This window comes from Mixophyes fleayi, chromosome 3, assembly GCF_038048845.1.
Source record: "Mixophyes fleayi isolate aMixFle1 chromosome 3, aMixFle1.hap1, whole genome shotgun sequence".
NCBI lineage: Eukaryota > Metazoa > Chordata > Amphibia > Anura > Limnodynastidae > Mixophyes > Mixophyes fleayi.
The window spans coordinates 194,304,503-194,448,681 of record NC_134404.1 but is presented as its reverse complement, the minus strand read 5'-3'; the positions used below and the strand labels follow the sequence as shown (position 1 = coordinate 194,448,681).

The window sequence follows — 144,179 nt, the reverse complement described above, 5'->3', positions numbered from 1 at the left end:
TCATGATTCAATTCATGATTCATGATTCAATTCATGATTCAATTCATGATTTATTACTCAATTCATGATACATGATTCATGATTCATGATTCATTTCATGATTCATGATTCATGATTCAATTCATGATTCATGATTCATTTCATGATTCATTTCATGATTCATGATTCATGATTCAATTCATGATTCATGATTCATGATTCAATTCATGATTCAATTCATGATTAATGATTCATGATTCATGATTCATGATTCGATTCATGATTAATGATACATGATTCAATTCTTGATTCATTATTCATGATTCGCTTCATGATTCATGATTCGATTCATGATTCATGATTCGATTAATGATTCATGATTCATGATTCAATTCATGATTCATGATTCATGATTCGATTCATGATTCATGATTCATGATTCAATTCATGATTCATGATTTATATCATGATTTATGATTCAATTCATGATTCATTTAATGATTCATGATTCAATTCATGATTCAATTCATGATTCATTTCATGATTCATGATTCATGATTAAATTTAGGATTCATGATTCATGATTCGATTCATGATTCATGATTCATTTCATGCTTCATTTCATGATTCATGATTCATGATTTAATTCATAATTCATGATTTATGATTCGATTCATGATTCATGATTAATGATTCAATTCATGATTCATGATTTGATTCATTAGTCATGATTCATGATTCGATTCATGATTCATGATTCAATTCATAATTCATGATTCAATTCATGATTCATGATTCCTGTTTCAATTCATGATTTATGATTCAATTCATGATTCATGATTCATGATTAAATTCATGATTCATGATTCATGATTAAATTCATGATTCATGATTGAATTCATGATTGAATTCATGATTCATGATACAATTCATGATTCATGATTCAATTCATGATTCATGATTCAATTCATGATTCATTTCATGATTCAGGATGCAATTCTTGATTCATGATTCATGATTCGATTCATGATTCATGATTCGATTCATGATTCATGATTCGATTCATGATTCGATTCATGATTCATGATTTATTTCATGCTTCATTTCATGATTCATGATTTATTTTATGATTCAATTGATGATTTATTATTCAATTCATGATTCTTGATTCATTTCATGATTCATGATTCATGATTCAATTCATGATTCATTTCATGATTCTTGATTCATTTCATGATTCATTTCATGATTCATGATTCATGATTCAATTCATGATTCATTTCATGATTCATTTCATGATTCATGAATTATGATTCATGATTCATGATTCATGAATTATGATGCATGATTCATGATTCATGTTTCAATTTATGATTCATGATTTATAATTCATTTCATGATTCAAATCATGATTCATGTTTCATGATTCATGATTCGATTCATGATTCATGACTCAATTCATTATTCATGATTCGATTCATGATTCATGATTCAATTCATGATTCATGATTCATGATTCAATTCATGATTCATGATTCAATTCATGATTCAATTCATGATTTATTATTTAATTCATGATACATGATTCATTTCATGATTCATTTCATGATTCATGATTTATGATTCAATTCATGATTCATGATTCAATTCATGATTCATTTCATGATTCATGATTCATGATTCAATTCATGATTCATGATTCATGATTCAATTCATGATTCAATTCATGATTAATGATTCATGATTCATGATTCATGATTCGATTCATGATTAATGATTCATGATTCAATTCTTGATTCATTATTCATGATTCGCTTCATGATTCATGATTCGATTCATGATTCATGATTCATGATTCGATTAATGATTCATGATTCATGATTCAATTCATGATTCATGATTCATGATTCGATTCATGATTCATGATTCATGATTCAATTCATGATTCATGATTTATATCATGATTTATGATTCAATTCATGATTCATTTAATGATTAATGATTCATGATTCAATTCATGATTCATGATTCAATTCATGATTCATGATTAAATTCATGATTCATGATTCAATTCATGATTCATGATTAAATTCATGATTCATTTCATGATTCATGATTCATGATTCAGGATGCAATTCTTGATTCATGATTCATGATTCGATTCATGATTCATGATTCGATTCATGATTCGATTCATGATTCATGATTCGATTCATGATTCATGATTCATGATTCGATTAATGATTCATGATTCATGATTTAATTCATGATTCATGATTTATATCATGATTTATGATTCAATTCATGATTCATTTAATGATTAATGATTCATGATTCAATTCATGATTCAATTCATGATTCATTTCATGATTCATGATTAAATTTAGGATTCATGATTCATGATTCGATTCATGATTCATGATTCATGATTTATTTCATGCTTCATTTCATGATTCATGATTCATGATTTAAGTCATAATTCATGATTTATGATTCGATTCATGATTCATGATTAATGATTCAATTCATGATTCATGATTTGATTCATTAGTCATGATTCATGATTCGATTTATGATTCATGATTCAATTCATAATTCATGATTCAGTTCATGATTCAATTCATGATTCATGATTCATGATTCATGATTCGATTCATGATTAATGATTCATGATTCAAATCTTGATTCATGATTAATGATTCGATTCATGATTCATGATTAATGATTCGATTCATGATTCATGATTCAATTCATTATTCATGATTCGATTCATTATTCATGATTCGATTCATGATTCATGATTCATGATTCGATTCATGATTCATGATTCAATTCATGATTCAATTCATGATTTATTACTCAATTCATGATACATAATTCATTTCATGATTCATTTCATGATTCATGATTCATGATTCAATTCATAATTCATGATTCATTTCATGATTCATGATTCATGATTCAATTCATGATTCATGATTCAATTCATGATTCAATTCATGATTAATGATTCATGATTCATGATTAAATTTAGGATTCATGATTCATGATTCATGATTCATTTCATGCTTCATTTCATGATTCATGATTCATGATTTAATTCATAATTCATGATTTATGATTCGATTCATGATTCATGATTCATGATTAATGATTCAATTCATGATTCATGATTTGATTCATTAGTCATGATTCATGATTCGATTCATGATTCATGATTCAATTCATAATTCATGATTCAATTCATGATTCATGATTCCTGTTTCAATTCATGATTTATGATTCAATTCATGATTCATGATTCATGATTGAATTCATGATTCATGATTGAATTCATGATTCATGATTCAATTCATGATTCATGATTCAATTCATGATTCATGATTCAATTCATGATTCATGATTCGATTCATGATTCGATTCATGATTCATGATTCGATTCATGATTCATGATTCGATTCATGATTCATGATTCGATTAATGATTCATGATTCATGATTTAATTCATGATTCATGATTTATATCATGATTTATGATTCAATTCATGATTCATTTAATGATTAATGATTCATGATTCAATTCATGATTCAATTCATGATTTATTTCAAGATTCATGATTCATGATTAAATTTAGGATTCATGATTCATGATTCGATTCATGATTCATGATTCATGATTTATTTCATGCTTCATTTCATGATTCATTATTCATGATTTAATTCATAATTCATGATTTATGATTCGATTCATGATTCATGATTCATGATTAATGATTCAATTCATGATTCATGATTTGATTCATTAGTCATGATTCATGATTCGATTTATGATTCATGATTCAATTCATAATTCATGATTCAGTTCATGATTCAATTCATGATTCATGATTCATGATTCATGATTCGATTCATGATTAATGATTCATGATTCAAATCTTGATTCATGATTAATGATTCGATTCATGATTCATGATTCAATTCATTATTCATGATTCGATTCATGATTCATGATTCATGATTCAATTCACGATTCATGATTCATGATTCGATTCATGATTCATGATTCAATTCATGATTCAATTCATGATTTATTACTCAATTCATGATACATGATTCATTTCATGATTCATTTCATGATTCATGATTCATGATTCAATTCATAATTCATGATTCAATTCATGATTCATTTCATGATTCATGATTCATGATTCAATTCATGATTCATGATTCATGATTCAATTCATGATTCAATTCATGATTAATGATTCATGATTCATGATTAAATTTAGGATTCATGATTCATGATTCATGATTCATTTCATGCTTCATTTCATGATTCATGATTCATGATTTAATTCATAATTCATGATTTATGATTCGATTCATGATTCATGATTCATGATTAATGATTCAATTCATGATTCATGATTTGATTCATTAGTCATGATTCATGATTCGATTCATGATTCATGATTCAATTCATAATTCATGATTCAATTCATGATTCATGATTCCTGTTTCAATTCATGATTTATGATTCAATTCATGATTCATGATTCATGATTGAATTCATGATTCATGATTGAATTCATGATTCATGATTCAATTCATGATTCATGATTCAATTCATGATTCATGATTCAATTCATGATTCATGATTCAATTCATGATTCATGATTCAATTCATGATTCATTTCATGATTCATGATTCATGATTAAATTCATGATTAAATTCATGATTAAATTCATGATTCAATTCATGTTTCAGGATGCAATTCTTGATTCATGATTCATGATTCGATTCATGATTCATGATTCGATTCATGATTCGATTCATGATTCATGATTCGATTCATGATTCATGATTCATGATTCGATTAATGATTCATGATTCATGATTTAATTCATGATTCATGATTTATATCATGATTTATGATTCAATTCATGATTCATTTAATGATTAATGATTCATGATTCAATTCATGATTCAATTCATGATTCATTTCATGATTCATGATTCATGATTAAATTTAGGATTCATGATTCATGATTCGATTCATGATTCATGATTCATGATTTATTTCATGCTTCATTTCATGATTCATGATTCATGGTTTAATTCATAATTCATGATTTATGATTCGATTCATGATTCATGATTCATGATTCATGATTCAATTCATGATTCATGATTCATGATTCGATTCATGATTCATGATTCATGATTCAATTCATGATTCATGATTTATATCATGATTTATGATTCAATTCATGATTCATTTAATGATTAATGATTCATGATTCAATTCATGATTCAATTCATGATTCATTTCATGATTCATGATTCATGATTAAATTTAGGATTCATGATTCATGATTCGATTCATGATTCATGATTCATTTCATGCTTCATTTCATGATTCATGATTCATGATTTAATTCATAATTCATGATTTATGATTCGATTCATGATTCATGATTCATGATTAATGATTCAATTCATGATTCATGATTTGATTCATTAGTCATGATTCATGATTCATGATTCGATTCATGATTCATGATTCAATTCATAATTCATGATTCAATTTATGATTCATGATTCCTGTTTCAATTCATGATTTATGATTGAATTCATGATTCATGATTCATGATTGAATTCATGATTCATGATTAATGATTCAATTCATGATTCATGATTTGATTCATTAGTCATGATTCATGATTCATGATTCGATTCATGATTCATGATTCAATTCATAATTCATGATTCAATTCATGATTCATGATTTCTGTTTCAATTCATGATTTATGATTCATTTCATGATTCATGATTCATTATTAAATTCATGATTCAATTCATGATTCATGATTCAATTCATGATTCATGATTAAATTCATGATTCATTTCATGATTCATGATTCATGATTCATGATTAAATTCATGATTAAATTCATGATTCAATTCATGATTCAGGATGCAATTCTTGATTCATGATTCATGATTCGATTCATGATTCATGATTCGATTCATGATTCGATTCATGATTCATGATTCGATTCATGATTCATGATTCATGATTCGATTAATGATTCATGATTCATGATTTAATTCATGATTCATGATTTATATCATGATTTATGATTCAATTCATGATTCATTTAATGATTAATGATTCATGATTCAATTCATGATTCAATTCATGATTCATTTCATGATTCATGATTCATGATTTATATCATGATTTATGATTCAATTCATGATTCATTTAATGATTAATGATTAATGATTCAATTCATGATTCAATTCATGATTCATTTCATGATTCATGATTCATGATTAAATTTAGGATTCATGATTCATGATTCGATTCATGATTCATGATTCATGATTTATTTCATGCTTCATTTCATGATTCATGATTCATGATTTAATTCATAATTCATGATTAATGATTCAATTCATGATTCATGATTTGATTCATTAGTCATGATTCATGATTCGATTTATGATTCATGATTCAATTCATAATTCATGATTCAGTTCATGATTCAATTCATGATTCATGATTCATGATTCATGATTCAATTCATGAATAATGATTCATGACTCAAATCTTGATTCATGATTAATGATTCGATTCATGATTCATGATTCAATTCATTATTCATGATTCGATTCATGATTCATGATTCATGATTCAATTCACGATTCATGATTCATGATTCGATTCATGATTCATGATTCAATTCATGATTCAATTCATGATTTATTACTCAATTCATGATACATGATTCATTTCATGATTCATTTCATGATTCATGATTCATGATTCAATTCATAATTCATGATTCAATTCATGATTCATTTCATGATTCATGATTCATGATTCAATTCATGATTCATGATTCATGATTCAATTCATGATTCAATTCATGATTAATGATTCATGATTCATGATTAAATTTAGGATTCATGATTCATGATTCATTTCATGCTTCATTTCATGCTTCATTTCATGATTCATGATTCATGATTTAATTCATAATTCATGATTTATGATTCGATTCATGATTCATGATTCATGATTAATGATTCAATTCATGATTCATGATTTGATTCATTAGTCATGATTCATGATTCGATTCATGATTCATGATTCAATTCATAATTCATGATTCAATTCATGATTCATGATTCCTGTTTCAATTCATGATTTATGATTCAATTCATGATTCATGATTCATGATTGAATTCATGATTCATGATTCAATTCATGATTCATGATTCAATTCATGATTCATGATTCAATTCATGATTCATGATTCAATTCATGATTCATTTCATGATTCATGATTCATGATTAAATTCATGATTAAATTCATGATTCAATTCATGATTCAGGATGCAATTCTTGATTCATGATTCATGATTCGATTCATGATTCATGATTCGATTCATGATTCATGATTCGATTCATGATTCATGATTCGATTCATGATTCATGATTCGATTCATGATTCATGATTCGATACATGATTCATGATTTATTTCATGCTTCATTTCATGATTCATGATTTAATTCATGATTCAATTGATGATTTATTATTCAATTCATGATTCTTGATTCATTTCATGATTCATTTCATGATTCATGATTCATGATTCAATTCATGATTCATTTCATGATTCTTGATTCATTTCATGATTCATTTCATGATTCATGATTCATGATTCAATTCATGATTCAATTCATGATTTATTATTTAATTCATGATACATGATTCATTTCATGATTCATTTCATGATTCATGATTCATGATTCATGATTCAATTCATGATTTATTTCATGATTCATGATTCATGATTCAATTCATGATTCATGATTCAATTCATGACTCAATTCATGATTAATGATTCATGATTCATGATTCATGATTCGATTCATGATTAATGATTCATGATTCAATTCTTGATTCATTATTCATGATTCGCTTCATGATTCATGATTCGATTCATGATTCATGATTCATGATTCAATTCATGATTCATGATTTATATCATGATTTATGATTCAATTCATGATTCATTTAATGATTAATGATTCATGATTCAATTCATGATTCGATTCATGATTCATGATTCCTGTTTCAATTCATGATTTATGATTGAATTCATGATTCATGATTCATGATTGAATTCATGATTCATGATTAATGATTCAATTCATGATTCATGATTTGATTCATTAGTCATGATTCATGATTCGATTCATGATTCATGATTCAATTCATAATTCATGATTCAATTCATGATTCATGATTCCTGTTTCAATTCATGATTTATGATTCATTTCATGATTCATGATTCATTATTAAATTCATGATTAAATTCATGATTCAATTCATGATTCATGATTCAATTCATGATTCATGATTAAATTCATGATTCATGATTAAATTCATGATTAAATTCATGATTCAATTCATGATTCAGGATGCAATTCTTGATTCATGATTCATGATTCATTTCATGATTCATGAATTATGATGCATGATTCATGATTCATGTTTCAATTTATGAATCATGATTTATAATTCATTTCATGATTCAAATCATGATTCAATTCATGATTCATGATTCAATTCATGATTCAATTCATGATTTATTATTTAATTCATGATACATGATTCATTTCATGATTCATTTCATGATTCATGATTCATAATTCATGATTCAATTCATGATTTATTTCATGATTCATGATTCATAATTCAATTCATGATTCATGATTCAATTCATGACTCAATTCATGATTAATGATTCATGATTTATGATTCATGATTCGATTCATGATTAATGATTCATGATTCAATTCTTGATTCATTATTCATGATTCGCTTCATGATTCATGATTCAATTCATGATTCATGATTCATGATTCAATTCATGATTCATGATTTATATCATGATTTATGATTCAATTCATGATTCATTTAATGATTAATGATTCATGATTCAATTCATGATTCGATTCATGATTCATGATTCATGATTAATGATTCAATTCATGATTCATGATTTAATTCATAATTCATGATTTATGATTCGATTCATGATTCATGATTCAATTCATAATTCATGATTCAATTCATGATTCATGATTCCTGTTTCAATTCATGATTTATGATTCAATTCATGATTCATGATTCATGATTGAATTCATGATTCATGATTCAATTCATGATTCATGATTCAATTCATGATTCATGATTCAATTCATGATTCATTTCATGATTCATGATTCAATTCATGATTCATGATTCAATTCATGATTCATGATTCAATTCATGATTCATGATTCAATTCATGATTCATTTCATGATTCATGATTCATGATTAAATTCATGATTAAATTCATGATTCAATTCATGATTCAGGATGCAATTCTTGATTCATGATTCATGATTCGATTCATGATTCATGATTCGATTCATGATTCATGATTCGATTCATGATTCATGATTCATGATTCGATTCATGATTCATGATTCGATTCATGATTCATGATTCGATTCATGATTCATGATTCGATTCTTGATTCATGATTTATTTCATGCTTCATTTCATGATTCATGATTCATGATTAATAATTCAATTCATGATTCATGATTTGATTCATTAGTCATGATTCATGATTCATGATTCGATTCATGATTCATGATTCAATTCATAATTCATGATTCATGATTCCTGTTTCAATTCATGATTTATGATTGAATTCATGATTCATGATTCATGATTGAATTCATGATTCATGATTAATGATTCAATTCATGATTCATGATTTGATTCATTAGTCATGATTCATGATTCATGATTCGATTCATGATTCATGATTCAATTCATAATTTATGATTCAATTCATGATTCATGATTCCTGTTTCAATTCATGATTTATGATTCATTTCATGATTCATGATTCATTATTAAATTCATGATTAAATTCATGATTCAATTCATGATTCATGATTCAATTCATGATTCATGATTCAATTCATGATTCATGATTAAATTCATGATTCATTTCATGATTCATGATTTATGATTAAATTCATGATTAAATTCATGATTCAATTCATGATTCAGGATGCAATTCTTGATTCATGATTCATGATTCGATTCATGATTCATGATTCGATTCATGATTCGATTCATGATTCATGATTCGATTCATGATTCATGATTCGATTAATGATTCATGATTCATGATTTAATTCATGATTCATGATTTATATCATGATTTATGATTCAATTCATGATTCATTTAATGATTAATGATTCATGATTCAATTCATGATTCAATTCATGATTCATTTCATGATTCATGATTCATGATTAAATTTAGGATTCATGATTCATGATTTGATTCATGATTCATGATTTATGATTCAATTCATGATTCAAGATTTATGATTCAATTCATGATTCAATTCATGATTCAATTCATGATTCATGATTCATGATTTATGATTTAATTCTTGATTCATGATTCATGATTCGATTCATTATTCATGATTCAATTCATTATTCATGATTCGATTCATGATTCATGATTCAATTCATGATTCATGATTCATGATTCGAATCATGATTCATGATTCAATTCATGATTTATTATTCAATTCATGATTTATGATTCATTTCATGATTCATTTCATGGTTCATGATTCATGATTCAATTCATGATTCATGATTCATGATTCAATTCATGATTCAATTCATGATTCATGATTCATGATTCGATTCATGATTCAAGATTCAATTCATTATTCATTATTCGATTCATGATTCATGATTCAATTCATGATTCATGATTCAATTCATGATTCATGATTCATGATTTGATTCATTATTCATGATTCATGATTCAATTAATGATTCATGATTCAATTCATTATTCATTATTCGATTCATGATTCATGATTCAATTCATGATTCATGATTCAATTCATGATTCATGATTCATGATTTGATTCATTATTCATGATTCATGATTCAATTAATGATTCATGATTCATTTCATGATTTATGATTCAATTCATGATTCATTTCATGATTAATGATTCATGTTTCAATTCATGATTCAATTCATGATTCATTTCATGATTCATGATTCATGATTAAATTTAGGATTCAATTCATGATTCATGATTCAATTCATGATACATGATTCATGATTCATGATTCATGATTCGATTCATGATTCATAATTCATGATTCATGATTCGATTCATGATTAATGATTCATGATTCAATTCTTGATTCATGATTCATGATTCGATTCATGATTCATGATTCATTTCATGCTTTATTTCATGATTCATGATTCAATTCATTATTCATGAATCATGATTCAATTCATGATTCATGATTCATGATTTAATTCATAATTCATAATTCATGATTCAATTCATGATTCATGATTCCTGTTTCCATTCAGTATTTATGATTCAATTCATGATTCATGATTGAATTCATGATTCATGATTCAATTCATGATTCATTTCATGATTCATGATTCATGATTAAATTCATGATTAAATTCAGGATTCAGGATGCAATTCTTGATTCATGATTCGGTTCATGATTAATTATTCAATTCATGATTCATGATTCAATTCATGATTCATAATTCATGATTCGATTCATGATTCATGATTCATTTCATGCTTCATTTAATGATTCATTATTCAATTCATGATTCAATTGATGATTTATTATTCAATTCATGATTCTTGATTTATTTCATGATTCATGATTCATGATTTAATTCATGATTCATTTCATGATTCATTTCATGATTCATGATTCATGATTCAATTCATGATTCATGATTTATGATTCAATTCATGATTCAATTCATGATTTATGATTCATGATTCATGATTCGATTCATGATTCATGATTCAATTCTTGATTTATGATTCATGATTCGATTCATGATTCATGATTCAATTTATTATTCATGATTCAATTCATGATTCATGATTCATGATTCGATTCATGATTCATGATTCAATTCATGATTCAATTCATGATTCAATTCATGATTTATTATTCAATTCATGATTCATGATTCATTTCATGATTCATTTCATGATTCATTTCATGATTCATGATTCATGATTCAATTCATGATTCATGATTCATGTTTCAATTCTCGATTCAATTCATGATTTATGATTCATGTTTCGATTCATGATTCAATTCATTATTCATTATTCGATTCATGATTCATGATTCAATTCATGATTCATGATTCAATTCTTGATTTATTATTCAATTCATGATTCATGATTCAATTCATGATTCATGATTCAATTCATGATTTATTTCATGATTCATGATTCATGATTCAATTCATGATTCATGATTTATGATTCAATTCATGATTCAATTCATGATTTATGATTCATGATTCGATTCATGATTCATGATTCAATTCATGATTTATGATAAAATTCATGATTAATGATTCATGATTTGATTCATTATTCATGATTCATGATTGAATTTATGATTCATGATTCAATTCATGATTCATTTCATGATTCATGATTAAATTCATGATTAAATTCATGATTCAATTTATGATTCAGGATGCAATTCTTGATTCATGATTCGATTCATGATTCATGATTTGATTCATGATTCATGATTTATTATTCAATTCATGATTCTTGATTCATTTCATAATTCATTTCATGATTCATGATTCATGATTCAATTCATGATTCATTTCATGATTCATGATTCATGATTCGAATCATGATTCATGATTCGAATCATGATTCATGATTCAATTCATGATTTATTATTCAATTCATGATTTATGATTAATTTCATGATTCATTTCATGGTTCATGATTCATGATTCGATTCATGATTAAAGATTCAATTCATTATTCATTATTCGATTCATGATTTATGATTCAATTCATGATTCATGATTTATGATTCAATTCATGATTCAATTCATGATTCATGATTCATGATTTATGATTTAATTCTTGATTCATGATTCATGATTCGATTCATTATTCATGATTCAATTCATTATTCATGATTCGATTCATGATTCATGATTCAATTCATGATTTATTATTCAATTCATGATTTATGATTAATTTCATGATTCATTTCATGGTTCATGATTCATGATTCGATTCATGATTAAAGATTCAATTCATTATTCATTATTCGATTCATGATTCATGATTCAATTCATGATTCATGATTCAATTCATGATTCATGATTCATGATTTGATTCATTATTCATGATTCATGATTCAATTAATGATTCATGATTCATTTCATGATTTATGATTCAATTCATGATTCATTTCATGATTAATGATTCATGTTTCAATTCATGATTCAATTCATGATTCATTTCATGATTCATGATTCATGATTAAATTTAGGATTCAATTCATGATTCATGATTCAATTCATGATACATGATTCATGATTCATGATTCATGATTCGATTCATGATTCATAATTCATGATTCATGATTCAATTCATGATTCATGATTCATGATTCAATTCATGATTCAATTCATGATTCATGATTCATGATTCGATTCATGATTAATGATTCATGATTCAATTCTTGATTCATGATTCATGATTCGATTCATGATTCATGATTCAATTCATTATTCATTATTCGATTCATAATTCATGATTCCTGTTTCAATTCATGATTTATGATTCAATTCATGATTCATGATTCATGATTGAATTCATGATTCATGGTTCAATTTATGATTCATTTCATGATTCAGGATGCAATTCTTGATTCATGATTTATGATTCGATTGATGATTCATGATTCGATTTATGATTCATGATTCATGATTCGATTCATAATTCATGATTCATTTCATGCTTTATTTCATGATTCATGATTCAATTCATGATTCAATTCATGATTTATTATTCAATTCATGATTCATGATTCATTTCATGATTCATTTAATGATTTATGATTCATGATTCAATTCATGATTCATTTCATGATTCATTTCATGATTCATGATTCATGATTCAATTCATGATTCATGATTCATGATTCAATTCATGATTCAATTCATGATTCATGATTCATGATTCATGATTCGATTCATGATTAATGATTCATGATTCAATCCTTGATTCATGATTCGATTCATGATTCATGATTCAATTCATTATTCATTATTCGATTCATGATTCATGATTCAATTCATGATTCATGATTCATGATTCATGATTCGATTCATGATTAATGATTCATGATTCAATCCTTGATTCATGATTCGTGATTCGATTCATGATTCATGATTCGATTCATGATTCATGATTCATGATTCGATTCATGATTCATGATTCATTTCATGCTTCATTTCAAGATTCATGATTCATGATTCATTTCATGATTCATGATTCATGATTCAAATTATGATTCATTTCATGATTCATCATTCATGATTCAATTCATGATTCATTATTTATGATTCAATTCATGATTCAATTCATGATTCATGATTCATGATTCATGATTCGATTCATGATTCAATTCATTATTCATGATTCGATTCATGATTCATGATTCAATTCATGATTCATGATTCATGATTCGATTTATGATTCATGATTCAATTTATGATTCAATTCATGATTCATGATTCGATTTATGATTCAATCCATGATTCCATTCATGATTCCTTATTCATGATTCAATTCATGAATCATGATTCAATTCATGATTCATGATTCATGATTTAATTCATAATTCATAATTTATGATTTGATTCATGATTCATGATTCATGATTAATGATTCAATTCATGATTTGATTTATTAGTCATGATTCAATTCATGATTCATGATTCATGATTCGATTCATGATTCATGATTCATTTCATGCTTCATTTCATGATTCATGATTCATGATTCAATTCATTATTCATGATTCATGATTCAATTCATGAATCATGATTCAATTCATGATTCATGATTCATGATTTAATTCATAATTCATGATTTATGATTTGATTCATTAGTCATGATTCATGATTCATGATTCGATTCATGATTCATGATTCCTGATTCAATTCATGATTCTTTACATGATTCATGATTCATTTCATGATTCAATTCATGATTCATTTCATGATTCATGATTCAATTCATGATTCATGATTCATTTCATGATTCATGAGTCAATTCATGATTCATAATTGAATTCATGATTCATGATTCATTTCATGATTCATGATTCAATTCATGATTCAATTCATGATTCAATTCATGATTCAATTCATGTTTCATTTAATGATTCATGATTCAATTCATGATTAATGATTCAATTCATGATTCATTGCATAATTTATTTTATGATTCATGATTTAATTCATGATTCATGATTTTCATGATTTAATTCATGATTCATGATTCAATTTATGATTCATGATTCATTTCATTATTCATGATTAAATTCATGAATCATTTCATGATTCAATTCTTGATTCATTTCATGATTCATGATTCAATTCATGATTCATGATTCATTTCATGATTCATGAGTCAATTCATGATTCATAATTGAATTCAGGATTCATGATTCATTTCATGATTCATGATTCCTGATTCAATTTATGATTCATTACATGATTCATCATTCATGATACAATTCATGATTCATGATTCATTATTCAATTCATGATTCATGATTCATTTCATGATTCATGATTCAATTCATGATTCATTTCATGATTCATGATTCATGATTCAATTCATGTTTCATTTATTGATTCATAATTCCTGATTCAATTCATGATTTATTACATGATTCATCATTCATGATACAATTCATGATTCATGATTCATAATTCAATTCATGATTTATGATTCAATTCATGATTCATGATTCAAATCATGATTCATGATTCAATTCATGATTCAATTCATGACTAATGATTTAATTCATGATTCAATTCATGATTCATGATTCATGAGTTAATTCATGTTTCATGTTTCAATTCATGATTCATGATTCAATTCATGATTCATGATTAATGAGTCAATTCATGATTTATGTTTTAATTCATGATTCATGATTCATGATTCAATTCATGATTTATGATTTAATTCATGATTCATAGCTCATGATTCAATTCATGACTCATGGTTCAATTCAAGATTCATGATATAATTTATGATTTAAGATGCAATTCATGATTCATGATTCATTTCATGATTCGTGATTCAATTCATAATTCATTTCATGATTTATTATACATGATTCATGATTCGATTCATGATTCATGATTCGATTCATGATTCATGATTCAATATTCATGATTCAATTCATGATTCATGATTTTATTCATGATTCAATTCATGATTCATGATTCATGATTCAATTCATTAATCATGATTTGATTCATGATTCAATTCATGATTCGATTCATGATTCAATTCATGATTCATGATTCACTTCATGATTAATGATTCAATTCATGATTCAATTCATGATTCATGATTTGATTCATGATTCAATTCATGATTCATTTCATGATTTATGATTCGATTCATGATTCAATTCATGATTCATTTCATGATTTATGATTCATGATTCAATTCATGATTCATTTCATGATTCATGATTCAATTCATGATTCATGAATCAATTCATTTTTCATGATTCGATTAATGATTCAATTCATGATTCAATTCATGATTCATTTCATGATTCAAATCATGATTCATTTCATGATTCATGATGCAATTCATGATTCAATTCCTGATTCATGATTTAATTCATGATTCATGATTCAATTCCTGATTCATGATTCATTTCATGATTCAATTCATGATTCATGATTCAATTCATGATTCATGATTCAATTCCCGATTCATGATTCATTTCATGATTCAATTCATGATTCATGATTCAATTCATGATTCATGATTCATTTCATGATTCATGATTCAATTCATAATTCAATTCATGATTCATTTCATGATTCATGATTCAATTCATGATTCAATTCATGATTCATGATTCATGATTCAATTCATGATACATAATTCATGATTCAATTCATGATTCATGATTCATGATTCAATTCATGATTCATGATTCAATTCATGATTCAATTCATGATTCATTTCATGATTTATTTCATGATTCATGATTCAATTCATGATTCATGATTCAATTCATGATTCAATTCATGATTCATAATTCATTTCATGATTCATTATTCAATTTATGATTCATTTATGATTCATGATTCAATTCATGATTCATGATTCATTTCATGATTCATGATTCAATTCATGATTCATGATTCATGATTCAATTTATGACTCATGATTCAATTCATGATTCATGATTCATGATTCAATTCATGATTCATGATTCATGATTCAATTCATGATTCATTTCATGATTCATGATTCAATTCATGATTCAATTCATGATTCATGATTCAATTCATGATTCATGATTCAATTCATGACTCATGGTTGAATTCAAGATTCATGATTCAATTTATGATTCAAGATTCAATTCATGATTCATTTCATGATTCATTTCATGATTTATGATTCAATTCATGATTCATTTCATGATTCATGATTCATGATTCATGATTCAATTCATGATTCAATTCATCATTCAATTCATGATTCATGTTTCAATTCATGATTCATGTTTCAATTCATGATTCATTTCATGATTCATGATTCAATTCATGATTCATTTCATGATTCATGATTCAATTCATGATTCATGATTCATATCATGATTCATGAGTCAATTCATGATTCATGATTCAATTCATGATTCATTTCATGATTCAATTCATGATTAATGATTCATTTCATTATTCATGATTCAATTTATGACTCATGATTTAATTCATGATTCATGATTCCTGATTTAATTCATGATTCGTTACATGATTCATCATTCATGATACAATTCATGATTCATGATTCATTATTCATTTCATGATTCATGATTCAATTCATGATTCAATTCATGATTCATGATTCCTGATTTAATTCATGATTCGTTACATGATTCATCATTCATGATACAATTCATGATTCATGATTCATTATTCATTTCATGATTCATGATTCAATTCATGATTCAATTCATGTTTCATTTAATGATTAATGATTCAATTTATGATTCATGATTTAATTCATGATTCATGATTCAATTCCTGATTCATTTCATGATTCAATTCATGATTCATGATTCAATTCATGATTCAATTCATGATTCATGATTCAATTCCTGATTCGATTCATGATTCAATTCATGATTCATGATTCATGATTCATTTCATGATTCATGATTCAATTCATGATTCAATTCATGATTCATGATTCGATTCATTATTCAATTCATGATTCATTTCATGATTTATGATTCATGATTCAATTCATGATTCATTTCATGATTCATGATTCAATTCATGATTCATGAATCAATTCATTTTTCATGATTTGATTAATGATTCAATTCATGATTCAATTCATGATTCATTTCATGATTCAAATCATGATTCATTTCATGATTCATGATGCAATTCATGATTCAATTCCTGATTCATGATTTAATTCATGATTCAATTCCTGATTCATGATTCATTTCATGATTCAAATCATGATTCATTTCATGATTCATGATGCAATTCATGATTCAATTCCTGATTCATGATTTAATTCATAATTCAATTCATGATTCAATTCATGATTCATGATTCAATTCCCGATTCATGATTCATTTCATGATTCAATTCATGATTCATGATTCAATTCATGATTCATGATTCAATTCATGATTCATTTCATGATTCATGATTCAATTCATAATTCAATTCATGATTCATGATTCAATTCATGATTCATGATTCATTTCATGATTCATGATTCAATTCATAATTCAATTCATGATTCATTTCATGATTCATGATTCAATTCATGATTCAATTCATGATTCATGATTCATGATTCAATTCATGATTCATAATTCATGATTCAATTCATGATTCATGATTCATGATTCAATTCATGATTCATGATTCAATTCATGATTCAATTTATGATTCATTTCATGATTTATTTCATGATTCATGCTTCAATTCATGATTCATGATTCAATTCATGATTCAATTCATGATACATGATTCAATACATGATTCATGATTCAATTCATGATTCAATTCATGATTCATAATTCATTTCATGATTCATTATTCAATTTATGATTCATTTCATGATTCATGATTCAATTCATGACTCAATTCATGATTCATTTCATGATTCATGATTCAATTCATGATTCATGATTCATTTCATGATTCAATTCATGATTCATGATTCATTTCATGATTCATGATTCAATTTATGACTCATGATTCAATTCATGATTCATGATTCATGATTCAATTCATGATTCATTTCATGATTCATGATTCAATTCATGATTCATAATTTAATTCATGATTCATGATTCAATTCATGATTCATTTCATGATTCAATTTATGACTCATGATTCAATTCATGATTCATGATTCATTTCATGATTCATAATTCATGATTCAATTCATGACTCATGGTTCAACTCAAGATTCATGATTTAATTTATGATTCAAGATTCAATTCATGATTCATTTCATGATTCATTTCATGATTCAATTCATGATTCATTTAATGACTCATGATTCATGATTCATGATTCAATTCATGATTCATGATTCAATTTATAATTCATTGCATGATTCATGATTTAATTCATGATTCAATTCATCATTCAATTCATGATTCATGTTTCAATTCATGATTCATTTCATGATTCATGATTCAATTCATGATTCATTTCATGATTGATGATTCAATTCATGATTCGTTTCATGATTGATGATTCAATTCATGATTCATGATTCATATCATGATTCATGAGTCAATTCATGATTCATGATTCAATTCATGATTCATGATTAATTTCATGATTCATGATTCAATTCATGATTCATGATTCATTTCATTATTCATGATTCAATTTATGACTCATGATTTAATTCATGATTCATGATTCCTGATTCAATTCATGATTCATTACATGATTCATCATTCATGATACAATTCATGATTCATGATTCATTATTCATTTCATGATTCATGATTCAATTCATGATTCAATTCATGATTCATGATTCCTGATTTAATTCATGATTCGTTACATGATTCATCATTCATGATACAATTCATGATTCATGATTCATTTCATTATTCATGATTCAATTTATGACTCATGATTTAATTCATGATTCATGATTCCTGATTTAATTCATGATTCGTTACATGATTCATCATTCATGATACAATTCATGATTCATGATTCATTATTCATTTCATGATTCATGATTCAATTCATGATTCAATTCATGATTCATGATTCCTGATTTAATTCATGATTCGTTACATGATTCATCATTCATGATACAATTCATGATTCATGATTCATTATTCATTTCATGATTCATGATTCAATTCATGATTCAATTCATGTTTCATTTAATGATTAATGATTCAATTTATGATTCATGATTTAATTCATGATTCATGATTCAATTCCTGATTCATTTCATGATTCAATTCATGATTCATGATTCAATTCATGATTCAATTCATGATTCATGATTCAATTCCTGATTCGATTCATGATTCAATTCATGATTCATGATTCATGATTCATTTCATGATTCATGATTCAATTCATGATTCAATTCATGATTCATGATTCGATTCATTATTCAATTCATGATTCATTTCATGATTTATGATTCATGATTCAATTCATGATTCATTTCATGATTCATGATTCAATTCATGATTCATGAATCAATTCATTTTTCATGATTTGATTAATGATTCAATTCATGATTCAATTCATGATTCATTTCATGATTCAAATCATGATTCATTTCATGATTCATGATGCAATTCATGATTCAATTCCTGATTCATGATTTAATTCATGATTCAATTCCTGATTCATGATTCATTTCATGATTCAAATCATGATTCATTTCATGATTCATGATGCAATTCATGATTCAATTCCTGATTCATGATTTAATTCATAATTCAATTCATGATTCAATTCATGATTCATGATTCAATTCCCGATTCATGATTCATTTCATGATTCAATTCATGATTCATGATTCAATTCATGATTCATGATTCAATTCATGATTCATGATTCATTTCATGATTCATGATTCAATTCATAATTCAATTCATGATTCATGATTCAATTCATGATTCATGATTCATTTCATGATTCATGATTCAATTCATAATTCAATTCATGATTCATTTCATGATTCATGATTCAATTCATGATTCAATTCATGATTCATGATTCATGATTCAATTCATGATTCATAATTCATGATTCAATTCATGATTCATGATTCATGATTCAATTCATGATTCATGATTCAATTCATGATTCAATTTATGATTCATTTCATGATTTATTTCATGATTCATGCTTCAATTCATGATTCATGATTCAATTCATGATTCAATTCATGATACATGATTCAATACATGATTCATGATTCAATTCATGATTCAATTCATGATTCATAATTCATTTCATGATTCATTATTCAATTTATGATTCATTTCATGATTCATGATTCAATTCATGACTCAATTCATGATTCATTTCATGATTCATGATTCAATTCATGATTCATGATTCATTTCATGATTCAATTCATGATTCATGATTCATTTCATGATTCATGATTCAATTTATGACTCATGATTCAATTCATGATTCATGATTCATGATTCAATTCATGATTCATTTCATGATTCATGATTCAATTCATGATTCATAATTTAATTCATGATTCATGATTCAATTCATGATTCATTTCATGATTCAATTTATGACTCATGATTCAATTCATGATTCATGATTCATTTCATGATTCATAATTCATGATTCAATTCATGACTCATGGTTCAACTCAAGATTCATGATTTAATTTATGATTCAAGATTCAATTCATGATTCATTTCATGATTCATTTCATGATTCAATTCATGATTCATTTAATGACTCATGATTCATGATTCATGATTCAATTCATGATTCATGATTCAATTTATAATTCATTGCATGATTCATGATTTAATTCATGATTCAATTCATCATTCAATTCATGATTCATGTTTCAATTCATGATTCATTTCATGATTCATGATTCAATTCATGATTCATTTCATGATTGATGATTCAATTCATGATTCGTTTCATGATTGATGATTCAATTCATGATTCATGATTCATATCATGATTCATGAGTCAATTCATGATTCATGATTCAATTCATGATTCATGATTAATTTCATGATTCATGATTCAATTCATGATTCATGATTCATTTCATTATTCATGATTCAATTTATGACTCATGATTTAATTCATGATTCATGATTCCTGATTCAATTCATGATTCATTACATGATTCATCATTCATGATACAATTCATGATTCATGATTCATTATTCATTTCATGATTCATGATTCAATTCATGATTCAATTCATGATTCATGATTCCTGATTTAATTCATGATTCGTTACATGATTCATCATTCATGATACAATTCATGATTCATGATTCATTATTCATTTCATGATTCATGATTCAATTCATGATTCAATTCATGTTTCATTTAATGATTAATGATTCAATTTATGATTCATGATTTAATTCATGATTCATGATTCAATTCCTGATTCATTTCATGATTCAATTCATGATTCATGATTCAATTCATGATTCAATTCATGATTCATGATTCAATTCCTGATTCGATTCATGATTCAATTCATGATTCATGATTCATGATTCATTTCATGATTCATGATTCAATTCATGATTCAATTCATGATTCATGATTCGATTCATTATTCAATTCATGATTCATTTCATGATTTATGATTCATGATTCAATTCATGATTCATTTCATGATTCATGATTCAATTCATGATTCATGAATCAATTCATTTTTCATGATTTGATTAATGATTCAATTCATGATTCAATTCATGATTCATTTCATGATTCAAATCATGATTCATTTCATGATTCATGATGCAATTCATGATTCAATTCCTGATTCATGATTTAATTCATGATTCAATTCCTGATTCATGATTCATTTCATGATTCAAATCATGATTCATTTCATGATTCATGATGCAATTCATGATTCAATTCCTGATTCATGATTTAATTCATAATTCAATTCATGATTCAATTCATGATTCATGATTCAATTCCCGATTCATGATTCATTTCATGATTCAATTCATGATTCATGATTCAATTCATGATTCATGATTCAATTCATGATTCATGATTCATTTCATGATTCATGATTCAATTCATAATTCAATTCATGATTCATGATTCAATTCATGATTCATGATTCATTTCATGATTCATGATTCAATTCATAATTCAATTCATGATTCATTTCATGATTCATGATTCAATTCATGATTCAATTCATGATTCATGATTCATGATTCAATTCATGATTCATAATTCATGATTCAATTCATGATTCATGATTCATGATTCAATTCATGATTCATGATTCAATTCATGATTCAATTTATGATTCATTTCATGATTTATTTCATGATTCATGCTTCAATTCATGATTCATGATTCAATTCATGATTCAATTCATGATACATGATTCAATACATGATTCATGATTCAATTCATGATTCAATTCATGATTCATAATTCATTTCATGATTCATTATTCAATTTATGATTCATTTCATGATTCATGATTCAATTCATGACTCAATTCATGATTCATTTCATGATTCATGATTCAATTCATGATTCATGATTCATTTCATGATTCAATTCATGATTCATGATTCATTTCATGATTCATGATTCAATTTATGACTCATGATTCAATTCATGATTCATGATTCAATTCATGATTCATTTCATGATTCATGATTCAATTCATGATTCATAATTTAATTCATGATTCATGATTCAATTCATGATTCATTTCATGATTCAATTTATGACTCATGATTCAATTCATGATTCATGATTCATTTCATGATTCATAATTCATGATTCAATTCATGACTCATGGTTCAACTCAAGATTCATGATTTAATTTATGATTCAAGATTCAATTCATGATTCATTTCATGATTCATTTCATGATTCAATTCATGATTCATTTAATGACTCATGATTCATGATTCATGATTCAATTCATGATTCATGATTCAATTTATAATTCATTGCATGATTCATGATTTAATTCATGATTCAATTCATCATTCAATTCATGATTCATGTTTCAATTCATGATTCATTTCATGATTCATGATTCAATTCATGATTCATTTCATGATTGATGATTCAATTCATGATTCGTTTCATGATTGATGATTCAATTCATGATTCATGATTCAATTCATGATTCATGATTAAGTTCATGATTCATGATTCAATTCATGATTCATGATTCATTTCATTATTCATGATTCAATTTATGACTCATGATTTAATTCATGATTCATGATTCCTGATTCAATTCATGATTCATTACATGATTCATCATTCATGATACAATTCATGATTCATGATTCATTATTCATTTCATGATTCATGATTCAATTCATGATTCAATTCATGATTCATGATTCCTGATTTAATTCATGATTCGTTACATGATTCATCATTCATGATACAATTCATGATTCATGATTCATTTCATTATTCATGATTCAATTTATGACTCATGATTTAATTCATGATTCATGATTCCTGATTCAATTCATGATTCGTTACATGATTCATCATTCATGATACAATTCATGATTCATGATTCATTATTCATTTCATGATTCATGATTCAATTCATGATTCAATTCATGATTCATGATTCCTGATTTAATTCATGATTCATTACATGATTCATCATTCATGATACAATTCATGATTCATGATTCATTATTCATTTCATGATTCATGATTCAATTCATGATTCAATTCATGATTCAATTCATGTTTCATTTAATGATTAATGATTCAATTCATGATTCATGATTTAATTCATGATTCATGATTCAATTCCTGATTCATGATTCATTTCATGATTCATTTCATGATTCATGATTCAATTCATGATTCAATTCATGATTCATTATTCAATTCCTGATTCATGATTTATTTCATGATTCAATTCATGATTCATGATTCAATTCATGATTCATGATTCATTTCCTGATTCATGATTTATTTCATGATTCAATTCATGATTCATGATTCAATTCATGATTCATGATTCATTTCATGATTAATGAGTGAATTCATGATTCATGATTCAATTCATGATTCATAATTCATGATTCAATTCATGATTCATGATTCATTATTCAATTCATGATTCATGATTCAATTCATGATTCAATTCATGATTCATTTCATGATTTATTTCATGATTCATGATTCAATTCATGATTCATGATTCAATTCATGATTCAATTCATGATACATGATTCAATTCATGATTCATGATTCAATTCATGATTCATAATTCATTTCATGATTTATTATTCAATTCATGATTCATTTCATGATTCATGATTCAATTCATGACTCAATTCATGATTCATTTCATGATTCATGATTCAATTCATGATTCTTGATTCATTTCATGATTCATGATTCAATTCATGATTCATGATTCATTTCATGATTCATGATTCAATTTATGACTCATGATTCAATTCATGATTCAATTCATGATTCATTTCATGATTCATGATTCATAATTTAATTCATGATTCATGATTCAATTCATGATTCATGATTCATTTCATGATTCATGATTCAATTTATGACTCATGATTCAATTCATGATTCATTTCATGATTCATAATTCATGATTCAATTCATGACTCATGGTTCAATTCAAGATTCATGATTCAATTTATGATTCAAGATTCAATTCATGATTCATGATTCATTTCATGATTCATGATTCATGATTCAATTCATGATTCATGATTCAATTTATAATTCATTGCATGATTCATGATTTAATTCATGATTCAATTCATCATTCAATTCATGATTCATGTTTCAATTCATGATTCATGTTTCAATTCATGATTCATGATTCATTTCATGATTCATGATTCAATTCATGATTCATTTCATGATTCATGATTCAATTCATGATTCATGATTCATATCATGATTCATGAGTCAATTCATGATTCATGATTCAATTCATGATTCATGATTCATTTCATGATTCATGATTCATTTCATGATTCATGATTCAATTTATGACTCATGTTTTAATTCATGATTCATGATTCCTGATTCAATTCATGATTCGTTACATGATTCATCATTCATGATACAATTCATGATTCATGATTCATTATTCATTTCATGATTCATGATTCAATTCATGATTCATGATTCCTGATTCAATTCATGATTCGTTACATGATTCATCATTCATGATACAATTCATGATTCAGGATTCATTATTCATTTCATGATTCATGATTCAATTCATGATTCAATTCATGTTTCATTTAATGATTAATGATTCAATTCATGATTAATGATTCAATTCATGATTCATTGCATAATTTATTTTATGATTCATGATTTAATTCATGATTCATGAATCAATTCATGATTGAATTCATGATTTAATTCATGATTCATGATTCAATTCATGATTCATGATTAATTTCATGATTCATGATTAAATTCATGATTCAATTCATGATTCATGATTCATTTCATGATTAAATTCATGATTCATTTCATGATTCATGATTCAATTCATGATTCATGATTCATTTCATGATTCATGAGTCAATTCATGATTCATAATTGAATTCATGATTCATGTTTCATTTCATGATTCATGATTCAATTCATGATTCATGATTCCTGATTCAATTTATGATTCATTACATGATTCATCATTCATGATACAATTCATGATTCATGATTCATTATTCAATTCATGATTCATTTCATGATTCATGATTCAATTCATGATTCATTTCATGATTCATGATTCAATTTGACTCATGATTCAATTCATGATTCATGATTCATGATTCAATTCATGATTCATTTCATGATTCAATTCATGATTCATAATTTAATTCATGATTCATGATTAAATTCATGATTCATGATTCATTTCATGATTCATGATTCAATTTATGACTCATGATTCAATTCATGATTCATGATTCATTTCATGATTCATAATTCATGATTCAATTCATGATTCATAATTCATGATTCAATTCATGATTCATGATTCATGATTCAATTCATGATTCATGATTCAATTCATGATTCAATTTATGATTCATTTCATGATTTATTTCATGATTCATGATTTAATTCATGATTCATGATTTAATTCATGATTCATTTCATGATTCATGATTCAATTCATGATTCATGATTCAATTTATAATTCATTGCATGATTCATGATTTAAATCATGATTCAATTCATCATTCAATTCATGATTCATGTTTCAATTCATGATTCATGTTTCAATTCATGATTCATGATTCATTTCATGATTCATTATTCAATTCATGATTCATTTCATGATTCATGATTCAATTCATGATTCATGATTCATATCATGATTCATGATTCAATTCATGATTCATGATTCATTTCATGATTCATGATTCAATTTATGACTCATGATTTAATTCATGATTCATGATTCCTGATTCAATTCATGATTCGTTACATGATTCATCATTCATGATACAATTCATGATTCATGATTCATTATTCATTTCATGGTTCATGATTCAATTCATGATTTAATTCATGATTCATGATTCCTGATTCAATTCATGATTCGTTAAATGATTCATCATTCATGATACAATTCATGATTCATGATTCATTATTCATTTCATGATTCATGATTCAATTCATGATTCAATTCATGTTTCATTTAATGATTAATGATTCAATTCATGATTAATGATTCAATTCATGATTCATTGCATAATTTATTTTATGATTCATGATTTAATTCATGATTCATGAATCAATTCATGATTCAATTCATGATTTAATTCATGATTCATGATTCAATTCATGATTCATGATTCATTTCATGATTCATGATTAAATTCATAATTCAATTCATGATTCATGATTCATTTCATGATTCAATTCATGATTCATTTCATGATTCATGATTCAATTCATGATTCATGATTCATTTCATGATTCATGAGTCAATTCATGATTCATGATTCAATTCATGATTCATGATTCCTGATTCAATTTATGATTCATTACATGATTCATCATTCATGATACAATTCATGATTCATGATTCATTATTCAATTCATGATTCATTTCATGATTAATGATTCAATTCATGATTCAATTCATGATTCATTTCATGATTTATGATTCATGATTCAATTCATGTTTCATTTATTGATTCATAATTCCTGATTCAATTCATGATTCATCACATGATTCATCATTCATGATACAATTCATGATTCATGATTCATTATTCAATTCATGATTTATGATTCAATTCATGATTCATGATTCAATTCATGATTCAATTCATGATTCAATTCATGACTCATGATTTAATCCATGATTCATAATTAAATTCATGATTCATGATTCATGAGTCAATTCATGTTTCATGTTACAATTCATGATTCATGATTCAATTCATGATTCATGAGTCAATTCATGATTTATGTTTTAATTCATGATTCATGATTCAATTCATGATTCATGATTCAATTCATGATTCATAGCTCATGATTCAATTCATGACTCATGGTTCAATTCAAGATTCATGATATAATTTATGATTTAAGATGCAATTCATGATTCATGACTCATTTCATGATTCGTGATTCAATTCATGATTCAATTCATGATTCATTTCATGATTTATTATACATGATTCGATTCATGATTCATGATTCAATATTCATGATTCAATTCATGATTCATGATTTTATTCATGATTCAATTCATGATTCATTTAATGATTCATGATTCATGATTCAATTCATTAATCTTGATTCGATTCATGATTCATGATTCAATTCATGATTCGATTCATGATTCAATTCATGATTCATGATTCATTATATGATTCAATTCATGATTCAATTCATGATTCATGATTCGATTCATGATTCAATTCATAATTCATTTCATGATTTATGATTCATGATTTAATTCATGATTCATTTCATGATTCATGATTCAATTCATGATTCATGATTCAATTCATGATTCATGATTCGATTCATGATTCATGATTAAATTCATGATTCAATTCATGATTCATGAATCAATTCATTTTTCATGATTCGATTAATGATTCAATTCATGATTCAATTCATGATTCATTTCATGATTCAAATCATGATTCATTTCATGATTCATGATGCAATTCATGATTCAATTCCTGATTCATGATTTAATTCATGATTCATGATTCAATTCCTGATTCATGATTCATTTCATGATTCAATTCATGATTCATGATTCAATTCCTGATTCATGATTCATTTCATGATTCAATTCATGATTCATGATTCAATTCATGATTCATGATTCAATTCATGATTCATTTCATGATTCATGATTTAATTCATCATTCAATTCATGATTCATTTCATGATTCATGATTCAATTCATGATTCATGATTCAATTCATGATTCATGATTCATGATTCAATTCATGATTCATGATTTAATTCATGATTCAATTCATGATTCAATTCATGATTTATTTCATGATTCATGATTCAATTCATGATTCAATTCATGATTCAATTCATGATTCAATTCATGATACATGATTTAATTCATGATTCATGATTCAATTCATGATTCAATTCATGATTCATTTCATGATTCATTATTCAATTCATGATTCATTTCATGATTCATGATTCAATTCATGATTCATTTCATGATTCATGATTCAATTCATGATTCATGATTCATTTCATGATTCATGATTCAATTTATGACTCATGATTCAATTCATGATTCAATTCATGATTCATTTCGTGATTCATGATTCAATTCATGATTCATGATTCAATTCATGATTCATGATTTAATTCATGATTCATGATTCAATTCATGATTCATGATTCATTTCATGATTCATGATTCAATTTATGACTTATGATTCAATTCATGAATTATGATTCATTTCATGATTCATAATTCATGATTCAATTCATGACTCATGGTTCAATTCAAGATTCATGATTCAATTTATGATTCAAGATTCAATTCATGATTCATTTCATGATTCATTTCATGATTCATGATTCAATTCATGATTCATTATTCAATTTATAATTCATTGCATGATTCATGATTTAATTCATGATTCAATTCATCATTCAATTCATGATTCATGTTTCAATTCATGATTCATGTTTCATTTCATGATTCATGATTCAATTCATGATTCATTTCATGATTCATGATTCAATTCATGATTCATATCATGATTCATGAGTCAATTCATGATTCATGATTCAATTCATGATTCATGATTCATTTCATGATTCATGATTCAATTCATGATTCATGATTCATTTCATGATTCATGATTCAATTTATGACTCATGATTTAATTCATGATTCATGATTCCTGATTCAATTCATGATTCGTTACATGATTCATCATTCATGATACAATTCATGATTCATGATTCATTATTCATTTCATGATTCATGATTCAATTCATGATTCATGATTCCTGATTCAATTCATGATTCGTTACATGATTCATCATTCATGATACAATTCATGATTCATGATTCATTATTCATTTCATGATTCATGATTCAATTCATGATTCAATTCATGTTTTATTTAATGATTAATGATTCAATTCATGATTAATGATTCAATTCATGATTCATTGCATAATTTATTTTATGATTCATGATTTAATTCATGATTCATAAATCAACTCATGATTCAATTCATGATTTAATTCATGATTCATGATTCAATTCATGATTCATTTCATGATTCATGATTAAATTCATGATTCAATTCATGATTCATTTCATGATTCAATTCATGATTCATTTCATGATTCATGATTCAATTCATGATTCATTTCATGATTCATGAGTCAATTCATGATTCATAATTGAATTCATGATTCATGTTTCATTTCATGATTCATGATTCAATTCATGATTCATGATTCCTGATTCAATTTATGATTCATTACATGATTCATCATTCATGATACAATTCATGATTCATTATTCAATTCATGATTCATTTCATGATTCATGATTCAATTCATGATTCAATTCATGATTCATTTCATGATTCATGATTCAATTCATGTTTCATTTAATGATTCATAATTCCTGATTCAATTCATGATTCATTACATGATTCATCATTCATGATACAATTCATGATTCATGATTCATTATTCAATTCATGATTTATGATTCAATTCATGATTCATGATTCAATTCATGATTCAATTCATGACTCATGATTTAATTCATGATTCATAATTCAATTCATAATTCAATTCATGATTCATGAGTCAATTCATGTTTCATGTTACAATTCATGATTCATGATTCAATTCATGATTCATGATTCATGAGTGAATTCATGATTTATGTTTTAATTCATGATTCAATTCATGATTCATGATTCAATTCATGATTCATTTCATGATTCATGATTAAATTCATGATTCAATTCATGATTCATGATTCATTTCATGATTCAATTCATGATTCATTTCATGATTCATGAGTCAATTCATGATTCATAATTGAATTCATGATTCATGTTTCATTTCATGATTCATGATTCAATTCATGATTCATGATTCCTGATTCAATTTATGATTCATTACATGATTCATCATTCATGATACAATTCATGATTCATGATTCATTATTCAATTCATGATTCATTTCATGATTCATGATTCAATTCATGATTCAATTCATGATTCATTTCATGATTCATGATTCATGATTCAATTCATGTTTCATTTAATGATTCATAATTCCTGATTCAATTCATGATTCATTACATGATTCATCATTCATGATACAATTCATGATTCATGATTCATTATTCAATTCATGATTTATGATTCAATTCATGATTCATGATTCAATTCATGATTCAATTCATGATTCAATTCATGACTCATGATTTAATTCATGATTCATAATTCAATTCATAATTCAATTCATGATTCATGAGTCAATTCATGTTTCATGTTACAATTCATGATTCATGATTCAATTCATGATTCATGATTCATGAGTCAATTCATGATTTATGTTTTAATTCATGATTCATGATTCAATTCATGATTCATGATTCAATTCATGATTCATAGCTCATGATTCAATTCATGACTCATGGTTCAATTCAAGATTCATGATATAATTTATGATTTAAGATGCAATTCATGATTCATGACTCATTTCATGATTCGTGATTCAATTCATGATTCAATTCATGATTCATTTCATGATTTATTATACATGATTCGATTCATGATTCATGATTCAATATTCATGATTCAATTCATGATTCATGATTTTATTCATGATTCAATTCATGATTCATTTAATGATTCATGATTCATGATTCAATTCATTAATCATGATTCGATTCATGATTCATGATTCGATTCATGATTCGATTCATGATTCAATTCATGATTCATGATTCATTTCATGATTCAATTCATGATTCAATTCATGATTCATGATTCGATTCATGATTCAATTCATGATTCATTTCATGATTTATGATTCATGATTTAATTCATGATTCATTTCATGATTCATGATTCAATTCATGATTCATGATTCAATTCATGATTCATGATTCAATTCATGATTCATGATTCAATTCATGATTCATGATTAAATTCATGATTCAATTCATGATTCATGAATCAATTTATTTTTCATGATTCGATTAATGATTCAATTCATGATTCAATTCATGATTCATTTCATGATTCAAATCATGATTCATTTCATGATTCATGATGCAATTCATGATTCAATTCCTGATTCATGATTTAATTCATGATTCATGATTCAATTCCTGATTCATTTCATGATTCAATTCATGATTCATGATTCAATTCATGATTCATGATTCAATTCCTGATTCATGATTCATTTCATGATTCAATTCATGATTCATGATTCAATTCATGATTCATGATTCAATTCATGATTCATGATTCATTTCATGATTCATGATTTAATTCATGATTCAATTCATGATTCATGATTCAATTCATGATTCATGATTCAATTCATGATTCATGATTCAATTCATGATTCAATTCATGATTCATTTCATGATTTATTTCATGATTCATGATTCAATTCATGATACATGATTCAATTCATGATTCATGATTCAATTCATGATTCAATTCATGATTCATTTCATGATTCATTTCATGATTCATTATTCAATTCATGATTCATTTCATGATTCATGATTCAATTCATGACTCAATTCATGATTCATGATTCATTTCATGATTCATGATTCAATTCATGATTCATTTCATGATTCATGATTCAATTCATGATTCATGATTCATTTCATGATTCATGATTCAATTTATGACTCATGATTCAATTCATGATTCATGATTCAATTCATGATTCATTTCATGATTCATGATTCAATTCATGATTCATGATTCAATTCATGATTCATGATTTAATTCATGATTCATGATTCAATTCATGATTCATTTCATGATTCATGATTCAATTTATGACTTATGATTCAATTCATGATTCATGATTCATTTCATGATTCATAATTCATGATTCAATTCATGACTCATGGGTCAATTCAAGATTCATGATTCAATTCATGATTCAAGATTCAATTCATGATTCATGATTCATTTCATGATTCATTTCATGATTCATGATTCAATTCATGATTCATTTTATGATTCATGATTCATGATTCATTTCATGATTCATGATTCAATTCATGATTCATTTCATGATTCATGATTCAATTCATGATTCATGATTCATTTCATGATTCATGATTCAATTTATGACTCATGATTCAATTCATGATTCAATTCATGATTCATTTCATGATTCATGATTCAATTCATGATTCATGATTCAATTCATGATTCATGATTTAATTCATGATTAATGATTCAATTCATGATTCATGATTCATTTCATGATTCATGATTCAATTTATGACTTATGATTCAATTCATGATTCATGATTCATTTCATGATTCATAATTCATGATTCAATTCATGACTCATGGTTCAATTCAAGATTCATGATTCAATTTATGATTCAAGATTCAATTCATGATTCATGGTTCATTTCATGATTCATTTCATGATTCATGATTCATGATTCAATTCATGATTCATTTTATGATTCATGATTCATGATTCATGATTCAATTCATGATTCATGATTCATTTCATGATTCATGATTCAAATTATGATTCATGATTCATGATTCAATTCATGAATTATTTTATGATTCATGATTCAATTCATGATTCATGATTTAATTCATGATTCATGATTCAATTCATGATTCATTTCATGATTCATGATTCAATTTATGACTCGATTCAATTGATGATTCATTTCATGATTCATAATTCATGATTCAATTCAAGACTCATGGTTCAATTCAAGATTCATGATTCAATTTATGATTCAAGATTCAATTCATGATTCATGATTCATTTCATGATTCATGATTCATGATTCAACTCATGATTCAATTCATGATTCATGATTCATGATTCAATTCATGATTCATGATTCATGATTCAATTTATGATTCATGATTAGATTCATGATTCATGATTCATGAAAATATGCTCTAACCCATCACACATTAGCCATAATTTCATTTCTAAACCACAGAATGACAAGCAGAATTTGAGTTCACCAGTTAACCTATGTGTTCCCAATAAGTGATTAGAATAAAGAAAAAGCAAGCAGAATTTGAGTGAACCAGTTTACCTAGGTGTTCTCAATAAGTGATTATAATTAAAGAAAAAACAATAAATAAATGCAGAAAGAGCAAGAAACAAGTCTCTGACAAAATAGGACAAACAAATTGAAAGAAGTAAGTTTTAGCCTGCCTAAACAAGGGCTAGTCTCACCTCTTGTGTGTGTGGCCAAATTGGACAGCTCTTTATAATGAGTGATTGGGTTCAATGACAATGAGACATGTTAGTGCAGCTGTCAGTTGAATGCACAAACAAGGAGCCAGCAGTCATTCTCACACATGCTAATTGTTCTGGGTTCACGCAAGCAACAGTTTTAAGCCAACATTTATTTCTGCACATGTGGACTTTTGGACTAGACTTGGATACATGTGTGTTGAGGGTAAGGTGAAAGAGGATGTCTCCATATTCCCCAAAATAAGCAAGGTATTCTAGCACCAATGCACCTCCCCCATCCCAATGATGGCCCATAGGAACCACTCAAATAGTATACTACTTTGGCTTTCTCACACACAGAGTTGTTCAAAGAACAATGTATTATTAATACAATTGGATCCGTGCTTTGCATCTGCCAAGAACTCTTTAAACATCATAACTAGGGAGGAGCACATTTTAAAAAACTGTCCCATGGAATATTGGCCTCATTCCGCATTTGGGCAAGGAGTTTCACACAATTATCTTGCAGAATTTGGCCTTAACAGTTCTACATGGAATTCCTGCAATCATTTGTATGTGTCCAGAAGTCAGATATCCTACCCAAGAGCAGAATGAATTTTCATCCCAGCTTTAGTTATATAATATTCAGCAAATGGTACAATTTACAAATACAGTGTGAAACGGTCATTCCATAGAATGGAAAAGTAAATGTAGAAAGTGTACTGTATCACCTGAATGTCACACCTGCATGAAACTGTCTATTTCCCTGCAATATACCAACACAATATTACTCATAGCTAATCATGATGGGGATTTCCTTTAGGTAAGGCAAGAATAGAAGGTGAAAAGGGTAAGGAGATTGCCTAGTGTTAAATGCTGTGCTCAGCTGGATATATATTGTGTGGGGTAATATTATCACCAATATGACAACATTACTTTAAAATGTGATCACTGGCAAAATATTATTTGTTGACACTGAGTTAAGGGAACATATCACAAAAAATTATAACAAATGTCTTTACGGAGCTATTTAATATAATTTCCCAATGACTTTCATTATAAATAAGGACCTGTTATAATTTTCAGCTTTTGTGCTCGACTCCACACCCATTTCATGTAAGATATACATGGAAAAGATATCTGGACAAGTCCTTTTCACAACAACAATAAGAGCTTGTCCAGACGGGAGCTTTTTTGCCTTTAGACAGCAAAGATTATTTATGATCTGTACTGATGCACACAGCCCAGTGCACATCATGGTGCAGTCCTAATCATTACTCCTTTGAGATGTTTTACATAGGGTGCAAGAAGGGTGGGAAATGTTGAAGAGGCACACTGTAAAAATGTAAACATCACATCAAAGTCTAACCTCCCACAACTTTAGTACCACTCAATTCAGTAAAATAAAATTTTACAATTTTCACATAAAATATTATTCAGTCTAGCCTCAGTGCGTCTGGAAATATGCTTTTCCACAGGTACAGAACAGACACAGAACAAGTCTCATTAAAAGTATAAAAATGTAAATGACCAATTGTCCCTCCACATTATTATTATTATTATTATTATAATTATTATTATTATTTGCAGCATCCAGGAGCTTGAAAAATGAAGCAGCCACACATAGTAAAAAATATGATAAAATCTACAGTATTTCTGTTTTGGGACAGCAATAATGTTCATATGCTATCAGTGCCGGATTTACCGCTAGGCAACCTAGGCACCTGCCTAGGACCCAGCAGTCCCAGGGGGGCCCCGCGGTCCCAGCCCCCGAAATTTGTTACTGTTTGTCAGCCGCTGCGCCAGCTGTAAATATGACACAATCAGCTCCGTGCCAGGAGACCAGGAAGTAGAAGTTGTAGTGCTGCGTGTGAAAGCTAGCGAGGAGCAGACCTGGCAGAGGTGCTGGTTATCAGCTGAAAGAGACGGCGATCCAAGGAGGAGACGTCCGGCTCAGGCGCGCACTCAGGGGGGTTCCAGTTCCCCAAAAACCCACCCTGTGCGCGAATCTTCACTTCCTATGAGAAACTGCTAGAGAATATATGCAAATCCTGGCTGTCTGCTCTGCACGCGAGCTGCCTCTATAACCCTGTCCCCTACTGTCACCGTTGTGACTGTGAGCTTATTAGTGCAGCGCTCAGCGTTGCCTTCTGACAGGCTGCAACGGGACTTTCACGATGGTCCACGTGCTGTCTGTTACAACAAAGAAGTCAGTGCCCGGGCATGTTGTTTAGAAGCTCAGGCCCGCCCCCACCTCTTACACTACTCAGGTGAGCGGCCACTGAGCACTTTTACTCCTTCCCTGTTTCCTGGATTGGTGTACCCTGACCAGAGCTGCCATCAGAAACTGTGGGGCCCAGTACTAATTAATCTGGCAGGGCCCCCCTCCCTCTTCGCCATACATGCGCCCCCTATCCCTCATCACAGTAAATATCCCCCTCACCCCTCCCTGCAATCACAGTTAATGTCCCCATCCCCCCTCAATCACAGTTAATGTCCCCATCCCCCCTCAATCACAGTTAATGTCCCCCTCTCCCCTCCCCTAACCACAATTTAACATACCGTTTGACTGAGCCAATCTTTGCTTATGTGCTCCTGTACAGTGGAACTGAAAATCTACATTTGGGATTTCAGTTTTACTAAAGTGGAAAAATAAAAATATGAAGTTTAAAAAAAAAAAAATTCAATTCATTAAAAGCATTTTAAAACATGCAAAGAATAAAGCATTTATTTTTATTTTTTTATCTTATTGTTATCGCTATCTTGATATGGCAATAACAGAACGGGTATTGTGGAATTATAAGCAAAACTATTAAATAGGCTTTTCCCCATCTAGAAACCCTGTGTTTGCCCCTGCGGCTCCATCATTAAGCAAGTGTACAGACTAGCGACCACCGTCAGCTCTCAGACAAGAGAAATGCAGTGTTCAGTGGTGTTGTAGTCTGTGGCTCTATTATTAACTTTTATTTATAGGGAGTAGTACCAAGGGGAATAGCAAAAAAACCACGTGCTACATTATACAGAATGGGAGACTAGGACAAGCTGGAAGCAGATGTGACAAGCTTGTAGGCAGGAACATAAGCACAATGTGCAGAGCATAAGCCGCAGCACTGAGACCAACCATAACCATACTATAATGGTAGACAGTTATTGTGGAACCACATTACTCAGCAACTCCTGCTATCTATAGGACTTGTACTTGGGAAACAGTGGGAGAGCCACAGGTTGCCTACCTTTTATAAACTATGGAATAGTTTAGTTTCTACACTCACAAAATAATTTAAGGTATAGGCACAGTGAGCCTAAAATTCCGTTTCTGTTTAGAACCCTTCTATTAAATCAGCACAAATAGTAACATGAATAAAGAAAATAATAGTGCTCAATCATTACTTTTTTCCTGGCATACCAAATATCAGTTTTCTGCAGCTCTTGGATCCGGAAAGTCAGTGTGTTATTGTTTTGGCATTGCAGAAGAGATGGTTCGCCATAGAATGAACATCATATATTATAATTTGTTTCTTTCCCCATACTCTTATTATGGGGTTATGTCGCCAATCCAATAGGGAGGGCTGTTGGATATTTAAGTGTAAATTGCTGGAACTATTTGGCTAAACATTGGAGCAGTTTTTAGTTTATTATTTAATTGTTGGATTATTTATTATTTCTTTATGTCTGTAAACACCACAAACATTTTCAAGCTCTCTTTCTATGCTAGTGTTTTTATAAATGTAACCCCTGGGGATGCTGCAGTTGGACTTTAGCACCCAGGGGCTAATAATCACAATTGCATCAGTAAAAAAAGAGATGGCTATAGCTATTTACCAGTCCAGGAAGAAAAACCACATTTCACCCAAGGCTATTGTGGAGAGGGGGCTGAGCCTAAGAAGACTGAGAAACCAGGGGAGAGAGAGAGAGGAAGAGAGAGAGAGAGAGGGAGAGAGAGACATTCTGGGAAAGACTGAGCTGTGTGACCAGTCCAGATAGGTGACCCTAGGCAGAAGGGCACTGGATGAGTGGTCTGAGCAGAGAGAACAGACAGTCTGCAGATATATCAGAGCTCATGCAGTCCTGAACAGAACCTGATGGCAAGTCACAGTTTGAAGCTGTAGGGGGAGGTTTGCATGCACCTCTGAAGAAGGACATTTTACAAGTCAGCCATTTTGGAGATAATCAAGTTCAGACCTGTGACACACACTGGTGCAGATAAGTTACTGGTTATTTTTACCTATCTGTTATTATTCAACTGGGGTTTGGACTATATCTGGCCACAAGGGCTGAAGAGTTAGGGATAGATGGTTGGGCAGGTAAAATTGCAACAAGTGTTTGTCTAATCAGCATTTGTGGAACTACGAGTCCCAGAATACAAATAAGAAATGATTTTACAGTTGTTGCTACAGGAGAGTTTGCATACTGTGACTGCTGCACATCACTGCAAGTGATTTAAAGACATCTAAAAGCTGCAATCTGGACACATGATGCTTCCATGCCATGCTGTATCCATACAGAAGGGCCCCAACTTGCAGTGCACTGCTCAATTCGTGTGGCATGTTTGAATACTGCTGATGTGTGTGTTTGGCAGTACATTGTAGAGCTATAAGGAAAATATATATACATTCACCCCGCAAGATATTCCCAGTATCAAGAGCAAGTAAGTTATCTGATATATTTTTGTATAAGGCTGTGACAGTTAATGTTCATATTGTATGCTGTTAATGTTATTGCTTTATTGCGAGTTATTGTGTTAACTTGGTGTTCATAGTAAGAAGTGGTGCTCCACTTTCATCCACACTGTCTTATTACTGTATTGTATTGTTTGCACTATTATTTCAAATTATACCAAAGTATAATTTTCTAGAAAATTACACAGCTGCATTCAGGGTTTCCATTTCAATAAATGTGCCTGGATGGCTTTTTCAGCACACAGTTTGTCACAGAGTGTTAATACTGGGCAGGGGGTTTCCCGAATCTATCCCTGGTGTATCTTTTGAACACCCCCCAGAAGAGAAAGCAGCGATTCGGGTGGAGGCACTGAAAAGCAAGTACCAAGGTGAGAAGCATCTGCATTGTTCAATATATATACACCCTCACAATTCATAATACAGAAGGGGGTGTTACAGTGGAGGCACTGCTGAGATCCGGAAGACACACTCAGTGAAACCCATCAGCACAGACGTCATGGATAATCTAAGAGAAGCAGTGTTTCTGTGGTGTGAACAGCAGACTGTGGCCCCAACTCGATGTTTAGGGATCTATGGTGACTCTCAGGAAGTGACAGATGAGGAAGTCCTGCATATGCTCCACAAGATTTATGGGGTAGAGCATCCTAAAATCCTTGGATGGAAAGATAGAGATGTGGATAAGACCAGTCTGATCCTATGCGAGACGCAAGCAGAATTGGATAGAGATTTTTTTCACTCTGTCGTTTCTGGGCCACAAAAATGGCACATTGTGATTCCATTGAAGCCAAAACAGCTAGCCGCAGCACCTCTTAAAGCTGAACTTCCGGATGGAGATATTAACAGACAAGTATTCCCTCAGGCCAGGGAAGAGAATTCTCAGTCACCCTCCAGTACTAGGAAGACTGATGAGGCTCAAAGCGAACTGTTCCTCACTTCTGTACAGAAACTGGTAGAGCAGTTAGAAAAGTCACAGCATGAAGGGGACTACAGAAGGCTCCGACTTTTCTCAGGAATAAAACCAGTCCCTACTGGGGAAGAAACTTACGAGGCATGGAAAGAGATGGCTTCCCAATACCTGGAGGAATGGCATTGCTCCGAATCCTATAAGAGACAGCGGATTGTTGAAAGCCTGCGAGGTCCTGCTGGAGAACTAATCCAAGCCGTATGGAGAAATGACCCCCAAGCCACTGCGCGACACTACTTAGCGACTCTAGATCAGGAATATGGAATGGAAGAGGATGCTATAGATCTTCTCTATCAGCTACACCACACCTATCAGGAGTCAAGGGAGACATTGTCCAGTTATATCTATCGGCTGGACAAGCTGATCCACCTTATTGTTTCAAAGAAAGGAATACCCCTAGCAGAAGTAGACGACAGGCGTATGCAACAGTTGTTACGGGGAGCTCTGTCCCTTGACCGAGTAGCAATGAAGATAAGAAATGCTTATCTGGGACAAAAATCACTTACTTTTCTTCAGTTGATACAGGATGTTAAACAAGAGGAAGCTATAGTTAAGTCCCGAGAGAGGGTGACCAAGAAAGTCAAGGTCGTACAGTCAAAACTTGAGGCTGACCTTCCCAGCACTGAGTTAATGAAGATTGTGGAGAAACAAGGTGTCACGGGCACTAGGAGTCTTTACCCAGGGATCACCAGGTGGTAGGCTTACCAGAGCAATGTAGATGGTAACAGGGTACTCTGGTAGCGGGGTGATCACGGAACAGGAAACAGCAGATGATGAGATGCTCAGGAAAGTCTATGACTAGCAGCACTGGTAATATGGAGGTAATAGTACACGAGGAACTGTAGGACAAGGACACGTGTAGGTAGTCAGTGGTCTGCGATAGCAAGTTGTACCACTGCTATAGTGAGGAGGAATGTCCAACAGAAACGAGGAGGTGATGAGAGTCAGCGGTCTGCGGATAGCAAGTTGTACCGCTGTCTGAGTGAAGGAATGGAATCCAAGTGGAGGTATCCGGGGAGTCAGTGGTCTGCGATAGCAAGTTGTACCACTGCTATGTGAGAGGATACTGGAACAGGTGATACCGGAAACAGGGATCAGTGGTCTGCTACTAGCAAGTTGTACCACTGAATATATATGTGAGGAGGTGCACGGGGAGAGACTGCAACACAGGATATACACAGGCACCTTATATACGATCCACAGTAACATGCACAATATATATATAAATGACTGAACAGGTCTGCAAATATAGGAAGTCTCTCGAAACAGTCCAGCACAAGTTAACACAGTCAATGATGGCAATAGACTCAGCGTATAGCAGACTCCAGAGGAGAACCAACACAGTCCAGCAAGATATGCAATACACCAGCACAGTCAATGAGAAGTATGCATACCGTGGTTCAGAAGCAGGTAGTCAAATAGGAGTGCAGGGATACCTGAGCGGCAGAAGGCCGGCTGGATGAGAAGTCCCAGGATACCTGAGGCAGCGGTCAGTAGGTGCAGCGCACAGATAAGTAGACCAACAGGGACACGAATCCACAGGAATCAATAACACGTGGAACTGGACTCACGCAGGACCCAGGAGAGTGGAGATGATCCAGCAGAGGAGTAGTAGATGAAATATAAATCCAATGCAGACAGGAGGGTAGACCTGCGGGACACGTGAAGGCGTGGAGAGCGGATCAGCAGTAGATGGATGATAGCGCGGTCAGCAGCAGCAGGACTCTGCGGTACACGGAGGTAACCAGTAGCAACCAATAGTTGTCAGTAGCGATGGCACACGGGATAGCAGAGCAGACCAGGAGCTGTTGATCACGGAGAGTAGCAAATGGCAATGAGAGCAGCAGTCTCGAGGAAACACAGAAGAGCTGAGAAGAGACTGCAGTGCACAGGAGCAGCGGATAGGAATCAGCTAACTTGTCACGATGATGAACACAGGCGAGTTGTAGGCTGGAGGCTGTAGTGCACGGAAGCAGCGGGTAGACATCAGCTAACAATCCCGATGATGAACACAGGCGAGTTGTAGGCTGGAGGCTGTAGTGCACGGAAGCAGCGGATAGACAACAGCTAACAGTCACGATAATGAACACAGGCGAGTTGCAGGCTGAAGGCTTGTAGTGCACGGAGGCAGCGGCTAGGAATCAGCTCACTGACTTGATGAGGAACAGGTGAGTGGAAGTAAAGTAACGGTTGGAGTGCACAGAGGCAGCGGGTAGGAACCAGCAAACAGTCACAGTGAAATATAATAGCGATGAAGTGGATGAGAGGACTGAAGTGCACGGAGGCAGCGGATAGGAATCAGCAAACAGTCACAACAATAAGTAGTAGCGTTGAAGTGGTTTGGAAGACTGTAGTGCACGGAGGCAGCGGATAGGAATCAGCTAACAGTCACGATGATATAGTTGATGGTAGAAGTGGTATGGGGACCACAGTAGTAGAAGTGGTTTGGAAACCACAGAGGTAGAAGTGGTTTGGAAACCACAGGAATCAGCAGCGCTGAAAACACGAGGAATACAGGAACACCTTCAGAGACTCATAGGGAATGAGACTCCAAGATCAGGCAACGTGGTGTTGACCACAGGTGCTTAATATAGGGAGTGTTGCCTGATCTGCCAATTGAGTTAAAGGGACATACACAGAAGTATAGGAAAGGGCTGCGCATGCGCAGACCCTCAGGATGGAGGACGGCCACGGTTCCTAAATGTCCGGGAAGAGGCACTCACGGTACGGTGAGTGACACAAGGTGAACAGATTCAAGCACAGATGCTGAAAAGCCACACTACCGAGCAACTGCACCCGAACATCCGCCCCCGACAAGTTCTCAAAGCTAACACAACTCAGAAGTAGAGCGATTGTTTCACTTGTGGAGAAGTTGGGCATTTCGCTAGACAATGTCCTCAGAGGAAGAGAAAAAAGGTGGTCACCCACACCACCACACAGGGATGGGAAGCTTTCGGAAAACTGAAAGGGAGGACCATTAACCCCCACACTGGCCCTCTAAAGAAAGCTGACACTAACACTGTGGGGAAATCTCACCTGGGATGGAGTCATTTGCCCAAAGGATTGCTGGGACCCACTCCTCACGTGCCTGCATGCCTAAATGGGAGACCTTGTATAGCCTTGCTAGATAGTGGTTCACAGGTGTCCATTGTGTTCGAGAAGTGGTACCGAGAGAATCTATCTGACTTGCCCATCAAGCCACTGTGTGGACTGACCATTTGGCATCTGAGTGACAAGAATTATCCCTACCTTGGGTACATCACTGTACCTTTGAAGTTCCCACGGGAAGTAGCTGGAATAGAAGAAGAGGTGAAGGTGGTTGCACTTGTCTGTCCTGAGGCCGAAGGAGAACCTCGAGATTTCCCAGGGATTATTGGAACTAACTCCCACTTGTTCGAGATACTGGCCAACTGGTGCCAAGAGGTGGGAGGAAAAAGTTATAGTAAAACACTTAAGATTCATCCTATGTGTCTGGCTGATTATAAGGAGAAAGAGGGAAAGATTTCTCCAAAAGAAACCCCTTTACAACTAGGAAGTTTTGATCAATGCTTTAATGGTAGTGATGCTAGTCAAGAAGACCGACACTGGCTAGTTATGCAAATGCTACAAAGAGAGGCTGCCTTCTCTTCGGGGGACTGGGATTTAGGTCTAGCGACAGGGGTGGAGCACCACATAAGGCTAATGGACGACAGGCCTTTCCGAGAACGGTCAAGATGCCTAGCCCCTGCTGATTTGGATGATATTCGGGAACATTTAAGGGAGATGCTAGAGAATGATGTGATTGAGAAATCTGAGAGCCCCTATGCTTCTCCTATTGTGGTGGCTCGAAAGAAGACGGGAAAAATACGGATGTGCGTGGACTACCGGACATTAAACAAGCGCACTATTCCTGATCAGTACACTGTCCCTAAGATAGACGAAGCCCTTGATTGTCTTCAGGAAAGCAAGTGGTTTTATGTGCAGACCACAGCGAAGCTAGATGCAACTGGGCACAGATGGTTGGCGGTGCTGGCCATTTACAATTTCACAATAAAGTACAGGCCTGGGAAAAGAAATGTAGATGCCGATGCTTTGTCAAGATTACCGGGAAGGTTTGTGGAATCTCAGGAAGAAAAATGGATAGAGTTGCCAGCTCCAGAGGTGAAGGGGATGTGTCACGAGGGACGTGTGGTCGTGCCTCCAGTCAAAGAATGCTTAACAGCTCTAGGGGCAATGACAGATGCGCTACCAAGACCATATTGCTGGCTGAGTCAAATGGAGCTCAGTGACCTTCAGAAGTTGAGTTCGAGCCAATTCAAAGAAAATCAGCAGAATGACTACTCTATAGCAGCAGTTAGGTGGTCTGTTAAACACAGACAAAGAATCCACCAGGGTAGTTTGAAAACGGAAGAAGCTATTTTGCTTAACAGACAGAGAGAGTCATTGGTGGTGAAGCAGGGGCTACTGTATAGAGAAACCAGCCGCAAAGATGGCAGAGAGAGGAAACAGCTAGTATTGCCAAAGAAGCACTGTCCCATGGTTCTCCGTGCATTGCATGATAAACAGGGACACCTGGGAATAGAGAAGACCATGAGTTTAAATTCAGATAGATTCTACTGGCCGAAAATGGAGAAAGACATTGAAAGTTATTGTAAATCTTGTGGGACATGCGTACTTCGGAAATCCCTCCCAGAGAAGGCTGCCCCCTTAAAGAATATATCCAGAAATGGGCCTTTAGAGTTAGTCTGTATTGACTTTCTATCAGTGGAACCAGATGAAAGCAACAAGTGTAACATTCTAGTGGTGACAGATCATTACACCCATTATGCTCAAGCCTACCAGACAAAAGACCAGAGAGCTGTGACCGTGGCAAAAATCCTATGGGAAAAGTTCTTTGTCCTCTATGGACTGCCTGCCCGCATTCATTCAGATCAGGGTCGGGATTTTGAGAGCAAGCTAATAAAAGAACTGTGCGAGATCTGCGGGATAAAGAAGTCCAGGACTACTCCTTTCCATCCCCAAGGAGATCCGCAGCTGCCACTTTGGACACTAAAAAAAAGGCACATTGGAGTAGGCACATCAGCCATTTGGTCCACGCTTACAATTGCATGAAAAACGAGTCCACGGGTTACTCCCCATATCTCTTAATGTTCGGTAGGGAGGCTAGATTACCAATCGATATCTGTTTTGGAGTGTACACTGCTGATCCCCAAGAAAAGCCCCATTTGAAATATGTGGAGCAGCTGAAACAAGAACTAAAGGAGGCCTACACACTAGCGGAAGCAGCTGCATCAAAAGCTGGACAACGAAACAAGGGTCGTTACGATCTACAGGTCAAGGAGCATATTCTGGAGCCAGGTGATAGGGTTTTACTTAGACACTTGGGCCTCCCGGGGAAACACAAGTTAGCCAATCACTGGCGAAAGGATCCTCATGTTGTGGTTGCGAAATTGCCAGACATACCAGCCTATCGAATTAGGCCCGAGGGGCTGCCAGGCCCTATAAAGACATACCATCGACAACATTTGCGTCCCATCAGAGATGGTGTCCGGTTCTGGGAAGAGCCTGAAACAGATGAGCTAAAAGTGTCCACACCCAGAAGATCACGACGATTCAGAGAACCGATCACAGAAGAAGATGAGGAAGTAGATGATTGGGGGTATGATGCTCCAGGGAAATTGGGAGAAATAGATTGGAGACAAGATATCAGAAGGCTCACTAGGCCTACCGAGGGGGCTGCTGTAAGACCTCCACAAGTAGATGAAAGGAGAACTATGGCTGCCATTTCAGATGAAGGTGTCAACCCAAGAGTAGCTGGATGGTTGGATTCTCACTGTTCAGTGGAAGAAGGATCTAACCAGAGAGTTGACATGGATGGGGACGTCGTTGATCCAGATGGAGGATACACTGAATGCCCCAAAAGGGTGTTGGGGGGAGAGGGAGAGAACCCATCAGTTCAGGGTCAGCCCAAAGGACCCCTAGAACCCCAATGATGTTGACTTATGATAGTCTAGGTCATATGACTGAGATTCCTAAGGTGATTCATCCTTGCTGGGTCTATCAGTGGCCATATCTGACTCCCATATCTGTTATGTCAGGGCCTGTTGTGTATGGGTGTGAGTGTGTATAGACAGGATGTCTTAACCCCTTTAAATTTGCAGGATGTGGGACAAGCCTCATCATTTGTTCATGGTGGACTTGCCCCACAGGGGGACTGTGTAATCCCTGGGGATGCTGCAGTTTTACTTGAGCACCCAGGGGCTAATAATCACAATTGCATGAGTAAAAAAAGAGATGGCTATAGCTATTTACCATTCCAGGAAGAAAAACTACATTTCCCACAAGGCTATTGTGGAGAGGGGGGCTAAGCCTAAGTAGACTGAGAAACCAGGGGGCGGAGAGAGAGAGGAGCATCCTGGGAGAGACTGAGCTGTGTGACCAGTCCAGATAGGTGACCCTAGGCAGAAGGGCACTGGATGAGTGGTCTGAGCAGAGAGAACAGACAGTCTGCAGAGATATCAGAGCTCAGTGCAGTCCTGAACAGAACCTGCTAGCAAGTCACAGTTTGAAGCTGTAGGAGGAGGTTTGCATGCAGCTCTGAAGAAGGACATTTTACAAGTCAGCCATTTTGGAGATAATCAAGTTCAGACCTGTGACACACACTGGTGCAGATAAGTTACTGGTTATTTTTACCTATCTGTTATTATTCAACTGGGGTTTGGACTATATCTGGCCACAAGGGCTGAAGAGTTAGGGATAGATGGGTGGGCAGGTAAAATTGCAACAAGTGTTTGTCTAATCAGCATTTGTGGAACTACAAGTCCCAGAATACAAATAAGAAATGATTTTACAGTTGTTGCTACAGGAGGGTTTGCATACTGTGACTGCTGTACCTCACTGCAAGTGATTTAAAGACATCTAAAAGCTGCAATCTGGACACATGATGCTTCCATGCCATGCTGCATCCATACAGAAGGGCCCCAACTTGCAGTGCACTGCTCAATTCGTGTGGCATGTTTAAATACTGCTGATGTGTTTGGCAGTACATTGTAGAGCTATAAGGAAAATATATATATACATTCACCCCGCAAGATATTCCCAGTATCAGGAGCAAGTAAGGTATCTGATATATTTTTGTATAAGGCTGTGACAGTTAATGTTCATATTGTATGCTGTTAATGTTATTGATTTACTGTGAGTTATTGTGTTAACTTGGTGTTCATAGTAAGAAGTGGTGCTCCACTTTCATCCACACTGTCTTATTACTGTATTGTATTGTTTGCACTATTATTTAAAATTATACCAAAGTATATTTTTCTATAAAATTACAAAGCTGCATTCAGGGTTTCCATTTCAATAAATGTGCCTGGATGGCTTTTGCAGCACACAGTTTGTCACAGAGTGTTAATACTGGGGAGGGGGTTTCCCGAATCTCCCCTGGTGTATCTTTTGAACATCCCCCAGGAGAGAAAGCAGCGATTCGGGTGGAGGCACTGAAAATCAAGTACCGAGGTGAGAAGCATCTGCATTGTTCAATATATATACACCCTCACAATGCATAATACAGAAGGGGGTGTTACATAAATAATAGTCGCATAATACTGATTGAGAAAGTTGGAACATTATTATTCAAGTTCTATGTAAAATCAGAAATGGTTAGACTAACATGTTATGTGTGTGCCTTCTTTCAACCTTTAGAATGAGCTCATTCAGAAGTACATATATTATGCCATTTCCAGTGACAGGGCTTCTCAGGTCCTTCAGCCCACTCTCTGGAGTTTGCAGCAGATGCAGAAAGACCTACAAGAGTGGAAAGACATTGAGCACCAAAAAAGTTGCTACCGTTTAATATCAAGTCTCTGTCCGAAATGTGATGACGAACTAGACAGTGGATCTGGTGATGGCCAAGCTGCCAGCCTTGTAAAGGACCAGCTGCCCATACAGGAGAAATTGGAGGCCTCTACACAAGAAAAGTATGGTGACTTTCAAGTCTTTGACATGGTGTATGAGGAACCGGAAAAGGAAGAAGCCAATTTAAAGGTCTATATCTGTCTAGCTGCAATGTCACTGAATGGTAAATTTCATGATTAGCCCCTTAATGACAGGAGGTATTTCATACTTTTGTGACCAGACCACACTTCAATTTTGCTCCCTAATGGCTAAACAGGGAATATCTTGACTACATTATCTATCCTTGTAAGCTTTCATTTGTTTTTCTCAGGACAGATTGGGCTCTCTTTTATTAGCATAGTGAAAAAATATATATTTTAATGATAAAGGCAAATTGGCAAAGAATACACTTATCTGTGATTCTCCCCATAGGCACCTTTACACAATTAGTGCAAATCTGTGTAAGTAATGTCAGGTACATAGTGGTATAGGTCCTAGAAATAAAGATAGATTTTTACTAGATTATTTTGTTTTATATGCTTTATTTCTTCAATTAGAAAGTGAAGAAAAATAAACATTGTATGTAGAACATCTGCAATTCAATGTAGAACTGTCACTCACCGGACCGTGAGTGCCTCTTCCCGGACATTTAGGAACCGTGGCCGTCCACCATCCTGAGGGTCTGCGCATGCGCAGCCCTTTTCTATACTTCAGTGTATACCCCTTTAACTTAATTGGCAGATCAGGCAACCTCCCTATATTAAGCACCTGTGGTCACTACCACGTTGCCTGATCTTGGAGTCTCATTCCTCATGAGTCTCTGAAGGTGTTCCTGTATTACTTGTGTATTCAGTGCTGCTGATTCCTGTGGTTTCCAAAACCACTTCTACTACTGTGGTTCCATACCACTTCTACCATCAACTTTATCATCATGACTGTTTGCTGATTCCTATCCGCTGCCTCCGTGTCTTCTACACCACTTCAACGTTATTTTATATCAATGTGACTGTTTGCTCATTGCTATCCGCTGCCTCCGTGCACTCCAGCTTTTACCTCACTCACCTGCTTCTCATCAAGTCTGTTTGCTGATTACTATCCGCTGCCTCTGTGCACTACAGTCTCCTGCTTGCAATTCGCCTGTGTTCAACATCGTGACTGCCAGCTGACTGCTATCCGCTGCCTCTGTGCACTACAGTCTCCTGCTTACAACTCGCCTGTGTTCAACATCGTGACTGCCAGCTGATTACTATCCGCTGCCTCCGTGCACTACACTCTCATCTCATCTTTGCTGTGACTTCCTCGAGACTGCCGCTTTTCATTACCATCTGCTACACTTCGTGATCTACAGTTCCTGCCCTGCGCTGCACTCCTGTTTCCCATCGCTGTTGGTTCCTGTGGTTGCTACTGGTTACCTCCGTGTGCCGCTGAGTCCTGCCGCTGTGGTCAGCGCTATCGTCCATCTCCTGCTGATCCACTCTCCACGCCTTCACGTGTTCCACTGGCCTCTACCCTCCTGGCAGCATTGGATTTGTATCTCTTCTACTACCCTCTGCTGGATCATCTCCATTCTCCTGGGTTTCCTATGAGTCCAGTTCCACGTGTTGCTGACTCCTGTGGATTCGTGTCCCTGTCGGTCTACTCACCTGTGCGCTGCACCTGCTAGACCGCTGCTTCACCTATCCAGGGACTTCCTATCCAGTCGGCCTCCAGCCGCTCAGGTACCGCTGCAATCCCATCTGACTGCTACTGCTGAACCACGGTATGCATACTTCTCATTGACTGTGCTGTGTATTGCATATCTTGCTGGACTGTGTTTGGTTCTCTCTGGAGTCTGCTATCCGCTGAGTCTATTGCCATCATTGACTGTGTTATCATTGTGCTGGACTACTTCAAGAGACTTTCTAGATTGCAGACCTGATCAGTCATTTATATATATGTATATCCATATTGTGCATATTACTGTGGATCGTGTATAAGGTGCCTGTGTATATCCTGTGTTGCAGTCTTCCCCCGTGCACCTCCTCACATATATATTCAGTGGTACAACTTGCTGATGTCAGACCACTGACTCCTGTTTACAGTTTCACCTGTTCCAGTATCCTCTCACATAGCAGTGGTACAACTTGCTACCGCAGACCACTGACTCCCCGGATACCTCCATTTGGATTCCATTCCTTCACTCAGACAGCGGTACAACTTGCTATCCGCAGACCGCTGACTCTCATCACCTCCTCGTTTCTGTTGGACATTCCTCCTCACTATAGCAGTGGTACAACTTGCTACCGCAGACCACTGACTACCTTCACGTGTCCTTTGTCCATACAGTTCCTCGTGTATTACTACCTCCATATTGCCAGTGCTGCTAGTCATAGACTTTCCTGAGCATCTCATCATCTGCTATTTCCTGTTCCGTGATCACCCTGCTACCAGAGTACCATATTACCACCTATACTGCTCTGGTAAGCCTATCATCTGGTGATCCCTGGGTAAAGACTCCTAGTGCCCGTGACAGTAAGATCAGGCCATGACAGACCCAGATACGGAACCTACTGCTAAAGAGATGCTGCAGCATCTGGTCAGCCGTGTGGAGCAACAGGATGCTCGCCAACAGCTGTTACTTCAATGTTACCAATCATTAACCTCCCAAGGAACATCTGGACAGACTGTTACAGCTAATATTGAAGCTCCTGTGCTTTCCTCCGTTTCCCCATTGCCATCCCAGGTGTCTACAGCTCCTACGCTTCACCTGCCTACTCCGTCAAAATATGACGGGGACCCCAAAACTTGTAGAGGTTTCCTTAACCAATGTTCAGTCCATTTTGAACTCCAACCTCAAAATTTTTCTACCCATCGTTCCAGAGTGGCCTATCTTATCTCATTGTTTTCGGGTCAAGCCCTGGCTTGGGCCTCCCCCCTGTGGGAAAGAAACGATCCAATTCTACAAGATAGTGCCAAATTCATTTCCACATTCCGAAGTGTGTTCGATGAACCAGGTCGTGTGACCTCCGCTGCTTCCAGCATCCTCCGTCTGCGACAAGGATCTCATACTGTAGGCCAGTACGTCATTCAATTTAGGATCTTAGCCTCTGAACTTCAGTGGAACACTGAAGCCCTAGTTGCCGCCTTCTGGCAGGGGCTTTCCGATAAAATTAAAGATGCACTGACTACCCAAGAGCTTCCTTCGTCACTTGAAGATTTGATCTCTCTTTGCCATCGTGTTGATATGAGATTTCGTGAAAGAGAGGCTGAGAAAACGACTTCTGCTAAAGCACCTTTTCGCTCTAACCCTCAATTTCGTCCAGTGTCACCCGCTGTGATTCCCATGGAGATTGGACGTTCCAAGTTATCTTCTGAGGAGAGGAAACGAAGAGTCAAGAATAGACTCTGTATCTATTGTGCTGATTCCACTCATGTCCTCAGCTCCTGCCCTAAGAGATCGGGAAATGCCAGGCCCTAACTAGTTCTGGAGAGGTGAAGTTAGGGTCCCTGGAGTCCTCTCCATCGTCTATGAAATCTAAAGTCTGCGCTTTTGATGTGACTATTTCCTTTGCTACCAAGACCTTTGAGTCACAGGCATTGATTGATTCCGGAGCAGCAGGAAATTTTATTTCCAAATCGTTAGTTAATCAATGGTCTCTACCAATGATTACCTTAAAAACTCCCATTACTGTGACGGCTATCGATGGATCACGTCTCATCAACGGTCTCATCACCCAGAGTACGTCTCCAGTAACCCTTCAGATTGGTGCTCTGCATCATGAAGAGATATCGTTTTTAATTCTTCCTGTTACGACAAGTCCGATTGTCCTAGGCCTTCCATGGCTTCAGTGTCACTCTCCCCAGATTGACTGGCGCACCCCTCAAGTCACGTCTTGGGGGCCTGAATGTCACCATCATTGCCTTTCCCAAGTCATTCCTCTCAAGGTACAGCAAGCTTCCATTTCAGCTATTTCACCGGGACTCCCTCCTCAATATGCTTCATTTACCGATGTTTTTGATAAAGCTCAGTCTGAACGTCTTCCTCCTCATCGTTCTTGGGATTGTCCGATTGATCTTCTTCCTGGCAAGACTCCTCCCAGAGGCCGGGTCTATCCACTCTCGTTACCTGAAACTCAAGCTACATCTGAATATATACGGGAGAACCTCCAGCGTGGGTTCATTCGACCTTCCACCTCGCCCGCTGGAGCTGGGTTCTTCTTTGTCAAAAAGAAGGATGGATCATTACGCCCTTGTATAGATTTTCGTGGACTCAATGCCATTACTATCAAGAACCGGTATCCCATTCCGTTGATCACTGAGCTATTTGACCGCATTAAGGGAGCCCGTATTTTTACTAAGTTGGATCTTCGTGGTGCTTACAATTTAATCAGAATCCGTTCCGGTGACGAATGGAAGACGGCGTTTAACACCAGAGACGGGCATTACGAATATCTGGTAATGCCTTTCGGGCTATGTAATGCCCCCGCTGTTTTTCAGGGCTTCATCAATGAGATTTTTCGGGACTTATTATATGTATGTGTCGTCGTCTACCTGGACGACATATTGATTTTTTCACAGGACCTGCCTTCTCACCACCAACATGTGGCAGAAGTCCTCTCCAGGCTACGGAAAAATTCATTGTTCTGTAAATTAGAAAAATGTTCATTCGAATTACCCCAGATTCCATTCTTGGGGTATATTGTTTCCGGAGTTGGTCTGAAGATGGATCCTGACAAAGTAAATGCTGTACTACATTGGCCCCAGCCAACTACTCTTCGTGCCATCCAGCGTTTTTTAGGTTTTGCCAATTACTATAGACGCTTCATTCAAGACTTTTCTTCCATTGCATCTCCTATTGTGGCCCTGACTCGTAAAGGGGCTAATCCTAAGCAATGGTCTACTGAGGCTATTCAAGCCTTTCAAACATTAAAAGAGTCCTTCTCTTCGGCTCCAATCCTTCGTCAGCCTGATGTGACACTCCCTTTTTTCCTAGAAGTAGATGCCTCTAATGTGGGCTTAGGAGCTATTCTCTCCCAACGCTCGGAACAGCAAAAATTCCACCCTTGTGCCTTCTATTCTCGGGGTCTCCTACCCGCAGAGAAGAATTATACCATCGGAGACAAGGAATTACTGGCTATCAAAGCCGCATTAGAGGAATGGAGATACTTGTTGGAGGGAGCTCGCCATCCGGTGACGATCTTCACGGATCATAAGAACTTGTCATATCTCCAGTCTGCCCAATGCTTGAACCCTCGTCAAGCAAGATGGTCTCTTTTCTTTTCCCGTTTTGAATTAATAATTACCTTTGAGTCACAGGCATTGATTGATTCCGGAGCAGCAGGAAATTTTATTTCCAAATCGTTAGTTAATCAATGGTCTCTACCAATGATTACCTTAAAAACTCCCATTACTGTGACGGCTATCGATGGATCACGTCTCATCAACGGTCTCATCACCCAGAGTACGTCTCCAGTAACCCTTCAGATTGGTGCTCTGCATCATGAAGAGATATCGTTTTTAATTCTTCCTGTTACGACAAGTCCGATTGTCCTAGGCCTTCCATGGCTTCAGTGTCACTCTCCCCAGATTGACTGGCGCACCCCTCAAGTCACGTCTTGGGGGCCTGAATGTCACCATCATTGCCTTTCCCAAGTCATTCCCATGCCTCTCGTTTTTCTGGACACGCCGGTGAACACAAGACTTTTGAGATCCTCTCTCGAAGTTACTGGTGGCCTTCAATGAGGAGAGACGTCAAAGAGTTCATTGCTTCCTGTGAATTATGTTCGCAATTCAAATCCTCCCGCAGAACCCCAGCAGGGTTGCTGCGACCACTACCCATTCCGTCCAAACCATGGACCCATATTAGTATGGATTTCGTTACTGACTTACCACCTAGTAAGAACCATAACACTATTTGGGTCGTAGTGGACAGATTTTCGAAGATGGCTCATTTCATCCCTCTGTCTGGTTTGCCTTCCTCGTCTATCCTGGCTGAACATTTCATTAAAGAGATCTTCCGTATCCATGGATGTCCATCTGAGATTGTGTCTGATAGAGGAGTACAATTCGTGTCCAGATTCTGGCGAGCCCTTTGTAAAACCTTGGGCATACGATTAGCACTCTCATCTTCTTACCATCCACAATCCAATGGACAAACCGAACGTGTCAATCAAGATCTTGAGACTTTTATAAGGATATTTTCATCAGCCAATCAAGACAACTGGGTAGAGTTACTCCCTTGGGCTGAGTTCGCCCATAACAACATGTACCATGAGTCATCATCCAAAACTCCATTCTTTGTGGTCTACGGTCACCATCCGTCTTTTCCGGAATTTCCTGCCCTCCCGCCCACCCAAGTTCCTGCGGTGGAGACTGTTTGTCAGACCTTTAAAAATATCTGGTCTCAGGTTAGAACCTGTTTGAAGAAGACATCTGTCAAATATAAATCTTTCGCTGATAAGAAGAGGCGGGCTATTCCACCACTAAAAATTGGAGATCGTGTCTGGTTATCCACAAAAAATATTCGTTTGAAGGTTCCATCCATGAAATTCGCCCCTCGTTTTATTGGTCCATATAGGATCATTCAAGTTATCAATCCAGTATGTGTGAAACTCCTTCTTCCTAAGAGTCTTCGGATTTCTAATGCCTTCCATGTATCTTTGCTCAAACCTCTTATTATCAACCGTTTTTCAACTCCTCCCTCAGCTCCGCAGCCAGTTCAAGTCCATCAGGAGGAGGATTTTGAGATTACCGAGGTACTAGATGCAAAAATTTCGCGAGGAGTCCTCCACTTCCTCGTTCATTGGAAGGGCTTTGGTCCTGAGGAGCGCTCTTGGATCAAAGCTGAAGATCTTAATGCTCCTGCCCTTTTGAAGAAGTTTTACTCCAAAAATCCGGACAAGCCCGGTTCCAGGCGTTCTGTGCCCACCTTTAAAAGGGGGGGTACTGTCACTCACCGGACCGTGAGTGCCTCTTCCCGGACATTTAGGAACCGTGGCCGTCCACCATCCTGAGGGTCTGCGCATGCGCAGCCCTTTTCTATACTTCAGTGTATACCCCTTTAACTTAATTGGCAGATCAGGCAACCTCCCTATATTAAGCACCTGTGGTCACTACCACGTTGCCTGATCTTGGAGTCTCATTCCTCATGAGTCTCTGAAGGTGTTCCTGTATTACTTGTGTATTCAGTGCTGCTGATTCCTGTGGTTTCCAAAACCACTTCTACTACTGTGGTTCCATACCACTTCTACCATCAACTTTATCATCATGACTGTTTGCTGATTCCTATCCGCTGCCTCCGTGCACTACAGTCTTCTACACCACTTCAACGTTATTTTATATCAATGTGACTGTTTGCTCATTGCTATCCGCTGCCTCCGTGCACTCCAGCTTTTACCTCACTCACCTGCTTCTCATCAAGTCTGTTTGCTGATTACTATCCGCTGCCTCTGTGCACTACAGTCTCCTGCTTGCAATTCGCCTGTGTTCAACATCGTGACTGCCAGCTGACTGCTATCCGCTGCCTCTGTGCACTACAGTCTCCTGCTTACAACTCGCCTGTGTTCAACATCGTGACTGCCAGCTGATTACTATCCGCTGCCTCCGTGCACTACACTCTCATCTCATCTTTGCTGTGACTTCCTCGAGACTGCCGCTTTTCATTACCATCTGCTACACTTCGTGATCTACAGTTCCTGCCCTGCGCTGCACTCCTGTTTCCCATCGCTGTTGGTTCCTGTGGTTGCTACTGGTTACCTCCGTGTGCCGCTGAGTCCTGCCGCTGTGGTCAGCGCTATCGTCCATCTCCTGCTGATCCACTCTCCACGCCTTCACGTGTTCCACTGGCCTCTACCCTCCTGGCAGCATTGGATTTGTATCTCTTCTACTACCCTCTGCTGGATCATCTCCATTCTCCTGGGTTTCCTATGAGTCCAGTTCCACGTGTTGCTGACTCCTGTGGATTCGTGTCCCTGTCGGTCTACTCACCTGTGCGCTGCACCTGCTAGACCGCTGCTTCACCTATCCAGGGACTTCCTATCCAGTCGGCCTCCAGCCGCTCAGGTACCGCTGCAATCCCATCTGACTGCTACTGCTGAACCACGGTATGCATACTTCTCATTGACTGTGCTGTGTATTGCATATCTTGCTGGACTGTGTTTGGTTCTCTCTGGAGTCTGCTATCCGCTGAGTCTATTGCCATCATTGACTGTGTTATCATTGTGCTGGACTACTTCAAGAGACTTTCTAGATTGCAGACCTGATCAGTCATTTATATATATGTATATCCATATTGTGCATATTACTGTGGATCGTGTATAAGGTGCCTGTGTATATCCTGTGTTGCAGTCTTCCCCCGTGCACCTCCTCACATATATATTCAGTGGTACAACTTGCTGATGTCAGACCACTGACTCCTGTTTACAGTTTCACCTGTTCCAGTATCCTCTCACATAGCAGTGGTACAACTTGCTACCGCAGACCACTGACTCCCCGGATACCTCCATTTGGATTCCATTCCTTCACTCAGACAGCGGTACAACTTGCTATCCGCAGACCGCTGACTCTCATCACCTCCTCGTTTCTGTTGGACATTCCTCCTCACTATAGCAGTGGTACAACTTGCTACCGCAGACCACTGACTACCTTCACGTGTCCTTTGTCCATACAGTTCCTCGTGTATTACTACCTCCATATTGCCAGTGCTGCTAGTCATAGACTTTCCTGAGCATCTCATCATCTGCTATTTCCTGTTCCGTGATCACCCTGCTACCAGAGTACCATATTACCACCTATACTGCTCTGGTAAGCCTATCATCTGGTGATCCCTGGGTAAAGACTCCTAGTGCCCGTGACAAGAACATACAAATCATTGCAGTCATGTACATAATCATGTATATGTATTTAAGTCACTGAAATATTTGTGCTTGGGTTAACAATTTCTTAGCTTTAAATGCCTTATATTAGACAAAGAGCAAACTTACCATTGTTTTCACTTTGTCTGATATAAGGCATTTAAAGCTAAGAAATAATTTTGTACAACATTATTTGCACTGTTTTAGATAAGGAGTTAAAAAGTTAATATTTTTTGGTATAACATTGTTTGCACAATCTTTTCTAGTATGTCTTAAAAGTTAATATATGATATGCTAAAAAAAATAGCACTATGAATTGTTTCAGGGATGAGGGCCCCAAACCAGTATCTTATCTAGGGCCCCATAAGGTCCAAATCCGGCTCTGTATGCTATGACTAAATTGAAAAATTCAAGTTCTATGAACAACCCAACTCATACTTCTGCTTCTAAAGTATCAGATGAAAAAAAATGAATTTTAACATTAAGAATATGAGATGAGGATACATGAGATGGTTATGAACAGATGTAGTTAAGCTCAAACACTTCGGTTTTCAAGCAGATAAAGCAGTTATTCACAGACACACTGTAAATGTATTTTTTAAATGTTTTATTTTATTTATAGTAAAAAGTGAGAAACACATTTCTTCTTGTGCGATATACAGCGGCATCACATCTTTAAAAATTAAGTAGAGAGAAATTATACAGAACGTATTCAGAATAAATCAGTAGTAAGTGATGAAAACACGGAGCCATAACAAAAATGAAAACAATGACATGCAAATTGAGCAGAGTGCTTCCCTAGCTTGTACATTATAAAGAAGCATAACTTTACAGCACAGACAGGCTAATAACAGTAACCCTATTTTAATTTAATGTTGAAATAAAAGGGAACAAAATGGAAGGAAAGTAAAACAGAACATGAACAAAGTGTATGATTAGTGGTGGTCTGTGTTGAGGAATTAATGCTTAAAGCCATAATCATTCCCTTCAGTTGGTATTGGTCAGTTTCCATAGTGCAAATCCAGTTGATCTTCCTGATAAGAGTATTCCTGATAAAGAATCCACAAAGTCATTTCTTTTTCTGGCCACTAAGAACATTAGAGGTCATGGTCCAAAAGCATGAGTGACCATATGTTGAAAGATGTGACCTCTTTGGAACAACCTGTAAATCACTCAGAGGTAGTGTCAATCTGAAGGGAGTAAAATACCATATACAAAGGATTGTTTGTATTCTCTCTTTTGTGGTCACACATAGGGGCATATTCAATTAGCTTTCGGATTCGCGGTAACGCGCCGGAACAGCCGCGAGACGTAATACACGGTACCGCAATAACGTGGATTTTCGTTCGCAGCCCATAGGGTTGCGAACGAAAATCCGCGTTAATGCGGTACCGTAATACCCGCAAGAACGCGCACTTTTCGCGGTAACGCGCGTTACCGCGAATCCGAAAGCTAATTGAATATGCCCCATAGAGTAGTCCTGCCATCATTTCTCTAAAAGGATAACCATGTCTAACCTGTCAGAAAAAAACAATTTTTGTTTTTATTTCTTTCTTTAAACAAGTTATACCTAGTAATGTGCTCGGCATTAGAAAAGCTGGATTGATGTTATTAGAATAAGATAAATGGTACAAAAGATTTTAGCCATATCAATTACTTTTATCTTAGCTTACAAGTTACACACACGGATGGGAGTAATCAGTTGTATGATTATTTATTAGAATTCTGAAACTCAGCCTTAGAATCGTCACTATATAGGCTCCTAAGCCACACCTAATATGACTTAGAAAGTTTTCTAGTACTACTATTGAACAAAGCGACTAATAATTATTCTTCAACATACTTTAATGGAGCCTATATTTGTCTCATTTACTGTTACACAAAATTTGCAAGTTACTGTCTGTTATTATCAATATTTATGAGAGCATTATCAGCTTATAACATCATAGCTGTAAAATTCAGCTTTCTAAATGATCTTATAGATCAATCTGAAATATAGTATTGTATGACAATATTATTTATTGTTATATTATAAGGTGCTATACATATTTTGTATTATCCATTTATATGAATTTACTCCTAATAAGAGCCTTATAAAGAGGATTACCTGAGATATATATCTGCAACTTCTCATTCACACCACCAAATTTTAATATTTCGCTTTTTCATACATACAATTTTAACCTATACGAATAAAATAAAATTTTGTTTTTATGTGTTTTTTTTTCATTCATCTCATGTCCATGAGCAATAAAAGCTATTAGAAAACAAGTTTGTAATATACTAATCCTTATTAAAATTACTATCTGATTACACATATGCGGTATGCCTTTCCAAGTTAGTATCTCTTTCTCTCCCCTTTTTTCTCAGAAAACTACAATCCATACTACAGGAAGCAGCACCCCCACTAGTTTTTGTTAATGTCTTGATATTAGTAGCATGTCAGGAGTAAATTTATAGCTCCAATCAATAATACAATGATTCACAAATTTTGAATTTTTCTGCTGTCTTATGGTTAAAATACTGCACTATACCTGAATATTTAAGAGAAATTTTAAAAAAAACTAAGCAGCAAATTATTGTATTTCATAAATGGTACATTTATAATAGACAATTGCATTCAGTGGAGGCCATTTATTAAGTGCACCTCAAAACACTTGGTTGGTTTGCCACACGCACATCACAGTGTACTTGGGTGTAGAAAGAAGAAAGAAAAAAAAATCTACAGAGTCCACTGTGCAAAGGTATAAATATCGTATCAAAGTCCATACTCTTATCACTTTAGTAAAACCCCTTTTCAATCAAACATATGACTAGTTAGAACTACAAACGTAAGGCTCATGGGAGGAAGCATTCCTGTTTTAGGCTGATTTTCCAAGTATACCAAAGGTAATTTTTTAAAGTGCAAACCTGGGTGGCACACATAGTTCTTCAATGTACAAAAAATGTACTTACTTGCCACCTTGTACAAATATAGGTGCATGTCCACATTAGTTTTTTTTTAAATTTCCCCTAAAAAAATCAATCTTTCCCTACTTTTGCAGCATTATAGGCTAAACTAAAAATCAACATGGAGTAAAAATATCAATCCAAAGTCCTCACTACTACCATGTTTCCCCGATAATTAGACCTACTCCGATAATACCTACTCCTGCTTTTCCCGTATGCTCCAAATTAAGCCCTACCCTGAAAATAAGCCCTACCTTAATCCCCATTTTGTCCGGTCCCTGCACTTCAATCTATGGCCCCAACTCCGCCTCCCCTCATAAAATGGATGCCGCTGTTAAACATTTAACAGTGGCATCCAATCACAGCTGCAGCGCTCACTGTCTCACAGTGAGCGCGCACCCTCCCCCGTGTGTGCCAGCGTCATTTACAGCAGCACCGCGGAGGAGAGAACCGAAAAGGAGGAAAGAGAAGAAATGGTAAGTAAAGTATTAAAAAAGGACTGAGGGGGCATGATGTGGGAAAAAGCAGGACTGAGGAGGCATGATGTGGGAAAAAGCAAAACTGTGGGGGTATGATGTGAGACAAAGCAGAACTGAGGGGATGATACACAAATGTATCTATCCTCTCCTGATCTTTCACCATCTGTGTTGTCTCGCGTTACTGACTGTCTTTCTGCCATTTCATCTTGGATGTCTTCTCGCCAACTCAATCTTTCAAAAACTGAATTAATAATATTCCCACCCAAAAACAGAAGCTTCCTGCCTGACATTTCTATTTCTGTTGATAACATGACCATAAATCCCACCCCGCAAGCTCGTTGTCTAGGTGTAATCCTTGATTCACAACTGTCGTTTATTCCCCACATCAACTCTATATCTAAATCATGTTACATACACCTAAAGAACATTTCCAGAATACGCACATATCTGACACAAGACACCGCAAAAACATTAATTCATGCACTCATCATCTCTCGCATCGACTATTGCAATTCCCTCCTTACTGGTCTTCCCAAAGTCAGACTTGAACCCATACAATCTATTTTGCACACAGCGGCTAGATTGATTTTCCTTACTAACCGTTATTCCTCTGCTGAGCCACTCTGTCAGTCTACTTTGGCTGCCTGTATTTCAACAAATCCAATATAAAATTCTCTTAATAACATACAAGGCCATCAACAAAATTGCACCGACATACATTTCCTCACTGGTCTCGAAATATCTCCCTACTCGACACCTCCGTTCTGCACAAGATCTACGTCTCTCATCCACTCTCATCACATCCTCCCATTCTCGGTTACAGGATTTTTTCTGGGCTGCACCCACTTAGTGGAATTCCCTCCCACGCACAATAAGACTTTCCTCTAGTCTTCAAACGTTCACTGAAAACCCACCTCTTCAGACAAGGTTATGATATTCCTCAACCACCATCTTAATTTCCCTAGATTACCCTATTACCATCCTCTACACTGCTAACACAAGACAACAACCCTCTGACCAACATTGCAACACACACAGCCCACTCAATACTTTTACCCTTGCGTTCTAGCTGGTCCATTGTGCAATATGATGCAGCACATGCCCTTGTGTTTCTAACTCCCATTGTCCTATAGATTGTAAGCTTGCGAGCAGGGTTCTCTTACCTCTCTGTCTGTATGTATTACCCAGTATTGTCTTATCAATGTTTGTTCCCAATTGTAAAGCGCTACGGAATTTGCTGGCGCTATATAAATAAATAAATGATGATGATGATGATGATGAGGGGGCATGATGTAGGAAAAAGCAGGACTGAGGGGGCATGATGTGGGAAAAAGCAGGACTGAGGGGGCATAACAGTCATCATTTTATTTCTTATCCTGTCTGTTTTGACCCCCAGACATGAGTGAAAAAAGGAAGAGCTATACCGTTGAGTATAAGAAAGCAATTGTGGAGGACTAACAAGGCAAGAATCTTTCAGCTTTCTGTAAAGAAAAGATGTTGGATGTCCGAATGGTCCGAAAATGGCGAGCGGAGTACAATAAGCTCAGTCAACAGGTAGATGAGGGCAAAGCTAAGAAGCGCAGGTCTAGATCAGGTCGGCAACCCTTATATCCTGAGCTGGAAGACATCATTGGTGAATGGATTGCTGACAGGATAACAAAGGCGTTGGTTGTACGCAGGGCTGATATTCAAGCATTTGCCCTTGCAATGGCACCACAGTTTGAAATGGTCCCATAAGGATTCAAAGCATCACAACACTTGTCAGACGGTTTCCTTCAGCGATATGAACTGTCTCTAAGAAGATCAACAACACTGTTTAAGCTGGAAGATATTGAAGTTATTAAACCTGCACTTGCATTCAAGTCCTTTGTTGATGGGATCGACTTTTCTAAATACCAAACCTGCAATATGATTGCTATGGATGAAACTGCAATGTTTATGGGTCAAGAATCTCAAACGACAGTTAATCACAGGGGTGCCACGTCAATCTACATTCCCACCACTGGCTACGAAAGTGCACGGGTTACCTGTGTTTTGGTAATTTGTCTGGATGGAAAGAAAGCCACACCTCTAATCATCAGTAAGGGCAAGAAAGATAACATTGAACGTGTTTCAGGCATTTACGTTCTTGAAACCGAAAAAGCCTGGTGCATACAAGCAGTTATACGGAAGTGGCTGTATTTAATGCTGCCACTTGGTTTGCGAGGTGACCAAAGAGGTCTGATAGTCTGGGATTCAGCCAGCACTCACCGCGCTAAAGACATGAAGATTGTCACAGGCACTAGGAGTCTTTGCCCAGGATATCACCAGATGATGGACTTACCAGAGTAATATAGCTGGTATTATTGTTCTCTGGTAGCAGGGTGACAACGGAACAGGAGAAACAGCAGATGGTGAGAGAATGCTCAAGGAAAGTCTATGACTAGCAGCAACTGGTAATGAGATGAATGTACACGAGGATCCAGATGGACAAGGAAACGTGAGGAGAGTCAGTGGTCTGCATATAGCAAATTGTACCACTGCTATAGTGAGGAGGAATGTCCAGGGGTAGCGAGGAGGTAGTGAGAGTCAGCGGTCTGCGTATAGCAAGTTGTACCGCTGTCTATAGTGAAGGAATGGAATCCAGGTGAAGGTAGATAACGGGGAAGTCAGTGGTCTGCGTGTAGCAAGTTGTACCACTGCTATGTGAGAGGATACTTGAAACTGGTGTCACAGGAACAGGAGTCAGTGGTCCACTGCTATATATATGTGAGGAGGGGTGTGAGGAGATGAATGTAAAGCAGAGTATACACGGGGCACACAGAACTTGATCCCACGATGATATCCACAATACAATAACTGACCAGCGCTGCTTGAAGTATACAAAGTCTCAATAGCAATCCAGGCAATAGAAAACAAAGTCAATGGTAACAATAGCTTCAGTGGATAGGAGGCTCCGGAGAAGAACACAACTCAGTCCAGATGGATATGCAATACAAAAGCAAAGTCAATGGAAAGTATGCATACCGCGGTTCAGGAGAGCAGGCTGTCAGAGCGACGTGAGGGATACCTGAAGGCTGAAGGCTGGCAGGAGGAGAGACCACTGGAGGGTGGAAGCGGTAATCAGGTTGGTGCAGCGCACAGCAGGTAATCCAGAATCAAAGAAGCAATACTCAGGAAGCAGTAGTAAGTAAAACTGGAAACATGATGAACACGGGAGAGTTGAGGCGGTCTGGTATCCAGTAGTAGTGGTAACGGAGGCAGCGGAGAGCTGATACGATAAACACAGGAGAGTTGCGACAATCAGGAACTCTGAAGTAGTAACGGAGGCAGCGGAAAGGAATCAGCTGAGTGCAGGCACGATAAACACAGGAGAGTTGCGACAATCAGGAACTCTGTAGTAGTAACGGAGGCAGCGGATAGGAATCAGCTGAGTGCAGGCACGATGAACACAGGAGAGTTGAAGTGAGCAGGAACTCTGTAGTAGTAACGGAGGCAGCGGATAGGAATCAGCTGAGTGCAGGCACGATGAACACAGGAGAGTTGAAGTGAGCAGGAACTCTGTAGTAGTAACGGAGGCAGCGGATAGGAATCAGCTGAGTGCAGGCACGATGAACACAGGAGAGTTGAAGTGAGCAGGAACTCTGTAGTAGTAACAAAGGCAGCGGATAGGAATCAGCTGAGTGCAGGCACGATGAACACAGGAGAGTTGAAGTGAGCAGGAACTCTGTAGTAGTAACGGAGGCAGCGGATAGGAATCAGCTGAGTGCAGGCACGATGAACACAGGAGAGTTGAAGTGGTCTGGCAACCACAATAGCAGTAAACAGGAATCAGCAGAAGCTGAATACACGAGGAACACAGGAACACCTTCAGAGGCTCATGGGGAATGAGACTCCAAGATCAGGCAACCAGGTAATGATCACAGGTGGTTTAAATAGGGAGGGTTGCCTGATCATCCAATCAATTAAAAGCAACAGGTACTGAAGGTTTGATAAGGGCTGCACATGCGCAGACCCTCAGGATGGCGGACGGCCACGGTTCCTGAACACACAGGAAATGGCACTTACAGTCCGGTAAATGACAGTACCCCCCCTTTTAAAGGTGGGCACAGAACACCTGGAACCGGGTTTGTCCGGAAACTTGGAATAAAACTTCTTAAGAAGAGCTGGAGCTTTGAGATCTTCTGCTTTGATCCATGAACGCTCTTCAGGACCAAAGCCCTTCCAATGAACGAGGAAACGAAGAACTCCTCGCGAAATTTTTGCATCCAATATGTGAGTAATCTCAAAGTCCTCCTCTTGATGAATTTGAACTGGCCGAGGTGCTGAAGGAGGGACCGAGAAACGGTTGATGATAAGAGGTTTGAGCAAAGACACATGGAAGGCATTGGAAATACGAAGGTTTTTAGGTAGTAGAAGTTTGAAACAAACTGGATTTATCACTTGAATGATCTTATACGGACCAATAAAACGAGGAGCGAACTTCATAGATGGGACCTTCAAACAAATATTTTTGGTTGATAACCACACACGATCTCCAATTTTCAGTGGTGGAATAGCCCGTCTCTTTTTATCTGCAAAAGACTTATATCTGGCAGATGTTTTCTTTAAACAGGTTTTGACCTGAGACCAAATATTTTTGAAGGTCTGACAAACAGTCTCTACAGCAGGAACTTGGGTGGGAGGGAGGGCAGGAAATTCCGGAAAAGACGGATGGTGACCGTAAACCACAAAGAATGGAGTTTTAGAAGATGACTCATGATACATGTTGTTATGAGCGAATTCAGCCCATGGAAGCAAATCTACCCAGTTGTCTTGGTTGGCTGAAGACAACATCCTTATAAGAGTCTCAAGATCTTGATTGACCCTTTCGGTTTGTCCGTTTGATTGAGGATGGTAGGAGGATGAGAGTGATAATCGGATACCCAAGGTCTTACAGAGGGCCCGCCAGAATCTGGAAACGAATTGTACCCCTCTATCTGAAACAATCTCGGAAGGACATCCATGAATACGGAAGATTTCTTTGATGAAATAATCAGCCAGAGTAGATAAAGAAGGTAAACCGGTCAAAGGAACAAAATGTGCCATCTTCGAAAATCTGTCCACTACTACCCAAATAGTATTGCAGTGTTTACTAGGAGGAAGATCAGTAACAAAGTCTATACTAATATGGGTCCACGGCTTGGAAGGAATGGGTAGTGGTTGAAGCAAACCCGCTGGAGTTCTGCGGGGAGTCTTAAACTGGGAACACAAATCACACGCAGCCACAAAATCTTTGACATCTTTCCTCATAGAAGGCCACCAGTAACTTCGAGAAAGAATTTCAAAGGTCTTGCGTTCACCAGAGTGTCCAGAAAAACGAGAAGAGTGAAACCACGAAAGGATTTTCTTCCTAAGAGCAGGAGGCACGAGGGTTCTCCCAAATGGTAGCACCTTAGTGAAAGAAGCAGCCAGAGAAACACATTTGGGGTCTAATATAGAGTGGTTGGGACCATCTTCAACGTCTGAGGACATCACAAAAGCTCGAGATAGGGCATCTGCTTTTTTATTTTTTGCAGCTGGTTTGAAGGTTATGATTAGTTCAAAACGAGAAAAGAAAAGAGACCATCTTGCTTGACGAGGATTCAAACATTGAGCAGACTGTAAATATGACAAATTTTTATGATCAGTAAAAATTGTCACAGGATGACGAGCTCCCTCCAACAAATATCTCCATTCCTCTAATGCTACTTTTATAGCCAGCAACTCCTTGTCCCCGATGGTATAATTCTTCTCCGCAGGCAGAAGACCCCGAGAGTAAAAGGCACAAGGATGGAATTTTTGTTGCTCCGATCGTTGGGAGAGAATGGCTCCTAAACCAACATTAGAGGCATCTACCTCTAGGAAGAAGGGAAGCGTCACATCAGGCTGTCGAAGAACAGGAGCAGAGGAGAAGGACTCTTTGAGAAACTGGAAGGCTTGAAGAGCCTCAGAGGACCATTGTTTAGTATTGGCCCCTTGACGAGTTAGGGCCACAATAGGAGATGCAATCGAGGAAAAATCTTGAATGAAGCGTCTATAGTAATTGGCAAAACCTAAAAAACGCTGAATTGCACGAAGAGTAGTTGGCTGAGGCCAATGTAACACAGCATTCACCTTTTCTGGATCCATCTGAGGACCAACTCGGTAGACAATATATCCCAGAAATGAAATCTGGGGCAACTCGAATGAACATTTTTCTAACTTGCAGAATAATGAATTTTTCCGGAGTCTAGAAAGGACCTCTGCCACATGTTGATGATGAGAAGGCAGGTCCTGCGAAAAGATCAATATGTCGTCCAGATAGACGACGACACAAACATATAACAAGTCCCGGAAGATCTCATTAATGAAACCCTGGAAAACAGCGGGGGCATTACATAACCCGAATGGCATTACTAAATATTCATAATGCCCATCTCTGGTGTTGAAAGCTGTCTTCCATTCGTCACCGGACCTGATTCGAATTAAATTGTAGGCACCACGAAGATCCAACTTGGTAAAGATCCGGGCTCCCTTGATACGATCAAATAACTCAGTAATTAATGGAATGGGATACCGATTTTTGATAGTTATGGCGTTAAGTCCACGAAAATCTATGCAGGGGCGTAATGACCCATCCTTCTTTTTTACGAAGAAAAACCCTGCTCCAGCGGGAGAGGTAGAAGGTCGAATAAATCCTCGCTGGAGATTCTCTTGGATGTATTCAGATGTAGCTTGAGTTTCAGGTAACGAAAGTGGATACACACGTCCCCTGGGAGGAGTCTTGCCAGGTTGAAGATCAATCGGACAGTCCCATGAACGATGAGGAGGAAGACGTTCAGACTGAGTTTTATCAAATACATCAGCAAAAGAAGCATACTGAGGAGGAAGTCCCGGTGAACAAGGTGAAATGGAGGATTGCTGTATTTTGAGAGGAACGACTTGAGAAAGGCAACGATGATGACATTCAGGCCCCCAAGACATAACTTGAGGAGTGTGCCAGTCAATCTGAGGAGAGTGACGTTGAAGCCATGGAAGGCCTAATACAATCGGACTGGTAGTAACAGGGAGAATTAAAAATGAAATTTCTTCCTGGTGTAATACACCAATTTAAAGGGTTACTGGAGACGTACTCTGGGTGATGAGACCATTAATAATGCGTGATTTATCGATAGCAGTCACAGTAATAGGTATTTTCAAAGTAATCACTGGTAGGGACCATTGATTCACGAGGGATTTAGAAATAAAATTTCCTGCAGCTCCAGAATCAATAAGTGCTTGGGACTTAAAGGATTTGGTAGCAAAGGAAACTGTAACATCAAAAGCACAAACTTTTAATTTCGTAGAACATGGAGAGGACTCCAGGAACCCTAACTTCACCTCTCCAGAACTGGTTAGGGCCTGGCAGTTCCCGATTTTTTAGGGCATGAATTGAGCATATGAGTAGAATCAGCACAATAGATACAAAGTCTATTTTTTACTCTTCGGTCCCTCTCCTCTGAAGTTAATTTGGAGCGACCTATCTCCATGGGTATCGCCGGAGATGAAACTGGGCGAACTTGAGGGCTTGAACGAAGAGGTGCTTTAAATGAAGTTGTTTTTTCAGACTCTCTTTCATGTCTACACGGTGGCAAAGAGAAATCAAATCTTCTAGAGAAGTAGGTAATTCTTGAGTAGTCAGTGCATCTTTAATTTTATCAGAAAGCCCCTGCCAGAAGGCGGCAATTAACGCTTCAGTGTTCCACTGAAGTTCAGAGGCTAATTCCCGAAATTGAATGACGTACTGGCCTACTGTACGAGAACCCTGACGTAGACGGAGGATGCTGGATGCAGCGGAAATAACACGACCAGGTTCATCAAATACACTTCGAAACGTGGAAATAAATTTGGCACTATCCTGTAATAATGGATCATTTCTTTCCCACAGAGGGGAAGCCCATGCGAGAGCTTGTCCGGAAAACAAGGAAATGAGATAGGCCACTCTGGAACGATGAGTAGAGAAATTGTGAGGTTGAAGCTCAAAATGAACTGAGCATTGATTTAGAAAACCCCTGCATGTTTTGGCATCTCCATCATATTTTGAGGGAGTAGGCAGGTGTAGCGTGGAAGCAGTAGACACCTGGGATGGCACTGGGGAAACGGAGGAAGGCTAACGCCTGGCAACATTGCAGCAAATGTTGTTGGCGAACATCCTGTTGTTCAATACGGGTAACCAGATACTGCAGCATCTCTTTAGCTGTAGGTTCCGCACCTGGGTCTGTCGTGGCCTGATCTTACTGTCACGGGCACTAGGAGTCTTTGCCCAGGATATCACCAGATGATGGACTTACCAGAGTAATATAGCTGGTATTATGGTTCTCTGGTAGCAGGGTGACAACAGAACAGGAGAAACAGCAGATGGTGAGAGAATGCTCAAGGAAAGTCTATGACTAGCAGCAACTGGTAATGAGTAGATGAATGTACACGAGGATCCAGATGGACAAGAAAACGTGAGGAGAGTCAGTGGTCTGCGTATAGCAAGTTGTACCGCTGTCTATAATGAAGGAATGGAATCCAGGTGAAGGTAGGTAACGGGGAAGTCAGTGGTCTGCGTGTAGCAAGTTGTACCACTGCTATGTGAGAGGATACTTGAAACTGGTGTCACAGGAACAGGAGTCAGTGGTCTGCGTCAGCAAGTTGTACCACTGCTATATATATGTGAGGAGGGGTGCGAGGAGATGAATGTAAAGCAGAGTATACACGGGGCACACAGAACTTGATCCCACGATGATATCCACAATACAATAACTGACCAGCGCTGCTTGAAGTATACAAAGTCTCAATAGCAATCCAGGCAATAGAAAACAAAGTCAATGGTAACAATAGCTTCAGTGGATAGGAGGCTCCGGAGAAGAACACAACTCAGCAAAGTCAATGGAAAGTATGCATACCGCGGTTCAGGAGAGCAGGCTGTCAGAGCGACGTGCAGGGATACCTGAAGGCTGAAGGCCGGCAGGAGGAGAGACCACTGGAGGGTGGAAGCGGTAATCAGTTTGGTGCAGCGCACGGCAGGTAATCCAGAATCAAAGAAGCAATACTCAGGAAGCAGTAGTAAGTGAAACTGGAAACATGATGAACACGGGAGAGTTGAGGCGGTCTGGTATCCAGTAGTAGTGGTAACGGAGGCAGCGGAGAGCTGACACGATAAACACAAGAGAGTTGCGACAATCAGGAACTCTGAAGTAGTAACGGAGGCAGCGGATAGGAATCAGCTGAGTGCAGGCACGATGAACACAGGAGAGTTGAAGTGAGCAGGAACTCTGTAGTAGTAACGGAGGCAGCGGATAGGAATCAGCTGAGTGCAGGCATGATGAACACAGGAGAGTTGAAGTGAGCAGGAACTCTGTAGTAGTAACGGAGGCAGCGGATAGGAATCAGCTGAGTGCAGGCACGATGAACACAGGAGAGTTGAAGTGGTCTGGCAACCACAATAGCAGTAAACAGGAATCAGCAGAAGCTGAATACACGAGGAACACAGGAACACCTTCAGAGGCTCATGGGGAATGAGACTCCAAGATCAGGCAACCAGGTAATGATCACAGGTGGTTTAAATAGGGAGGGTTGCCTGATCATCCAATCAATTAAAAGCAACAGGTACTGAAGGTTTGATAAGGGCTGCACATGCGCAGACCCTCAGGATGGCGGACGGCCACGGTTCCTGAACACACGGGAAATAGCACTCACAGTCCGGTGAGTGACAAAGATCTTCCTGCCCCCCTGCCCCTGCAGACAGTAGTAATGAGCACTCTGCTCTGACTTCAGACACCAGCAACTAATTGATGCCCCAGAATTCTGTGTGTACAGTCCAGCATTCTGGAGCGCCAAATTTAAACTAGCTCAGAGCACTCAGGACACTGATCAGTTTTTCTCTGACCAAGAGAGCTTGTACTCACGGTGGGATGTATAATCAGTTCCCCTCTGAGTAAACGCAGAGGAGCAGAAGGGCGGTGAGTGAGGGGAAAGGTGTAAATGGAGGAGTTACTAATAAAGGATGAGTTTAATGGTGAGATGGTAGGTTAATAAGGGACAACTAATAATAATGCAGAATGGAGTGGTTAATAAAGCTTGATGCAGAAATTAGTGATGGAGGATTGGGGTTTACAGTGATGCAGGAAGGATAAATTATTAATGACAGGATCGGGTGTGTTAATGAGAATGATAGGGTTAATGATGATTTTGTGGATGATGGGATTAATTATTATGCTATTGATGAATGGGAGATGATGGGTGCATGGAGATAATGATGGGGGGGCTGTTAAGTTATAGTGGTGAAGGGGGCATGTGAAAAGGTGGAGCATGAGGATGGCTATGGGATGGAGATGAGTGGACAATGATGATGCTGACACAGGAAATGAATGGGTTTAAGAAGAGAGAGGGTGCATAGAAAATTGATTTGAGGGGTGATTCGGGAGATGAAACAGATTGAGGTGGGGATAAAGGAAGGTTATGTGTATGTAAGGTGGTGAATGTCAGTTAAGTGTGGTGAGCTGCGTGTAAGGTGTGTGTTCCTCAATTTATTAGAAAATACTATATAAAAATGTTTTAAAAGCTGCCTTGCTCCAAATTTCTTAAGGTGTCACCTAGATGCTATAAACTGTGCCCTGGTTAAAAACTATAAAATAAAGATATATGTATTACAATACAGAATGCCCTGTCGGTTTTGTAAAAAAAACTACACAATTAAAATATAAAATTAAATTAGGTAGACAAAGAAGTAAAAACGTTATGCTCATGCAGAACAAATATATTGCACAATTTGGAAATATATGTTATACAGGGGTGAAAATCTTCTAGTCTTAAAGTATTTAAATTACTGTCTATTTATTTCATAATTATCAAGTGTGCAGAGCTACTTCTTGTGTACTGTATCCAAATGTCAATAAATGTTTTTATTCTAATTATTAAAAGAAAGCTTTCAAAATTAGGACGAAATTGAAGCTGAAAAGCACCAAGCATGCTGTTTTCAAATGTCCATGATGAAACTGAGCAGATTGAATAAGACAAAGAGGTTTATTGATTTTAAAGAATACGTCCCTTAGTGAGTACGCTTCTTCTTATGGCGTAGCCATCTTTCCGAATACCCCAGATGTGTACAGAGAATCCCAGTATTGTCAAAACTGAACCTATTACCAAAAATGACAGATTTCCGCACTTCAAAACTGATCCTATATAGGAAGCAGCAATACTAGACATTACAGTAGCTCTATAACAAGGCAGTGGGCGCCGGTAAAATGGCCGCCACCTTTTTCCAGAGAAGAAGCTGACACAGGCAAAATACGCAATGAGTAGGCGGGATTACTGTTATTTCTATTGAGAGTGTAACCAAGAGAGGAAAAGAAACTAAAAGAAAAACTTTCCGTTCGGTACATGGGACATGATTGTAGACACCAAAGGTAAGGAATTATACTTATCTCTGTGGTTTCTTTGTTTCTTGTAATTAATGGGCGTTTGTGATTTTTGTTTTGTTTTAGAGTACAATCCATGTATTTTTTTTTATCGGGTGTGAGTAAAAAGCGAAACTGGTGAGGAATGGAAACGGTTCCGGTATTGTAACAAGCTGCCTGCATAGGTGCTGGCATGGAGCATGTAGAGGGAGTGAATTGGTAATGAATGGACCCCTCACCCTCACCCTCACCCTCACCCTCACCCTCTCCCCCTCCCCTAACCTGCAGGCGAGTCCTCCCCTCAGCAATCAGACAGCAGGGCTTTCCCCTGAATGACTACCTCTGTCACCTGTAGGCGGCACTGTGAAAACCCCAGTGAAACTGCATTTTGACATTCGGTTGTAACTAGCACTTGCTGTTTATCGATGGGAGAACACAAATAGAGCTAGCAGGCTCCAAAAACATCTCCAAGTTACAAGCACTTGTGATCTGAAGTATGAGGTTATTGGAACTAATGGCTTCCTTTCCCAAAAGCATGATTTGTTGATGCCAGTGGCTAAGGGGCTTTACATAGTTGCACTTTATCTTTATAGGTTTAAGGGCAAGGCCAGTAAATACACTAAGGAGGAGATTCAATTAGCTGCAATGTTCCTCAGAACTGCAGGATTTTAACAAGAACTCTCCACTTATTTTTCCTTGCGGTCTATAGTGGTGCAGAGAATTTACTGTAGTAACAGTAAAAATGTGCAGTGTTGTCAGGAACATTGCAGCTAATTGAGCTCCCTAAATGTGTGTATTGTTTTTTAGATTAGATTGTTACCAAAAATAGCGATAGTACAACAGTCATTGTTTTATGTCTTCTAATACTCTGTGCTTTGTTACATTATGGGCCTCATTTATGGAGTAAAGCTAGGTATTCACTACAGGTTTTTCACCTGATTATCATGCCAATCACACAATAAAAGACTGCTAGGTCCGATATTGCATAGTACGGCGGTTCCCAAAGTGTGCGGCGCGGCTCCCAGAGGTGCTGCGGTCTGGAAGAGAAGAAAAACAAAAAACGTACCAATCCACGCGGCGCCCAGGACCCACCATCCTCCCTCCCTGCTTCTCACTGAATGTCGGGGGTGATGTCATCACGCCCAACATTCAGTGACAAGCGGCAGGAGAGAGGAGGATGCTGGGTCCTGGGTGCCGCCGGATTGGTAAGTTGTTTTTTGGGGGGTTTTTTCTCTTTCTGGCCCCTGGGATGCAGAGGCGGCACAGAGTATGTGGAGTTAGCTGTAAGTTATTCTTTGATAGAAATATAATTGAAAAAAATATATAAAAATATTCTTTTACCTTGGATTTATTTGTATTTTTGCATACAACTAAATAAGTATTTCTGTCCTGACCTAAATACTTAATACGTTTTTTTGACCCAACTGCTTATAAAACGGGACTGCTCTGTAATTATTTTTGAGGGGTGCCTTGAAAAAATTATGTAGACTAATGGTGCCACGAACTGCAAAAGTTTAGGAACCACTGCATTAGTATGCATGCTTCTACAATCATGTTCTATTGTTTCCTTTGATTTTATAACCGGCCTAAAAATCTCTATGAACGATGTCGTTCCGATTCTGCATTGTGTATGCACTCACGACCTGCAGTCTAGGCAGATCTCCATGGAGTTTACAGAGTCACGATCTTTATAGCAGATGGTTGTAATAGATGAATAATTTTCATTATCATTAGTTGCAATGTTACTGTAGCACATATAAGCATAGAAATATGCACTCAATAAAAAATATAAAATTGCATTTTGGAAAAACAGAAATTGTTTGGGTGATCAAAATGTAAACCTGACTGATATAACTGGGAGACCACCCAAAAAAATGATGTTTTTAATTGCTAAACAATTAAGCTGTTCATGTACACATTTTGTATATATTAACCTTGTTATTTTTTGCCTATTAGACAGCCTTAGAAGGAGCCTGCATCCATACTGAATATTAGTAATTCATTTGATCCACAAGTGTGACATCCAACATGCTTATTTGTGACATATGTACCCAGCAAGTGCTATCTGAAGATGATATGAAGAGCCATTTGCTTTTGACACACATGGAACAAGACACTTGCTGTCCTTTCTGCACCATTGCTGGAGTCTCCTACGATGAACTGCACCATCACATTCAGTTAGCTCATGCAGACACACTGGAGGCCTGGAGTAGTGATGAGGAACATCCTGGGGAAATCCATAAACTGCCAACCTCTCCCACCAGCAGCTCAGACCATACACAAATGAAAGAGTTTGTCCCAGGAAGCGCCATTGAACAGTCTCCTAATGAAATTGAATTGCCGCTTAACATAGGACAAAATCATAACAAAGTACAGAGCCATCTGACAACAGAGGATGCCTTGAGTAATGCCTGCAATAGTTCCAGATTAGCTTGTATAGCAGAGTCTGCTTGCTCACCTCTGGCAACAAATGAATCTGGATTCAACAGTACTAATTTTGATAGACAGTTATTTAATGAAAGCAACTGTCAAACCTCAGCGTCTGCCCAACATGCCACCTGTAATGGCGACATTGTTCTAGAGTGCCCTTTTTGCTTTAAAATTAAAACCTCCATTGAAGAACTTGAGCTCCATGTAAGGATGGAACATGTGGATCTCTTAGACACCCCTACCAAAGGCTAGTATTTACATGATTCCCTTGTTGGCTTCTTTAGGGAGATTTAGAATAACATTGGTATATAGTTGCCTTACATTATTACATTTTATATCTGTAGTATTAGAAGTTAGCTGTGTTTCTTACTCTTTCAAGTTTTTTTTTTTTTTTTTTTTTTTTTTTTAATATCCTAAATTTTTCAGTCCATCATAATTTTTGTTTTAGAATTGAAATGCTGATAAATAATTTATTCTACCTCAAGGTCAGATGAGATCTAATGAGCTTCCTGCAAATATGTTAAGTGTAGTGGATGAGGAAGTCAATAGATCCTTATGAGGCAATATCTGTTGTATCAATATGGAATTATCACTTTATGAAAAACAGGTTGCAGTCATACTTAAGAGAGACTCAACTATTCTCTAAGAACAGTACAGGACTGGAAGTGCATTACACAACATAGTATAAAGGCTTACAAACACAAACCTAGTCAAACAGGCCTTAGCAGGTTTTTCGACCCCCATATGACCAGACCAGTTTTATAATTTTGTTCCTTTAAAGATAATTACCTTTTCTTTCTTAGAGGTATATTTACTAAACTGCGGGTTTGAAAAGTGAAGATGTTGCCTATAGCAACCAATCAGATTCCAGTTATTTATTTAGTACATTCTACAAAATTACAGCTAGAATTTGATTGGTTGCTATTGGCAACATTCCACTTTTTCAAACTCTCAGTTTAGTAAATATACCCCTTAGTCTTCCCAAACACATTTTATACAATATATTTTTTTTCTCCCCAGATAGATGTATTTCAATTGGTAAGCCAAGAACCAGAAAAAAGAAAACCCCTTACTTTGATCTAAGTGTTTTTCTGCACTGCCTGTTATGGAGGAGAGTTGTTGTGGTCACTGTGCTTGAGCACTCAACTGTTGGATGGATCAATGTATTATACAACAAATTGGCCATTATTACTAACATATCTCTCACATTACTTTGAAAAACTTAGTTTAAAGGAGTGAAGGACCCTTTTAGTAGTCAATCTATGGACTCTGCACTCAATAATCCCTACTCCATGCTCTGATTGCATAATATTGATATTTTTTTTATGAGAACATTTAGAACTGAAAACATTGTTTTGTACATGTAATCCTAATAATTGTCTAGTATTTGTCTTAGGACACCAGCTTGTCTCTGTGAATTAAGGTTGGCATGTCAGCAAGAAGGTTAAAGAGAAAATTCATATATTTTATATTAATACTTTTAAATAGACTTCCTTTCTTTCAATTCTACATAAAGCAAGAGTAAACATATGTTATTAACCTTTTCACCTATCTCCATAAGAGGTTGTGACTTTTATCATCGAGACAGCTGATTTTCTGGTGTCCCATTACACAGGGTAGAGGACAATTCCGGGAGTCAGTTGCCTCTAGTAATTGCCTTAGATTCACAGGAGGCACCTTTTGTAGCCTGTGGACCTCTTTAGGGGCTAGGACAGAAGACACTGGACATCCATGTGGTGCGGTAATAATTTGCACAGAGAGTGATAAGCATAAGAACAGATTATTATAACCTACACAGAGATATTATATATATATATATATATATATATATATATATATATTTATTTATTTACCAAAAACAATAGATAGTGCAGCGCGTAACTCTGAAGAGACACAAATGTTCAAATAATGTCCGTATAAACAAGTAGAAATCCTATGTTCAGGCGGCTGCCAAATTCCCAAAAAAACAGATGGTGAGCTGGAATAAATCTATAACAAAACAAATGGGAGGGGGCGCCGCATAGTATAATATTGTATATAAAGGTTAATACAGAAAGGTGTACCACGAGCCAGAATATTAATTAACCAAGTGGATATAGATGAAAGATGATTATATAACACACAGGAGTATAAGGGTGAATCAGTTGGAAAGATAAGCAATAGCACTCTGGAACACCAACACCTCTGTAGTATATAATGTGCGAACCAGATAAAAAAACTTTAATGCTTATCTGTAGGTTTAGATGATGTCATCGCAGAGTATGATGAACCTTTCCACCACTAGATAAATGATGAATGGATGCTTCAATCAGCTCTTATGAGGTCTGGTGCTGGCACTTCATATATGACTGTAATCTTTAGTGTTATCACTGAGATAACTCCGTGGTATCCAGAATTATAAAAGGGAAAAAACTCACATAGTGTAATGCTGTATAGCAACACATTCATTACACATACAATACAGATTTACACTTACATAAGTGATATTATAACAGGCTTATCTGGGTATCTTTGTTGTCACCATCACGATTGAAGTACTCTGTGAGGCAAAACAGCTAAGTCCAAACAATAGGAACCACACCGCCAGACAGCAGAAAATAGAATCAGCAAGATCCCAAAACACGATAACGCGTTTCGTCTTATCAGAAAAAGATTTCATCAGGAGGAAGTACTTGAAGCATCCATTCATCATTTATCTAAGTGGTGTAAAGGTTCATCATACTCTGCGATGACATCATCTAAACCTACAGATAAGCATTAAAGTTTTTTTATCTGGTACGCACATTATATACTACAGAGGTGTTGGTGTTCCACAGTGCTATTGCTTATCTTTCCAACTGATTCACCCTTATATTCTGTGTGTTATATAATCATCTTTCATCTATATCCACTTGGTTAATTAATATTCTGGCTCGTGGTACACCTTTCTGTATTAACAAAACAAATGGGAGGGGGCGCCACATAGTATAATACTGTGTGGCGCCCCCTCCCATTTGTTTTGTGTGTGTGTGTGTGTATATATATATATATATATATATATTGTATTCCTTCTGGGGATGGAACTCGGCCATAAATAGCCCTCCAGTCTAACAAGAAAAGCAATCCCCAGTCTACACTAGTCTAAAGAACTTCAATCTCAAGACCGTGCTTCATTGGGGCTTTTTAAAATGCTCCATTTCTCATTCTAAGCCAGTTAATTTATTTGCATCCTATCTGTATGAACCTGGATAAAAATGGGGCTGAAGACTTGGTTAAACTGGATGATGGATGTCAATTTTTAACCCAGGATTCAAGCAAGTCTGATGCTGTTGGTCCTTTTTACAATTGGTTTCCTTAGATCAAATTGATTTATCCTATACCAGGATCAATGTAAAGTTGTAATATAATAATGTCCTTGTGGGGCTGGGATAGGTTATGAGGCATTGTGGCTGGGCTAAAACGAATCTGTTTTGTAATTTGATACCCAGTTGGGGAGAGACTTGTCAGATATGTTTGGAATGACATCTATAACTTCATGCTTGTTTGGTTTTTTTGTTTGTTTGGTGGATTGTTTTTAAAATATGGTTTACAGATAAAGAAATATTAGCTGCAAATATGTTTAATTTTTAATATTTTACTTTTTGTTTCCATCAGGAAATTCCAGGCAACAGTATGAATGCCCGATGTGTTCTTTGCTTTGCGCAAATGGTCACCTCCTGCAAGAACATGTAAATCTGCATTTGGAGGAAAGCTTCTGTGATGAAGGTTAATATTATTAGCTTAATTTTGTACATAAGTATAGACATGCTTGCCTACTCTCCTGGAATTTCCGTGAGGTTCCCGAATTTCGGGGAGTCCTCCCGGAAGAGTAGTAGCCTCCCAGATCCTAAAAAATACTGATATTCACTGCATTGAATATCAGGGACGGGACTCAACGTGTCATTAAGCTCCCCCCTACTATTCAAAGCCACGAATTTCGGCATTTTATTGTGGGGGCGGAGCTATGGTGATGCAAAAGACGTAACCACGCCCCCTCCTAACCCTGTCAAATGACCTGTCCTCCCGGAGGCAGTTTTAAGTTGCTATGGTCTCCTGTGGTGAGATGTGTTAGGTCACATGGGTCTAAAACACTGCATAATATAATAAATATTATTCATGATAAAGAAGGTCAGGTCATTACATCTGAGCATTGAAAGCAAAGGCACAATGACGCAATTTGTTTTTATATAAGGTATTAGCAAGTATATTACTGTATTTCCCCATGTACAAGACGCACCTTTTTCCCCAAAATTTTGGGTCCAAAACCTGGGTGCGTCTTATACAGGGGAAGCGTTACAGGGGCAGCAGGGGGGGGGGGGTGATCCAGGTGGAGGTGAACAGGCAGCGTGTCAGCGGGGATGCAGCAGGCAGAGTGTCAGCGGGGATCCAGCAGGCAAGGACAGGCAGAGAGTGTCAGCGGGGATCCAGGAGGAGGGGGACAGAGGCACAGTGACAGCGATTGCAGGGAGAGTGTGCTGCCCGGCTGCTCTGATCACTATCAGAGCAGCCGGCCATTACACTCTCCCTGCCTTTTTTGACAGGAACCGTAATATTTTTTTTCTAAATTTCGGGGCCAAAAGTAAGGTGCGTCTTATACATGGGAGCGCCTTATACATGGGGAAATACGGTATGTGCCAACTTGGCAATCCTAATTAAAGATTATTCTGATTTTTCTATTCAGACATTTGAGGAAATAAATGATTTTAATTGCTAGTAAGGTTTACAAATAGAAGTGTATTCTAGTAGCAATCACTACATTTGAAAAGGGTGTTATCCTAATGTTTATAGATGTAATAAGTATTGAATTGAAACCTGGCGCTTAATTATTTTATCGCCTCAAGTTACCCTATAATCCTATACACTGTTGTAATATCAGCAATGTCCACGCGGGGGACTCTTTTCCACACATTGGAAAAGGCATTCATAAGATTTAGTTTCATGCTTTGTGATGTGACTAATAAACCTATATTAATAAATACAAAAGGGAACACATTTTTTTGGAGTGACCTTTTGTTTTAACAATAGCAAATGATTCAATAACGAATATAGCAGACTTAGATTACAGATTATACTGTGACAATGACATCAATTGGCTTGGTTTCCTACTGCATTGTGATCTACAGGCCTTCTCTGGAAATCCATTTCCAATGACTAAGTATGAATGAATAAAACCCAGCAGTGTAAACCAGCCCTGCCCATACAGGCAATAGCCCTGCGGACTGCTGGGAGTGGGCACAAAAATACAGAGCACTCCAGCTACCAGCACTGTACTTCTTGTGGGCTGTGGGTACTGGGGTAATTGGTAAAAATCAAGGCCCTGTATTGACAACTTTGACTATCTAGTAAACCTAGTGTAATGAGATCGGGGTTACTCTTATCCCTTATTTTACTAATATATAGCACTTAATAGTAGTAGATTACTAATATAAAATAAAGGAAACAAAATAGACACATGGGTTATAAATTATTTGCAGTGCTACTGTATATTCTGGTTTATATACTGTAGTCTTCTAGTGTGACTTTAGACCAGGTGAGGCCAACCAGTCGGAGCCAAATAATATCCATAGATATGGCAAAGAGCCAACTTTACCTTTTAAATATGTGTGAAAATCCATATACACAGTATAAACATGTGCATACATTACACATACATTGAAAATATAACAATCTATCAATATCTTGGTAAGTGGAAAAGAAGATATCCAACATTGCCAAAATATTCAGAATAATAGTACAATTCTTACCTCGCTTCTGTGTCTAATGGTGGAGGGTTAAAAGGATACTTAGGGGTATATTTACTAACCTGCGGATTTGAAAAAGTGGAGATGTTGCCTATAGCAACCAATCAGATTCTAGCTGTTATTTTGTACAATGTACTAAATAAATGACAGCTAGAATGTGATTGGTTGCTATAGGAAACATCTCCACTCTTTCAAACCCGCAGTTTAGTAAATCTAGCCGTTCGTTTCTTCACAGTAGCTCACAGTGCTTCTGTATCCACAATCACTGTGGAGGGAACTATTGAAGTAGGGATAAAAAAAAAATCATAAATGGCCAACATGCCCCTTGGCACTCTTCACACTCTCATCTCACCTCACCTTGTGCCCCTTACATACACATCAGCCTCTCCATATGCCATAAGATCTACCCACATGCCCCAGAAATGCCTGTCCGATAACCCCACATTCCCATCAGATCTCCCGACATTACCCTTACATAAACATCAGTCTCCCCACATGCCTTATATGCCATTAAGCCTTGCCACATGCCATCCAACCTCCCCATATGCCCTTTACATACCATCAGACCTCACCAGATGCCCATTAGATGATCCCATGTATGCCATAAGATACCCCACATGCCCATCAGGCTCTCCAAATTTTATTAAATCTAACAAAATGCCCCTTACTTACCTTTCACACAGCAGACACAGCCTGGAGCCCACAAGAAAAGGTAGGAGGAAGAGCATGGTCCACTGTCTCCTCCTCCTTCTCTGATTGGACTGATTACACCCTGTGACTTTCCTGCGTTGTGCAGAGGAGGTCACATGACCGGGGTGTTGTGCTGGCTGGGGATTGAACTGCCCTTACTAACGCCTGGAGCAACGGAGCGCTGGCTGGGGACTGATCTGCCCCAGCCAGCATCGGAGCCACATGTGACAGTTAAGAGCCGCGGGTTGGCCACCCCTGCTTTAGACTGTCGCATTCATTTAAATATGAAATTTTAACTATTTCACAGCATTCAACAGTAATCTATTGATCATTCTGTCTGTGTTCCATACTATATGAAAGTGTAATTGAAATGTGATATCATTCTACTAATTGGTTTTCTTGTTGTTCACCCATTCACTTCACTAACTAGTACTGCTGTCCATTCCCCATTTCTGCAGCTATTGTGATCTACGCTCGTGCACTCCAAACCCCATTAAAATGGGTTGAAGGTTATGCCTGTCAGTATTTATTTATTGCAGAGTTTTCTACATGACAGGGTTGTATGTTAAAAAGGTCATAGAAACTTCTCGCTTTGGGAACCTCAGCAATATGATTTGTTTCCAGTGTTGCGGCATGTTACTTGAATGGCAGCATGATGTGTCTGATCAAATTAACACTTGCTATATATATATATATATATATATATATATGCCTTTTCTAGATTGGATGCTTTTCTATTCATATCATTTGCTTAGGTACTATTATTATGCATTCAAGGTTCACCTTGCATTTGCATTTATGATAATGTCCGTATACTGACTCCCAATTTTCTTGTTCGAGGTATGAGACCACCTCAATATATTCAAACTTATGTAGCTGGGAAACTGCCTATCGATAGGTTCCTTATTAATATGTCCAGCAGTGACTCGGTAATGTCACTAATTCCTACCAAATCAATCTGCTGAATACTGGCCCTCTCACAAAATGAATGCCTCTCGTGTGTATGTGATAGGTGAGCGATTAGTGCATGAGTAGTGCAAACCAAAATTTCCTCCTTGCTTTTTTGTTAACTCAATAGGAATATAATTGTCTTCTTACAGCTAAAATCTCCAATGATCTAGTCTTGGCCAGACAGCTGCAAGCTGAGGAATACAAGCGGCGAAAAGCAGAAGAATCTAAAAAAGAGCAGGAGGAATTCCAGAAACTACAGGTACTCAACTTTTGTTACCTTGTTAAACTGTTTTTATTGTAATATTAATGCAACAATACAATTTAACATGGTACAGATGTGCTGTAACCCAAAGCCAAGTAATCTAAATTGCACTAGACTGATGTTAGCAAATATCTGTTGATGTTTTTTATGGGCTAGGAGCTCAATTTTGCTACTGAACCATTATATTATATAAGTTTTTACAGGTAGATTTATCAATCCTTCTAAAAAGGACATTTTAAGGTGTTGCCCATAGTAGCCAATTAGATTCTAGCTATCATAGTCTAGAACGGGGTTGTCCAACATGTGGCCCGCGGGCCGCATGCGGCCCAGCACGCCTGTAAATGTGGCCCAGAAGGAGTTTTGGTTGTGGCAAGGGGGCAGCGCTGTTAATGGAAAAAAAAAAATCCTGCAAAAAAAAGAGAAAATACTTACCTTGCGGTCACGTCAGCTGGTACTCCGGCTCCCTCCCATGTCTCCTCCTCTGTGTGGCGCTCGCAGTGAATGTCGGGCGTGATATTATCACACCCAACATCCATTGCGGAGCGCAGCACAGAGGAAACACCCGCGCGAGAAGAACAATCAGCAGCACAGAATTGGAGAAAAGAAGAGAAGAGGACAGGAGAACAAGCCGATTGAAAGGTAAGTTAAGGGGGATTTTTTTTAATTTTTTCAAGGGACGCTGACAAGTAAATAAAAGTCACCTGGTCCTGGAGCATCATGGACCTTATCTCCCTGCTACATACTTCTACTTGTATTACTAATGGGGCATTATATATTATTCTCTTTGGCCCATTATAAGTTGTTATCCCTTCACTAACATAGTGGTGTAATTATCAAAACAGGTGACAATTTGGTGTCACAGTGGTGTATATGTCAGGTACCGCAAGCCTGGTCAGGGCACCCTGATATACAATGCCTGGCTTAAATGCACTCTATTGATATTGTTAAAAACAATACAAAAGGGATTATAGTATAATAACTAGAGGGGGATTTGAAAAAAAAAAGTGATTATATATATATATTATATATAATCACTTTTTTTCTTTTATATATATATATATATATATATATATATATATATATATATATATATATATATATATATATATATATGTATATATATATGTATGTATATGTGTGTAATTTATTAACTATGGTTTTTTGGATGATCAGCTATCGTTATTGTTAGTGTATATTATGTGCGGCCCAAACCAACTCGTCGTCTTCAAATGTGGCCCAGGGAAGCTAAAAGGTTGGACACCCCTGGTCTAGAATGTATTAGATACATGATAGCTAGAATATGGTTGGCTATGGGCAAACCTCAAATGTTCTTTTTAGAAGGCTTGATAAATCTACCGATTTTAATATTTTACACTGAGGTTTGAACAAGGTTCCCCTTACAAGCATTTTCTGTTTTCCACAAGGCACACCGGCTTCCATGTTTCTACTACAACTTGCATGTACAGTTCTTCATGTATGTTCAGCAGTAGTCAGAAAGTAAGTGCCTTGGAGACAGGGTAATGACAGGGCAAGGGCTGCCACTAAAAGGCAATTATATGCTTGTACTATGTTTAGAAAAATTACTTGGGGCTAGATTTACTAAACTGCGGGTTTGAAAAAAGGCAGATGTTGTCTAAAGCAACCAATCAGATTCTAATTATCATTTATTTAGTACATTCAATAAAATGACAACTAGAATCTGGTTGCTATAGGCAACATCTCCACTTTTTCAAACCTGCAGTTTAGTAAATATACCCCTTAGTTTGATGATGCATGTATAGTTTGTTTTTACATTTCTGTTTATGCCTATAATTACTAATTAATCTATAAAATACAGTACATATAGGGAGCATGCAGTATATTAAGTAAAGTCACAGTAGTGCTCAGTAATCACGAAAACCAAAGCAAATACACCCTGCTGTAAGTTTGGAGACATAATTCCTTTAGAAGTGAGCAGTGGTGAACAAAAGAGTTGAACTAGTCTTTATATAATTACTTTCATGAACTGTTGTACTATATTTATAAGCCTTAATGGAATCATTATCCATCTTTTTATTTAATTTATTTTAGCTGGAGATGCCTGTGTCGAAAGTAAATTTTGTATAAAAAGAGCAGGATTTTCACTTCATTTCTAAGGCTAAATTTTTGCATGTAATATTTATTTATATGGAAAATATATATTATTTGTATATATGTTTGTGCATCTGCCAACTACAATTGTAAACTCCCAGAAGAAAAGGACATTAGTACTCTGAAAGCTGGTACTATTTTCCTTTATATTTTTCCAAATGAACATTTTACCTTTTTAAATCATTTTAACTTTTTGCCGAAAATTTTTTTTCCTATATTTTATGGCACCACTATTTATAATAATATGAAAGACCATTCAAACTTTAGAATATAGTTTTTGGGAAACCAGGAATGGGTGAAAGAGTGTCAGGGATGCTTTTGAGGAGTGTGTGTATGAAGGTTTGTCGCCTCATATTGAACACTTAGGGCTAGAACTACTAAGCTGCGGGTTTGAAATAGTGGGGATGTTGCCTATAGCAACCAATCAGATTCTAGCTTTCATTTATTTAGTACCTTCTACAAAATGACAGCTAGAATCTGATTGGTTGCTATAGGCAACATCCCCACTTTTTCAAAGCCGCAGCTTAGTAAATCTAGGCCTTACTGTTTAATCAACCATCACTTTTTATGCTATAGATTTCCTTTTGTTTGATGTTTACCTTTATGGTTTGAGCTTGTAGTCTAAAGTAACCTTTTGTCACTAGCACACTGTGCTCTTACTAAGACACTGATGATCATGTGATTTGTGCTTAATGCCTAACAAAATATTTGCTGTAGATGGTTTTATTTTAGTGAGATAAGACTTGGAAATATCCACATTGAATAGTTTAAAAAAACGAAATAATTCTTGTGTGTAATTCAGCGGAATATTCCATATCTAAAAGCCACTGCAAAGCAGGAGATCACAAAATGTACACTAACACTGTTTTATTCTTATACAACAATATTCAGCATCAATTAAATGTAATGGTATTTTTCACAATAATAAATTACTGTAGCACCCTTACAGGTTTTTTTTTTTTAAACTAATAGTTTTCCTGCTGTTATCCATCTAGAGACAATTCGGTTTAGACAACTCTGGAGGCTATCGACAGCAATCTATGCAAAATCTAGAAAGGGCGGTTGCAAGGGGACGAATGCAGCCTATGGAATTTCACCGGCACAGAGCACAAATGATGGAGTCTTTAGCTACAGGAGTAGATGATGGTAGAACAAAGACATCAGGTAAGTACTTTTTCCTTTATCAACATATCCATTTTATGGGAACTAGATTAGAGACTACAATCAATAGTACTCTTAACACTCTTTGATTTGATGACCTGTGTTAGAATGCTTTCCACCAGCTCACAATGCAATGATTTAATGAGTAAATAGATAAATCCACTATCTGTTCACCGGAAACTGTTATCATCCATGTTCTATTTCTTATCCACCATATTGCCATTGTCTAAAAGCTGTAGATCCTCTCCATAAAGTCCACCCACATGCAAACTAGGTCATAAAAAAATATTATTTTCAAGTAGTAGAGGAGGAATTATAGCCCCCTACCTTACAAATAAAACAATACTTGTATAATAGATGTGAAACAAATAGATGTTTATCACACCAGCAGGTAATTACTACCTAATGTTCAGTTGTGTCACCTCACATCTTGTTGTATAACTTAAACGAACGAAGCTCAACATTTCTAGGGGGGGGGAAACAAAATGCATGTAGAATATAAGCATTAACATTATATAAAATTATTTTTTGACTTCACCATAAATATTTAAAGCAATATATTAACTTTAAGAGTTGCCTCATTCAAGTATACCAGCTATGATTAGGATACCAAATCCACAAATCCCCGTCAGGCTACCTGAGAAGTTCTGAAGTATTTTAAACTATTAACTCGTACATGTATCAATATGCGTTTTAATGAACATGTCTACACAAAGTATTGTAAAGACATGAAAAATCTGTAGTTGCATCATTATTGTTCTGAGCATTAGGCAATGAAACTTTAGTGCAATTATAAACACCTTTAGTAAAGGTTGTCATAGTTGTAGGTGTGGGCTTCCCTCATATGTGGATTTTAAAGAACATCCCTTTGATCTGATGCTTTCTTGAGTTCTTCTGGAATTCAGTTTAAACGGCCAGGATGTAATTCCCCGAAATTGGCACTATATCATAGTGAATTGTTGTATATTCTTTGATTACTAATGTAACATTTCCATGAAGCCTTGGAAGATCCAGAAAATTTAATATTTTAGGAAAATTCAAATATATGCAATACTTATAGTAGCAATGTGAATTTATCATGGGAAAATAAGAACATGCAATGTATTATGTATAACTTGGTTTGCTGGTAAGATTATAATATTTGGTTGTTTTTTTTTACTAAATGTAAAATCATAATTTATTAACACATCAATACACATATTCAAATTTTTACTTGAAACTTGTTTGTTCTACAATGTTGATAATGGATTTCTTGAACAACTTTTAACAAACAGAATTGTTCTGCAAAGAAAAGTGGGAAATCACTCACTGGGGCATATTCAATTCTCGGCGTTTTCCGCGGCGTTAAAACTATTGCCGTTATTACGGTAATAGTAAGCTGGATTTCAGCTCAGAGCTGCGAGCTGAAATCCAGCGAGAAAACTACCGTAATAGCGATATTTCCGCGCACTATTACCGTAATAACGGTAATGGTGCGCGCGCCGCAAGATTTTTGGCTAGAACGCCAAGAATTGAATATATGCCCCACTGAATAATTTAAAAAAAATTGCCACAGCATGAAAGTTTGCCTACTTTTCTGTACTATCAATGTCAACAGTTTCTGCTTCCTTTGCTTGTTCATTTTCATCTGCTTAATGATCTTTAAAACCTGAAGGTTTGCCCAGGTTGTTGATTATCTACTTGATTTGGTGTGTGAGTATTTCTAAACATAGCAATGATAGCATTGCAACTCGCCTAACATATCTGAGATTCAGGAGATTTGCCACAGCATGAATTGATTGGCTACAAAATTCTTCCCATCTGTTATTAGTCTTTTGCTTTTTCTTCATATATACTGGACAGTAGAGGTGCTCCTTAGATTTACAGTAACAGCTGGTTTTATCTGGGATATATGGTAAGGAGTGTTTTGCAGAAGAGCACTGTCTGATTCACAGCTACAGTATGATTATCTTGTTTGATAGGTTCTTGTGCTCATCTATAAATCTTCTGTCCATTGTTATTTTATCATAAAGAAGCTGGTTTTGCGCATGGGGTGCATATAATATTTCTTCAATATGTGTATATAGTATCATTATGATCTCCCACGCTGCTTTAATATTATTTGCATTGTCCGTTAGTGTCGTGAACATAGGGTACTTAGTTATTTATAAGGGATAAATCATAACTGCACTGTATATATGTTATATCAAATGAATCCATTGATAAGATCAGCTACTAAAGTGTAAAATGTGAAGACAGAAAGTCTGATGTAAATGTATTTGATGGCTTTGCACATTCCAGTGTGAGGAGATATGAGTGTCACCTGTGGCAGCCTCAAAGGGCTCTTGCTGTGAGATATACCCTGACACAAGTTAGTTTTTGGACTCCTGAATAGATTTTGTGGGGCCGCTCACAGCTGGACATCCTTGCAGACCAAGGCAGCATTTTGAAGGCCTATACAGGTATATAGAAATGTGAGCTTCCAAGGAAAATGCCTTTTTATAGTTCATATTTTGGGAAATCCAGGTGTCGCTCAATACTGAGGAACAGAAATCACACCAGGGTTGTGAATGACAGGTACGGGTGGTATCCGGGAACAGCTAAAATCACATATCTTTGGAAAAGGTATGTCACATTGTCAAAATTTCATCTTGTTTGGTATCAAAAGATGGACAGATTTATAAGGGATTTATTAATAATGATATTGTTTCTGTGTGACGCTCCACAGAAAAGTTAGGTCACATAGTAGAATTGGGTAGTAAATTAGGCAACATGCAAATGGTGATTTAAAAAAGTATTAATCACAACCCCTGGTGGCAGGGATAGGTGTGGAAGTGTCTTTAAAAACCTGAGACCAGTTACAACAGATTGTCAGACCTTTTGGGAAATCAATTCACATTGATAAGCTGTCCTACTTCCTTCTTCCTTGCCAGTTTCCCATGGCACAGAGTATGCAATTCATGTAAGTGACACTTCGAAGGAAACCCCTTTTATTTTAAACTGTTGCTTGTGTATGTTCTCTCAATCTATTAATTGTTTATTAATTAATTTTTATATCTGGATGCCCTGTACTTTTGTATATTAAATCTATAATGTAATATGTTGCATCCTTGATACTCTAACGAATCCATTAGCCTGTTAAGAAGAAATAACTCGACCAAGTTAACCCTTTTAATGCCAGTTTGTGATTTGTTGATACATTTTATTAACAAGCTTAGTGTGTGTTTGCATTTACATTTGTGTAACAGTCTGGAGGTGTGAAGAGTTAACCCTTTGTTCGCTGGTGTGGTTCTTGCTAGTCTGTGAGCAGCTAGAAGCCGTGTGGGATAGTATATTGGGGTCCTATTGCCTGTATAAAATAGGTGGTGGCAAACCTGAGTGTGTGAGCGATGTTTGGTGGCGAATCAGTAGGTCTATAACCTGTGTGATAGGTAAAGAGAGACTGTGGGCTGGAATCGTGTGACCTCATACAGTAAACACTCCCAAAGTCACGGCAGCTGGGAGCATGTTCGTGACAGTTAGCAAATTAAATATTCCACTACATTCAAACTTCTCTAGGATATAGCATATGTTACTACTGGTATACTCTGCAGTATGACTGTCCTCTCATGTGTCCATGCTTCTATCAATAGTAAAAAAAAAATGTACTGGCAGAGATGTTGATATCATGAAGATTATGATTACTTCTCCTTGCACATTTGTCCTTTCTCAAGACCTGTAGGAGTCCAAAATGTTGACTAATAAACAATTTCACTTATTCAAGTCACCATTAGTGCCGATATGCATGTTCGCCATAAAGTGTGCAATCTTCAGGAGTACCATAGCAATGTCTTCGAGTAATCATTTTCCTATATTGGGAGGTGTCTCTGAGAATTCCACACCGTTTTACTTGGGGTTTCAAGACTGAATAGATAATGCCCTCTTAATTGAAGTGTAGTTCTATTGAGAGGGGGGTTTTTTTGGGGTGGGGTTGTTGCAAGTATCCTACCTATATATGTTAAATACATTTTCACCTTTTCTTTAGATTCCCCATCTTTAGGGGAGACCCATATGTTCAGCCAGCCCCCACCAAGATCCTCTTGCTATATGAGTGGACTAAATAATGCAAATAGCTTTTCATACTACTATATTTAAACATAAATCATGATGAAGTCAGGTTTGTGGCACCTGGTATACAAAAAAAAGGCTGTAAGCATCCCACCCCTCCTTCCAAAGATGAAAAGACTACAGTAAATGTGAGTTCTATGTGCAAAAAGATGACTGTAGTGTCTTTGAGGTACAATTTCAGCTAAACACATCAATAGAATTTGGTTGATCTCGGGCTGGTCAGCATTTTGTAATTTACCTGTTTTTTGACAGTTTCACATCCTGCATTTTATTATGTTTTACACAGATTGATTTTGTCACTCTATCATCAAACACTTTAAACAAGAAATGCATGAAGGTTCTGTATTTAGAGTAAGCAAATATGTTTCTATGAATTGCAAACTAGCGGCAGGTAACTGACTCAGGTGTGTTCCGATATATATAGGGAAATAAAACTCACAAATGTCTTATGTAATCAGGTGGTTATTTATTATATAGGCAAACCTGTTATCTTATTTGTCTATCCTTTATATTCAATCGGCACTACTGAATATACATACATATAAATCCCTACACTGGCTCCCTGTGTCCTCCAGAATACAGTTCAAATTACTTACCCTTGCATACAAAGCCCTCAACAACATGACCCCTGCATACATTTCAAATCATCATCGTTTATTTATATAGCCAACATATTCCGTAGCGCTTTACAATTGGGGACAAACATAGTAAACTAATTAACAAACTGGGTTAAACAGACAGAGGTAAGAAGACCCTGCACTCTCCCTCCCGCCATCTTAGTTCTACCTGTGACCTGCGCCTTGTCTCGTCTCTGATAACCACCTCTCACTCCTGCCTACAAGACTTCTCCCGTGCTGCTCCCCACTTATGGAATTCCCTACCACACTCAATTAGACTTTCCCACAGCCTTCAAATCTTTAGATGCTATTTCAAAACCCATCTCTTTTTAAGAGGTGTCCTTATCCTTGATACCACTATTCACACTAATGCACCCTCAAATATCTCACTCTCCACTCTGAAACACATTTACGCCTCTTGTTTCAGCTGTGCCCTCTTTCACTTAGACTGTAAGCGCTCTCTAATGAGCAGGATCATTCATATTATTATTATTATTATTATTATCATTTATTTGTTAGGCGTCACAAGGTTTCTGCGGCGCCGTACACAGTACAAACAGTAGACCATACAGGGTGACATAGTACAGAACAATAAACACAAAGTACCAATACTTCAGAAACTCCGGGCAGACTTGTGGGTAAAGACGGAGCAGAAGAACAGGTATGGATTTGTTTTCATGCCTGCATTTATTTTGTCTACCTCATATGTCCCTGTTTTATGTGTGTGCTGTTGTCTCCACTGTACGGCGCTGCGGAGCACTGTGGCACCTTACAAATCTACGATTATATATGCAGATAGAGCACCATTCGCCTTGATTACTTGTGTGATAACATCACCTCCCTGTGGGTGCACCAGATCATGCCCCAATTACCCTAATATTTTCTATTTCAGTGGTGATGGGGTTAGTTGCAAATGGCACACATCTATCCACCTCATTTATAGAATGTAGGGTGTTTTCCATATGTGTGGTATCTAAATTTTTTATTTTTTTCTGCTATTGTTTGTAAAGGTGTTCTGGATGCTCTACACCACTATTATAACATTTCTGCCCCTGAAGTGCGCCGTGTCTGGCTTTGCTCTTCTTTGGACCACTACAGCAATTCTGCAGGAGACAAAGGATGGGGTTGTGGTTTCCGAAATTTTCAAATGCTTCTTTCTTCCATTTTGTTGAGCAACTCTTACAGAAACTGCTTGCAAGGTATTTCTTTACTTAACATTGTTATAATGTATTGCAGCTCTGATTTTGAACATTACTAATAAGAAATATCTGTATTGTATCTGTAGTCAATCGGTGGTAGTTATTTTACCGACATACCACACACCGACACTACTTACCCCGACACAGTTATAATGAAAGTGGGATCTGCGACATGTTGATCTTCCCGACTGTTAAAAAAGCGGACTTGTAAGAATTTCTCCAGATTCACAGCCCGGCACACACAATTACGTCACTTGTGAAAGCGACACTATTACTGATGGTCTTAAGGGGGCACTGTAAATAGGAGCTGCTTGGAGAATGTAGAAGGATTAGTAACAAGCATTGTCCAGCCGGCTCCTAGTTACAGTGCCCCCTTAAGTCCGCTTTTTAACAGTCGGGAAGATCAACATGTCGTGGATCCCACTTTCGTTATAACTGTGTCTGGGTAAGTAGTGTCTGTGTTTTAAACACTGTAATTTAGTACCCATCCCGTAATCAATATACATTTATTGTAAGCGTGTTTATAGAGGAGATTGATTACCATACTGTAGATCAGGGCTGGACGAATCCCAGTCACCAGATAGCACAAGGTGTTAGAATGCTGCACATGGGAATAGTTCTGATGATTCCCGGCAGGTATATTAGGGGAGTGTGATCAGGTCACAGAAGTGATGATATAATATGCTAGTTATTTTGGCAGTATAAATACAACAAATTGGATAATTGTATGCTGGCCACTTCTAATGCCATCTTACCTGTCAGGTAAATCTCCACACCCCTTGCAGTTTACATATTGTTACAAAATTCCTTTCTTCTAAAGTTACTCGGGCATGCTTTAGCCTATAAAAAAAAAAATAGCAGTTGCTGTAAAAACGAGCTTGATTACAAAGTAAAAGGCTAAGAACAGAGTGTTTCCAGTATATATAGATATATATTGTACATTGTTGAACAGTGTATATATAGTGACAGTTGATTTATGTATGGCATAATACAGCGCCACCTGCAATGTTTTTATGGATTTTACAAAATGTTGAGTTTACTTATAATATCCTTATGTTCTGCAGTAGGGGTACACTATTCCATATAATACACATCTTACACACACACACAGACCTACATGAACATATCCATTTACGCAAATAATCTACAGACATACATAGAGACGGACTTACTTACAGAAAGCTGTCCCACACCTGCTACTGTTACTGAATGAATCATTTCATTTACCAGAGTTTGGGCTCCAGCCACAGCAGGATGGAAGTGCTCTCTTCCACGATGCAGGGTAAATAAAATGAGCTTATAGCTCTATTACCGACCGATTGATTTACTTCCATAAAAGCATATGTTTTCCAGAAGTATGATTTACTTGTAAGCACAAAATGCCTAAGCAAAATCAAGCAAGTTTGGAAGAAGTTTGTTAGAGAAACTGTAGCATAATATATGCATGTCATTGTAAAATAATTAAAGTTGCTTTTTATTACTCTAGATTACAGGCACATTCCTTGTATTCCTAAAATTCAGGCTTTGATTGAAGATGCCTGGAAAGAAGGTTTTGATCCTCAGGGTGCTTCTCATTTCAATGGCAAATTGCAGGGTACCAAGGCTTGGATTGGAGCATCTGAAATCTACTGCCTCCTAACATCTCTGCAGATAAAGTAAGTCAAATAATATTTAAATGGATGAGAACTATCCCACTGTTTCAGATACATCAGGCATGATTTTTTGCAACGTTATTTCTTTATCATGTCTTTTTTACCCTTAATATTATTATTAATCTATTTTGTATAGATGTCGTATTCTTGATTTTCACAAGCCAAGCAGTCCTTCAGGAACACACCCTCACTTGTTTGAGTGGGTTCTGAACTATTATGCATCTGATGTGAGTGAAACTGGAGGCAAAGTAGTGTGTTCTTCCAAGCCCGCTATTTACCTTCAGCACCAAGGTAAAGTACAGTCCATTCTACTTTTAGATCTCTGGTACGCTCTTATCAGTCTGGTTTTAGGCCCAAAAAAGAAATACTTTGTTCTAACATGAATATGGGCATCTAGAAATATTTTCTTAAGTTGAAACGATTTACATATTTGAAGAACATTGTAGTCTGGCAAACATGGAGTAAAGATGCCAGAAAAAGTCTAGTAATGTATTCTATGTAACTTTCCTTATTTTACAAATAATCCTCTAATGAGCAAACACCATTTTCTTGGTTATCTGTGAAAATATAAGTTAAATTGTTTGTTGTCATGCGTTCATCATCAGTATTTTATTTTGTAGCTTGTGGAGCTCACTAGGCTTCAATATTGCTGTAACCCGCGAGCAATCATTAGAAACAGCAGTAGTGGGTACGGTAAAACTAGAAACAATGGTTTCACCTGTTTACTTACATTTTACTAGCATTTTTATATCACTAGATATGAGGCCTAAGACGCATTTTGTTTTTTGTTTTGTTTTTTTTTTTCAACCTCCTCCACTCTAAACTAAACCTTTTCCCTGACCTTATGGTCTGAATACCTGAACCATCTCTTTCCTTCTTCACTTGAAAATACTGTATGTAGTGAACCAGAAAAGCGGTTTCCCATTCGGTTGTTGCTTTGCATATATAGCGATGCACCAGATCAGACAGTATCCAGGAATTTGCTGTACACCCAATGGGGTATCTGTTTGACTCCATATAGTCGTTCTAATAAAACTGCATTCGGTGTAATGTGGCATTGGTTTTTTTAATTTTTTTTATAGACCCTGGAGAAGTGGTTGGTTATGGGGACTTTTATTCACATTTTAGACATTAGCCTTCCAGTGTGCCTTATGGCTTAAAAAGTATAGTAAATGTTAATCAACAGAATGCCATACAAATAATGTAATACAAGAGAATCATGTGACCTCATCTGGCAATTGTTTGGTAGCTGAAAGCTACAAAAAAACATTGTATGGTTACCACTTGGACTGCCCTGTTGTGGTACATTGATGGGAGATGGTGGTAATTGCGATGAACTAGCTTTTGTCCAAATGTGCTGAATTCGGTATGGTGACAGTGCAGTACACCTATTTTAGATATACATACAGCTCTTAAATGTTGGGAAAAGATCCACAAAAATTGTATTTGTTTTATTGATACAGGTCACAGCCGCACAATTGTGGGAATCGAAGAGAAAAAGAATAAATCCTATTGTCTATTAATATTTGATCCTGGATGTCCTTCTGAAAATATACAGAGACTGATAAAGCGTAATATAGATAGTGCTGCTCTTAAGCACCTCCGTAAATATGTAGGGAGCTTGAAACATAAACAGTACCAGATTGTGGCAGTAGAGGGAGTTCTGCTCCCAGAAGAAAAGGCAGTAAGTATATTTCTTAATCATTTAACCTTCTATTGTGTCATTATTTTCACTATATTACTTCTGTTTAGTGTAATTTTATAGGACTCGAAGTATTTGTCAAAAACATATTTTTTTAGATGGGTTATCACCTATGCATAAGCAGAAAATATGTGGGTTTACAATTATCTAGACAAACTAGATAGCTGGGACTATTTTGTGCTGACACACAAAAATAGATTTGTGTAATAGAAAGCATGTAATAAATCCAACTGCAATCTGAAGAGCAGAGGTTGCTTATTAACCACTCATGTTTGTTAATTATTTCCTAGGATGAGATTCACCTTTTTGTACTTTTACGTGTTATTGAAAGTTGAATTTAGTGATGGTGTCACAGGATGATAAATGATATGATCCCATTCACAACAATGTTTAGATAGCACTGTGAACGGAAAAATATTGCTCAGTTATAATAAACCAAAGTTGTTGTTGGTTTGGCCAAGTACATTTTCCCTTTACAGCAAAGGATAAAATCAATAGAAGATACTACCTTAACAACATTTCTATTAGAATGTAATAACTCTGCACTAATGCCAAAAAAATAAACCCCTTGTTGAATGCAATCATAGCTAGCTTCCTGATTCTCTTGGGTGGAATGACACCATAATGTTAAGAACTATTCCCTATTATTATAGACTTGTATTGCTTTTCTCCCTTATAAATCATATGGTTATTAGATGTCATGTTGTAGGATATACTTTTTTGTAGTATCCCAATGAATTTAGGCTGGAATTGCCTGGTACATGTCACACATGTGGCCGGTATATTTCTCTATAGGAAAACCAGGAAGTGGGATAGAATAAGTCTGAAAATAATGGTCTCCAAGAAAACTATGATGCAGTCATGAAGAGTGGGCTAAACAAGACAGTTGTTGTCAGCACTTATGCTTAACACTACATATCTGTGTGTATATATCAAAATAAAAACATGAGGTATTGGTTCATATTTTAATCAAAACATTTAAGCCTGCATTCCAGCGTCAAGGGTAGCTCATTGTAGGCAGGTCCTTGACTGACCTATAATCTTTAAACACCATTAAAACGCAGTTAAAATTGGATGCACTCACCTGCTAGATATAGGGGCTTACATCTAGCAAGGAATGGCTTGTAAGCCACACCAAAATGAGCCTTAAATAGGCTTGATGGACAGCTGTTAAGACAACACAGGCAATATTTTGAGACAAAGCCAGAAAAGTAGTAAGCCCATGCTCGAACAAACCCATATTATATATGGTACCAGATGCATGGCAATGTAAATGCTCATATATGTATACAAAACAAAAAGACAGTTGTCAGTGCTTATCCTTAACACTGTATATCTGTCTGTATCAAGCAAGATGAAAACATGAGGTATTGGTTCATATTTAGATCAAAACTTTTAGCCTGCATTCCAGTGTCAAGGGCACCTCAGAAGAGTGGGCTGCCAGTGTTATTTTTTAGTGAAATGACCAAATGGTGTGGCTCACAAATTTTCACAGTATTGTTCACCGTAAATGATCACGTTGGTAACATCATTTATTCATATCTAATACATGTGTTTCTCTATTTGAAGGCTCGTTTGCAAATGTCAAAAGTCTTCAGAGCTGAGAGGATTCCATGAAGAAAACTGGACTAACGTCAGCCAAGCAATAAAACACATTGTGGATATATTTTTAAACGATGTACTTGATCTTTTATATATGTTTGGTTATAAAGTTATTCTAACATATGTTGTCAGCAGTGCTAACTTTTTTAATTATCATCATTGGTACATAAATGTTATAATGTATAATAAAATGTTAGTTTCTTTCATTCATTATCCTTGAACTTGATACATATGTCCAAATTTGTGGGTGTTGTTATTGATAATGCGTTGCACATTTTCTCCTAATGAGCATCTGGCAAATATTTGCGCTAAATTTAACATGTGAACCCCATTTTCTATCCTGGCCATGATTGTCTTGTATTACCATGTACTGTTTTGCTGTTTGACCTCTGTACAACCAGGCGAACCACTTGTAGCTCCCTATAAATTAAGGTTGATAATAATAGTACTGAATAGTCTGCAACCCTCTGTCGTGGATGGAATAACCAGGAAGACACTGGAAGAGAATTTTGAGCAGAACACAAGAGCAGAATTGCCAGGATCACACTTGAGGAAGCAGGAGCCAACTTGTCAGGACAAGCTACTGGCACAGTCTTCCAGGCAGAGGTGCCTTATGTTGTGGAGAGGCAAAAGGGGCATAGAGGCAGAGCCCAATAGCAAATGGACTCAATTTATTAATAGAACAGATATGCACACAACTGTGTGTACCGAACAAGACCAAGATGGTGGCTGCTATTTATTACCCTGTAGGGGAAAGAGATCACGGGCACCACCTGAACAATCAGGAAGGGCTTGTTGGACCCCAGTAAGTAACATTGGAGGATCCGGCCTTGGCAAAAAGTGTATAAGTCCATTAAAGTATTAGTCATAATAGTCAAAAGCGTGGGTCTCCCTCCAATTTTACTATTGCCATCACTAGGCTTTGACAGCCTGGGATGGTGGCACTACAGCATGGGAAACTGCAGCATGGGAACCCCCTGCCATAAAGCCAAAGCAGCCCCAGACTGGTCAGCATGGGACTGGATTCCCTAGGGAGATCAGGTTCACCCAAAAAAAATGTGGACACCTTCCCCTAGGTTTAATCAGCCCCGTGCTGATAGCACTAGGGCATTTCCCATACCCCTGGGTCAGTGGGTGTAGGGTAATAATAATTTAAATTACAAAATCCATTTTGTCCCTGATGCACAACTAATCCTAGTATGCCCAGGCTGCCATTAAGTGTTTTGGCATATTGTTGTTTGTAGTACTACAAGCACCAGCATACCCATGGTTTCCAGGGCATGCTGACACTTGGGGAACCACATGTGCCAGCATGGCCTGACCCCAGGGCCGCTGGGTCCTGTAGTGCACCAATGAAAAAGCAATGCCAATGTCCTGTAATTTAAGGTCTAAATTGAAAATGAATCGTATAATTGGCAGCCTTAGAATGCAGTTGACTACTGTGAGGAATTAAATAAAATAGAAGGATTATATTGTAGACAGATCAAGCAATATTTCTCATTACCCTGCAACCTACGGAATGAGAGAAACTCACTAGTCAAAAATCTATACCGGAAGAAAAGAGGAATAACTATCATTTATAGGCTGCCAGTGCACCATTCTGGAAACACTCTTTATAGTTTATGTCATGTGCTTAGTAGTTTATGGTTGCACATATCCATAAGAGCTGTAGAAAAATTAATTCATATATATCTCTAATAATTTGGAAAGAGAGCATATTTCGCAGTGCAGTAGTTTTCTTTTACTCTTTTGCTGGACTGAGAGGGATGATCACTTATTCAACATCGGCTTGCTAAAGCCTCTATCAATACATCAATTAAGGAACATGCTTGCAAAATGTATAGAAGATGGTACACGGTGCCCTCCAAACTTCATTAGATTATTCTGATACCTCTAACCTGTACTAGAGGGATTGATGATGATGTTGTCCTTGTCTCCACTCTCTGGGCACAAGTTTCTGACCTTATCACTCAGATCGTTGGCACTCGAGTGGCGTCGGACCCCTTGATTATGCTGCTTAGTTATCCAATTAAAAATTCTCTAAATCTTCTGATAAACTAGTGTAACATATCTGCAAGACTACATGCCTCCAGAGTGCCAGGACGCGGCAATTCTCCCGTTATCCTAGTCTTACAGCTGTGGTATCTCGCACTAGGAATCTATGAAATACATTACCAGACTGCTCCACATTAGGACTACCTTTGACAAGGTTCGAGATTCATGGTAAATGTCCTCTCATTCCTCTCTTTCCCAGTTTTCAGCATCTTTTTTCACCCATTTGTTCTACCTAACTACTCTTTTTTGTTTAAGATTTATGCGAGGTGACATTACTTTCTTTTCCCTTTTTCCCTTAATTTTTATTTTGTCTTACTTTTTTCTTTTCTTTCTACTCCCTCATCGCACAGGCCAGATGGAGCATTAGTTTCCCCTCCCCTCTTTTCCCCATAATCCCCCCCTCTTTCTCTTTCCCCCTCTTTCTCCTCCCTAATTCCTATTTACCCTGTTTCTAATATACCAAAACTCAAAAACAGTTGATCTCTATGTTTTTCATATTCTTAGGATTGCCATTTATACATTTTTATTTATCTATTATTTCCTTTTACATTTAACTTTGTAGTTTCTATATTGTAATACCTTTGAAACTGATGTTATCACAGTATGTTTATTTTATATCTGCATCCTCTGTTGTTGTTATAAATAAAAAGATTTTTTTTTAAATCCGAAAACTGTAAGATCACCCTTCTTGTTTTGTTTTTCTATATTATGTTTTTAAGAAAAGTGATTTGGTGCCATTTAGGAAGATATACTTTGGCAATAAGGATCGCAGTCCTGATCCATCTTTGAATCTAAGTTCCTTTGCGTGTTGTATCTTGCGTTAAATAGATCTGCACATGCTTAGAAAATGACTTTACGCCAATGAACGCAATTGAATGCAAGTGACACAGCTGCCTATGACTTGAGAGGCGGAATGGCTGAGAGAAGGGGTAGATGAACGTAGGCAATGTACACTAAGGGTGTGCCAACGCAGATGTGGTTGACTCAAATACTAGGTTTCTCTAAAGTACATGTTTTTAAGTACATGTTTTTTGCACCAGCTCAAAGGCAGATATAAGTGCTGACTGATAGTGAAAACAGTCATGACATAGTCTTTGTATTAAAAACTACATGTATGCATGCCACTAGATGGCACAGAACATGTATATACAAGGAAGATAGACTATAAACACTCATTGTATGTACAATACGCATTAAGACCATATGATTTATGTATTTATTGTTAAATACATATGGATTATAGTATTAAGGGTTGTTCAATTGCTTTATAAAATATTTTTTTGCATGTGTCCTGATGGGACTTTATATTGCACACATGCTTGTGTGTATCCTGCACTCTGTTCTGTCTGTCTACATGTAAAGTAGAGTTTAGCCAGGGCGCACTAATACCCAGATTGAATTGGAACAGCAAATTGAGATCCACATGTAATGAATACGGTCGTAAATATGCTCAAGTTCCATGCTTGTGGTTTTTTTTTGCATTTTCAAACATAGAACAACAGTTATTTAGTGACTAATTCTCAGGTAAGTGATCGCAAAATAAATAAAAAGTGTCTGTTGATACAAGATATAACATCAAAAGGATATACATAAAGCATAGAAGGTGATCTGACTACAGACAGCTTTGTACAATGTACCACTACTTGGGAGATACTTAGACTAGGTACACACTGAAAAATTTTCTGACCAATGTGTCATCTCCTATGACCAAATGCCTGATCAGTCGGTCGTTTCATGCATACACGTTTTAAATATTTTTTGCACGGCCAACCGACCGGGCATAAAATTTTTGTCAGGCATAACATCGTCTCAAATCATTGCGAATCTGTACACACTGAACTGATATATAGCCTCCCTGCAGAGATATGCCAAATAAAATAAAATATAAAGGCTGAACATCACTTGCAAAAACTCCCACAAACTACGTCATTGTCATTCATTCTATAACACGTATTTATGTATAGTGTACATTAGTTTGCTACTGCACATTAACAATTTTTTTTAATATAATGGATCCTGTTGAACTACAGCAAGCTCATGGTCTTTTGCTACTCGCTATAGCAAGATGACTGTAAGGACAGACTCGGAGGGAAAGAAGGAGAAAGAATCGGTCTTGTTGGACCAAAGATTGGTTCCAGAGGAGAGATTCATTTTCTCATTTGCGCCTGTTACTGGAGTGTGGAAGTCAAATAATTGGATGAAGTCGGGTAAATTAATTAATATTGGTCTACCGAGTAATTGTGATCAGTACGCCATGTGTAATGACGCAATTGCACAGATTAATAACACACACACATACATTTACATTTTCACTTGTAAATAGTACACGATTTCTGAAAGTTACAATTCACTGTTAGGGGTCCTGAGGACCAGGTTTACGAAACACTGCTCTATACAAATACATACATGAGAAAGACTTGTGTCTGGACAGTGTTATTAATAAATACAATTCACATTTACAAGGTAAAATATTATTAAATAAAAACAGAAATACAAAATATAAATACAAATTGAATTTAAGTAAATTGATTGAAATTAAATTAAATATAAATATCTGTTATTTTCTCCTTTAGAAATCCTTTCCTTCTGCAATGCAAATGGAAATATAAATTAAGTAATGCGAATAGATGGCCATGACTCCATAAAATATAGCAGTCACACTAATGTTTGAAGTACTATCAACTGTAAGGGTCAATCCACAAACATTCAATTAGTGCTCCTGATTGTCATAATCATCATTGCATGTCATTGTGCCCTACAACCAAATATCTCTGTCATCAACTGAATTCCCCCAGCACGTCCATGTTTTAACATTTTTCCTGTGTGGGGTAATTAAGTGGACTGTCACTTACATTAATTCATATTTGAAAAAAGTACTTAAAATGTAGCATCGGTGAGGAAACTGAATTCTAGACCTTTGCTATTATTTCATTTTAAAATATGCACAAAAAGACCTGTTCAGTTTACTTTTCTTTTTCTCCTACTAATTTTCACCACCTGTCTAAACTCCACTGCTCTCTCTAGGATCCTATTTCTCCTTACCTGCTTCTGTGCTCACTTGCACAACTCCTCTTTCCTAACAGTCCAAAACCTTTCCCCGGACTTGAAAGACAAAATCAATACTATTTAGCAGGATATCTCTTCATGCCAGACCACACACACCCCAAACATCTTCTCTTGCACTTCCCATTCCATCCTCAGCTCATTCTTTGTGGATGAAGTCTGTGTACTCATCCCATTATCTAACCTCACACTCCCTGATCTTATTCCCTCACAACTTCCCCACTCCTTCTCCCACACTGCATGCCCACTTCTAGCTCATCTCTTCAACCTGTATCTCTTTTAAACATTTACTCATCTCACCATTTGCTTTTCTCTCCAACTACCACAGTATTTCTTCCCTCCACTTTACCTCAAAACTGCCTGAGCCTAGTTTTCTTTCTTTCTTTTAATTCCATTCTTGACTATCTGTAATTGGGCTTCCTTCCCAAAAATTCTGCCAGTCTACTGCTGGTTCCGTGAAAAAATTTGATTGGGGTCCCCTCGATTTTCACTGAACCTGCACTAGGCAAACCAGTCGGGGCTGGTGGCACTATAGCAGGGGTCACCCTGCCCTAATGACAAACCAACTCCAGGCTGTTCAGCGCTGGGCTGGATTCCCTAGGGAGTGGGGTCCGCCAAAAAAAACAAGCAGGCCCCCCCTCTAGGGACAACCCCTGGGCGGTGGGTGTAGGATAATAAACTGTTTAATTTTAAATACTGTTTTTTTCATATATTATTTGGTGTATATACATTTGTATGATCTGAAGGTAAGTGATTGAGCGCTCTGTTTGTTAGACTTTTATATATTTTTTTCAAGATTAACTCAAGTTCTTTAGAGGCTGAGGGTATGACTTTGGCTATGGCTTGTTGTTAAATCAGAACTGTTTATAAGTGGCCTCTGCATAAAAAACTATCATAAACCTGTGACACATAGACCACCCCATTTCTATTTGTAGAAATGACATTACCAGTAATCCAACTTTTAAAGAGAAAGGTCATATAATATCTGGCCATACCCCCTCTGACGGCATGGTGCTGCTCACAATAGCCCCTTCATAAATTCCAGCTCCAGGCCCCATATGGCCCTTAATCTGGTCCTACATACATGTTCAGTGGTCACTAGTCAATGATAGTTTGTCAATTAAGTTGAACTGCTGTGATAATTATTCACTCTTCAATCTTTATAAACACTTTTTACAATTAACAAATTAAATGAACAAATTAAAAACATCTTAGTATACCAAATTTCAGCCATTTCTGATTTTTTTTTCCACACACACTAAGAATTTAGTAGGTCAGTGTATAACTCCGCCCAGCAGGTGGCGCTGCAGCTTGGTTTTATATTTTCCACACACAGACAGACTAACACACGCCACTATACATTTATATTATAGATAGTATGATATTTTCATATAGCATAGTGTAGAGTTTGCATATTGTGCAATGATGAAAGTTGTGGTGGTGCTCTGAGAAATAGAATTTGTAGTTGGTACTGTGAGTTCTAGTTAGCATTGTAATGAGACTTACTGTGGTGCTGTACAAAATAGGATTTATATACTGGAAGCAGTAATATTGTGTTGAGGACAAGCAGTGTAAGGAAACTGTGCTAGACTGTTATTCTAGGATATCCTTCCAGATATAAGTATCATTGTTCTTATGATCTGTTATGTGTATCTAAGTGTCTATGGTTATCTAATCGTATTGTAGATAAGTATAGGAGAAATGGTTTATAGCTGGAAGTAAATTATACTTATTAGGTTTTAAGTCCCATGTCTAGGATTCCTGCAATGGTATATGTCTGAATGATATATAAATGATATATAGTATATATAAATGATATGTAGTGATACTTACATCTAACACAGTTATTAAATGATCGTTAAACTATTTTTCTTGCTATTAGCCCCTCTATGATTTAACATGACTTTTACAGTAGCTAACATTGGGCACGCACTGTGTGAAAATCATTAACACGAATATCCACAGCTGGCACTGATTCCTGCAATTTCCATGGTATTTTAAACAGCTTCTGAAATTCAGTCAGTGCCATATTATTGTACTTAGTACTTTGGTCCTGCCTTTGTCTGAACTCATATTGTGAACCACAGCTTGTTTACTGACCACTGCTTGATATACCAAGAACTACTTCTACTGCAACAATTTTCTACCCGACATCCAGCCTTCAAAGTTCTCCTCTATCTGGGATCTTGCATAGTGTTCTACTAGTGAAGATATTGCTACACTGTTGCACTGTGTTCTGTAAGTCCAAAGATTATTATAATCTTCTGTAGATACAGATACTTGATTCTCAACATGTGCTATATGTACCCCAAGGTGTAGCTCAAATAGATTCAATGAAAACTTCAGTCTGTTAAATATTGTGTAAATCATACGATATAAGAAAATTAGAAAATGCGTGCTAAACTAAACAGAAGGGGCATTTTTAAAAACGTAAGGAGGGTCTTGATATACATTAAGTTAGGAGGTACTTTGTTTAAAAACAAGCATGTATTAGGTCAGTGTTGGCTAACCTGTGACACTCCAGGTGTTGTGAAACTACAAGCCCCAGCATGCTTTGCCAGTAGATAACTAGCTGATTGCTGGCAAAGCATGCTGGGTCTTGTAGTTTCACAACATCTGGAGTGTCACAGGTTAGCCATCACTGTATTAGGTGGTACTTGGCAAACATTTACCATACCAAAGGTTGAGAAAAATTGGCCTAAAGGCTAAAAATTGTAATATCAAAGTATTAGTTCCATGGTTTCCTAGCTATTGTCATATCTAGTTTGTAATGGTTGTAGTTTACGGGGTGACAGAGTAATAGCCCCAAATTTGCTGGACGAAATATACTTCCCACCTGGAGCTATAGACTCAGTAGTACATATGGAAATTAGAGACAAAAATAGTTTTTCTGGCTGAAAAAAATCAAATAGTGTTGTAGTTATTTTTTCAAATGTTTGATTTAGTGTGTATTTTTTTATATTTTATTGAACAGAATTCCAGTTACAGCATAAAGCAACTATAAATATAATCATTACTATAAACATATTGTACATATGAGAAGAGAGTACAAAAGAATGTCACTAGTTCCTAGAAGATTGATAGAAAGTATCCCTATTATTATTGGTTTTATCTACAATAAGCATGCCTCCATTATTTGTAGGTGACATGTACATTTTAATTTGGATTTTTATGATCTAATTGTTGAAAAAAATAAAACATAGTAACATAGTTGATGAGGTTGAAAAAAGACACCAGTCCATCAAGTTCAACCTATTTTGGATCTCCTGCGATCCTGCACTGATATTGGAAATTAATCCAGAGTAAGCAACCGCCAATCTGTTTCAATTGTGAAAATCCCCCCAGACTCAATATTGCAGTCCTATTTTTACCCTTTATCCACTACTATCCTTCATTTTAAATTAATGGTCGTATCCCTGGATACACCTTTCCGCTAAAAATTTGTCTAACCCTTTCTTAAACATATCTATTGAATCTGCCATCACAACCTTCCCTGGCAATGAATTCCATATCTTGACTGCCCTTACTGTAAAGAACCCTTTCCTTTGCTGGTTGTGAAATTTCCTCTCCTCTAACCTTAGGGGATGACCACGTGTCCTGTGTATGGTCCTTGGGGTAAAAAGTTCCCATGAAAGTTCTCTGTATTGACCCCTAATGTATTTGTACATAGTAATCATATCTCCCCTTAGATGCCTCTTTTCTAAAGTAAACATGCCTAAACTGGCTAACCTTTCCTCATAACTTAATGACTCCATACCCTTTATCAATTTTGTCACCCTTCTCTTGTCAAAGTCGTATAATTGGATGAACGAAAGTATATTGGTTTAATATAGGTTTGCCGTGCGTATTGCGAAGCGTACGCCACGTGTTACGTGACGTGGTGCGTTCACACAGTAAAATACGCACGCACACACTCGCATTACAACAGTTAGTTATTTATATAATTTCATAATGGTTCTGTTACACTGTAATTCAGGAGCAGATAGTATTCGGTTTATTATTAGTCTATATATATATATATGTTGATTATATGTACATTGTAGTGTTATTAAAGGTTTAGGTAATAGGAAAGGTGTCATGCCTGATATCATATTGAAGCCCTAATCATCAGCAGCTGTCCGGTGCAGTCGGCGAAGAGATCGCACATTGCATACTTTAGTTATTGATATTAGAGAGTAAAACCTTTGTATGATACTGGCTATGAAAAGGAGCAGACCCCCTGGAGAGAAGACCCCCACCTTTGGATTCCTTAGATTGAATCAACCTATTACCTGTCTGGCCTGGACCCACCCAACGTCTGGACCTATAAACAATCTACGTCATCTCTATTGTTCACAATGAAACACTGACTGTATATATATTAGCTGCATCTCACTGGGGCCTCAGTCAACTCTGACACAATATTCTATACAGAATATTGTCCATCGGGTCCGGTGGGTGCGCAGCGAGCGCAAGCGATTGCATTGGTATGTACTTATCTTTTGGTATTGGCTGTGCTGTACTGTACTTTATCATGATATAATAATGTATTGAATTGTTGACTATTTACATCTGTTAAAAATAAATCACTTTGTGCTTTGGACACACATACAATTGATTGGGCAATGCTTATTTTAAAACGATAGAATTACTTTAATACTCTGAACCCTTTCGAGTTCCAAATTATCTTTTTTATAGAGTGGTGCCCAGAACTGTACTGCATATTCAAGATGAGGTCTTACCAACAATTTATACAGTGGCAAAATTACACTGTCTTCCCTTGCATCTATGCCCCTTTTTATGCATGCCAATACTTTCTTTGCCCTTGCAGCTGCTGCTTGACATTGAGCACTATTGCTAAGTCTACTGTCTACGAGCACTCCCAAATCCTTTTCCATTATAGATTCTCCTAAATTAATTCCATTTAATTTATAGATTGCGTTCTTGTTTTTGATCCCTGAATGCACAACCTTACATTCATCTGTGTTAAACCTCATATTCCATTTGGCCACCCAATCCTCCAGTTTATTTAAGTCCCTCTGTAGAGAAGCTACATCTTGCTCTGATTTTATTACCTTACAGAGTTTAGTGTCATCTGCAAAAATAGAAACTTTACTCTCTAAACCATCACCAAGGTCATTAATAAATATATTAAAAAGGAGTGGTTCCATTACGGAACCTTGAGGTACTCCATTTAAGACTTTTGACCAATTAGAAAATGTTCCAATTATCACAACTCTCTGTTCCCTATTCTCTAACCAGTTTTCGATCCAAGTACAAATTTTGATTCCTAGACCCAGTTCCCTTATTTTGTAAACCAACCTCTTGTGTGGCACTTTATCAAAGGCCTTTGCAAAATCTAAGTAGACCACATCTACTGTCCTGCCCTGGTCTAAGTTCCCACTAACTTCCTCGTAAAAACTAATTAGATTAGTTTTACATGACCTATCCCTCACAAATCCATGTTGATTCCCACTAATAATTTTATTGCGTACCAAGTAATCCTGAATACCTTAAAATACCTTCCAGTAGTTTCCCCACTATTGATGTCAGACTTACAGGTCTATAATTCTCTGGTTGTGATCTCGTCCCCTTTTTAAACAACGGCACCACATCTGCTATTCGCCAATCCCTTGGTACTGAGCCTGATGAGATTGAATCTCTGAAAATTAAGAATAGCGGTCTCGCTATTTCCGAGTTTAACTCCATAAGGACCCTTGGGTGTATGCCATCTGGACCTGGAGCTTTATTTATCTTAATATTCTTCAGTCGCCTTTGGACTTCTTCCTCTGACAACCAAGTATTAATTAATGGTATGGTTTAATTTCCATTTTTATGTATTACTCCTGCCATTTGTTCCTCTCTGGTAAATACTGAAAAAAAAAGAACATGTTTAATACCTCTGCTTTTTCCTTAGTCTCAATTATCAATTGACCCATCTCACTTCTTAGGGGTCCTATATTATCTTTTTTTAATCCTTTTGCCATTTATATACTTAAAAAACGTTTTGGTGTTTGTCTTACTTTCTTTTGCAACGTGCCTTTCATTTTCTAATTTAGCCAATCTAATTTCCTTTTTGCATGTTTTATTACATTCCTTGTACCTACAGAAGGACTCCTCTGACCCTTCAGACTTAAACAATTTAAATGCACGCTTCTTCCTTTGCATTTCTTCCCTTACCTTTTTATTTAGCCAGATTGGTTTAGACTTAATTCTTTTACATTTATTTCCCATAGGAATGAACTTATACGTGTATGTTTCCAACAACATTTTAAAGACAGCCCACATTTCTTCCGTATTTTTTTCTTCAAAGGCTTTGTCCCAGTCTATGCTCTTTATAGACTCCTTTAGCATATTAAAATTTGCCTTTCTAAAGTTTAAAGTCCTAGTTGATCCCTTATACTGTTGTTTCTGGAAACTAATTTCAAATGAGACCATATTATGATCACTGTTTCCCAAGTGCTCCTTTACTTGAATATTTGATATTACGTCTACATTGTTTGTTATTACTAGGTCCAGTATAGTCCGGTTCCTAGTTGGTTCCTCTACTAATTGGGACATGTAATGGTCTTTTAGCATGTTCAGAAACCTATTTCCACTAGCTGTACCGCAGGTCTCAGTACTCCAATCAATGTCGGGATAATTAAAATCCCCCATAATTAAAATTTGACCTAGTTGTGTAGCCTTTTCAATTTGCTGTAGAAGTTGGGCTTCCTCAATCGTACTAATATCTGGCGGTTTATAGCATATCCCTATCAGCAACTTCTCTGAACTTTTTCCTCCGCTGGATATTTCCACCCACAATGCCTCTATATTATCACCAATATTCTCGTATATAACTTCCTGAATACTTGGTTTTAATTCTGGCTTAATATAAAGACATACTCCTCCTCCCCTTTTATTTACCCTATCCCTCCTGAAGAGAGAATAGCCTTCCAAGTTGACTGCCCAGTCATGTGTATCATCCCACCAGGTCTCCGTAATACCTATAATATCATACTGCTCATTCATTGCTACTAGTTCTAACTCCCCCATTTTACCTGTCAGGCTTCTTGCATTTGCAAGCATACACTTAAGTCTATTGCCTCCCTTAGGTATTTCTTTTTGCTTTAAAAAGGGCTACTCCTTATCGGCTATGCTTCCCTTTCCCCCCTCTCCACCCCCTCGACTCTTGTTAAATTCCTCCTTACTACTCTCAATGTCTATCCCATAAATACTTGCTTGCCCCTCCCACCCGGAGCCTAGTTTAAAATCTCCTCCAACCTTCTAACCATCCTCTCCCCTAGCACTGCAGCCCCCTCCTCATTCAGGTGCAATCCATCACGACAATAAAGATGGCAACTGACCGAGAAATCAGCCCAGTGCTCTAAGAATCCAAAACCCTCCTTCCTACACCAATCTTTTAGCCACGCATTAACCTCCCTAATCTCCCGCTGCCTCCCTGGACTAGCGCGTGGCACAGGTAGTATTTCCGAAAATACTACATTGGATGTCCTTCCCATATGTTTGCGACCTATGTCCCTGAAATCATTCTTTAGGACACCCCTTCTTCCTCTAACTCGGTCATTGGTGCCAACATGCACCAAAACCGCTGGGTCATTCCCAGCCCCTCCCAACAATCTGTCCACCCGATCCGCAATATGCCGAGCCCGAGCACCCGGGAGACAACACACTGTTCGGCATGCACGGTCCCGGTAACAGATTGCCCTATCTACCTTGATAATAATTGAATCCCCTACCACCACAATCTGCCTGGGTCCCTGAGTAACTTTGGTCCCCTCTATGCTGGAGAGACCGTTCCCCTGGTTGCTAGAGGAAGCAGTCTCATCCAACTCTACCAATTCTGAACTGCCTTCCACAGTATCTTCATCCAATCTGGCAAATCTGCTGAGATTGCTTAGCTCAGAACTGGCCTGCCTCTTCCTCCCTCTGCTACCCCTAGTAACTGTTACCCAGCTGCCTACCTGTGCATCCTCCTCTGTCTCACCTCCACCCTGCTCAGCTAACGCATCAACGGTGAGCTGTAAACTCTGTTCCAGGTTGGCAATGTCTCTCAATGTTGCAATAGTCTGCTTTAGATCAATTACCTGGGCTTCCAAAGAGACCAATTGCTCACATTTCTCACAGATGTATAAACCTTGGAACACTTGCTCCAAGTGTGCATACATATGACAAGATATGCATTGAGTGAGATCATGAAGCCTGCTACCACTCATCTTATTATGGCTAACCTAACTTCTTATAGCCTACAGTGAACTTTAGTACTAGCCTTTGCTAGCCACTTACCAGATTAAACCCCTTCCTGGATTCAACTCCTTGCTGGATCTAACTCCACACTTTAAACAAAAACAGCACTTGAAATCAAAAAAGCAGTGAAATCACAAGCTCCATACATATATAAGCTAATTACATACATATATAAGCTAATTTTCACATTGATATATCCTGCACTTATTCCATCATTATTATCTTGTATCTATATAGCACCAACAAAGCTTTCTAGATTGTTTATTCATTCACATCACTTCTTGCCACAGTGAAGCTTATAGTCAAATATACAAATAATTTTTTAACTACTTTATTTTAGAGATATGCATAGTTTCAAGTGTTCCACAAAATATTCACCTTGCCTTAAAGCTTCATTTCCACCTATGTAGCAGAACATTTAAATTTGCCACGTTAAAATGGCTCCAGTGGGGGATATTATGCAGGGAGACCTATCAGAGGTTCCTCCGCTTCAAAACTGTATTTTGTATAATATAAGTATGTTAATAAGTATTATCATTTATTAATCTGCATGTAAAATGTAATTTTCATAAAAATTAGAATTGCGTAGTATATAGTGGCGAGACAATTATATAGGTATAATTCCCTGCACAACCCATAACATTATTAACCGAACCTTTGGTTCTGTTACTAACTAACAGTCATAAATTAACAGACATAAGCCTTAGTCAACTATAATTCAGCTGTATTGTATTTTATATAGCCATGTTATTGTCAGCGGCTCGCTTCCTGTGACCCCTGGCGTCCGGGCCGTCACCTTGACGACCGGGACGTCACTTCCGCCCAGCGCCCGACCGTTGCCAAGGCAACGGTCGGACGCTTCTTCAGTGCGGCATCCCGGCGGCATAGAAAGCCGGGCGCGCACGCGCATTGTTAAATCAGTAAATTAGATCAGCCTGGGGCTGAATTAACAGGCATTAGCCTGCAACTGTGTGTTTCAGGGACAAGCCCTGATTGGTCTGGCTCTGTACAGGCAATTAGCCTGCAGGTGTGCATTCAAACCCTGATTAAGCCATCTGTGTATTTAAGGCAGTGAGGGCTGCAGCCTCACTGCCGGTTATAGCTTTCTATTACCAGTCTGCTGACCTGCTCTGCTCCTTGTTCCTTTACTGTGAATACTCTGCTGGATTGCCTGTGTATGACCCCTTGCCTGGATTTGGACCCTGTCTGTTGTTTCTTGTGACCCTGACCCTTTTTGCTTGTACCTTGGACTCTGCTACCTAGCCCGTGACCCCGACCCCTGGCGTGTTTCCTGACTATCCTATTTGCTCGTGACCCTTGACCTTGGCTATCGTATTGACTACCCGCTGCCTTCTACCAGTCTCCTGGCCCGCCGCTGTGGTCCTGTATTTCCAACCCACACTACACCTGGAGCTAAGTCCTGGGGGCATCCGAGTACCGGTGAGCGCCTCTAGCTCTAAGGGAAAGGCGGCTGCTAAAGGTGAAACCTCCGTCATCTAGTTCTGTGGGTTGGAGATCAGGACCAGCAGCCTAACAGTTATATAAACATTTTGCAATTATGTATTATGATTTTAACCGTGTGGCAGCTAAGCAAACCATCTGCCATGGTAATGTCCAGAGCGATAACAGTTACTGAGCAACTTTTCTGAAGATCCCACCCTCTCCCCATTCTTCTCTACTGAATAACACACGGGCCCGGCGCATGCTTGGAACTGAGAGCTCGGTTTGAGCATCCAAAGTTAATGCCATTACATTCTTTTTAAAACAAAACAAAAAACCTTTTATATATAAAATTACAGCACTAGAAAAAAAAATATATATATAACCCTATTCATTTTAAACATCGCTATACCGTAAAAAAAAACCTATCTATTAAATCAATACATTATTTTTATCAGTGTTTTCTTCTGTGAAAGCTCCCCTGAGATGACATTAAAAGAGCAGATATACATTTAGGTTCATCATGCAAATGCATTTAAAGGTCTTTACCAGTGAGAGATGACGATACTTAATGCCGGGATGGGGCAGTTATTACTGGTGGTAACCCCATTTGTATATACAGCAATGCTGTAAACATTTTTACCATTCAATCAATTACTCCATACTTGAATTCAAAACAAGAGATGGGCTACTGTGCCATTGTTCATGCATACAGAATAATCAGACACTGAGGGGGGTATTCAATTGCCCACGTTACTGGTAAATGTAACGTGGCCTGTGCATTATTACCATTATTATGGTAATAATGCGCTTAATTACTGTTATTACGGTGGTTTCAATGTCGGCTTTTTGCTCGCAGCTCCCTTTTAATCTGGGTTAAAATTATCGTACTAACGGTAATACTTTTAACGCCACACTATTTCGGGGGGGAATTGAATTCCCCCCAATCGGCTACGTTACTGGCAAAAGAAACGCAGCCTATGACCTTTTACCGTTACTACGGTAATAGTGGACTCTATTACTGTTAGTACGGTAATTTTGTAACACTGATCTGAGCCGCTAGCAGTTATACTAGTTAGAATTACTGTATTCACGGTAATAGAGTGCAGGCTGCATTACTTTCGACAGTAACGTGGCCAATTGAATTCCCCCCTAAAATCTGCATCTAGCATACTAAACAAGGGAAAGGGACCATGTACAGCAAATTAAACAGATTCTGACATTTGAAACCATTGTACAGAACAATAAAAGTCGAGTTGTCCACAAGTTCAGCAGTAGAGACAGGTCATGAAAATTGGAACAAAAGAAGGGTTAATGTACAGTTGTCCATACACTTTATACTGCAATAATAAAACATACTGAACCATAGATTCAGTAATGGAACATGAAAAGCAAAACTGTGAAAACTGAATCAATGATTCACTCATCTTTCAGTGTTTACTGCAATGGGATACCTTTTTTACCTTTCATCTGCATTTTATGGGAAAAGTCACACCTCCCAACTGGACAGGGCTTTGAGGAAATTTGGGAGTGGGTGGGTGGGTCGCAGTGTTGTTTGCATGATCAGGGATGGGTTTGGGGCAGATCAGGGCAGGGGTTATTTCAACAAATGTAAAATAACCTTCAAACACACAAATGACACACAATAAAAACAGTCCCATTGTCCCCTCACTTTTATGATTCATTTAAGACATAAAAAGGATAAAATTAAGAATATTTTAGGAAACAAATGGAAACATTGAAGGGAATGATCATAAAGTGTTAGTATGCAAGACTTTGAAGTGACATTTTTACTCTTCCCACCATGCGCATTGCCAGCTTCCCAAACCTACTAAAGTATAGGTGGCCAGCTCCCAAAACTATGTACTAGTAAATTCAATGGGTGGATAAATAGGTATATTGGTGCAAATAGAAAAGCTCTGCATGTCCACGCTTTGTTCTTTGGTGCTATTTTTCAGGTTACTTACACAACTCTGTAACTAGCTTTGTAGCTGTTACATTTTTCAGGTTGCTTCACTGTGTTTTTTTCTTTTCTCTTTTTACAGAGACAATGGATTACGAAAGCAATAGAGAATTTGCAATTGTAACAAACATTCAATAACCTACTTGGTAGTTTAACCCTTTAAGGAACAGGGGTATTTTCTGGTTTTGTGACTAGACACGTTTTAGCATTTAACATATGTTGCATAGCTTTGAATTGAATGCTGTGTAGCCATGATTGTGTCATATTGTGACCATATCAGGCTGTCAATAAAAGCATGGGTCCACATGAAACTGAAGATACCCACCATATTTAGACACTATGGGCCTGATTCATTAAGGAAAGTAAGGCAAAAAAGAGAATAAGTTTTCTCCAGGACAAAACCATGTTACAATGCAAGGGGTGCAAATTAGTTTAATATTGACTATTTTTTTTTAGTAGCACACAAATACTTAATAAATTTATGTCTACAATGAAATTTACAGCTGATCTAGGACATGCCTTACCCCAACTATAAATCTGCCTTCACATTTTAAATTTACCTCCACTCCAATGCAATATGATTTTGCCAAGGTGCAAAGTTACTCTTTTTTTTGTTTACTTTCCTTAATGATTTAGGCCCTATAAATTTACAGCAGCTGGGAATAGAGCTCAGCATTTACAGAATAATGTTATCTTGCTTATTTTTCTATATTTTAACTAACTTTTGAGTAATGTGAAAAAAGAATAATAAAAGCCAATTATTGAAGTGTTATACAAAAACACGCACAAACACTCCCCTGGAGCTGAGAAACTTAATCTAAGAAGTTAACAAGTGAAAAAAACAGGAATTGAATCTCTGCACCTGTAAGAGAGCCTTTGTGCTCTCAGATAATAATGAACTAAAAACGTGAATTACAGCGCTGAGAAATAAATTACCATTAAACACATATGAATGAGTAAAAATCATAAAAATCAACAAATTTATACAATGAAAGATCTCCAGAAATTCAAATATACAAACATAGCCTTTATCTCTACTGTATCCTATTCAGTGCACCGATCTCTGCAATTAATTAGAAAAACCTTATTCCAACCAAAGATGGTGGTTCAGTTTCGTTCTAATAATGTTCCAATCAATATTCTTTTTCAATTTAACGGATACAACTGCGCAGTGTCACATTATTCCTAACTCTGCAGATCTAAAATTCTGAAAATTCTGTATATTGGGATACAATTAGTTGTATTCAGAAACAGCGGCACAGTATCAATATCAGTACATCGGTATCTCAATCATTATCTGATATTATCTTTAAATGAAAGCATACCATATACAGTGCAATCAATCCAGAATAGGGACATGTGATTAGACACATGCCATTGCCATCCTCAACAACCCCTAGATAAAGAGTGGCACTTTGCACCCAGAAGTAATTAGCAATCAGCCTTGGTCACAATGAGACAACTTGCATTTTAGGTTTTTGACACTGTAAGTCTTTTGGGTACAATGCCATAGGCTTTGCCCAAAGGAGCAACTACATTGCCATTAATCACTATGTTATCAAGCAGTGATGGGTTTCCAGTTTTCAATGGCTACCAATGACTACCATTAAGAACTTTAGTGAGACAAAGGAACATGGCTGACATCCTTGAAGGGATTTGGTGGCCTTCAGGGCACCCAGTTCCTTTCTAATTAGACAGGCACAACAATTTCCATCAGATTGCTGTGTGACATGTCCCATTAGCTTCATTGAATTAGTCAGAAACCTTAGCATTTTCATTCCTGAAAGAGTGAGAGTCTGTAGGTCAGATTACTGTATTTCTTTATTACAAAAAAATTAAAAATTTTTAGATTTTTAAATCACAATTCTAATAATATATGTAAACACATTTTGTTAAATGATGAATACATGTGACCATTAAAAGCCTTAATATTTATTAGTTCTGAACAAATAAAAAGTGCATTACAGCATATAGTTCTCAGTAACCACAATTTATGTGTTATTTCCAGGTCCAAATAACATGTACTGTTCACCATATGCAAGGTGAACATTTGAGAAATCTAATAAATCACATTATTTCTTCCATAGCCATCCTAATCCTTAGCCTTCCCTTTGAACAGAAGTAACTGTATCTAAGAACTCAAGGTAAGCCTATGATCACTGCCACTAACTTCTATACCATATAATAACACTATTTAACTAAATGGATTAAGAAATCTCTATAACTGTTACAGGTTTTTGTGAGACAGAGCAATGGACCAAAAATTAGTGGATGAGATGTGTAACTCAATGTTGTTTAAGCATAAAGGCATGTACTTTCAAAAGCTTTTAACTACACCAGAAATCATAGACTCTGTTGAACAAATGGAAATAAGAGATAGTGATGTGTTTCTGGTCACCTTTCCAAAATCTGGTAAGTTTGTTATTGATGATTAAATGTTTTAGGCTGCTTTAGGATTTTCTTTTTTAGAACTTACATGGATACAAACAGTAATGAGAATCTGGTTAACAAACACTCAAATACATACATAATAAAATAAATCATAAGAGGTAATTGTCAGACTGATACATATTTTCTTAAATGCTGTTTCTACTTGTTCTCTGACATATGCACCTATTTTTACTGACATGGGAATTAGTTTGTACTTCAAGATGACAGGTACAGCAGGGGGAGATGTGCGCCTTCTGATGAGAGGAACTCAGTGTACATGAAGGGCCTGATTCCATAAGGAAAGTAAAGCAAACAAATGAGTAACTTTGGACCTTGGCAAAACCATTTTGCATTGGAGGGGAGGTAAATTTAAAATATGAGGACAGATTTATAGTTGGGGTAGGGCATGTCCTAGATCAACTTTTAATGTCAGTGTAAAAATAAAGCTATCAAGTATTTGCGCCCTACATGAAAAAGCAGCCAGTATTTTCCTTATATGCAAAATAACTCATCTGCACCCCTTGCATTGCAACATGGTTTTGCCACGGTTCAAAGTTACTCATTTTCTTTGTTTACTTTCCTTAATGAATCAGTCCCAAAGTGTTTATAATATTAATTAGGCTCCAATAAGCAATATGTTATAAGAAATAGGGGACCATTGTAATTAAGGGATTGGTCCAATAGTTACAGCTGGTATTATTTTAAAGTGACATTTTTACTTCTGCTCGCATGAAAATGTTTATGATGCACCTCAATCCAGATAAACATCAGTCAAAATAGACAAAGATTAAAAGCAGATTGTGCATACACCAGTCTACAAGCCTGGTGCTCAAATGGGCACATTGGTGAAAAAAGAATGTGCTGCCCCCCTACATTTTCTTCTAGATGCCTGCACAAACGTGGGCTTAGAATGGAAGACGGGCAGAAAAATCTGGATATCCGGACATTGCACATGTGTAAATGGCACATCAAAGCCTAACCTCTTACCACATTACAACCATCCCTTTCAATAAATAAACATATTCTATTTTCACCTAAAATACTGCATAGTTTAGCCTCTATTTAAAAAAAAAAAAAAAATTCTGGTCATGATAGATATCTCCTCTTGGTCATGGCTGAATAGAATGATTGAAGCAAGATGTATTGATGTTCTGTCAATTTACCTGCCATCTCCAGTCATTCAGTAGGCCAAGACTCAACCCTATATGTGCTCAATTATAGCATACTTGCCAACTTTTGGAAACTTAATTCCGGGAGATCCTGGGCAGGGGTGTGTGGTTGGAGGGCGGGAGGGGCGGGGCGCAGTGAATCGCGTCATTTTGGCCCTGCCCCCACGACAAAATGGTATTTTGTCACAGGGGCGGGGCCAAAATGACGCGATTCACCGCTAATCGCATCATTTTGAGGAGCAAGTTGCCGTATGCGGGATACTTGCCTGCTCTCCCGTGAGTCCGGGAGATTTACCCGAAATTCGAGAGTCTCCCTTTGGCATGTATGAATTATAATGATATGCTGTGTAACAAGACTCTGTGCTCTTTTGCTGGCTGTTTTACAATGTGAAATGGCATATAAAATACATTTTGCATGCAATTAGCAATTTATTTATGCAAAAATAAAGTGATAGTGTTCCTTTAATCCAAAGTATTATCTTCATTTTGCATACCCTAATTATATTACATAATGCATACTGTATCTTAACGAACATTATTTTCTTTGCAAAGGAACAGTTTGGACACTACAAATTCTATGCCAGATATACAAAGAAAGTCATGGGGATGTAGCAAAAGATGTTAACGACATGAACATGGTTTCATGGGTTGAATATAATCAAAATAAGATTGACGTTGACAGCTGTCCTTCTCCTCGCCTCTTTTCATCACACCTGCCTTATTATCTTGTGCCAAAGGATCTGAGGAACCGGAAAGGAAAAGTACTTACATTATATAAACAAAGCAGTTCATTTGTTGAATATGCTGATAAAATGTATTAGCTTTATTGGATGTTTGTTTGCAGTCAATGTTGCATTGGCCCACCAGGATACCAGGGAAATCCACTGCCTAAAGGCTAAGGACATTATCCGGCACATACATGAGTATAATAGGGTGGAGATGAGGTGGTCACCCCTCAGTTAAAGTGCTATTATATGGGTCCTTGCTTTTCCCAGCAGGTCTCTCATACCCTAATCCAACACTGTTTGCAGTACAATTAGTATAAAAATGGAGAACCCAACCAATGGACACTGATAAGTTGGTCAGACTGGGGCATGAAGGTCCCACTGGGGAAACCAATGACTGGGGCCCACCTAATACCATGTATCGCTGCAAAATGGGTGTTACGGTCGTGCTCAAATGAAAATGCTATATTTACATTACTCATTTACACTGAAATATGCAGTTAAGTGTAAAAAATGGCAAAATGTATTAATCCTACAAATATCTGCGACCTCCTGATTCTCAGGCTGTGCTGAAGCTGGATTTAGGCTGGTCTGGTCCAGGACCTCTGATGAAATTAGTTTCCTTCCCTATATGTGTGTGTGTGTGGGTTGTATACACATATGTGATGGTCGAGTACTGATGGGAAATCCTTCCCTTACCTTGTCTCCCAGATACGAGTCAGGTTCTTTTCTCTTTTGGATATCCGGTGGTCAGGAGATAAATGCTTCAATGAAAGGGACAAAGATTGGTCAAACAACTTGATTTTATTGAGAATGTGGTAAGGATAGTTTTGGTAAGCCACCGCGCCACTGACCCCTTCAGCTCAATAGTAATGACAAAATAATGCGTCTGATCAGCATAGAGCACAATAGCATTTAACATATAACATACACCTGGTGAGTATAAGGCAGAATAACGATAACATCTTCAATACACATTGTCTAATAAGGCACACTGGTAATCACAGTTACTACTTTCACGTTAACAATATCTGACTGGTGATGATGCAATAACCATCAATAATAACCCATCAAGACTCTTACAGTCATTACCGCGCCCACTAGAGGGCTACTTCTTATTCAGGTGTTTGGGGTACCGTGCTATTCCCTATGGGTCAGGCGCCCCACTTTTAGCATCTACTGCTGAGTTAACTTGAATTGCAGCGGTACCACTAACACTGAATGTCACACCTTCAAAATTAGTAAATCAATTCTTAGGTAAATCACATAACATTAACATCATGTAAAACATTTGGTGCACCAATATTATCCCCGGTAACGTTACCATATTTTCCACTCAGTCCTGGGCTGAACTGTGCAAAGGAATTTGGGTAGTGTTCCAATGTCCTGCAGAGGTTTCCATCAAGGGTTAAGTATTATAGTAGAAAGCAGAGCTGTTGCTCATTTCAGCCACAAGATGGTGCTGTTCTCTCAACAGTCAATGAATCTCTATCAGCACATGTACTCTGCAGCAGGGTATAATGTCCAGATATCAGCACACACACACACACACACACACACACACACACACACACACACACACACACACACACACACACACACAGGATATAGCTGAAACGATCGTCTTAATTGTTCCCTGCAGCCTGTGTATAGGTATGATCTGGGGGAAAAGCTCTCACAATCCTTCCTTGTACAAGAATGCAATGTCAGTTTTGGATAGATTCTCTCATCACTCTTCCCTCTGACATTGGGGTGTGTGCAGTACACTGCAGGCTAGGGTTTTACCTTGAGACGTTTCTGCAGTTAGTGGAGACTGTCTTTGGCACCCCGCTGCGTGTCCCCAGCTGTTCTCCGTCTGCTTTGCTGGCAATGTCACAGTTCTGGCAGCAGCTTATCTTCTCTCTGCTCAGCTGCACATCCTCCCCCTTGTTCCTTCTACCATGCTGCTCTCTCTCTCTCCTCCTTCCTGCATATCCTCTTCCTGTTACTCCCCTAGCCAATCAGGGCCTTCATCCTCCTCCTGTCAATCACTCCTGGGCACAAGTTTTCAGGAGCACAATTAACCCCTTGTAGCCCTGCGTTTTAAAAGCGTTTATGCACTCCTCTGTGCTGTTCAACAGGGCTTTGGGGTACCACACAAGCCCTGTTTGCCAACACAGACACACACACACTTGTATTACATTGCCAGAAGCCCCCTTTGTCATCATACACACACACACATATTACATTGTCACAAGCCCCCTTTGCCATCACACACACACACATTACATTGCCACAAGCCCCCTTTGCTATCACACACACACAACATTGACATGAGCTGTTCAGGGAGACAGCACCTGTCACATGGTGCGCATCCCATGAAATATCTAGTCGGACAGGCCACACATAGGAGGGAGGGAAGGATTTAGCTTTACTTGCCAGATAGCTCCACCTCACCACTAAAGAGGGCGGGACTATCTGGCATTAAGGCCCACCAGGGAATTCCCCGACCCCTGGCAGGCCGGTCCGATGCTGCCTAGTAATGTACCTGCTAAAACAACTGGCTGTCTGGGCTTGTTGTGATTTTATTAATATTAACATTTAAGTATATAGTGCTTTATAATTGGTAAAATGACAGTAATTAAACAACACTGGTATTAACAAGCCAGCAAACAAGCAAAAGTGGAATGTTACACTCTATAGAAACTATGAATTTATAGCCACAAACTACCTACGTTTGCACTAAACCATATATCTTAACTGTCCCGATTTTGGTGGGTGAAGGGCTTGCGAAGTTGGTGGATTTTCGCAGAAAAAGTGAGTGCTTTGAGGCAAATCAGACAGGATTTGGGCAGTCAGGTACAGTGCTTATTTTGTCCCTATTTCACATTATATGAATGTTGGGATTAAAGAACGAGTAGCAGACAAAATGTCAAATATGATATAGAACACTTGTGAAATCAAGGGAAATCTTGGTCTACAGGTGCTTTCTGGCAGGTGAATGATCTTTTTGTCCATCCCCAAAATAATTCCTGAGGATAATATATTTACTAATACAATTTCTTCCAGACTTTTATATAGATATGGAATATAGAAGATACATATGTTTGTATTACTAAGCACCATATATCCATATTTTTACATAAGTGTACATGTAACTTAGGTTCAATTGTGTATTTTAACTAGAAAACACTGTATAACTTCAAATGACACTATTGTTTGTATATTTATTAACATATGGCAACATAAACCTGCTGATCGTGCTTTAAAAATGTAAACTATTTATTTCATAATTTAGAGGTATTATTTAACACAACAGTATACAGTAATTGTATCCACGTGTCACAATGATAAATATAAATGCACATTTTTTAAAATAGATAAATATTGAAATATTATTGTGTTTCTCTTTTAGGTTATTTATGTGTTCAGAAATCCAAAGGACAATTTGGTATCATTTTATCACTTCAGGAAACTTATTGTCAGCTTACAACACCTAGCATTGTCTTGGGAATCATTCTTTGACCTGTATATGTCAGGAAAAGGTACCGTAAGATCTATACAATTCATCTATCGCTTAATTCTGCCAAATGATATTAAGTACAAGCACTATTGTAATTTAATGAAAGTTCTGTAGTATACTGTAGTATTTAAATAACCAGAGACCATTGGAAAAAGGTAAATATAATAAAACTTTGACAGAATTTCCAGTTTTAAATGACTTTTGTTGACATACACATGGTCTCTGATTGGTTCGTTTGGGTTCAGGACCTTTTAACAGTTACCACTGGAATAGCTATCAAAAATAAGCAACTTCGCCAGGTTGCTCAAGGACATGTACACACCAATAAAATAAAGTATTATAAAGATGGAAAGCTTGAATGTCTATTACAATGTTATAAATATTATGTTGTCTTAGCAGCTGTCTATCAGGCCTATTTAAGGCACTTTTGGGTCTGGCTCACAAGCCAGCCCATATTAGATGCAAGCCCCTGTATCTGGGAGGTGAGGATATCTGATTTTAACTGCATTTTATTGGTGTTAAAATCATATAGGGCCGTGTAGGACCTGCATACAACAAGGTGCCCTGGATGCTGGCTTAAATGTTTTGATCAAAATATGAACTAATACCTCATGTCATGTTGCTAGATACACAAATATATGCAGTGTTAAGAATAAGCACTGACAACAACTGTCTTTATGTTCTATAAATCATTTAATTAATTTGTATTTAGTAAAAACTTTAGAAATGGGTTAAAAGAAAACAAAAATTACAAATCATTTGGCTTTAGTTTGCAAATCTCTAGGAGGTGTTTAAAAAAATCACACATAGCTAGAGAGGTGTGAAACCCCAGAAATTCTATTTGCTGAATTCAAATGCAAATTGTGCTAAATTTTAAAAGTTCCTGATATATGACATTCTTGCGGATTCCATGCACTGTGATTGGCCTGATTCTCCAGCAGGCATTATTTATTCTGCAACATTTTTGTGAGTCATGACATTTTCACAAGTTAAATTTGGTGAAGGAGAATCTCAAAATCTGCTGAATCAATTCATGACATATTTTCACAAGCAAAATAAAATAAATGGTTAAATAAATTATTGCTCCTCTATAAACTATAATATTAGAAATAGCCTGTTTGATTTAAAAACAGGGAGTAGTTTATTGCTATTGTTGAACAAAAAGCTCAGAGCGAATTTATTTGGATTGTTGACAAACTACTTTGAAGATTTAAAAAAAAAAAAAAATGGACAACATTTTTGTTAAGAGCCAATCAGAAAATTGGAAAAACATCGAGTTTGCAGATATTACTACGTTTCTCCCTTAACCTGTACACTTTGCCCTTTCAGTGCAAACTACGTATGGGGAATCATTGTGGTATAGTTTTAGGTACTCCTAATGAATTATTAAACTGCCAATTTGAACATAATTACTTTCAGTTTGCAAGATAGTGGGTAGATTAACTGGTGAAAGAATAAAGTTTTGATTTGGGAAAATGAATGAGTCATTTACCAAGCAATGGTATGTGCATCAATATATATGTGATGAAGCAATGGAATAGGCTTTGCAACCAGTAGGCTGCTTTACTAACCAATATGGGCAAATAAGTTCATCTAAATGTTAAAAGGAATTCCTATTTTTGGGGGGGTTTTGACATATATTTTACGAAATTGCAGGAGGTTCGTTCATCTGTCATATTTACCACTTCATTCCTCTCCCCAAAAATACTGTGGGTGTGGACCTCTTTCTTTTTAAATTTGTAGAATGTTCTCTTCTCTTATACCGGTAGATTTAAAAAGGAAAAGTGGAGTTGTTGCTCCTAGAGGGCAATCAGATTTTAGCTACCCTTTGTCTAGTGCACACCAGTCAGGAACCAAGAGCCAACAAATATCTATAGATACCACAGAGAGCTAACTTTACTTTTCTATGTGTGTGCATATCCATAAACACAGAAAAAACACATACATAGATACCATACACACATTTTGAAAATATAACATGATTTAAAATATCTTGCTAAGCAAAAAAGAAAATATCCAACATTGCCAAAATGTTCGGAATAATCATCAAAAGAGCACATCTCTGCACTACACAGCTCTTATTTTGCTGCTGTGTCCAGTGGAGGAGGGTTCAAAGGGTTACTTATAGTTCCTTAACAGTAACTCACACTGCTTCTGTATCCACAATCACTGTGAAGTGGGAATAAAAAAAAAAAAAGTCAGAAATGGCCAACATGCCCCTCAGATTTTCCCACATGCGATCAGATCTGCCCACATCCCCTTACATGCACATCAGCCTCCCTACATCATAAAACCTCTGCACATGCCATCAAATCTAATCACATGCCCCATAATTGCCCATCAGATATACCCACATGCCCATTAGACCTGTCTAAATGCCTATCAGACCTCTCTACCTGCCATCAGATCTCCGCACATGTCATCAAACCTAAACAAATGCCCCTTACACGCCCATCAGAACTTCCCACATGCCACCAGATTTTACCACATGCTCTTTAAATGCCATCAGAACTACCCCTTTCCTCATACATGCCCATCAGCCTCTCCATATGCCATCCAATCTACCCACATTCCTCATTCATGCCATCAGACCTCCCACGTGCCCATCAGACATCTCCACATGCCATCAGACCTCTCCACAAGCCCATCAGACTTCTCCACATGCCCATCAGACCTCCCCACCAGTCACCAGTTTTTACCACGTACCACTTTCATGCCACCAGATATCACCACATGCTCTTTAAATGCCATTAGACCTCATCAATCACATGTCCTTTACATGTCCATCAGCCTCCCCACATACCATGAGATCTGCTCACACTCCCTATACATGCCATCAGACCTGCACACATGCCTCAGACATACCAATCATACCTCCCTACATGCCAACAGACCTCACCATTCCATCAGATCTCCCCACATACCCATCATTCTCTCCACATGCAATCAGAATACACGTCCCTTATTTACCTCTCACAGTTAGCATCTGGATCCCGAGCAGAGTAAGGAGTGAGTACACACCCTCCTCCTCCATCCGTGATTGGCTGTGACACTCTGACCTCCCTACACTGTGTAGAGGAGGTCATGTAATGCAGCTGTTCTCAGTTGAATGCATAACGTTATGGGTGCCAGCAGGGGCAGAACATTTTCTGATCTGCCCCTTCCAGCGCCCGGAGCATTATGCTTTAGTGTTACTCTTGGCCAGAAGTCACATTTCAAAGCTCAAAGAGCCATATTCGACTTCAGAGCTGCGGGTTGACCACTGGTGGTCTACTACATTCTAAAAGGTGATAGAATCTGATTGTTTGCTATGGTCAGCACACCCACTTTTCCTTTTTAGAAGTCTGATAAATCTATCACTTAGGCATATAAAGTGTCATCAGCTGCCAAACTACTGGGGTATTCACTTATGAACAAAACTTTTTATAGGTTTTCACCAACAGACTTATTACTCAGCTGCAATACAATTTTTTAAAGAAATTAGAAAAAAATGTTATGAGTAGTAATCAGTAATAGTATAAAATCGATAGCTAAATTTTGTAACAGTTCAAGTTGAAAAGTATAAAGACTAACCCCACCCAAATATAAAATTGTGTGTGAGATTGAGCTCACTATGGGGTCTATTTAAGAAGCGGCGAAGAGCCAAAATGCTGGCGTAAACTCTGGCAAAAGGCTCTATCATAGATTTTTCAGGGCTTATCACTGTCCCCATAGTCCTCTATCACCTCTATGGAGACAGCATTTGTTAATTTATTAAGATGCAATAAGTAAAGTCATTACTAGTTATTTGCAATTGGTTCCAGCTGAAGCCTGTTAGGAACAGCAGGTGACTGCTGTTTTCTTTTTGGCTGCTGCAGTATTGTTTTCAGCCTGAGTATGATCACCTGAACTCCTCTCACCTGCAGCTCTATCTGACACCTGCCTCGATTGGCTACTACTGGTTTAAATATTTGCCAGCTTCACTCTGCCTTTGCTGGTTATAGCGCTTATACGCTTGCTTCTCTGTGCTCCTGGTGCTCTGTGATCTTTGCCTGGATACCGACCTTGCTTGTTTGCTTATGACCCTGACCTCTGCCTGAATATTGACCTTGCTTGTTTGCTCGTGACCCTGACCTGTTCCTGAATACTGACCTTGTTTGTTTGCTCGTGGCCCTGACTTCTACTTGGATTTGGACTCTTTTCATCTGAAAGATCTCCTCCCATCTGCAAGATCGTGGTGCCAGCTATTCGTTCCATCAGACTCAGCTGTGTCTGCAGTGTTTCACAGAACAGATTTACTGCTCAATCTTCCTCTGGCATGTTCCCTGACACTGTGCTGCTCTCTAGCTTCATCTCACACAGGCCACAGCTGGTACTACACCATCCTCTACTCCACACTGCCAATCTGTAATACTGGTGGAGGTTGGAACTGCATCCTGTTACTACTCTTTTCCTTTATCTGGTCCAGCAGTATCTCTGCTCAGCATCCCACCGTCAAGTCCTCTGTGGTGCCTCTCTACTGGAGTTGCGTTATCACTACTCAAGAATAAGTCCTGGGGACAACCGAGTACCGGCGAACATATCTGATTCCATGGGAAAGGGGGTTACTATAGGTAAAGCTCTCGTCAACAACAGGTTCTGATAGCTCAACTCGTAGGGTGATTCGTGACAAAGCCTCTCCAGTTTCGCTGGATCCCTAACCAGTAAGCGCTATGAGTGTACACATAGCACCTTCTCCATTTGCCGACAGCATTAGGCTGCCGCTGAGGAGGAAAAATACTTTGTAGAGGAGGTAGGACAACGCCGGGGCTCCCAGAGCAGCCCCCGCATAGTAAATTGCTGAAGTGCTTCTTTATGTACCTTTATGATTTGTTGAAATACATATTGAGGTCTACCGCATTGGGGTCATAACTAGACCCCTATGTTAAGAAACAATTGCTTTATGTATCTGGTGTGCACCGTTCTTCCAAACCTCTAGCATCCTTGAAACTTTCAATGCTACACCACCTGTCTCCTGTATACTTCCTTCATTAAAACTAGAGATGTTCACTGACCCCGTGTTCTGGTTTTGGTTTTGGATCTGGATTAACTTCGTGTTTTGGTTTTGGCAAAACCGCCTCCATGTGTTTTGGATCTGGATTTTTAAGAAAAATAGCTCAAATTTGCTAAAATCACATAATTTTGCTTGTTTTTTCATCCTACATTATTGTTAACCTCAATAACACTAATTCCAAGTCATTTGCAGTCAATTTTGACCAAATCACAGGTCACAATATTATTTTCATAAACTTTTAAACAAAGATTGCAGCAGTTCTTGCCAGTGATAAGAAGGCCATTGTCATGCCTAGGCATAAGACCAAAAAATCCACCTCTTATGTGTGGAATTATTTTTACCCAAATCCTGACAACAGTTGTCCAGCCATTTGTAGCATTGTAAAGCCACAGTCAGTAGAGGTAGGGACCTTAACCATCTAGGAACCTCATCCATGCTACGCCATTTGAAGCAAGTTCATGGAAAGCTCTTGGGAAAATCAGAAACTTATGCTATAGAAATAACAACAAGCAGTCCAGCATCAGCTACCTCTCTTCTCTCATCTAGATCCCAGCACCTGCAATCTACACCTCGAGCACCTTCATCATCAATATCCTCACAAGTGATCGTAGTTAGTCCTGCGAGATGACTCCTCCCCTATCCAGGACTCCTCACAAGAATCCTTGAGCGTTAGGCCCACTGCTGCTGCTCCTGCTGCTGGGGGTGGATCTTCAACCCAGAAGCAGACCAAGAAGACTACTAGTGGTTTACAACAATTGACTGTTAAACAATCCAAGTATGAAAGCTGTCACCCTGCAGCTGGTTTTAGACAATTACTTGAGGTCTTGTGTCCCCGTTACCAAATTCCATCACAACACCATTTCACTAGAAAAGCTATTCCTCACCTCCACCAGAAGGTTCCTAAAAATTTAATTATTGGGCTACAAAATGCCATTCTACCCACTGTACTCTTAACCACAGATATGTGAACAAGCAGAACTGGGAAAACTAAAGATTATATGACTGTGACAGCCCACTGGGTTGGTGATTCGCCTTCACCAGCAGGAACAGCAGCAGCATGTACCCAAGTACGTCACATTTTTCAGAGACAGGCTACTCTGTGTATCATCTGCTTCACTAAGAGGCATATTATTATTATTATTATTATTATTATTATTATTATTAATAACGTAGATTTGTAAGGCACCACAGTGCTCCACAGCACTGTACAGTAGGGAAGACAAGGACATACAGTAGGGAATTTGTCTAGCCATTTGTAGACATATGTAAAACAAGAACAGACAAGGCAGGCAAAATGAAAGGAGATATGAAAACAAAGGGTATTGAGGACACTGCTCATTAGAGAACTTACATTCTAAAGGGAAGAGGGCACAGCTGAAACAAGAGGAGCGAATGTGGCTCATAGTGGAGATTGGGATAGTTGTGAGGGTGCATTCGTATGAATAGTGTTATCGAGGATAAGATCACCTCTAAAAAAGAGATGGCTTTTCAAAGAGCATCTAAAGATTTGAAGGCTGTGGGAAAGTCTGATTGAGCGTGGTAGGAAATTCCATAAGTGGGAAGCAGCACAGGAGAAATCTTGAAGGCAGGAGTGAGAGGTGGTTAATAGAGACGAGATAAGGCACAGGTCAGAGGTAATACCGCTGACAACCTGTTTGCAACATGTCATTGAAACATGGCTTATACTGCTTGGACTTTCCTGAGGATATGTGATTTCTGATAATGCCACCAATATTGTTAGAGCATTACAGCGGGAGGAATTCCATCAGATTCCCTGTTTTGCTCACACAATCAACTTGGTGGTACAGAACTTCTTTTTTGCAATAATGATTTTATTAAAGTTTTTCCTTTTGGTTACATGGTACAAGAAAAAAAAACCAGAAAAACATACATTGTAAATTACAAGGGAGAAGAGGGGGTCAAGGGGAGGGGTAGAGGGGGAGGCAATACACATCAATATGAATTAATAGCATGAAACAGTACCACTCAACATTTTACAGATTTTACAAATCGTTTGAGCAACAACAAATATGGTAGCCCTTTGACTTTACTGTGGGGAGTTACACGGGGTTCCCCCAGAGGCGGGCAGGGCTGAGGATTTGGCTACATATCCATTCCATTCAAACCATAAGATGTGGGGACAGGAGGCAGAGGAAGAGTAAGGTACTCCCAGCGTTTCCATGTCACAGCTTAACTGAACCTTAGAAAGTATCTTGACTATGGAGGGCAGCGTAGCTGATTTCCAGGCTTGGGCAATCACCGCCCGGGTAGCTATAAAAATGTGGCCTATGACATACCGATCCCCCAATAGCACTTGTGGGGGAAAGAAATGTAAGAGAGCAACTTCTGGTGTGCTAGGGATCGGAGTTCGAATAACTTTAGAAATTAAGGCGTACACCTCTGACCAAAGGTCTCTGACAACTGGACAACTTCAAAAAACATGAAAAATATCCCCTATTTCTCCACATCCACACCAACAGGTCCTAGACTGATCTGGCCATATCTTATGCAACCTATCGGGGGCCGTGTAGAGTCTGTAAAGTAACTTGTAAAGCATCTCCGAGTGATTCAAACACCTCGACATCCTGTGGGCATTTGGTAGATTTTGTCCCACTGATCCGAGTCAAATTCCCGGCCAATATCCCTCTCCCAGGCTAGCTGGAAAGAGGCTTTTATCGGGTGCTGACTTGTGTTGAGGTGGGTGTACCAGAAGGATATACCCGCTTTGCTACTGCCAGTTGAAAGTCTAGATAAAAAGAGAGCTGGTGGGTTTTTGTAGGGAGGAGCCCCGTGGGTGCACGGAATGTAGCCCAATGCCTAACCTGGAGGTACTTATAAAAATCTTGGTTAGGAATGTGGAATTTGTCCCTCAATTTAGAGAAGGGTAATAGCTCTGAGTCAGAATAGAGCAGTTTGAGATTAGTGATGCCCCTTAAATACCACAGAGAGAGGTTTAGGTTGGGAATAAGTTTCGATACTGCAAGGAGGGAAAGATTAGAGGTAGGGAGGGTGACAAGGTTAGAGGCTTTTAGGAATTTGTCCCAGGTTGTCAGTGCATCACACGTGAGACGTGGGAGGATACCCTGGGGGGACTCCAGAACCTAGGAATCCAGAGATGGTCAGCCAGTGGGAATGTACTATTGAGCTCTGTCTCCAAGTCGACCCAGGATTTAAGGGAGCCCGGGAAAGACCAGTCTCGGAGCTGAGCTAAGATGGCCACGTCCTGGTATTTAACGAAGTCCGGCAAGGCTAAGCCCCCAGTCTTTTTTGAGCGTGCCATAATTGAATAAGCTAGTTTAGGAGGTTTCCCTTTCCATACATAAGAGGTAAGTAAGTTACGTAATTTGCCGGTACAGAACTTTTTAAAAAATGACAATGACAGGCAGGATCTGCTGGCTCTGTCCCGAAATATTTAGGGTCATTTTTGGGATTCTGCAACAGCATGTAAGAGAATGCAGCAGCTGCAAGAAGAATAGTATTTAGGGGAAATGTACTTTAGTCCAGCGCAGTGGAGAATTCCTCCCGTGTTGTGCAAGGTGCTGAAACCACTCGAAGTAGTCACCTGTGAAGAGAGTGCAGACACTGTTAGCTTGAGTCAAGTGATTCCCCTAATTAGACTTTTTGAAAAGCAGTAAGAGAAATTGAAGGAGGAAATGAAAGAAACCAATTCCGCTAATTATGTTGGACTTGTAGATTAAGTACTTTATTTGCTGCGCCAGGATCCAAGAGTTGTCAACATCATTACATCATTACATTTTGGCAACTGTGCTCGTTCCTAGATTTAAGAGCTATGTCTTTTCATTCTTTCCAACTGACTCAGATCTCAAGAGATGCAATGAGCTCCTGGTCAGCAAGCTCAAGTGGTACATGTCACAATGACGTATCCTTCTTCAGTTTCTCTGGAAATTGCGGATAGGAAAAAACTTAGCTTTCCCAAGACACCCAGTGGTTAAGCAGGTGAGTCAGCACAACATTTTGACATTTGGTCTGCTATAAAAGAATTACCCAAATATTGAGACAGCTCTTCCATAAAATGAACTACAAATTCCATGAGGAAGGCCATTACCAGCAATTACATCAAAGTAGACAGACTTCTGTGATGGTGGATTCCAGCGGGGATGAATAAGTATTGTTTGAGGATGATGTAAACACTTATGAGGGTGAATATGATGACAGTGTAGATTGCAGATGCTGAGATCTAGCTGAGAGAAAGGAGCTAGCTGATGCTGGTATGCTTGGGAATATTTTGGGTAGAATGGCATGTTGGCAATTGAATGTTTTTCTACAGTAAGTTTTCACCTTTATTAAAGAGATGTTTTTTTCTTTACAAAAGGTACAAAATTTTTATTTACATTTTTGTTTACCTGACTTAAAACCACTATGCACTTGAACTTAGCACATGTGGTAGTGGGATTAGTATCATCATGACCGAGACTGGAGAGTGACAAAAACAATGCCACCCCTGCTATTGCGGTGGCACAGTAAAATGTCACTGGAGACTTTTAAGAACACTGACAGCCATATTATTACAATTTCTGTTCCAGCACTGAACCCTGCCACCTCTCCTGTTTCTGAATGAGCTTTGGTACAGTAAAATGTAACTGCAGATTTAGAAGACCAAGTCTACCAGCCCTAGTATTTGTATTTCCTCAATGACAATGAGCAATGGAGCAATGAGGCTCTCCTCTTTGTGTGTTTCCTATATAACACCGTATTATTTGACTGCAAATTCAGAAGACCAGGCCTGCCAGCCCTAGTATTTGTATTTCAGCAATGACAACTGGCAATGGAGCTCTCCTCTTTGTGTGTAACCAAAATAGCACCATACAATTTGACTGCAGATTTACACCAAGCCTGCCAGCCCTAGTATTTGTATTTCAGCAATGACAATTAGCAATGGAACAATGGTGCTCTCCTCTTTGTGTGTAACCTATATAACACTGTACAATTTAACTGCAGATTTACACCAAGCCTGCCAGCCCTAGTATTTGTATTTCAGCAATGACAATTAGCAATGGTGCAATGGAGTTCTTCTCTTTGTGTGTAACCTATATAACACCGTACAATTTGACTGCAAATTCAGAAGACCAAGCCTGCCAACCCTAGTATTTGTATTTCAGCAATGATAATTAGCAATGGAGCTCTCCTGAATGTCACTGTAGACTTTGAAGAACACTGCTACCCCTCCTCTTTCTATTCTACCTATGACGCTGCCCAACTGCTCTACAGACTGTGCGACCCCTTCTGTGTCCCTCTGTGAAATGACGCTGAACCGCTGTGGAGGGCGGTACTTATAGAATCCAAAACTCGTGAGGTCCGATGACGTAACAATGACGTTTTGCCTCGATTCAATTCTGAAATTGCGCGAAAGTACCGAGCGGATCTGCTAAGTTCGGGTGTGTTCGGTTCTCGGGGAACCGAGCCTGAGCATCTCTAATTACATCACACAGCAGGGTTGTAATGCCTCTCTCCTATGACCAAGGCAACATATCAGCCTAGAAAACATAGAGGAGACTGACAATGGATATTGAAGGCTTCAGGGACCTTTGTGGTTTATAGGAACACAACAACAACTTAGATAAGTAAAATTATGTTTTATCTTAACATTGTGAACTCCAAGTGATACACCTAGTGAAGTAAAATAGGTGCCCTATCAATCTTACTAAAGTCACCTAATACATTTTCTATTAATTTAAGTGATAGCTTTCTTGCAACCAAGTGCTGTCTATTGACACTTTATTTGGTCTTCTTTATAGTATATGCTGGCTTGTGGTTTGATCATGTCAGGGGATGGTATACCCACAAGGAGGATCTTAATTGTTTGTTTTTTTCTTATGAGGAGATGATCAAGGTAAGGAAGTGATATTAATCTAAATCAAACACTGGGAAACATAGTGTAAAACTGCACAAAGGTTTAAAGGGCAATATAGTGAAACTTGGTACTTTCATAGCATTTTTGTATTTTTTTATTTTTATTCCTAACACAGTATTGTGTTTAGAGAGAATATCAGGTTGCAACATACCTACTGGTGTTTGAATTATGCATTATACAAGTTTTTTAAAGCAGCTAAAATGCATGTAAACAGATCATTAAAAACCACTGTTCTTAGTGTTACCATACCATACCCATTTGCATTTTTAGTTGCATTGTAATGTTGATTTTCCCAATGCTATTTGTTCCATTCCCATGAATTTGCCACATTTAAAAGTATTGAAAATCATACAATCATCTCTAAAATGCATGACAAGCACGTTTGTGTTTGTTATGCATTTTTACTTGCATTACAAAAACGTACTTCAAACACCAGTGGGTGTATAGCTTTAATGCAGGAGCAGAGCATGTGCAAGGCAACTGGCTGGCACTGCTAGGTGTTCCTTTATTACTTATATGGGCAGGCCTGGAATAATGGAAAGACCATGTAGGACTCGGCTTGACAAGAAAATTTCAAGGGTATTGAAAGGTTTTTCTTAAGTTTTTAAAACAACATAAGAACTGCCAGTTAACTCTGTTTCTTTCTTACTATATTACATGAGGCATATTTCTGCTATAGGTAAATTTAATTTTTTTTAAAAAAAAATATATGTATTATTGTACCTTTTCTTATTATTAAATTTGAGTTGTTTGAAGCATAATTTGCCTGGACTAAACAAAGACCACAATTTTAGCAATATATACCATTTAGTTAAAATTTGAAATAGAGGTATCATTTTAATTAATATACATCACAATGTTCTATGCATATACTTTCCTAATAGAAGTTCTTTTCTTGTAAAGTAAACCCAGTAAAGAGCTTCCTTACATACTTCCACGCTTCTTCCTTTAATTTACCACTGTGTTGTCTGCCCTTATATTTTTTTATACTATCATAACAATATTTATTTAAAAAGTTGTTGACAGTAAAACTACAGAAAGACTTTTCTGATAAATCGGATAAGGTGTAAAGAGTGACCAGAACTGGCTTCTGAGGATTTTTTCTCCCCTCTGCTGATCCAATAAAAAAACCCAAGAAAACAATATCACGTTCTATATCACAGGAAATGTCCTACAACTTTTCAGCTATTGACAACCTACAATTTCTAATACTAAAGCTGATAGGGTGTCATGCAAATGGTTAGCTTATAAAGGAGGAGCATCGACAACCTCCTCTTTCAGCCTGTTTGAGGCAGAGCAGGAAGCATATGACTGCGGTGTGGGACCATTGCAGCCATTGGGGACTCTGGCATACACAGTGAACAAAGCCTGGAATGTAATTATTCTTTTGTTTTTATTTTAAATCCTTTAGCTCTCCGCAAAAAACTGAAAATGTACTTCTTATTTAAAAATTTGTTATCACATGAAAGGACATTAAGCAAATCATGTTGTCCTTTTTTTTTTTTTTTAGTAGAAAGCCTTTTAATCAAATATAGCTAAACCATTTTTCTAGGATCTGCGATCTGCTGTTCTGAAAATATGTCAATTTGTGGACATCAAGCTTGATGACCAAGCAGTAAACAGAATTGTGGACAAAGCAACATTTAACAATATGAAACAAGATCCACTAGCCAATTATAAATTTCTGCCAAATGACATTATAGACCAAAGTAAAGGAGAATTTCTTCGCAAAGGTAAATGAGACAAAGACTAACACATACTAACACATTTATAGTACACTTCTTTAGTATTTGATGTGGTAGAAAAATATAGAAAATTATTAAAAAAATGCTAATGCTAAATTATAGTTTCTGCATTGGTGATAGATAGTAAATATATGCTTCACTGAATTCCTAGGTGAAAAGTTAATAGGTCTGCAGTTCACAAATGAAGTCATGTGAATATAACTCCAGAATTTAATAAATATTCTGACCATTTCTCTGAGGATGATACATAAATAGCATATGCCCATAGGCAGCATTTGTGTCATAAATGTGGCTCTGTCTACACCTACAAGTACTGTGTGTAAGTCACCCTGTTTGTTAGGAATTTCAATGTTTTCAAAATTTGATAAAACTAAAAACAGATAACTGCTGTGAGATCAAAACCCCCTCTCTTTTACATGAACATGTATTCCCTTATTAACTGCAATCCGTTATAGCTTATTATGAGCTTGGATAAACGAAATAGAGATAGACTGGTTCAGTAGGAATATTTAGGCATGTCTAGGAAGGACAAAGTAATTACAGAATCAGAAAACAGGTGATAAATTAAAAATCAGTGTTTTGCTATCCAATATAAATTAAAAATCAGTGTTTTGCTATCCAATATAACTTTTAAGCATACAGTAGAATCCAGGCGTTGTATCACCAAATAAGTATTAGGAGGCTCTCTAGATCTGGATTAACAGTAAAAATCAGCATTATCCCAAAGAACCAATTATTATTGAAGAACTAACTCCAACCCTAGCATTCTGGGTAGAGATCTGAAAATTGCTGCCTGCTTACCCTATTGTTCATCCATGCTAGAGATGGGTGGGCTCGGTTCCCCGAGAACCGAACTCACCTGAACTTTGCCTATCCGAGTACCGAGCCGAGCAGGCTCAGTACTCTCCTGCCCGCTCGGAATCCAAATCGAGGCCGAACATCATTGTGACATCGTCGGATCTCGGGGCTCGGTTCTCGCGATACTTGAAGATCAGTGGTTCCCAAACTTTTGCAGTTCACGGCACCCTTAGATTCTCCAAATTTTTTCAAGGCACCCCTCCAAAATAATTACTGAGCAGTCCTGTTTTAGAAGTAGTTGGGTCAAAAAAATGTAATAAGTATTTAGGTCAGGACAGAAATACTTATTTAGTTGTATGCAAAAATGCCCCCTCTGCATCCAGACACACTGCCCCCTATGCATTCAGTCACTCTGCCCCCTCTGATGCTGCCCCCTCTGCCATCTCTCACGCTGTTCCCTCTCACTGCCCTCTGTCACGCTGTCCCCCTCCTCTGTCACACTGTCCTCCTCCTCTGCCCTCTGTCACGCTGTACCCCTCATCTGCCCTCTGTCCCCCTCCTCTGCCCTCTGTCACACTGTCCCCCTCCTCTGTCACACTTTCCCCCTCCTCTGCCCTCTGTCACACTTCCCCCTCTGCATCCAGTCACTCTGCCCCCTCTCACGCTGCCCCCTCTGCCCTCTGTCACCTCTCATTGCCCTCTGTCACGCTGTCCCCCTCCTCTGCCCTCTGTCACGCTGTCCCCCTCCTCTGTCTTGCTGTCCCCCTCCTCTGCCCTCTGTCACACTGTACCCCTCCTCTGCCCTCTGTCCCCCTCCTCTGCCCTCTGTCACACTGCCCCCTCTGCATCAAGGCACTCTGTCCCCTCTGCATCCAGGCACTCTGCCCCCTCTGTCACGCTGCCCCCCTCTGCAGCCCTCTGTCACTCTGCTGCCCTCTGTCACTGTGCTGGCCGCTGCCCCCCTCTGCTGCCCGCTGCCCCCCTCTGCTTCCCTGCTGTCCCCCTCTGTTTCCCCGCTGTCCTCCTCTGCTGCCCTCTGTCCCCCTCTGCCCTCCTCTGCTGCCCGCTGTCCTCCTCTGCTGCCCCTCTGTCCTCCTCTGCTGCCCCTCTGTCCTCCTCTGCTGCCGGCTGTCCTCCTCTGCTGCCCGCTGTCCTCCTCTGCTTCCCGCTGTCCTCCCCTGCTGCCTGCTGTCCCCCTCTGCTGACCTATGTCCTCCTCTGCTGCCCGCTGTCCTCCTCTGCTGCCCGCTGTCCTCCTCTGCTGCCCTGTCCTCCTCTGCTTCCCACTGCCCGCTGTCCTCCTCTGCTGCCCGCTGTCCTCCTCTGCTTCCCGCTGCCCGCTGTCCTCCTCTGCTGCCCTCTGTCCTTCTCTGCTGACCTATGTCCTCCTCTGCTGCCCGCTGTCCTCCTCTGCTGCCCGCTGTCCTCCTCTGCTTCCCGCTGCCCGCTGTCCTCCTGTCACGTTACCAGAGAGACTTCAACTGGATCCTGATAGTTCAGCCGAGATTGACGTTACTTCAGCGAGGGGCGCGGAGTCTAACAAGTGAAAGGTGTTCACCAGAGATTCCCGCAAGGGAATATGGGCTTTTGCGGCTTCCACTTGCAGGTCGCGGTCCCCTGGAGAAGTTCTCAGCGAAAACGGCAGACGGAGCGTAGAATCAGGTGGAAGCAGCGCTGTCACTTGATAGCGGTGTTTAGGCGGGAGGTTTGGCAGCGTTGTCACTCGAGAGAGAAAATATAACTGAGATGTTCAGCGAAGTAGTCACTAGGGAGCTGGTTAGCAGGAAAAGATAGTGTCGCCACTTGGAAGTGCTTTACCGGAATGCTAGCAGCGTAGTCACCTGGAGGTGAGTTCCCCGGAGAGACGTAGCTTGGAAGCTTGAGGGAATAGCAAAGACACAGGAGCTGTTTCCAATCTTAAAGTCAGGGATTGACTGAAAGAACCAGCATTGAGTTCTGGTCAGAGGAAGTAGATATAGTGCAGTTCCAATTGACCAGCCAATAGAGGGCAGTGAGAACACATAAAGCAGTTAGACGGTTCTGCGCATGCGCAGAACCACTGAGCGCTGAACGGAAGAAGGGGAGAGACAGCGCTGGAGAGTTGCAGCAGCGTGGACCAGGTAAGTGAAAGGAATAGCGGGTCTTGGTGGGGATGGCCTCTGTAGTTAGCGGGTACACCCGCCGGCTCCCGGGGAGGCAGCGGGAGTCCGGTGCGTGACACCTCCTCTGCTGCCTGCTGTCCTCCTCTGCTGCCCGCTGTCCTCCTCTGCTGCCCGCTGTCCCCCTCTGCTGCCCGCTGTCCTCCTCTGCTGCCCGCTGTCCTCCTCTGCTCCCCCCTGCCGCTGTCCCCCTCTGCTGCCCGCTGTACTCCTCTGCTGCCCGCTGTCCTCCTCTGCTGCCCGCTGTCCTCCTCTGACCTCCTCCGCTGCCCTATGTCCTCCTCCGCTTCCCGCTGTCCTCCTCCGCTTCCCGCTGTCCTCCTCCGCTTCCCTATGTCCTCCTCCGCTTCCCGCTGTCCTCCTCCGCTTCCCTATGTCCTCCTCCGCTTCCCTATGTCCTCCTCCGCTGCCCGCTGTCCTCCTCCGCTGCCCACTGTCCTCCTCTGCTTCTCCCAGCCATAAAAACAAGAAAGAGCACATAAACTTACCAATCCGCCGGGCGCCGGGACCCAGCAGCCTCCTCTCTCCCGCAGCTTTCACTGACGTCGATATTCAGTGACAGCTGCGGGAGAGAGGAGGCTGCTGGGTCCCGGCGCCCGGCGGATTGGTAAGTTTATGTGCTCTTTCTTTTTTTTTATGGCTGGCCGGCGGCACCCCAGTGATAGCGCCGCGGCACCCCTGGGAGCCGCGGTGCACAGTTTGGGAACCGCCGCTTGAAGATTATAAATACACGCCTCCACAGCAATCCATCGCCATTTGACAGAGAGAGAGAGCAGGGTGTAGTCACAGGCTGATTAGAGCAGGGACAGAGAATACAATATTCTGATTCCAATTGTGCTAACAAAAATCGCTATAGAGGAGAGGAGGATAGAGGAGGTTTTTTTTTTCGCTTTTGGGGTGTCCCCCATTATTTTGCCTAAATAATTCTGGGTGTCAAAATTACTATCTATCAGCAGTATCTACCAAATAATTTTTAGCACTCCCCAGTGCTTTTGGGGGTGTCCCCCATAATTGTGCATAAATATTTCTGGCTGTCAAAAGTCATATTTGTCAGCAGTATATACCAAATTATTTTTAGCACTCCCAAGTGCTTTTGGGGTGTCCCCCATAATTGTGCATAAATATTTCTGGCTGTCAAAAGTCATATTTGTCAGCAGTATCTACTAAATAATTTTTAGCACTAAGTTCTTTGGGCTGAGAATGGATTCAAAGCAGCCCACATATGAGCAGAATGAGCAACCAGGTTCTGTCACCAGTCCTGATGGTAGTGTTCCCAGTACGTCATCTGGGCAAGGCGATGTCAAAGTACACAGTGTTTTGAAATCAGTCAAAAAAAAAAAAAATTTTTTTTACTGTGTTTAAGCGAAAAAGAAGTGTAACTGAGGAAAAGTTAAGTGCCAATAAAAAAAAAATTGCCAACATGCCATTCTACACATGCAGTGGCAAAGAGAGAATGAGGCCTTCGCCTTTCTCTATTAGTGTCAGATCCAAAAATGTTACTGAGCCTACAAGTGGTGCACAACTACTGTTACGCGTCAAAGCCGAGCTGCAAGAAAACAGTAAGGCATTAGAGGATAATGTATACTGAATCAGAAATGACACCAATCCCTGGGGAGAGTCCATCCACCAGTGGTATGTCTAATCATGAGCATTCTGTTAGTGACAGTGTACCCATAAAGAAGGTTCCTTTCAGCAGTTCTGCTGATGTGTGCCTTAACAGCCCGAGTGTAGTCGGTGATACACCAATTGAGGATGCCACTTTTGAATTAGAAGAGGATGAGGGGGGAGATTTGTGTAGGCGACGAGGGCACTAATGATGATGTTGTTGATTATGATGCAGACAGATACCAAATTGCCTTTCTCAATTTCTATTTATATTCTAGACTCTATAACGGCTGAATAGTTTACTATTTTACTCCTAGTGGAGAGGGGGTCTGATGCAGACAGATACCAAACTACCGTGGTCCATTTATTTTTACTTTCTAATTCTACAGTCTATGCAGGCTGCTTTTTTTCTATTCAACTACAAGGGGAGGATGGGGGGGGGGGGCATAGATAGCCACCAAACTACCGTGGTCCATTTATTTTTACTTTCTAATTCCACAGTCTATGCAGGCTGCTTTTTTTCTTTCAACTTCAAGTGGAGGGTGTAATATTCTTCCTAATTTATTAGCTTTAGAATTACCTTACTTATCCAAGAAACAAGTGGAGCACTAAATTAGGTTATTTTATGCACAAAAACATTGATTTTTAAACAAAATTGCAAAACAAAACCAAACAAAACCAAAACACGCAAGGGCGGTTTTGCAAAACCAAAATACGAAGGTAAACTAGATCCAAAACCAAAAACAAAACCAAAACACGGGGGTCAGTGACCATCTCTAATCCATGCATCCACAACAACAGACTCTCCAGCATGGATACAGCCAGAGATTGAGAGACATAAATTTAATGTGCATCCAACTATTTTAAATGTAACAGTTCTCTATGCTAAATTTTCATTGCTGTAAAATATGTTATGAATTACTTGGTGAAGGGCTTGGAGAGTTCCCACACAGTGCAATCATATATAATTATAGTTATGTCAGGGAGAAGGTGTCTAAGAACCCTCTACTATAAATAATGGTGTAAGAAGAACCTTCTTATAAAAGACGGTATTGACATTATCATTGCTATGTAATAAAAACCAGCATAAACTCATACAACAAAAGGTTTAATCCTCACAGTACGAGTTTAAGTATATTCTTACAACAGTTGATAGCATTTAACCTAAAAGAATTGAGGTTCCAGCTAATTTGAAATGGGGTTGGGTGTCATCTTGTGCATTATTGACTTACCACAGCCTTAAGTCATATAACATCATATATACTGCCTTCTACTATTATGTTCAGCTTTCAATTCTCTCACAGCCCAATCAACCTCAAAAAAAGGAATTAGGATTAGGAGAGTGAAAAAAAATCCCAATATATGCTTTAACTAACTAACCAAGAGCAGAGAGAGTGCAATTCTCTGGTTGTGCTAAGATCAAAATTGTAGCAATAACACTGCATTGGATCACCAGCTCTTTATTACTCAATGTTTGCTGTCCCATTTCCTAAATGCACAGCAGATAGTTTTATAAAATGAGTCAATGTAATGTATTATGGTAAAGTGGAACATACTGGGCTTGATTCATCTTAGAACGTAAGTCCCGCTGTGTTCCGTATCTTGTATGAGAGTGCTCTGCACATGCTCAGAAGTAGACTTTGCGCCAGTGAACTCAAAATAATCCAATTCATGTCCAAAATGCAAACAACACTTCCGACTGCATACGATTTGAAGGGCGAAAAGGGGTGGGAAGGGGAGGATGCACATAGGCAATGTACAGCAAGGGCACATTTGTCTGATTCAAACTCTGGGCATCTCTTAGGTACGTATTTTTATCACTTGCACCAGCTACAGGGCAGGTGTAAGTGCCAACTAACACGTATGCATGCCAGAATATGTGTTTGCCAATAAGAAAAACTGTTAACTGTAAAAATGCATTCTAAGTACAGTATGCATTACGAACATCCTGATTTATTTATTTCATGTTAAAAAAGTAAAAATAAAACTTTTTATTAAAACATTTTTATTACCCATTATATTAACAGCTGTTCATGTATTTAATAGACTTTTTCTTTTGGCATACGTTCAGATGGGACTTTATATTGCACATATGCATGTGCGTATTCTGCAGTGTGCTCTTTGTCTGCATACGGCAAGTAACGTATAGACAGAACTAGTGAAAAATGCAGGATTTCTAGAGGGCGGGGGGAGTCCATATTTTGGAACAAAGCAAACAAAAGCTTGCCATAATAAGCCTGCAACTTGCACTTTTTTGTACTGAAATTTTCACTGTAAATAAGTAGTGTAAGATGTTATATAATAACAAGACTGAGGCTAACAGTGTAAACCATTCTGTGTGACCTTAGCTGCACTAAAGGGAGTGAGAATCATCACTTTTTTACACCCGTCTTCCTGTTGACTACTATGCAGGTTAGGATCTGGACACAGACGAAAGTTATGGTCTGGCTGCAGTGAGATGTTCAGGTTTGGCTGCAGGGGGAGGTTAGGGTCTAGTGAGCTAATGACCAACAATGAATAGCAAGAGTGTATTAACCTGCAATTGAATTGCTATGACCATTAACTTGGAAAAGTTGCAGATGAGTTTCAGCAATCATTTATTCTTGTTTACTAGAAAATGCTTACTAGGAGAGATTCAGTTGAAAAAGGACAATTTGTAGCTCGCAAGAAAAAAAAAACAATATGAAAGTCTTAACTCACTTTGAGATATATCCTCTACTGCTCTTATGAATGGTGCCATGCCTTAAGGGTCCCTTGGGTCCTGTATGGTACCTGGATCAGACCTCACCTTAGAGACACGCTAGGGAGGGGAGGAGTCACCGGACAGTACGGAAATGCCATTCATCTCACTGCAGCCCGTACACTGTGCAGCTCATGTGATGCAAGCAGCTCCTCCACTTCCAAGCTGTTGGAAAAAACATACATGAGGAAATGCAATTCAAGTGCTGGGGTGGGGAGTTTCTGGGCAACCAGAAACCCCCTAAGTGCGTGCTTGAGAGAGTACTTATACCCAGATTCAAATGGAAATGTTTATTGAGATCCACTTGTACTTGAATATGGGCGTACATGCATGCAAGTTAGCTGCAATTTGTTTAAACGCAAGTTCACATTGTGTTCGAAGATGAATCAGGCCTAGTTTGTTTATTTATTATTTATTTATATAGTGCTATCATATTACGTAGTGCTGTACAGTCATGGCCAAATGTTTTGAGAATGACACAAATAGTATTTTTCACAAAGTCTGCTGCCTTAGTTTTTATGATGGCAATTTGCATATACTCCAGAATGTCATGAAGAGTGATAGGATGAATTGCAATTAATTTAAAAGTCCCTCTTTCCCATGACAATAAACTTTATCCAAAAAACAACATTTCCACTGCATTTCAGCCCTACCACAAAAGGACCAACTGACATCAGCTGATGATTCTCTCGTTAACATAGGTGACAGTGCTGACACACACAAGGCTGGAGATCACTCTGTCATGCTGATTGAGTTAGAATAGCAGACTGGGAGCTTTAAAAGTATGGTGGTGTTCGAAATCATTGATCTTCGTCTGTTAACCATGGTTACCTGCAAGGAAACACGTGCAGTCATCATTGCTTTGCACAAAAAGGGCTTCACAAGCAAGGATATTGCTGCTAGTAAGATTGCACCTAAATCAACCATTTCTTGGATCATCAAGAACTTCAAGGAGAGAGGTTCAATACTTGTGAAGAAGGCTTCAGGGCACCCAAGAATGTCCAGAAAGCGCCAGGTCCGTCTCCTAAAGTTGACTCAGCTGCGGGATCGGGGCATCACCAGTGTAGACGTTGCTCAGGAAAGGCAGCAGGCAGGTATATGTACATCTGCACGCACAGTGAGGCGAAGAATTTTGGAGGATAGCCTGGTGTCAAGAAGGCCAGCAAAGAAGCCTCTTCTCTCCAGGAAAATCATCAGGGATAGACTGATATTCTGCAAAAGGTACAGGTACCGTAGTCCTCTGCTGAGGGCTGGGGTAAAGTAATTGTCTCTGATGAATCCCCTTTCAGATTGTTTGGGGCATCTGGAAAAATGCTTGTCCGGATAAGGAAAGGTGAGCACTACCATCAGACCGGTGTCATGCCAACAGTAAAGCATCCTGAGACCATTCATGTGTGTGGTTTCTTCTTAGCCAAGGGAGTTGGCTCAATCACAATTTTGGCTAAGAACACAGCCATGAATAAAAAATGGTATCAAAACATCCTCCAAGAGCAACTTCTCCCAACCATCCACGAACAGTTTGGTGACAAACAATTCCTTTTCCAGCATGATGGAGCACCTTGCCATAAGGCAAAAGTGATAACTAAGTGAATTGGGGATCAAAACATCGAAATTTTGTGTCCGTGGCCAGGAAACTCCCCAGAGCTTAATCCCATTGAGAACTTGTGATCAATTCTCAAGAGGCGGGTGGACAAACAAAAACCCACAAATTCTGACAAACTTCAAGCATTGATTAGGCAAAAATGGACGGCCATCAGTCATTGTGTGGTTCAGAAGTTGATTGACAGCATGCCAGGGCGAATTGCAGTGGTCTTCAAAAAGAAGGGTCAACACTGTAAATATTGACTTTTTGCATAAGCTTAATGTAATTGTCAATAAAAACCTTTGACACTTATGAAATGCTTGTAATTTTACTTCAGTATACCATAGCAAAAAGGTCTAAAAACACTGGAGCAGAAAACTTTGTGAAACTTTTGGCCATGACCGTACAGAGAACATGTACTTCAAATCTGTCCCTGTCCCATTGGCGCTTAGAGTCTTGGCTCCCTACCATAAATGCGCATAGGCACCAGGATCCATTTAAATCAGCAACCAATCGACTTACAAGTATGGTTTTGGAAAACAGGTATTTGTCTTTTATTCCAGGTACTATCGGGGACTGGAAAAATAAAATGACTGTGGCACAAAATGAGAAGATAGATGAGATGCTAAAAGAGAAGTTAAGGGATCTGCCAATCAAATTTGTTTGGGACATCAATGAAGAAATTGAATTTTAGTTAGACCCTGACTGACAACAATAATCATGATCTATATTTTGATTGAATCAATATGGAAATAAATTAAATCCAGACTATTGCTATTATTGTAATTAACAAATACATAATTTTTACTTACTTTCCTTCCTTCACAATACTAAATAGCAATTAAAAAATAAACTATAAATGATATTATAATCAAAAGTATGTATATAATTTCGTACTAATCAAAATGTATTTTTAATTGTACAAAATACATTTTATGGATGCTAGGTTGCTGGCCCTGATCACCAACCCGCAGAAGTAGATGACGGAGATCTTCGCCTATAGCAGCCGCCTTTCCCTTAGAGCTTGACGCGCTCACCAGTACTCGGATGCCCCCAGGACTTAGCTCCAAGTGTAGTGTGGGTTGGTAATGCAGGACCACAGCGGCGGGCCAGGAGACTGGTAGAAAGCAGCTGGTAGTCAAACGATAGCCAAGGTCAAGGGTCACAGGCAAGCAGGATAATCAGTAAACACGAAAGAAGTCGGGGACACGGGCAAAGTAGCAGGGT

General features: G+C 37.2%; 2 protein-coding genes across 4 annotated transcripts; both read left to right on the top strand.

Moving 5' to 3' along the window:
• The first annotated feature begins 72,436 nt into the window (after positions 1 to 72,436).
• On the top strand, positions 72,437 to 97,067 carry ZUP1 (zinc finger containing ubiquitin peptidase 1). 3 transcript variants are annotated; one of them, XM_075202962.1, is made up of 10 exons: positions 72,437 to 72,614; positions 74,562 to 75,282; positions 78,669 to 78,779; positions 82,585 to 82,694; positions 85,823 to 85,991; positions 91,702 to 91,890; positions 93,377 to 93,545; positions 93,679 to 93,833; positions 95,006 to 95,226; positions 96,814 to 97,067. In XM_075202962.1, exons 2-10 carry the CDS (start codon positions 74,634 to 74,636, stop codon positions 96,859 to 96,861), a joined length of 1,821 nt encoding a protein of 606 aa, XP_075059063.1. In that variant the 5' UTR covers positions 72,437 to 72,614; positions 74,562 to 74,633; the 3' UTR covers positions 96,862 to 97,067. The 3 variants fall into 3 exon arrangements, with proteins under 3 accessions (XP_075059063.1, XP_075059065.1, XP_075059064.1); XM_075202963.1 differs by lacking the exon at positions 72,437 to 72,614 and adding an exon at positions 72,963 to 73,099; XM_075202964.1 differs by lacking the exon at positions 74,562 to 75,282 and having other exon boundaries at positions 72,443 to 72,614.
• An 18,778-nt stretch (positions 97,068 to 115,845) lies between these two features.
• Positions 115,846 to 143,646, top strand: LOC142143208 (amine sulfotransferase-like). The gene is made up of 6 exons (XM_075200920.1): positions 115,846 to 116,005; positions 117,745 to 117,953; positions 121,312 to 121,441; positions 132,208 to 132,302; positions 133,876 to 134,056; positions 143,516 to 143,646. The coding sequence occupies exons 1-6, from the start codon at positions 115,846 to 115,848 to the stop codon at positions 143,644 to 143,646; spliced, it is 906 nt and encodes a 301-aa protein (XP_075057021.1).
• Positions 143,647 to 144,179: the final 533 nt, after the last annotated feature.

Excerpts from the sequence above, each read along its gene's own strand:
- LOC142143208 (XM_075200920.1), top strand. The coding sequence starts at position 115,846 with ATGGACCAAAAATTAGTGGATGAGATGTGTAACTCAATGTTGTTTAAG. Across the intron at positions 121,442-132,207 it reads CCTGTATATGTCAGGAAAAG|TATATGCTGGCTTGTGGTTT; the intron begins GTACCGTAAGAT and ends TCTTCTTTATAG. Across the intron at positions 134,057-143,515 it reads AGGAGAATTTCTTCGCAAAG|GTACTATCGGGGACTGGAAA; the intron begins GTAAATGAGACA and ends CTTTTATTCCAG.
- ZUP1 (XM_075202962.1), top strand. The coding sequence starts at position 74,634 with ATGCTTATTTGTGACATATGTACCCAGCAAGTGCTATCTGAAGATGAT. Across the intron at positions 82,695-85,822 it reads AGGAATTCCAGAAACTACAG|AGACAATTCGGTTTAGACAA; the intron begins GTACTCAACTTT and ends TTATCCATCTAG. Across the intron at positions 91,891-93,376 it reads TTACAGAAACTGCTTGCAAG|ATTACAGGCACATTCCTTGT; the intron begins GTATTTCTTTAC and ends TTATTACTCTAG.